Source organism: Macaca fascicularis, chromosome 3 (genome assembly GCF_037993035.2).
Source record: "Macaca fascicularis isolate 582-1 chromosome 3, T2T-MFA8v1.1".
Taxonomy (NCBI): Eukaryota; Metazoa; Chordata; class Mammalia; order Primates; family Cercopithecidae; genus Macaca; species Macaca fascicularis.
Window position 1 is genome coordinate 4,447,001 of NC_088377.1, and position 122,593 is coordinate 4,569,593.

The 122,593-nt window shown below is 48.1% G+C and overlaps 2 protein-coding genes and 2 long non-coding RNA genes across 16 annotated transcripts; 2 read left to right on the forward strand and 2 right to left on the reverse strand.

The window, feature by feature from the left end:
- Window positions 1-662: 662 nt before the first annotated feature.
- Window positions 663-82,960, reverse strand: SLC37A1 (solute carrier family 37 member 1). Of its 13 annotated transcripts, none has more exons than XR_012431965.1 (21): window positions 82,859-82,960; window positions 80,169-80,290; window positions 62,953-63,184; window positions 55,679-55,760; window positions 47,508-47,640; window positions 46,792-46,870; window positions 42,710-42,845; window positions 39,989-40,065; window positions 38,902-39,068; window positions 35,411-35,448; window positions 27,831-27,911; window positions 22,848-22,979; window positions 19,493-20,440; window positions 17,720-17,782; window positions 16,806-16,891; window positions 15,750-15,798; window positions 14,573-14,646; window positions 13,168-13,246; window positions 7,152-7,249; window positions 2,270-2,334; window positions 663-1,739 (listed from the first exon to the last, which is right to left on the reverse strand). XR_012431965.1 is itself a non-coding variant. In XM_065541353.1 (21 exons), exons 3-21 carry the CDS (start codon window positions 63,006-63,008, stop codon window positions 1,724-1,726), a joined length of 1,602 nt encoding a protein of 533 aa, XP_065397425.1. In that variant the 5' UTR covers window positions 63,009-63,184; window positions 80,169-80,290; window positions 82,859-82,960; the 3' UTR covers window positions 663-1,723. The 13 variants fall into 13 exon arrangements, 10 of the variants coding, with proteins under 10 accessions (XP_065397425.1, XP_073890065.1, XP_045245274.2 ...); XR_012431964.1 differs by lacking the exons at window positions 80,169-80,290; window positions 82,859-82,960 and adding exons at window positions 66,733-66,819; window positions 67,525-67,756; XM_065541353.1 differs by having other exon boundaries at window positions 19,493-19,583.
- On the forward strand, window positions 10,271-19,542 carry LOC141409793 (uncharacterized). Its single transcript, XR_012431969.1, has 3 exons — window positions 10,271-10,388; window positions 14,271-14,366; window positions 19,411-19,542. It is a non-coding gene; the product is annotated as an uncharacterized lncRNA (long non-coding RNA).
- Window positions 82,961-85,138: 2,178 nt separating the features above from the next.
- On the reverse strand, window positions 85,139-85,778 carry LOC102125819 (uncharacterized). Its single transcript, XR_001489085.4, has 2 exons — window positions 85,668-85,778; window positions 85,139-85,365 (listed from the first exon to the last, which is right to left on the reverse strand). It is a non-coding gene; the product is annotated as an uncharacterized lncRNA (long non-coding RNA).
- A 597-nt stretch (window positions 85,779-86,375) lies between these two features.
- RSPH1 (radial spoke head component 1) lies at window positions 86,376-108,867 on the forward strand. The gene is made up of 9 exons (XM_005548617.4): window positions 86,376-86,467; window positions 89,537-89,650; window positions 89,753-89,858; window positions 96,616-96,706; window positions 97,270-97,405; window positions 100,375-100,446; window positions 104,193-104,346; window positions 105,352-105,501; window positions 108,482-108,867. The coding sequence occupies exons 1-9, from the start codon at window positions 86,414-86,416 to the stop codon at window positions 108,532-108,534; spliced, it is 930 nt and encodes a 309-aa protein (XP_005548674.1). The 5' UTR covers window positions 86,376-86,413; the 3' UTR covers window positions 108,535-108,867.
- Window positions 108,868-122,593: the final 13,726 nt, after the last annotated feature.

The following is a 122,593-nucleotide window of genomic DNA, read 5'->3' on the forward strand; positions in this document are numbered from 1 at the left end:
TCCATCCATTTGGTGTTTAGGGAATTTCTTTTTTAGCAGAAAGTTTTTAAATGTATAAATAACTTGCCATTAAAAAGAGAGTGAGCCAATCGGGTGGGGCAGTGGCACGCAGAAGCCCCCACAGCCAGGTCTGCTGCTCCTGTGGGCTTCTCTGAAGAGCTTGGGCAGGAGGACCCTGAGAACCGTGGGACACCCAGTGTGTTGTTTCTGACCTTTGCCCTGCTGCTGTGAGGGGTCCCCAGATGAACTCCCACAGCACTCCATCCGGGGAAAGCCCACACCATGCACATCTGGACGGCCAGGGTTCTAAGAAGGGCGTTTGAAAGCCTGGACCCCACCATGCAGTTCCCAAGTGCACCATCTTTCCCCACCGCCACTGGGTGTGACATCTCCTAGTCAAGGACAAATCCTAGGATATTCTTTAAACTGTGTGATTTAGAAAACATCCAGATGGCTGCTTACTGGGGCCTCAGCTTGGCCTTCTGTGCAAACAAGGGCCCCAGAGGTAGCCCCTTTCCTGCTGGAAATGGATTTTCAGTCGCAAAATCCTGAATGTCCAAACCTGAGAAAACCCAAAACACACAACACGATTTGGAAATTCCCTTTTGCAGCGTAATGGAAATGTGAGCAGAAATCATCAACATTCTCTGAGTGTTCTGAGATTTTTTTAACAAAAACATTTTATTTCAAAGGGCAGATAAGTATTTTGCTAGACACGACTGAAAAAAACGGCCAGAGAACAATTGGAGTTTGTCTTAATAAATAACAAAATGCCATTTATGTTTCTTAAACTTCATATGACACAATACACATCTTAAATAAATAACCCACTCTGTTGCTATGTATTAAAAACAGTCCCAGGTGTGGTGTGTCGTGGAGTGAAGCCAGTTGCTGGGCTTGGACCCGCCAATCCCAGTGCCGGTGGGGAGGCCGCTTCCCAAGCCTCTGCCATGCCCCTGTGCCCCGAGCTGAACAGCAGCACCGAGGCCTCGGAGGGCAGCAGGAATGCCAGGGGCTGGGATGACGGTGACTTCGGGGCACTCTGTGGCTGGCACGCCTGGGTGCCTCCAAGTGGAGGTGCTTCCTGCCTCCTCACCCTTGGCTTCTCAACAATTAGTTTTCAGGTCAGTCCGGAACATCAGGGGTGCTAGAAAAGCCTCTGGGGTGATGTAGGTCTGAGCTCCGTCTTGGTTTCCGATCAGGTTGTCGGCCTTCCTGCTGTCATGTGGCGCCGGCTCTCTGCTTCTCTGCTGGCCGGCGCTGTCTGGTGGGCTCTGGTGTCCTGTTTTTCCACATGGCACATTCAGGTTCTCTGAAGCCACAGCCAGCGTGGCACTCGTTCACTTTGATGTTCTGTGGCTGACACGCCTGAGAGGGTCGAGGCTACCTGTGCACCCCACACCCACCCGGCCTGGCTGTCACGCGTGCATTTAGGTGGTTGCATGGGCACACGCCTTCAAGGCCAGGGTTGGCCGGGTCTTCGGTTCTCTGGCTCGGCTCAGGCAGCAGTTCCCGCAGACTCTTCTCACTGCTGTTCAGCTCTACGTCTCGTTTAAAATAGCACCAGGAGTTCTCAGGTTGGCTTCTGTGTCTTTTCCAGGTGCGTGTGCAAAAGGCAAAGGGAAGTCACTCTTTCTGTGCAGGGCCCTTTATCTAAACTGTCCTTGAAAGGCAGTTGTGAAGGGTGGGCCCAGACCCCCTCCACGGGACCGGGGGTGGGGCGTCACTGTTCCTTAAATCTGAAAGAAAGGATGAAAGAACACCTGCTCTAACAGCCAGCAGTGGCTCAGCAAGAGATGCTGAACCTCACACACCACACGCAAATCCCCTGGGGAGCCGGCTGCCCTCCAGGCCCAGCAGGGATTTGTCTCCTATGGGGCACTGGATGCTAGATAAACCCTTGCACCTTTCCCACAACCTCCTGGGGGCCAGGAAGGAGAGAGAAGGGAGGGAGGGAGGGAAAAGAGGAGGGAGAAGGGGGAGAGCAGGAAGGCAAGGAGAGCTCGGGGGGCTGCACCTCCAACAGAATGCCAGAGACGGCAATTCTCTCTCATTTTCCACCCAGGTTTTGAGGAGAGATTACCACCAACCCATCCAAACAGAGGTATTTATTAGAAAAGAAAAAGCAAGAGGGAAGGTGGCATGCCGTGAAAAGATTAGCCATGTGTTTTCTTTCTTTTAGGGAAAGCCAGGTGCGGAAGGCAGACAGGACAGAAGGCGCCTTGGAGCTGGCTTTCGGACAGGGGACAGGGCCCGAGCTGGGACTTACGGAACTTGGTCCCCCGTCGCTGACCCTGGGCAGCTCAGCTCCTTGTGTATGAGGCGGATCAGGAACTGCACCAAAACAAAGGTGAGCCCACCCGTCACTGGGGCAGGCACAGGGCAGCCCACGCTGTGGGCGCTGTGGGCACCGTGAGGACCTAGCCCGCAAGACTCAGGCGGGTGGTTCTCTCCCCACAGCACCTTCCCTGGGGTCACCTCCCTGCAAGAGCAGTGGGGCCTGCATACTCAGCCCGAGGCCTTGGTTCCTGTGGGCAGGGCTGTCTGATGAGGGCCCACGAAGAACCAGGAGGTGCCCTGAAAACAAGGCTTTTGGGAAAGATGCAGCCTGAACCAGTTCTGGGGTCAAGTCATGTTTAGAATAAAATTAGTCCAATCATAAAATGTCCACAGTGGGAAAAAGAAAATAAAGACAAGAGGACCACAATGCTGGTGGCCCAGGGGGTGGACCCGCGAGTTTCTCAGGAGACTCTAAAGCCAGGTGAGCATCTCCTCCGACGCCAGTCCTGGGGTCTGAAAAGGCTGCCACAGGACAGCTGCACCCCACTGGGAGCCCCTCGGAGGCCAGGCCTGGCCGGGGGTCAGGGCTGTTCCACCAATATTGCTGCCTCAGCCTGAGCTCCTCTCCAGACCCAGGGCTTTAACTCTGTGCCTTTCACATGTTCGGGGGCTCAACATCAGCCTCCAAATCCAGACAAATGATTGTGCTATCCCCAATTTAACTAGTGTGTCTGCATTTTCCAGTGTGGATCCAGTCTCTCTCCCAGTGTGGTATCAGCCCACAGGAGGGCTCTCCCTGGACGTGGCCCCTCACTCTTAGAGAGCCACAGATGCCCTCAGACCCAGGGTGGATCACTGGGCCAGGGGAGGTGGGGTAGGGGTGCTGGAGGACGGTCTCGAGGGGCTGCTTAAAAACCAAACCCACGGCCCCACCCCCAAGCCTCAGGCCACAGCTCAAGAAGGCAGAAACTCTTCTCTTTTCTTAGATGCTTATGGTTTGAGTAGCAACTTAGAAGTCCCTCGTATGAGGTGAGTTCAAGCTGGAGAGAACAGGAGCCCCTTCTACAGATAAGATGCATCCAGCTGCTCTGCTTGGTACATGAAAGGTGTTTGCGATAATTAGTCGGTAAAGGTCGTGGGAACACGGCAGGTACCAACAATAGTGCTGGTGGCAAGAGCAAGGTTATTGTTAAATAAATCCATCTGTGTGTATCTGAACCGCTAGCTGCAATTACTGGCACAGGTTTGTTGTGTTTGAGCTGGTACCTTACCCACATCTATATCCTACCAAGTGTGATGTGTGAAAAGTGCTAGCCCGAAGAGACCTATGATTATGAAAAGCCGATCATTAAGACAGAGAAAAAAAGATGAAGAATGTAGTAGCAAGTGTTATCTGTAGGTATGGCACGAACTGTAAATAGTGACAGCTCTGAAGAACAGAGATCCGATTTCAAAACATGCCCGTGTGCTTGGCTCACACATGCAAGAATGACCAACAAGGAGGGGCCCTGCCAACTTCAGGAGCCCAGTGCGTACTGGAGACCTAAGGACTTTGGCTGTGTGCCCAGGCAGTCCTGCAGGCCCTGGAGCTGACCATCAGTGTGCACGGTGAGGCAGGAAGCATGGTGTCCTCTGGCCCCCCAGGACACCTGCTCAGATCATGGAGGTTCTCAGCCTCAGACTTGGGAGGAAACACTTGTCTATTTTGGTGAAAAGATACCACAAAGCATGTTGATCAGGGAAGAGAAAAAGGTATGTCTATTTCTTAGGTTTGAAAGGCTCAACTCGAGCTCACCGGCCTACTGCACATCCTGGTTCAGTTTCTTCACTACAACAAGACCCCATCTCCCAAGTGCTTCTGCTTTAGGTCTCTTTCTTCCAGTGCAACAAATCCACCCTCCTCTGGTTATTATTTACCTGTTGTGTACTTTCCCATTCTTTTACTTTCGTCTTTTCGGAATTCCAGTGTAGCAGGTGTGTTTCTTGTAAATAACCAGTGCCTGTATTTTTAAAAGCAACTTGACAGTCTCTGCTTCTAACTGATGAGTTTAGTCCATTTATAGTTACTGTGTTGCTGGTATGCTGGGATCATTTTCATCCATGTCGCTATGTATTTCTGTATTTACCCTGCTTTTCCTATGCTTCCCCTGACCCTAGGTTCTCTTGGATAAATCTTCATTTCCCTGTATTGCCTGGAAGGTTACACATTCTATTGCTATTGACTTGACAATGTAAGAACTGTGGTGTGCTGGAACTCTGATTGTCCTGCTTGTACTTTACATTTTCAGTATTTCAGTTCTTTTTTATATTGCCCAAATTAGTCGTCATTGCTGTTGTTTTAAACTAAGAGTCAGAAAGCTGCTTCTGTAAAGGTCTAGATAGTAAATATTTCAGGCTTTGCAGCCATATGGTCTCTGTTGCGCATTCTTTTGTTGATTTTTTTAAAGAAATCTTTAAAAATATAAACCATTCCCAGCTGGAGGATCATACAAAAATAGGCCACAGTTAGCTGGCCCCTATTTTATATGGTCAATACTTAGATTCATCCTTAGGAATATTGCTTTTTTGCTTGCATTTCTCCTTGCATCTCAGACTTTCCTTCTGGATCTATCTTCCTTCTTTAAATACACTGTTTAGCAATTTTTGCTGGGAGCATCTTTGGTTAAAAATGTTTTCACTTCACCCTTACTCTTGCATGCAAGTTTATCTAGGTACAGAATTCTAAGTCGTTTGATTCCTGAATCTAAGAATGTTTGTCTTTCATGTATCTGGAAAATTCTCAGCTATTTTCTCTTAAAATATTGCTTCAAACCCAGTCTATTATCTTCCTCTGGAATTACTTTCAGATAATATTAGGCCATCTCATTTGGTCCTCCATTTTATATTTCATTTCTCTTTAATATTTTCCATCTCTTTTTGTGCTGAATTCTGGATAATTTCTTCATGTCTATATTTCATTTCAGTAATCTCTTCAGCTGTATCTAATTTACTTTTCTAACCCATCCATTGAGTTTTTTTTTTTCAGGCTAAAGATCACATTTTTCATTTCTATAACTCCTGTTTGGTTGTTTTTGAAGCCTGCTCTGTCTTTTCGATAGTGTCTTGTTCTTTCTTTCATGAGGTCAGTTCCTTTTCTTTACGTCATTAGTAACACTGCATATATTTATTTTTAGTTTATATAACTCTTTTATCTGCAGTTTTGGGGGAGTCCAATTCCACCATTTTTTATGTCTGTTACTGTCATTCAAAGTGGATTGCTTATGTTTCATAATTTTGTATTGTGAACTCATCTTTAGTAGGGTGAAGAAATCTAAGTAGGTTAGCTACAGAAATCCTGTGCTGCAGGGTTGAGATTTGTCCCTATTTGCTTCTGCATTATCACTGCCTAAGGACCAACTTTGTTCATTTTAAACATATTTATATGAGCTCAAAGATTAAAGCTGACTGTGGGGAGGTCTATGGCTAAAAATTTTCAAGGGATATTTTTTCCCTTAATCTGGCTAAGATGGGCAGATTCCCATTGTCTTCCTGTGCCAGTGTGCAGATATCATCTAATACACTCTTTCACTGCAAGCATGGCTCTTCAAGGGTCCTGGCTCTATGAGGAAGTCTCCAGTTCCAAATCCTCATCTTGTGCCAGCCTAACACCTTGTCTCTTACCCAGTGTGGGCACAACCACCCCAACCCCTTGACTCCTGAGCTTGTGTATTTATATTGCCTTTACCATTTTGGCTCCTGGGGAATTCCTTTACTTTCTTATGAGTTTGGCTATGCATCAAAACAATTTTCAATATATATTACTGAATATTTCTGAAGAAGATATTTCAGATTCTCTGAACAGTTGTAATGACAGGAATTTTACTGCTACTTAGTGGAAATACATCTGGAGGCTTCACTAGAACGTTTAGGCATTAAGAAAACCCACAGATGATCCAAAGAACAGCCATTTAAACCTAGTAAATTCATAGGTTGAGAGTTGGTATTTGATTTTGTATGTGGTGGGGAAGTTGAGTTTTATAATTTCCTGGAATTAAGATATAAGACTTTCATTTAGTTGAGTGAGTTGATATTTCTAAAATTCTCAACTCATTTTTATTGGGATCAGCCTAAGGTTTTGTCTGGTGAAGCAAGAGGAGAGGCATGACTGTGGGTCTGGGGACTTTGTGGCCAGGTGACTTGTAAAGATAAGTGTATGTGCCCCTCACAAGTGCACATCTGTGTGACTGTGACATCATCACTGGTCTTCCCTACCCAGAGGAAAACCTCAAGCTTTCTCAACACAGGAGGGCACAGAAGCAGGAGCCCAGAGAAAAGGGGACAGAAGCCAGAAGGCGACTTGGTGTGTCTGCATTGACAGCCTCTTTGCCCCTTTATTCTCTCCCATCCCTTCAGGTGAAAGAAGTTGGGGCTGCTCCCGCCATCTGACAAGCATGGCTGCAGGAGGGACACCAGGACACTGATGACCAGTGGGAGGCCGGGCTCTGTATATCATCTGCTTTAATTCCCACAGCAGTCTTGTCACTGGGCGCCATTATCATGCCCATTTTAAAGCTGTGGAGCAGAGGTTACGAAACCCGCCCAAGGCACACAAGTGACAATGACGGGCAGGATCCAGAGCCATGGAGCTCCATGCTCCTGGCCTCTGTGCCATCCCAACCAAGACTGCAGACCAAAGGCTGTCCTGCTTCTGTTTCTGATTTTTTCTAACCAGAGAGAGAAGGGGCTTTAGACTATGCATATTTAGAAAAGATGGGAAGACCCAAATCTGTCTGATAACTCAGGAATGCACGGGAGAAAGTTCCACCAGTGTTTGGCCACAACCACAGAGATCCGCATTCAAGGTGGATTGGACTAAAAATAGGCCGACTTACCAGTAAGGCACAGGCATCTGCAAACATCAGCATGTAAAACACATTGCTCCAGCCGGACGGAGAGAGGAGCCCAGCCAGCAGGGGGCCCAGGGCTGCTCCTGAAATCGGGCAAATGGACACACATGGTGCTGTTTAGAGAAAATCCCAGCACATGACCAGCAGTCACACAGAATGGGGCTCAACACCTCACTCACAATGAAAGGAACACATACGGAACTACACTACCTCATCCTGGCCTATCAGACTGGGAGCAGGTAAAAGGTCTAGTATAGGTTGAGCTTTCCAAATCTGAAAATCTGAAATCCCAAATGCTCCAGAATTCTTAACTTTTTGAGTGCTGACACTCAAAGGAAATGCTCACTGGGGCATTTCAGAATTGGGATTTGAGATGCTTAACCAGTATAATGCAAATATTCCACAATCTGAAAAAATAAAAAGACGTAACCACTTCTGGTCCCAAGCACTTCAGATAAGGATACTCCACCGGTACGCCTTACTACTGAGAAGGCAAAGCTGGCACAGCCTCTTCCCAGAACCATCCTAAAAATGTGTGTTGGCCTTGTAATGTTCGTTCTTTTCATCCAACACTCCCATGATGTTCCTGAATACACTGTAAGGAAATCTGAATTCAATGCACAATCTTAGATATTCTTATGCTATACAAATGTAACTGGGTAAAATTGGAATAAGATTTGTAGATACTAATACTCTTCAATGCTCACTTTCTAATTCTGACCGTTGCACTGTGGTCTGTCATGGAATTCCTTGCTTTTAGGAAGTACATGCTGAATAGTTATGCGTAAAGGGGCAACATGTGTGCATTTTACTCAAGTGGTTCAGAAAAATTATGCGTGTGCATATATATGTGTGTAAACATACATGAGGGGTGCATGATGAACCACATGTACTAAAATGTCTGAATTCTTTGTACTATTTCTGCAACTTTCTCAAAGTCTGAAATTATGTCAAAATGTTTTTCTAAATGATGAAAACAAAATAAAGTATCCCCCTAAATGCCCAGGGGCTGGCGTTTAAGAATGTGTTCTGTAGCAGCTGGTGCATTTTACCAAGAGGGACTGAAATGAATCCTGATAACATGTAGGATGGCCTGTTTTGGTAGACGCATGGGAAAAAGCATGAAGAATTTCCACCAAGCTATGAACTGACATTCAATCTCTGAGAGAGAGAAGATAACCAGGGTATTTCATGCCCTAGACATTCGTTTTTTTCAAGTGTTCACAAAGTGCACTTACTATTTTATAATCCCAGGAGCAATTGTATGTTTTTTTTTTTTTAAATTCTCAGAACTTCCAGGTAAACATGGTCGGCTACTCATGTGTTATCTCCACACCTCTCAAGCAACACGAACTGCACCATCACTGACTTTTAAAAATGATAAATCCTCCCACCGAAGGGCACGTGGTTTTGGAAGACAGACGTAGAAGGGCTGACAGCTAACACAGCCTCCAGTGTTCCCTGCTCCACTGAGCACCCTCAGAGGGAGATGGCACAGGGACACCTGGAGCAGAGTCAGGCCCAGCGGAGCACACGAGACAGGGGAGGGGAGGGCAAGGAAGGAGGAGGATGGGCGGGGGGGAAGGGGGTCAGCAAGAGAAAAAGGGAGCATGGGTTGAGTCTTTTATCACAAACTGTTAGCTACATTCCCTCTGCCGCACCTCGGATCCCAGGTCTCTCTTCTCATCCTCGCTGATAGAGACTCCTGATGCCCCCGTGCAGGAGAGCGCAGCTTAACCTGTGGGGGCACTAAGCCCAGCTCAGGACAGGGATGCCACCTAACAGGCAACAGGGGATCTGGGGAAAGACACCAGCTTCCACTAAGCAGCCACCCATGGTCCCACGCCATGGCAAGGATGTTGGCAGCTGGACCCAGGCTCCCCTGGGCACTGAAGGAGTCTCTTCCTCCAGGTTCCACAGGGTCCCTCTGCCTGGAGACCAGCAGCCAGCACACTGTTCCCACAGAAAGACTTCAAACCGCTATGCAGGACCCCTTCTTCCATGGGAAGTGATGAAGGGGCAACCAAGGTCTGCCCTGTGTCTCGGGAATACTGCAACGCAAAAGCAAGCAAGCTGGCAGGAGGGAGCTTGGAGGAGAGGAACATTCCCAGGAGCTCACAGCACCCCCAGAGAGCCAACAGAAGACTACGTTGAACCTCATGACACTCCCATTTTTTGTGTGTGGCTGAAAACCTGTTACCAATTTCACATGATTCAATCTAACAAGAAATAAAACAGGATACCCTGAAAGGGCAGAGAAACATCAGTGAACACTGAAAATATGGCAGGAAAAGTAAAATGTTCGATACAAAGGTGGAAAATACAGTCAAGAATCTCCTTGAGAAAGTGTAAGAAAGAACAGGGAGATGGGCAGGAAGGGAAAGAAAGGAAAGTTGAAGGATTAATCCAGAAAAGCCTACATCTGACTAATCTGTTTTCCAGAACGAAAAAACAACTCAGAAAATGGTAGGAAAACTTATCAAATGAATAGGGGCCCAATTCCCCTAAAGCGAAGGGCAGGTGTTTCCAGACTGAAGGGGCCACCAGGTGCCCAGGACGGTGGGTGAAGAAAGGCTCCAGGCGTAAGGAAGGGAACCTGGAGATTTCTAAGAGAAAAAAGAGAAGGTCAGAAAGCAAGGGCTGGGGTCAGAATAATGGGGGCTGGAAGACAGGGGTTCTGAAGAGAAGGTGTTTCCACGTCTGCATTGCCTCAGGCGAGAGCAGAATCCAGACACCACTGTGCACTTGTAAGCTTGCAGAACGCACCTCCCCTAACTCCGGAAGCTACTAAGAGACCGTTTCCACCACAGGAGGGGTAAACAGGGGTCTAGACTGCTAGGGCTGTGTTGAGGGCAAGAGAAGAGGGGGACTCCCAGCACCGTGGTGACAGGTGCTCTGGGGCAAAGCTGCGCAGTGGGCGGAGTGAGGCTGATGGTGTGAGGAAAGGGGTGGGGCGGGGCAGGACGCCGACCACAGTGCAGGGAAGGAAGAACTTTGTCGGAAATGTGGAAAAGAGGAAGAGAGGAGATGTGTTTACTCACCCGGGAAAAAACAAGATGTTTCTATTGAGGGTGCATAATTAAAGTTTCTTTCTTGGCTGGAAAGTGAAGGGCAGGAGTGTGGCCAGTATAACTGAGGGGGAGGGAGCCAGGCCCCCTCTTCCGTAAGAGGAGCACAGCTGAGATGTTAAGAGGATGAACCAAGAAACATGAACATACACAGGTAAGCAGAGAGAGGCAGCTGAAATTGCTGCTTCTAGACAGACAGGGCTGGGGAGGGGGATGGAACGCCACTGTACAACATAATAAGTTTGTAGGACTGTCTGGCTTCTAAGGTACATTATGTTTTACTTTGATACATAAAAATTAACTTGAAAAAATGCAGCGCTCTATTTAATTGCTCTGCATGAAATGCACAGGAACGGCAACCTTTGCGATTCTAAGGACTGCAGACGCCCCAGGCGCACACCGTGTCAACCGACCATATGGCACTTGGGAGAAGGCAGGGGTGACTTACAATTAGTCATGCTTTGCCTCCACCCGAGTCAGTGCCAAGGAATGGACGGTGACACTAAGTAAGCATGCGGGCAGCTCCCTCGGGAAGGGCCTTGGCTGACATGGTGGCCTTCCCACTGGAGCCTGTACTTTGTCTCGCTGGGCAGCACTCAAGGAATAATGGAAGGAATAATGGAAGGAATAATGACTGAGGCGTGGTGGTGGGGGTGGGCAGGCCTGAGTGCCATTTCCATGGTGACCATTTACTGAGCAGGCAGCAGGCACTGATGGGTGGTAGCGCCTGGAGGAATTGGGTCCTGGTCCTGCCTCTGGTGTGACGTAGCAGCCATCAAGGTGGGCGCAGCAGCTCCGCGGACAGTCAGGACTTGGTGCAGGTTAACAGAAGGCCAGAGGGGGTCCGGCGTGCGTGCCACCTTCCTTGTGAGTGGGCCAAAGGCATTCAGAACTGCGCCTCCCTTCCACCCACTCGGGGGCAGTGGCGGGCAGTGGCCTCTGTTCACAGATGCAGAGTCGCTACCCATAGCCACAGACTTCTGCTTCCCTCTCATTTTGAGAAGAATATGAAGAAAAATGTGTTTTTTCACCTAGTTCATGATTTCCCTCTTTTTTTACACTGATGCTCTGCTTTAAAGCAGCAGTCGGGGTTTTGCCAGTGGAGCGCCAAGTCAGCTTTTAGAACAGGGTTTCACAGCAGTCAGACCAAATCGCAGGCCGCAGGCCACTGGGGCACAAGGCCAAGAGAAGGCCGCGCAGTCACAACGTCAGTCAGAACCGAGCTCAGCCCTGCAGTCCCCCGACTTCCTACTGAGATGCCCAAGAGAGAAGATCAGAGGGGTGACCACCGCCACCACCCAATACACTCAAAGCCCCTCTGGATCCAGTGAAATGAAGGAACCAACATTAAGGGCAGAGACAAGCCTGGTCTGGTCTCACTTTGGTGAACAGCAAAAGCCAAAGTGTGGCTTTCTGAGCAACGGCCACCCTGCCCACTGCTTCTCAGAACAAGGCAGTGGGTCACATGAAGCCAGCCCTGCCCCAGAAACAGCAGCAGCAGCAGCAGCGTGGAGCTGGGGTTCCCGCCAGCCAGGGGTGGGTGGGGCGCCTGGGGCCTGTCCGGCCTGGCTCCTCACTGGGCACTCAGCCACGTGGGCCCTGGCTGTGATTCTAACTGGGAGCAGCCCGTTCAGTTCAAAAACCCAAGCAAATCCCATCCTCCTGGAGCTTCCGTTCCAGTGGTGGGAGACAGAGGAGACGAAGCAGAGGAGCGCACTAAATCCCACTGCGGATGGGGAGAGTGCTCTAGAGAACAGACCAGGGAGAGGCGGCCTGGCGGCCGGGCCAGAAGGGTTCCCCCGTTCTCAGCAGGTGGTCCCAGGAGGTCTCGCTGACAGGATGACATCTGAGCAAAGACTCAAGGCATGAGGGAGTGTGGCACGAGGTCACCTCTGGGGACCTTCCCAGACACAGGGCATGGCCAGAGCAAAGAGCCCGCACAGGGGCCAGCCTGGCCTCTGGAGGAGCAGCAGGGAGGCCATGCGGTGGGAGGGCTCTGCATTCTGCCATCACTGAGACAGCAGTGGACACCCAGAAACGTGCTGTGGCTTCCAGCCTGCTGACACCAAGGCCACGGGCAGCCAAGAGCAACATCGGCGCTCTGCACGAGCCCGCGGGAAGGCTCCAGCGCCAGGTTCTGGCTGACCTGGGTTTACTGAGCCACCTTCGTCTAGCAAACACTGGGCTTTACTGCTTTGAGAACCCCACGCAGCAAGTGACTCACCAGGTTGGCACCCCAGGTCATTAGCTGTGAGAGCCACACCTGGCAGCCCCCCGTCACCTCCCACGTGTAGGGAGGACCCTCCTGATCTTCACCTGGCAGGTGTGGCAGCTCCTGATCTTCACCCGACAGCACAGCCACTGTGTGTGCTGCCCGTACAAGGGCTCAGGGAAGGCCATGGCCGTGCTGTCGGGCTGCACATGGGCGAGGAGACCGGTGCTCTGACAGTTCCCACCTGCCTGCTCCCTAAGGGAATGGGTTGCTTATTCTGCCACCTTTTTAAATTCCAGAATATGCCACTGAATTCTCTTCAAGAGCTTCGACGATGCCGGTAACACTCAGAACCCTGTATGCTTTTGGACCAATTAGTTTTTCTGTAATAAGACTCTGCCTTTCTTGAGATGAAGGCAATAAATAATGAGTGGACCTGAGTTAGCCCACGGGCTGTAGTCTGCCAACCACTGCCTCGGGTGAAAACCTGGACACACACAGCGAGTCACACGCGCATCTCCCTGAAGCCACCCGGGCATGCACGACCATCTCTGCGCCGTGTCCCCTGCGCCGTGTCCCCTGCTATCTGCTCGTACTGTAAGAAGCCGGCCCACCCGATGTTAGCGGTGCAGTTGGAACCCTGGGTACCTGTTCACGAGCATGTGACAGTGTGATTTCCACTAAGACACCAAACATCCCAGAGCCAAAACTCTCTGCGCACCTACAGAGCCGGTCCCGTCGATGATGGCGGTCACGGTGGACAGGGCGTGTGCGTTGCCTTTCAGACTTTTATGAGTCCCCTAGAAGAGAGGAAAAACAGATGTGGAGCTTGTCTCCATAGCATGAGAAGTAAACCTAAGCCTCTGTATGACCATTTACTCGAACTGCTCTGCAGAACAATTCAGCGTGAGGTATTTCCCATTATTTAAACTCCACCCCAAGTTTGCCTTGGAGAGTTAAAACTTCAAGGGTTTTTAAGAGTCAAAAATCATCAGAAATGTTTGGTTCTAGTTACAAGAACCTTAGGATTCTCTTCAAATAAAAAAACTTTGTTCAGCACAGTCCTGCTCCTCCCTGAGGCCCCAGAGCAGCCAGTGTGAGGTGTGAAGATGTGTGACACGCGCCCCTGCCCTGAGCTGCACCGGCCTTCCTTCCCAGCACCCGCCTTCCTTCCCAGCCACGTCCACATGTCTGCTGGATTCCTCAACAGGCAGGGCCTTCCTGGGACCCCTGTCAGATGTCTCTGCAGGACCTGAAATTCAACCTGATTGATAGCAAACGCCAGGGGAAGAAGGGAGGAGGGGAAAGCCGAGAAACCAAGGCCGGCACGGGTCCTCGGTGAGCAGTCGCCAGGAGCTCCGGTTTTGAAAATGTTGCATAGATAACAGGCAAAAAGCACAAATTGAGGACAATAGGAGGGGGAAAAGATCAGGTGAAACAATGCCTGAAAGCCTAAAACTATAAAAATGAACCAGCGTTCAAAAAAATAAATGCTTGTATATGCATGTGATAACGTATATAAAATAAAGAACAGAATACACAATATGAAAATCATCCAGAACCTGTGTATTTTGAAGTCTAAAAAATAAGTGAAAGTCTCTCCTCTGCCTCTATCCCATGAAGGCTGACCACTGCTAATGGTCTGATGTGGATCCTTCCAGAACTTTCCATGCCCATGCAGACACAAGTCTGCATGCTCACGCACACTCAGGCAGTTTCAGGACACGCCCAACACAAAGGTGACCAAGGCGGGGCGTGGTACCTGGATGAGGAGGGCCAAATCCCCCAGCGCCTCTTCCCGGCCCGGCCCCTCTCTCTCTGCAGAGATCTCCAGGACAGGACCCCTCCCCTGCCCCCTTGGAGTGAAAAGGTGCCTGAGTCATGAGGATGGTGCCCAAGAGCCTTTTGTTGTGCTGAGAGGTGAGTTTCGCGCCAACCTGCCCGTGATTCTAGAAGCGTGAGGAGGGGGGCAGGTGCAGGAAGGCTGGAGACCACAGATGTACGTGAGCTGCCAAAAACGTGCTTCTGCAAATACGGTTTTACTAACGGTAATGGAGGCCACTTTTGTCACGAATGGCAAATGGCGGGGTGCCCACAGGGCCAGCGTCTCTCCCAGCTCTACTCACCAGGTCGGCAGAGACGGCGGTGGTGATGAGCGCGTAGGGCCCACTGACCAGGGCTCCGCTGAGCAGCAGCATGGCTGTGGGAGGCAGAGGGGCAGAGAATGGAAGCGCGTCCTCCGGAGAGCCCCACATGCATGGGAGCCGCCCGAGGTGGGCGCCTGGGGAGCACAGGGAGGGGTACAGCAGAAACAGCTTCCTCTAAACTTGTCTAGTAAGGCGCTAAAGCAAATCATACCCTCCCTAAGACTCAGGCTCATTCACCCTTGAAGGGCAGCAGCTGCCGCCACGAGGGAGCGAGCACAGGCCGGACCCTGGGCCTGACCCAGGCCTGGGCTGGCCCCTGCTTCATCTGCGGCAGAAAGGCCTGCCTCTCGTGACCCACAGCTGCTGTGGTGCTCGCTGAGGGCAGACTCCCACCCTCTCCCTGGACCACGTGGCTTCCTAAACTCTCCTCTAGGCTCACACTCAGGTGAGGAAGCTTTTGGCCTGAGGGGTCACAGGAAACTCCGCTTCCTCTCCTGGGGGCAAGCTGCCTTTTGGATAATGTTTAAGGGGACCACACACATCCCCACTGCTGGCTCGTTAGGACAGAAAGCATACTTTTAAGTGCTGGAGGCATAATTTGATAGCATGGCCTGCAGGGTGTTCAAGATAGTCCTCCAAGGTTATGCAACCACTCCTGGAGGGCAGCTGGCAAAGCTGGGAGGAGGTGGCTGGGGGGGCCACTGGCTGTGGCTCCCGGCCGGACCCTGCTCAGGTCACACTGCCAGGTTCCTGGCTACCTGACGCGGCCCAAGGGCTAGACTGGGTTGCTCTCACCACCAGGGGTGCAGGTTGCAGGTCGCAGGCTGCTGCAGCCCCGCTGAGGCCTCAGGAGGGGCTGACCTCAAGGTCACCTCTGGCTTCTCCACTGAGTGCCCAGGGCCACTGCCCCAGACCAGGCTCGCACTCTCCCGGCTCACAATGAAACCCGCAGACTGGCAAGCCTTGTGCTGGGGAGAGGAGACTCTGGCCTCTCCAGATGGCTTCACCCAAAGAAGGACATGGGACAATTTTAGCCACACCATGTGCTCCAGTTAAACCAACTCAATGCACCTGTTGATTTTAATATTTCATCTTGCCAGTTGTGTGAACTTTAAAAACGTATGTGAAAGAAAAGCAGGAAGGCCTCCATACTCACCGATGGTGGCCTCGAGCCCCATCTTGCTGATGGTGGAGAAGATGTACAGCTGTGGACATCAAGACACAAGGTCAAAGCTATGGCTGGCTGCAGGCAGCACGAGATGGCTGGAAACCTACTTCTCAAAAGCCCGGCGGGTGATTCTCAGGCAGCCATCCCAAGAGTGGAAACCCCTGAAAAAGAGTGACGGCCACGCCCCCTCCCATCTCAGGCATTGGGCCTTGTCCCCACCACGAGGGCTTTGGACCAAGCACTCCGGGCGACCTGGGGAAATCTGCAGGGTGCTCCCACTCTACATCTCCAGCCAAGGGCAGCCTTCTGGAGCTCCTGATTTGATTTGAGAGTCTGACTGCCAAGTCCTCAGGCTTCCCACCCCCGATGGCAGCAAGGGGCCCACCCAGGCATTTCTTCACTCAGCATTCTTTCAGGGTCTGTGTTGGGCCATGTCCAGGACCCCAAGATGGCTGAAAGTCAGCCCTTGTTCTGGGGCTACTGGAGAGGCAGACGTGCAGAGCTACAGCGTCCACTGACAAGCCTGTTACCTCTAATGTTACGACGATAAAAACAGTAAGGATGTGCATTGTTTCTAACCCACTGCAAGATGGTGCTACTGACATCCCATTTTCCAGATGAGGGAACTGGGGTACAGAGAGGGATGTCACCGCCCAAGGTCAGGAGCTACGAAATGCTTGAAAAGTGCTATGCACCATGTGTCACAACGAGAGGGGTCAACGATGCCTAAGAGGTGGCGGAGGTATTGCAGATCCCAAAGGATGGGCAGGAACTTGTCTGGGGCAAGGGGGCACCCCAAAGCGAGGAGCAGCTTGTGCACAGCTCATGCTGAACCAGCAGCAGCTGTGCATGTGGGGGAGGGAGCCTGGTGGAGGCCCGCAGGTGCAGAGGGAGGGGTCAGGGGACAGGAGGCACGAGAGGGAATGAAGTGGGCTTGTCAGGAAAGTGGAGCATGGGACAGATAGGAGAGGATGCTGGCTGGTGAGGAGGACAGTGGAGATCTGTCTGCAGGCTTTGGGGCCCAGGGAAGGCAGCAGGGCTGACCGTGGGGGCTGCGAGCAGCAGCATCAGGCCGCAGGTGGAGGCCCTTTTCTCCAGTCGGTCTGAGATCACACCTGCCAGGATCCCACCTGCAACGGAGAGGCGGGCTTCAGGCGCTGACGTCCCAGGGCATGAGCCCACGGGGAGGAAGCAGAACTGCAGGAGCCCGGAGAACGGCCTCCTCCTTTCCCAAGCCCCTCTCTCCATGCATCACGGGCAGGCAGGCTTCTCACAGGCCTGACCTCCCCACAGGCCTCCATTGGTTGTGGTCAGATGTGAGAGTCTTGGAGACATCTGTGAGTTCAGGTTTTAGACCACTCTTGAAGCCCCTTTATCTATCAAGGTACTAAGGTGGCCAGTCTGTCACCTGCCCAGGAGGCATGCTGCTGCTGTTTTTTTTGTTTTAGTTTTGAGATGGGGTCTCACTCTGTCACCCAGGCTGGAGTGCAATGGCATGATCATGGCTCACTGCAGCCTCAACCTCCTAGGCTCAAGCCATTCTCCCATCCCAGCCTCCCAAGGCTGGAACCATAGGCTCGAGCCACCATGCCCAGTTATTATTATTTTTTGTAGAGAGGGGTCTTGTTATGTTGCCCAGGTTGGTCTTCATAACAAGAAGAGCTCAAGCGATCCTCCCAACTCGGCATCCCACAGTGCTGGGATAACAGGCATGAGCCCCTGAGCCCAGCTGGCATGCTGTTTCTGAGGGAAGCTGTTCAAGTGCAGAGTCAGGGCCCTGGGGAGGGAGGGGAGACCATGAGACCACCCCCAGGTGACGGCCTGACCCTCCTGGGCTGGGTCCACTCAGGGTATACGAGACCTTGGGGAACCCTGCTCCCTCTGAGCAGCGAATCAGCTCAGGGATCATGCGCCTTGTGAAATTATTGCTGCAGCAGAACAGGTCTTAATGAACTCACCAAAGATTCCGCCCACGTCAAACAGGGTGGAGAGCTCCCCAGCTTTCTTGGCATCAAGGTGATCTATTAAAATGACAATGGAGTGTGAAACAATGAGGATCTCTTTCATGCATCACAGTGACACACCATGGCAGAACAGGATCCATGCACGAGACTCCAGTTCCATAAGCTTGATTGACACCAAGGAGCAATTAGCAGTTAACTCAGATTTAAAAAACAAGTAACATAGAAAAGATGAAAACACTCTTAACCAAAAACCGTGGCTTTCCTCTGCTCAGTCTAATTATCCCACCTTTGGTTCAGAGGCCCCCCAGGGGCCCCTCCACCATGAAGCTAGATTAACACAGGACAGAAGTGGGGGTGTGGAAGAAGCCTGGATGCTCGAGTGTCCTGTCACATGTGCTGTCTGACCACATGACTTTAGAGCTGCAGATGAGGACACAGAGGCCTCCCAGCACCAGCTCAGGGTGCCCTCCACTAGATTTTGTACAAGTTCTGGGCTTTAAGGTGGACTGAGCCAGCCGTGCGTGAGAAAGGAGACTGGGCTTTAAGGCGGACTGAGCCAGCCGTGTGTGAGAAAGGAGACTGGGCGGCATCTGGGGCTGCAGGTCAAACCTGGCCTTTCCGAATCATCAGTGGCACGGACGGGAAACTTTGCTTTTTTCAAACAAACTGGAAATGCCAGCAGTTCAAGACTCAAGTCCTGAGAATGTCGCCCCTTTTGCAACCACAGGGGAAGAAGGGAGAAAGAAGGCCCAGGCTGTGTGCAGCTCACCGGCTGAAGTGAGGCGGGGGTCACGAGGCAGGGAAAGAACCTCAGGATCCGAGGGCGCTCCTTGCTGCCTCCCCACTCACTGGTCCTTGGGCAGGCCCTGTCCCTGCTAGGCTGTGGGACAGTCCCCACACCACCTCCTCAACTTCCCTCCTGAGGTATTCAGCCTCCAGCCTCGTGCTGCCAGCATTCTCCGCTGGTGGGATCTGCATCCCCAGAAAAGGTGGTCTGCGCTCCTCAGCCTCCCCCATTCTCAAAGGCCTCCTCTTTGAGACATCGCCGGATCCTGCCCCTTCCTGACGGCCTGGTGTCTTCTTGTCTTCTCCTTCCTCTCACTCTCTCTGGCTCGCTGGGCGAAGAGCCCTCCACGTGCTCCTGGCCCATCCCCGCTTCCTCTCAGCCAGGGTTCTGGTTTCCCCACTCAACGGCCCCTTCCCTTAAGCACTCTTCATCCCCTCATCTGTCCTGTGGTCACACATGACACGGGGGAGCATGTTACTATTTCACTGGCACGTTTTCTCATAATCTAGAGCTGCAGCCACCGCGGGGCTTCCGAAACGTAAAGCAAACTGTTGGCCCTGCCAAAAATGAGAAGTTATCTCCCAGAAGCTATTTCCAGGTCAGAGTATTAGGGATTTCTTCTCTCAGGTCCCCAGAGGCCTTGCTTCTGCTCACTGGCTGCTATGATCCAAAGTTCAGTGTAGCCCACATTTAAACGCAGGCGGCCCCAGAGCAGGAAGTACCTCATGAATTGGTAGCCCTAGCTGGGATAGAACGTGTCAACCGTTAAGCCCCATAAAGGTTACCATTATGGCAATACAGTTTGCATATCTGAATTCTTTTTAGCCTATGTTTCATCATAGTACTTTATTCAAAAGTGTGTCTCTCAAATCACCCTTTGTGACCTTGTGTTTCCAAGACTCTAGAAACCAGCAGATAGAAGAGAGTTCAGATCCCAGTCAGTGTGCGGAACTTAACGTGTTCTAGCAGCGGATACTCACCCACATTCGTGATGTACAGGGGCAGCCAGAAGAGGAAAGTATAGCTGACCAGCTTGGCGAACAGCAGACACAGCGAGAACTCGATCACGCCCTGAAAGAGAGAGCGGTCGGGCGTCTTCTCCAAATGTGGAGCCAGCAGGTGTGTGTAAATATGCAACAGAGTTAAATATGACTTCGCTCCCATAAAGACACCCTGTCTTTGGTCTGGCTTTAGCACCTCCAGACACGTAGTGGGGAGGGTGCTGCACTGCTGTGTGGTGCAGTGAGGATGCGGGAACTGTGGGGCACTCACCCCAGCAGGTGCACCAGGGAGGGGCAGGACCCCTGACAGGGGTGGGGCCACAGCTGCAGCTACTCTACTGTCACATGGGGTGCAGGCCCAGTGTGGCCAGATTTTCTGCTTTTCAAGTGAAGACAGAAAGCCCTATTTATCTATGAAATTTCTGAATTTTGAAATGGAGACTACCTATTTTTTTTTTTTTTTTTGAGACGGAGTCTTGCTCTGTTGCCTGGGCTGGAGTGCCGTGGCCGGATCTCAGCTCACTGCAAGCTCCGCCTCCCGGGTTTACGCCATTCTCCTGCCTCAGCCTCCCGAGTAGCTGGGACTACAGGCGCCCGCCACCTCGCCCGGCTAGTTTTTTGTATTTTTTAGTAGAGACGGGGTTTCACCATGTTAGCCAGGATGGTCTCGATCTCCTGACCTCGTGATCCGCCCGTCTCGGCCTCCCAAAGTGCTGGGATTACAGGCTTGAGCCACCGCGCCCAGCCAATGGAGACTACCTTTTAGGATCAAAACCCAGTGTCTTTACATCAGAGTAGAGTCAATGAAAACATGTACGGGTTTGATTTTCATACGACATCGGCTGGAAAACTTAGCTATTAAAGAAGTTCTCGTATAGCCGGGCGCAGTGGACTGAGTACTGAATGGCTCCTTCTTCTTCCCTGGAACTGAAATCACTGTAAATTATAAGGCCATCTGGAAACACACAGATCAAACAATTCCAACCATTCTGTCAGCACACAGGCTCACAGGCTACTGCATCCCGCCTGTGAGTACTACAAACCAGTCCGCACCAGGGAAAACAATGAAAAGAGACACGTAGGTACGAGTGAGGAAATCGAGTGGTGGGTTCTGTAAAATGCCTGTTTGTGTTTGTTTCATGTCTACTTTCAGAAAGAGGTGGCACTTGTGAGATAAAAATTCCAGAGGCCATCTGAAAATTCAGAGTGAGAAATCCAGTAACACTGTGGTGCTGAATCTCCGGGCTGTCTGTGCACTGAAAATCAGCCAAAACGGGGGCCGGGGGAACCCAGCGCTCCACTTCGCCAAGTCATTCTAAAATGAAACGAGTTGATGTCTTCACAATTGATGAGGATGTGTGCGTGTAATTTATCGTATGCCTTTCACGGGCCTGGCATTGTGCTTAGCAGTCATTAAATGACCTCCCTTCATCCTCAGAACAACGTACGGTATTACCCCAGGGATGGAGCCCATGTGACAGATGAGGACATGGAGGCTCAGAGTGTGCCACACTTGCCCGGAACATCCAGGTTGGTGATGGCAGGGGGAGGCTTGAGCCGGCCTCTGAAGCCCATACTGTCTATAACTCCACTACATAAAAACCTATATTTTTATAACTAGTGTGCACCCTACTTTAGTACAAGTATTTGGGGGTAGCTACAGAGGAGGGTATAGCAGAAAAGGTCACTAGTTTTTATTAAGGACACAATTAAAAACAAATCTTTTGACTTAAACCTAGCAGCTTCCACAGGCCGGCATGCACAGCCCTTTCCCCATGAGCTGGTGTCACGCCTGGGCTGGGACGTTCTTCTCTGGCTGAACACCGGCCCACGGTCTGCCTCTGCAGACCCAGTTTCTCCTGGGCACTGGAATACTTTCTGTTCTGAAGTCCAGGTTCTCCCCAGTCTTTAATTTCTGTGATATGATTTTGAGGTCTGGGTTGCACTGCTTGTGCTTCCAGCCCTGACCTGCTGAGGGGCCTCGGGCCTATGCCCTGACCCTCTGCCTTTCTCTAGGTCGTGTCAGCAAGTGAGAGCTGTGTCTGCTCCCTGGTGCTCTGGCTGTCAGTGCTGGAGGGCACGGCCTGGACAGTTCCCCCGGACAGCCTGCCCAGCCCACATGGCAGGGTCTGGTCTCCCTCCCGTGCCCCTGCTCTCGGCTCTCTGTCCCCATCGGAAGAACACAGCCTCTCCACACCCTGCGCATGGCTCCTTAGATTCTCTGCTGAGGGAGTCCATGAATGTAATAAAAACTGAAAAAGCAGCAAGAAATCTTACAGTGCCCGTCCCGCTCATCTGCTCCAAGTTAGCTCATCCTCAAGACTGATCACCCACTGTGGGGCACGGTGGCGCCCTTCTAGTCTGGAGGCAACGCCAGCAGTATAAGTGAGGACCAGCCCGGTCCAGATTCTGACTCCAAGGCTTCTCCCGCCTGTGCTGCTTGTTCTTCCCTTGGTCCCTGCATCCTCCCTCTCACTCTTGGAATCCTCTGTTCACCACGCACAGGCAATCAGACCATGGGCTGTGGCACTGAAGGCATTTTTTTTTTTTTTTGAGACAGAGCCTCACTCTGTCGCCCAGGCTGGAGTGCAGTGGTGTGATCTTGGCTCACAACCTCCACCTCCTGGGTTCAAGCGATTCTCCTGTCTCAGCCTCCCAAGTAGCTGGGATTACAGGCGCCTGCCACCATGCCTGGCTAATTTTTGTGTTTTTAGTAGATACGGGGTTTTGCCATGTTGACCAGCCTGGTTTTGAATTCCTGACCTCAGTTGATCCACCTGCCTCGGCCTCCCGAAGTGCTGGGATGACAGTGCCCGGCCCAAAGGCACTTGAAAGGGAAAGAGAATCCAGCCAGGCTTGTGAAGGCCATGGCACGGCACTCAGTGACAGCACCTCCCATGGGCTCACGCTCAAGGCCTGTGGGAGGGCAAGTGTACCGGGGAGGGCCGGGCCACAGGGGCCAGGTGGCACAGTAGTCAGGGCCTCAGTTCCCCAACCTGTCACGTGGGGAGGCCCAGGGCGCCAGGCTTTCCGTTTTTCCAGTGAAGGCAGGGAGCCCCATTTTTCTATGAACCTTCTGAATTTCTAAATGAAGAAAACGAATTTCAAAAAACAATTTCAACATGGTATGAGGCAAACCAAGTATCACTGCAGACATATTCAGTCCTGAAGCTACCAGTGTGCAGCGTCCGGCTTCGGCTACGGATTCGAATCCCCGGGTTCCATAACCACAGATCGCTTTGTAAGCTTAATCATCAACTGACCAGACTTCCCACAGCCAGCGCAGCAGCCCTTTCTGAAACTTCTGAAACTCCTCCTGGGCACGTTTACTTACTGGAATTTTCAAGGCTCCTGTGAAGCTGATGGCGGCTGTGCCACTCCCGCCGTCCCCGGGGAGAATGACGACATGGTTTGGGTGGATGGAGCCCTTCCCATCTGACAGCAGCAGGCACTGCATCTCGGGGTCCTGGAGGCAAATCCATTGGGAACAAAAGGGAAAGGTGTTACCAGCTGGGCAGTCTGGGTGAAGTGGGGCCACGCTTCCTAATGACGAGGGTGCCTGGCGGCTCTCTCTTCCACTGCCTTGGAGACATCCTGGGTAACATTCCCACGTGGCCACTGCGTTACAATGATTAGCATTCATGCATTTTCATGAACAGCTAGGTACACAGATCCTCGGAACCAGAAATTCTAGGAATCTATTTGCAAAAAATAATTTGAAAAGTAAGAAAATACGTATAAAGTAAAATGGATGTCACATCATTGAGAAAAATTAGAAAATTCAAATACATCCATACGAATGACATCTTGCAAAAAAAAAAAGGTTGGGAGATTTTAATGACAGGAAAATGCTTATGACACATTAAATAACACATCATTCAAACCTGCATGTCATTATAACCTCAAATAATGTTTAAATATCTACATATATAACTAGGCAACTATAGGATCTATTTCTAGAAAGAAAGCAGCTAAAATCTAAGCCAACAATGCTTGTCACTGAGTGGTAGAATTACATGTAATTTTTATCAAAATGCTAATAAGAAATTCTTTACATGATCGTGTATTTTTTAGGAGCTCACAATGGCCATATATGACCAGAAACATTATTTTAAAATACACCCATTCTGATATTTATGAATTCTGATCGTCTAGATGTCTCTGAAGGACAAAGTATACATTCATTAAAGCAAACAAGAGTGATCCCCAACCTAGAGTGGGATTTCAAGTCAGAGCAAGGATAACATAAAAATAATCTTAGCCTGGGCCACACAGTAGGACCTCATCTCTAGGGAAAAAAAATAGTGGAATGTGGTGGTATGCGCTTATATTCCTAACTGCTCTGGAGGCTGAGGCAGGAGGATCACTTGAGCCCAGGAGGTTGAGGCTGCAGTGAGCTGCGATTGTGCGGCTGTACTTCAGCCTGGGCAAGACCCTGTCTCAAAAAAGAATGAAAATAAAAATGTTCTTCATGAATGAACTATGAGGTTCAAGGTCTTACAAAGAAATGCATCTCAGACCTTTCACAAAATCAAACAGGCTTGTGGTACTTATCTCACTATAACCTGTTTTAAGTTGGACTAAAAATGTAGTTTAATTAAAAAAAAAAAAAAGAAAGAAAATGGTAATGTATTCCACATTCCCCTGTCCCTTGATATTTATAATTTTCTTCCAGTGGAAAAAAGAAATTTGGAAACCGGGTGGCAGGTGGGACTGAGTGCAGCCCAGTGTGGGCACCCAGCGGGTGGCCTCGGGGGCAGCTCAGTATCTACGTTCCCCCAGGAAGCCCGGCTTCACGGCTAGGACTCTGGCATGGAGAGCGGGTCTCTGATGAAGATACTCACATGTGGCCACATAGTCAGGTGCTCTGGAATGAAGATGACAAGCCTGAGTGCAAATGCCTAACATGCTTCCGATGATAATTCCATCATGGCATGCGAAAACGAAGAATGGCGACTGAACTTCAGAATAAACTTTTCTCTCATGAGTTCTGCTAATCGTCCAGTTTAGGAAACTGAATCAGTAATGCTCTACTGTGGCTAAACACTGGAATCTTCTGTGGGGGGCTTTGAGAAGCCCCGAATTCCCCCAGCCCAGCTGAAGCAGTCCCTGGGGCAGCCCCAGGCGAGTTCCACTCATAGCAAGCTGAGGGCTACAGGACTTCACAGGCTGTTCTGTAGGAAACAGGCTAAGCAGTGGGTGAAATGCAACCAGCTGGAGAAAAGTCAAGTGGAAAGAGGCCGCTTAGGCAGGAGAAGCGCACCCTCTGACCCACACAGAAGTGACTGCAGGTCGACACAGAAGATCTACCTGGCCTCAGGTAGGACCCAGATGCACAAGGGCCACCCACGGCCCTTGCAGGATTTGTGAAGTGCTCCAGGGTCCACTTGCTGGGCTGGTTTAAAGCCACAGACACAGACCCTCTGCTCCTTATCTAAGCAGCAAGGAGCCCCCTAGACAGACAGAAGGCTCTGTTTCTGCTGAGAGTAGGCCCTGTGCTCACACCCACTCATCTTAAACAGGACTTGCAGCCACCATGCCCCAGTTGCTTACTTCTGGAGGAGATGGGAAAGACAGTGTGGGGCCATGGCTGGTTTTCCAAAACAAACAGGGGGGCTGCTGCTGCCTCCTCCTTACATAGCAAACAAGAAGCCACCGGGGGGACCAAGACAAGGCTGGAGGCCAAGAGGCACCTCTGCCTCTAAACAAGCAGTATCCAGTCTGTGTCCCAAGAGCCCCAGATGGGATCTGTGGAGCCCCTGGCGGGTGTGGGGGCTTCTGTGGCCAGTGCACGCCACGCTTAGGGCTTACACTTTCAAAGAGAAAAGGGCTCCCTCTACTAAAACACACACACACACACGCACAACAAAAATCCACACAGATGCACGTGGGGGGACTGTGTAATAATGACCGCTGTATCTAAAAATGCTAAGCTCACCCCGCTACCCGATGCTGTCCGCAGCTTCCCTTAGGAAAGGCCATCGCAGAGAGATTTGTGGAGTTCCCACTTGGCGTGCAAAGTACGCGGTGGAGTCACATTCAACCTCCAAATACCCACTCCGCGCTCATGCTGTGTTTGGTGGGCCCAAAAGTTCTTGAGCCACAGTCAATCAGAAGGATCCTCAGAGATGTCAAGGAGGAAAAGTAACAAGTGACTACAGGGACGGCAAGTGCAACCACCCCCAAAACAATCCTCTAAAATGCCCATGGGGACTTGTGGGCTTGCCACATGGCCAAGTGACAGCAGAGCCTCATTCTCTTTCCCACATTTGCTCCCCACCCCGCAGCTTTCTTTACACGTCTCTTCACGAGGCCACTGAGAAAGTGCCTGCCATGTGACATAATTTAGCAGCTGTCTGAAAAGGAGTGGAGGTCAGGGGCCCAGTGGTCACTCTGGGAAAGGGGACATCCAGGGTGTCCAGCCAAACTCGCGGGGCACTCTCCCCACTGACCCTGACCCAAATGCAACGGCAGGCCTGCCGAAAGGGGGCGCCACGCAAGCGCGGCCAGCACGTGCCCGGTCGTGGTCATCTGAAGCATCACCCTCAGCCTGAAACAAGGCCTGCCAGTGCCTTTACTTATGTAACTGGCTCCTTGACAGCAAGTTCGTAAACAGCCTTTCTTAGAAGGGCCCGGAAAAGGAAAGAGAGAAGCTATACTCAGAAGCCAGGGCTAGTTTTATGGGTCAGTTACTACACCAGAAGAAAGGGCCTGTGGTCTTGATTCAGAGCAGGTGGCCAGCTTCAGTATCATCAGAGAGGGGCCACAGTCTTTTGGACACTGATTAGGACATGATTTGTTTAAATGTGAATTCAGAAGTACAGATTTTAAAGCATTTTGGTTGAATTAGTCACTGCCTGCGATCTCCTTAAAATCCAAGAACCCAGATGCATGAGACATCATTTTTCCCTTTTCTAATATTTTAGCCACCACACATAAATTTCCCCAGTCAATAAAAAAGTGAGACGCATGTTTAGTACATTAATCCTTTAAGCCATTTGATTTAAAAGGTAGGGAGAGCAGCCCCTCACACATGCCGGAGGGGGCCCTCTCCCAGAGGAGGCCCTGTGTCTGTAGAAGGTTAAACCTGATTTAGAGGCTGGGCGTGGTGGCTCACGCCTGTAATCCCAGCACTTTGGGAGGCCGAGGTGGGTGGATCACCTGAGGTCAGGAGTTCAAGACCAGCCTGGCTAACATGGTGAAACCCTGTCTCTACTAAAAAATATAAAATTCAGCCGGGGTAGTGGTGGGTGCCTGTAATCCCAGCTACTTGGGAGGCTGAGGCAGGAGAATCGCTTGAACCCAGGAGGCGGAGGTTGCAGTGAGCCGAGATCGTGCCACTGCACTCCAGACTGGGTGACAGAGTAAGACCTTGTCTCAAAACAAAACAAAAAACCAAACCAAACCAAGACAAAACAAAACAAAAACTCTCATTTAGAAAGAGAACAGCTTATAACTTCAATGATTAAACTCAAATTTAAAATGCCTGCTGTGTCTTGGTGTGGTCAGCTAAGCAGCGGCAATGGGAGGAGCTTCTACAAGGATCGAGGATGGAAAGGGTAGGGGACAGGAGGCTCAGGTGCCAGCGGTGGGCAGAGCCTGCACTGAGGGCTCCCCACTACTGCAGAGGACAAGGCAGATTAACTTAGCATTTCTGTGTCCCGAATTCCTCATCTGTGACATGGGGGAAGGGGAGACGCCTCTTCCTGTTACCTGCTTCTCCTTTACCTTTTCTGGGTCCCATGATGTCAGTTTTCTGTGTGCACCTCATGTGGCCAACCCACCATGCGCCCTCACCCTGACACCCTCTGTGCTCAGGCACCTGCAGACTCTCCCTCCAGTCTCTCACAGCCAGGCACCTGCAGACTCTCCCTCCAGTCTCTCACAGCCAGGCACCTGCAGACTCTCCCTCCAGTCTCTCACAGCTCTGTTCCAGCACTGTCTGCCTAGGGAAGCCTACCCCAAGGCCAGCTGAAAATAGAGCCTGCTCAGCCTGTCTTCCTTGTACTTGGCACCTCTTGGGGGACATCTCTGCTTGCTTTCCGTCTGCACCAGCACCACCCCCCACACCTGGAATAGTGCCTGGGACATTGAAAGCTGCGGAGCTGCTGAATGAATGAATCGGTTAAGTGTAAAATCCAAAGAAAGCCAATAAGGGCAAACTCAAATTTTACTGAAGAAATTCAATGAGACCTAATTTTTTTAAGACCTGGATGTTTGTGACACACGTCACATAGGCAGAGGGACAGAGAGAGCTGACGAGGCTCAAAGGAGTTTTCCTGCAGCTCTGACATTCTAGGAAGTGTGTGTGACTTACCAGAGGCCTGTTCTTTTCGGTCTTCAAGATTTGCTTCTGGAGTCTCAATCTGTTTGTACCATTCTCAGAGCCTTTTGAGTGCTGGGAAAAAAAAAGTTTCATTAGAGCAATACTGATTGAACAGTTAGAAATTAAACCTGGCTTTACTGTAGCAAGGATACTTACTATTGTCCCAAAAAAGCTACCAAGAGGACATAAGACAACTGATTTAAACAGAGTAATGGTTGGTCTCAACACTCCAGACTCTCAGATAATAGAATGTGAAAATCAAATCCTTTCTTGAAGAAAGGGCTAAGACAGAGGTGTAACCAAATGTAAAAATATCCATTAACTTTTCTTAATGAGTGTGAGATTGTTTCAACGGTTTTGAAATGAAAAGGCACAGAACCATCTTTCCGTTTAACACGTGAGGAACACCTGCCCTCCCTAGGCCAGCCGATTGCTTCTGCAGGAAGAAAACCCTCCCTACGGAAGGAGAGTGTGGAAGCCCAGAATGTGCTCCACAGCCCCAGAATGCGCACCTGCCGCTAGCAGGTAGGGGTGTGGAAGGACTCGCTGAGAGCGCCAAACCTCAAAATCATTTCCAAATTATCTCCTGTTACCAAGTGAAAAGTGAAGAAATGAAGGCAGTTTCTTGGGCACTAGAATAAACGTACCATTTCCTAATCATTATTTCTGTAGGGCTCTATGTAGAACCCCTTTTGAAGATAATTAATGGTATAAAAATAATTGTTGAAATTCTCTAATGGTAAAATTTCATTTTCTTTAAGAAATAGTCTAAGCAAACTTCCTTTAAAATAAGGAATTAGTCTGTACTTAGAAAGATGTTATTCAATCACTCTAGTACAAATCATAACAAAACAATTTCTAAGGCCTAGAGAGGCCCAGGCGATTTAGATTTCTGGCACTAGTGCTGGATCCATTTGAGAAGAAAAAACCACCAGGCTCGCACGCCACCTGTGAGATCTGCAAGTAGAGATCTGTGAGGCCTCCAAACGGCGGGAAGCACGGGGAAGACAGAGCATGGGTTAAACTTCGTTCAGATGGACAGTTAGATCCCACCCTTTACATTTCGAGGCATTTCCCCTGAAAAGGTTTTTGAAGGTTAAGAAAAACTACTGATCTTATTACCTGAAAATGTAACAAACTATCTTTAAAAATACATTTGTTTTGTGCTCAGATGGAGCGCAAAGCCTGCCAGGCTAGGGGTGATGATCTGGCCGGTTCATCCTCCGACCGTTCCAGGCCGAAGCAGAGATGGGCTCCTGCTCCCCAGCATTTGGGCCCCCCGCAGCGTGCAGAGGCCGCCAGCATTACCTGGGCCCTCTTCTTTCTGCTTTTCAGCCAGGAACGTGGGTGCTCAGGCAAAGCCTATCTTACAATTCCTTTTCAGTTTGATGTGGTCAGCTAAGCAGAAATAATGTTAGGAAATGCTAGGAAGTCTCCTGAAAGGGAAGGGGCCTGTCCCTAATTTCCTTTCCCTCCTTCCTCCCGGCTGGAATACAGATGTAATGGCTAGAGCTCCAGCAGCCACGGACCAATCATTCACTCATTCATTCAACAAATAACTATTAAGCATCAACTTTGTGCCAGGCACTGTTCTAATTGGTTGGAATATATCACCTTTGGCGTGAAGCCATGCACAGGGGAAGAACGAACAGACAAGAGGTGTCTGTGTCCCTGGCACTGAACACACACACCCCACATCATCCTGTGCTGGCTCTCTCTAGATTTCTTGAATAGAATAGAGAAATACCTTCCAATCTCGTTTTAGTCACTGCCTGTGGGCTTTTCTATTGCTTGCTGCTGAACACAACCCCAACTAATATGAAGATATTAATAAAAAGCATTAATTTTGGCACAACTGATACAGGGTTTTGGACCCAATGAGGTCCTAGATTAGGGCACAAAATAGATATCCTAAACCTAAGTAACCTAGAAATCAAATATAAATCAAAAGAGCAAGTCCCCATGGCTCTTCAATAGCACAGGGCAGAAGCATCAAGAGACACATTCTTATTAGCACCCTCAGACTCAAGGCAAATGGTAAAGAATTGAATACTCTCTTTCATATTAATTGTGATTCATTTGAAACAAAAACTAATTAGAAAAATCAAATCTGGATCCGATCAAGGTTTCCAGTTTACAGGAGATACAGGGGATAGAGGAAAACGTGAAACACACCCCAGGCACAAGGTCAGCAAAGCCTCAAATGTGGGAAGCTTGGCAGAAAAAAATGACCATTTTTTATTTTGACAAAAATAATTCAAAGGAGAATAACACCAAACCAAAAAACCAAACATTGAGGTCTTATAAATTAGAAGAGGCTTAAGAGGCATATTAAATTCACCAATCACAAGAAGTGGACCTTGCCTAGGCCTTGCTTTAAACACGGTGCAAAATCATTTATGAGACAATCAGCAGATCTGACCACTGAGTAGTTGTGTGATAACAGAAAGGATTTAGATTTAAAAAATTTATAATAGCATTGTTGAGACAGAATTCACATACTGTACCATTCACTTATTTAATGTTCACAATTCAGTGGTTTTTAATCCAGAGTTTTGCAACCATCACTACAATTTGAGAACATTTTCATCACCTTAAAAAAACCCCATACCTATTAGCAGTCATCCTCCCTTTCTTCCCACCCTAGTGCCTGACAACCACTCATCTCCTTTCTGTCTCTAGGTTTGCCTATTCTGGACATTTCATATGAATGAAATAATATAATATGTGACCTTTTGTGACTGGTTTCTTCTGCTTAGCATCATGTTTTTTGATGCTATTGTAAATGAAATGGCCTTAGTTTCATCTTTGGATTGTTGATTGCTAGTTTATAGAAATACAACTGATTTTTGTATACTGCTCTTGTTTCCTGCAACCTTGCTAACTTGTTAATTCACTCTAACCATTTTTTTTTGAGGACTCCTTATGATTTTCTGTATAAAAGATCATGTCATCTGCAAAGAGAAGTAGTCTTACTTCTTGTCCAATCTGCATGCCATTTATCCTTTTCTTGCCTAACTGTCCTGCCTGCAGTACGATGGTAAATAGACGTGGCAAGAGCAGGCCTCCTCGTCTTGCTCCTGATCTTGGGGGAAAGCACCCGCTTCACCATTAAGCTCCGGGGTGTGGGTTTCATTAGATGCCTTTTGTCAGGTTCAGGAAGTTGCTTTCTGTTCCTAGTTTGTTGAGTGTTTTCACATAAAAGGGTGTTGGATTTTGTCCAATGTTTTTCCTGCTTATACTGAGATGATCATGCAGCTTTTGTCCTTTATCCATCAATATGGAGTATTACATTAACATTACTTGTTAAACCAACTGTGTATTCCTGGGATAAATCCCACTTGATTATGGTACATAATCCTTTTGTAGGTGGCTGAATTCAGGTTGCTGGCATTGAGTTTTGCATCTACACTCATAAAAGATACTGGTGTACAGTTTTCTTAAGAGGTTTTAGTCTTTTGTTATTACGATAACACCTCGTAGAATGAATTAGGAAGTTTCCCCCTACTTTTATTTTTTGAAAAAGTTTGTGAGCAGTTAGTATTAACTCTTCTTTCAACGTTTGGCAGAATTTACTAGTAAAGCCATCTGGTCCTGGGCTTTTCTTTGAGTGAAATTTTTAAATTAACAATTCAACTTCTTTACTTGTTTTAGATCTATTCAGATTTCCTCTCTCTCTTGAGTCAGTTTTGGTAGTTTCTGTCCTTCTATGAATTTTTCTGTCTATTCTAAGTTTTCTAATTTGTTGGCATATAGTTCCCTCATAATCTATTTCATTTCGGTAAAGGTGGCAGAAATGCCACCTTTCCTGGTCCTGATTTTGGTTATTTGAGTCTTCCTTTATCCTTGGTCAGTCTAGGTGCAGAATGATCAATTTTGTTGATCTTTCCAAAGAACCAACTTTCGGTTTCATTGATTTTTTTTCTACTATTTTTCTATTCTTTGCCATTGGTTTTTAAGTGTGATAATGGTATATCACATTTTGTTTCACATAAAAGGGTCCTTATATTTTGGAAACATACTGAAGTAGTCAGAGACAAAATATTAACATGATTGCTATTTGCTTGCAAAATACATCAGCAAGAGGTGGGAAGGGGCAGTATTAGAAGGGGCGTTTGAATCAGATTGGCCAACTGTTGGAAACCTGGGTGATGGGGTACAGAGGGGTTCATTATACTGTTATTTTTACCTTTTTATATGTTTAAAGTCTCCATAACAAAAACTTTGAAATATTGGAAAAAATTAGAACTTTATCCTAAGAATAACACTTCCACATGGGAACTTCCCAGAACAAGTCAGCATATCTGAAATCTCTTACAAATGCATTTTGCGCCCATTTGTGATAAAGGGAAGATACTACAGAAGGACAGCAGCTATTGGGACATTGGCCAAACTGCCCTCAGCTCCCTCAGGAAGGCCTGTGACAAGGGTCTTGTCAGTGTCCTGCACAGAGCAGGTAACATTCCTGCAGGAAAAAGAACTTTGGGGCTGTCTGCAGAAGCTAATGAAATATCCCCAGGTATCAGTCATCTTGCCCTCTGCGACCAGCCAACACGGAGAGGAAGGAGGACGAGAAGCTGTTTCTCTGGACCACCTGCCCCATGGCACGTCGGGGACACCTGGGCACCATGGGATCTCAGTGAACTGCTCGGAGAGGATTTGAACAAAAAGAATGAAACACAGGCTTCAGCCCCAAACTCATACACACAAAAGAGCAGAAGCAAAGCCCCTCGCTTAGATCTCAGTGAACTGCTTGAAGAGGATTTGAACGGGGAGAATGAAACACAGGCTTCAGCCCCAAACTCGTACATACAAGGAGCAGAAGCAAGGCCTCTCGCTTAGATGTGTTCTCATATTCCTAAAAGCTGTGTGTGAGGAAGACCCACCCCTCCCCCAAACCCCCTGCACGCCTGCTTCCTATTCTCAGGCCTGGCTGCCCCTGGTGGGAAAAGCTCTTCTTAGAGGGCAGAAGATGTTCCAGGGCGGAAGGTGTGTGCTGAAGTTCTCGCCAGTCTCGAGACGGGTGATCCAGGCAGCTTTAAGCTACTTCACAGCACAACTGTACAAGCTTGGAAATTGAAATTCATGCTCGTGGCAGGAACACGGCTTTTAAAAACATTTTAAAATATCAACTATAGTTTTAAAAACATCATATGGTGTTTGACCTTCCTGAAGGCACTGGTTTGCAACTTTCATTTTGTTTCTTTGTTTTTGTCATCAAGTATCAGAACCCTTCTTTCCGTATGAATCATACCCAGGAGCCCGATGTATTAAAAGACAGAAAGAGGACTCTGGCTCCCTCTCCTGCACGAGGCCCGGTGGTGCTCCGGGCGCCGGGACCCAGAGATGATCCAGGCCGGAGGGGCTCACACCTTTCTGTGAGGGTGAGATCGACCAGATGAACTGGTGAGGATTTCACATGGGGTGACATGGAGCCACTGGACTGTCATGCAGGGGCTGATGTGCTCTGACGTCTGTTTCAAGAGAGTCTCTGCAAGTGAGGTGTGAAGAAGAGATTCTGGGGAGCAAAGTGCATCGTTCTAGGAAGCTGATGAGCAGTGGCTTGGGGGAGAGCTGATGGTGGAGACGGGGACGAGGGTGTGATGAGCAGTGGCTCGGGGGAGAGCTGACGGTGGAGACGGGGACCAGGGTGTGATGAGCAGTGGCTCGGGGAAGAGCTGACGGTGGAGACGGGGACGAGGGTGTGATGAGCAGTGGCTCGGGGGAGAGCTGACGGTGGTGATGGGGACCAGGGTGTGATGAGCAGTGGCTCGGGGGAGAGCTGACGGTGGAGACGGGGACCAGGGTGTGATGAGCAGTGGCTCGGAGGAGAGCTGACGGTGGAGATGGGGACCAGGGTGTGATGAGCAGTGGCTCGGGGGAGAGCTGACGGTGGTGATGGGGACCAGGGTGTGATGAGCAGTGGCTCGGGGGAGAGCTGACGGTGGAGATGGGGACGAGGGTGTGATGAGCAGTGGCTCGGGGGAGAGCTGACGGTGGTGATGGGGACCAGGGTGTGATGAGCAGTGGCTCGGGGGAGAGCTGACGGTGGAGATAGGGGCCCGGGTGTGATGGGCAGTGGCTTGGGGGAGAGCTGACGGTGGAGACGGGGACCAGGGTGTGATGAGCAGTGGCTCGGGGGAGAGCTGATGGTGGTGATGGGGACCAGGGTGGTAGAGGTGGAGGAGGTGAGTGTGTTTCCATTCCACGCCCCCTCACAGAGCAGAACTGACAGAACATGGCCAAGGATGGGGTGCGGGGCTGAAGGGGCATTGGGCTGGCTTCTTGGGTCTGGCCTGTCCACAGGGTGGAGAGCAGCTTCCTGACTGAGACGGGGGATGCTGGGGGATCGGTGTGTTCAGAGGTAAAATCAAGAGATCTCTGGTCGTGTTGTCTGAAGGACACCCAGACATCCCCGTGGGACGGTTGAGTGGCGGTGAAATCTCAGATTGTGGAGTTCAGGGGAGGGGTCACTCTGGGGACAGCATGGGGACTTGACATCAACGCACCTGGGGGCGCTAAAAAGCCCGGGTGCACGCTCCTGCAGTGAGTGGGCAGACAAGGAGAGAGGAGGCCATGAAGCAGCCTGGGGGCACCCCCACATCTGGGGTCTGACACTCGGCACAGATGTGACTAGCATGTTAGCCCTGGGAGGGGAGCCTTTCCCAGAGGGAGGGAAGCATCAGGTCAGATGCAGGTGACAGGTCCAGCAGGGTGAGGCCGGAGAGCTGACCTCCCCATGTGGCCAGGTGATGCTGCTGGGACCTGGATGGGCTGTTACCATGGGGTGGCGGTGGCCTGCAGAGAGCAGGGATGTCATGCCAGTGGAGATGGGGACTGGGGCAGCTGGGAGCAGGCATGAGAGCCAGAGGGACTTCCTTCCAAGACAGCCATCAGTACTACATGAGTGTGCCAGGAATGATATTTGGGGCAGGGGGTGTGTCTGCAGGAGACAAGCCCTGGGCCATGAGAGGGACGGGACTGGTACCACGGGAGGGCTGGCCTTAGCCAGGTGGGAAAGTGGCCAGTGGTGACTTGCTGTGGGCAGAGGCAGCTAGGGCAGGGCTCGTCCACGGCAGCTGACACGATTAGCAATCTTGCCTGCAGGGCCTACGCTGGCTGAGCTGGGCAAGGGTATAGAAGGGAAGGAATGGCGTGCTGGGCAGACCTCTCAGCCACCTGAGATGTGTAGCCACCAACTTAAGTGATGGCAGCCAGCTGACACATGCATTTTTCCTCAGTCACGCTGAGGCCCCCGGGGAAACCAGGAGGTCTCCACCCCTCAGGAGGCCTGGCCAGGACCCAGCCTTTGGTTTCCCTTAGCATGAAGCCCTCCATCTGGATGGCATCGAACCTCTTGTTTGGGTTTTATTGATAAGGTTATTATCAGCAAAACCCAGAAGAGAATATTCTCTATTCCTAGAACTGCCAATATTGTGAGGGTGGGACTTCCGTCTACCCTGTGTGTTTCTGTCTGACACCACAAAGGCAGGAGCAGGCTGGGGAAGTGGTCAGAACACTTGGCGAACTGCACACTGTTCTAGAAGAGGACAAGAAAATAGGGTCCTTACCGTCAGCAGGGTGGAGGAGCACCTGACGTCCTTCGGATCTGAAAGAGTAAACATGAGTCCAGGCTGAGCAGGTCCACCACCATGGCAATGCCAAGTAAGCTACGGGACCCCAGGGCAGGGCAACACGGGAGCACCGGTGGTGAAACTGGACCGTATGCGGGATTCACGTTAAATGAGTGGATTTGAGCTGCTCGTGCCACAAAAACAAGAGCGGGCGGCTGTGAGTTGCGATGGCTATGTTAACTTGCTTCGCTTTACTAGTGACCTTTTTACTATCTCTATGTATCTGTAACACCATGTTATATACCTTAAATATACACAATAAAATTTAATAAAACACAAGATGCCATCTGATACCTTTACTAAATTGGCATTCATTTCAGAAAAAAGCCATTGCCATAGCATGGCAGGTGAGGGCAAGGGCACAGCTTGGCTGGCCCACCAGCGACCCCACACATGCCCTGCCTGTCCTCAGTCACCCGGCCTGGCAGCCCACTTGTGTGCAAGGTGGGTACGGCAGATCACCACCAGCCAATGCCAACACTGTGAACATGAACACTGCTTTAAATATGGAAAATACTTCCCAGCGTGGCCAATAATCACAAGCAGAGCATGCGGACGCCGTGTGGACAAGCCCATGATTCACATTCAGAGGACGAGCCCCATAAGGAAAGCAAAACCAGGAAAAGCACAGCAGGGGAGCGAGGCTGGAAGAATGTCTGTAATGAGGTACTTCATGTTATGAAATTCATTAGAAATAAAAATGAGTGGAGATAAAACATCTATCTTGATATGGAACAAACATCTTTATGTCAACACCAGGAAGGGAGGAAACTTGAAAAGGAGCAGAACCAGAAGTGAGGCTTCAGCTTGTCCTTTACAGACGCCAGCGACCTGCCCTGAGCAAGGTGGGAACCCAGAGTCAGACCCCAGGGCTCTAGGTGCCGCGGGAAACCAGCCCTACTGCTTCTCGCTCCATCTCTGCAGCCCCCCTGACTACCCAGCACCTTTATCACCTTGGATGAAACTGGTTACTGGCTTGCAACCCGAACTGAGCTCCAGGGCTGCAGGCTTCCCACGGCCAAGTCCATTCCCACACAACACAGGGGGACGTCATGGAGAGGCATGCAGCCGCCGAGCACACTCCTGCTGGCCTCGAGGCCCTGCCCATGCCATAGGGCCAGGTGGGTCTGCACCCAGAGGTCTGCGGCTGGCTGCGGGGTATGCTGCCCTCCTGTCCTGGGCACAGCCCACAGGGCGAGGCCACTGACCAAGGACACGTGGTCGGCATGCTGGGCAGTCCCAATGGTCCACCTGTGATGTGCGGTCACCAATTTAAAGGACATCAGCCAACTCACCCCATTTGTATCCACTCACAGCGTGATGCCCCCAGGGGCAAGCCAGGGGGTCCCCCTGATATGGCTCTTCCAGGACTTTCACCTTGAGAGACTTGAGCACACATGTCCCTTGGCTGGGACACATCTGAGAACAGCTTCATAAAGGAGACTTAGAGAGGCCTGAGAAGGGAGCAGGGGATGCCCCGTCCTCTGGAGCTCACCCTGAGCAGGAGACAGGAGTGAAGGCATAGCAGAGAAAGCCATATCCTCTGTTGATCGCAAGAATGGCGCATCTGATGCCTTTAGTACCTACCCAGGGTCGGTGATTCGGGACCAGGAGGGGCAGAAACAAACCAAGGGGTGCTTGATGTTTTCTCCCTATCTGCAAAGAGCTCCCGTTCTCAGACTCAGCATCCAGCCACTGTTGTCACAGCTGGGTCTCATCATTCAGACACAGTGTACCTCCCAGGCACGAGGGGAAAGAGTGTCAGATTCCCTGGGCACGAGGTTCTGGTAGCTTGGTTTTGTTTGGCTAGAAATGAAGCATGCAGCCCTCCTGTAGGTGAGCGGGCCTGTGGCCAGAGAGGACCCAGCGACAGGGGGCATCTGGCTCATTGCTATCTGCCCAAGTTGGATCAGGGAGGCTTATTCACCAGAGCCGAGCTCTCTCCGCTTACAGAGACAAGCATCAACACAGCGCCCTGAATGCCTGGAGCGGGCGCTGAGGTCCCGGCCATTGAGCAAGCTCCTTTCCCTTCCACACGTCCTCTTCTCCCCAGAGCCAGCCCATTTCCAGTTGAGGAAGAGAATAGAAGGCTCCATGGACTCTACCCTCAGGCAGGAGACAGCCAGGGGCCCCTGTGCGCTAACAGAGAGGCACATTATTCTCTGAGTGGCTGGTGTCTCAAACACCTGGACAGCAGGGGCACAGAACTCCAGGTTCTAGGAATCAGAGCGGAAAACCAGTGGCGGAAACGGCCTTTCTCAGAACTGCAGTGACACACCAGCCAGAGCTGAAAGCCACAAGTTGGCCCACTGGTGAGGGAGCCAGAGCCCCACCCATCCCACAAGGTCCCTGCTCAGGCTGTCCAGGGTGTGGCCAAAGGCTTACTCAGCCTCTGCAGAAGGGGGGAAAGGGGAGGTGAGTGCAGCCCGGGGCCCCCACTTTCTGCTCACAGCAATGGGTGTGTGTCTGAACATTCCTTATCTGAATGTTTATTTCCATTTTCACCAACAGAGAAGCATGAGGTGAGAGTCTCCGAACTCGCAGAGCGGCCGGATGATGGTTATCTTAAAAATTAAAAGGTTAGCTTTTGCAAGACACAAAAAGTGAGCAACTAAATGGAATATGGATTAACTTCTGCATGCAGAGTTGAAGTGATACGCAACGCCCAGCATGGCTGCAGGGAGCTGGCTCTGAGTGTCCCTACCGGGCAGGCAGCAGGAGGGAGCTGTCTCCTGCCGTATGGTTTCACGGTGCTTTAAACTCAGTCGAAGAACTAAGGGTTGAGTACAGCTTATCAGAGTGGCTGGCAGGAGCCCCTGTCATGTGACCGCTGGGGCCACCCGGGGGTCTCTATTCTTGCTGTAACTGTCCTGCGTCTTCTCAGCACCAGAGCCTGGCGGATCTCTACTTCAAAAATGAATTTCAAATTCAGTTAAATCAAAAGTTTGCTACTGAATCTGAAATGGAATAAGGGATTTGATTTTCCAAGAGATACCTTTTACCCAGTTAAGATATTAAGTAAGTCTTTTATAACACTGTCCAAGATCTATCTTATCAGAAGGCAAAGAGCTGACCGGGTCCAATTCAGGTTTCGGTGGCAAGATGGGCGTGAGAGGGAACAGCCTGTGGGGAAATGGAAGACTCCCAGGCACGAACGCCTGATGCTGAGGCAAGGGAGGGCAGGAGGACGGGAGGAAGGAATGTAGACATGGGTCACTCCAGAAATCGGGGGACAGTAGAAAATCCAGCAAGACCAGGAGAGAACCGGCTCCCCAAGGAAGTCTCCCTGACAGGAAGAGCGCTGAGGTAGCCACAGGCAAACAGGGCGCTAGGCCACGCAAGCTCTCACACTTGTCCCTGAGGCCCACCCGAGCAGGGAAACCCGAGGCCTCCCTTGGTGGGTGGTCTCCAAGGCCACGTGCACTTACGTTCAATGAGGAAGAGAAAGCACACTATCCCCATGGCTGCCACGATGGCCCCAGGCACAACGAAGGACAGGCCCCAGCACGTGGACACCCAGTAGCCAGCGATCAACGACCCCAAGATGTTGCCTACGGAGGTGTGGGAGTTCCAGACCCCCATAATCAAACCTCTCCTGCAACACAACAAAACAGAAGACAGAAGATGGAGCTGAGAAGCTGAAACGAGTCCAGCAGTGCAGGGCGCAGCAGTGCCTGTAAAGCAGGCAGTCAGTGCAGAATCAATGAGGACCGTGCAGACTCTGCTTCCGTGGCATGCAGGACTCGCGATGCTCACGAGAGCTGATCTGTTTATGTGGCCTCAGGCCGTGCCATCACCCATTCCACCTCTCGCTCTGAGTGCATTTTGTACTCAAGAAGAAAGAGGCCTTTCTCTGAAAGTCTTGGAAGGCCTGAAATTAAAATTTGTGCCTCTACAATCAATGAATACACAGTCACTTGATGAACTGTCATTTGAACAAAACTCATGGAGGTACACAGCAGGTGAATGAGGCACAGTATCTAAGACTTAAGACCTGATGACGCCGGTGTTCCCGTTTTAGCTTCTGCATCTTGTTTGGTATCTTCCACCACAAATAAGCCTTTGGCCTGGCTGAGCTGAATTTTACACAGCCATTTACAAATAAATCTGGACTCGCCAGAGGCTGGGTCCCAGCTCTGCTACTTTGGTGCTGTGTGCTGGGTGACGCAGGTTGGGAATTCCCAAACTCCCATGTTAACATGTAGCTTCGGCTTCAAAAGGCCTGGGGCAGGGTCCTGGACTCTGCATCTCCCACAACACCCGGGAGGCCAGATGCAGCTGTCAGAGGAGCCGTCGAGTGACACAGACTCCACCGGGCCCACAGTGGGAGGGAGGAGCTCCCGTCTCGTGGGACACAGGCCATCTGAATTTCAGCAATTCAAGCCCCAGAGGTTTCAGCCATCATATTTTAAAGAGGATACTAAAGTGTTTTTGCTGTAATCAGTCTACAAAAAAACTCAAAGTAAAATGGTCTAGTTTTCATCTGCTATTGGAAACAGGGCTGCTTTTCCTCACCTTCCTTTTCCAAACCAGTTGCCGAGGCAGGTGACGACGCTGGGCCAGCCGGTGGTCTGCACCAGCCCGTTGATGACCTGCGGGAGAGGCCAAAGGAGAGACTGACCCACAGGAAGCAGGCCTGGGAGAGCGCCGCAGGGAGGCACACAGGGCTTGCCCCGCTCACACAAAGAAGGGGGTATGACAGCCAGAGATGGACTGTCAATTGTATATTTATATACAGTTTAAACTACGTATGTATTTTTAAACCATGTACACAGGTATCTATATATTTTTCAAAATAAAAGTAATGCATGTCTGCTGTGGAAATTTTAGAATAAGTAGAGAAAAGCAAGGAAAGAAAACCCAGGCAGAGCCCCACCACCAGGAGATCACACCTTATAACAGTGTGGGGCCAAGCTTTACAGTCTCTTTTGAATCTAAAAACTTCATAGAAAGAGGCTGGGTGCAGTGGCTCATGCCTGTAATCCTAGCACTTTGGGAGGTCGAGGCGAGAGGATCTCTTGAGTTCAGGAATTTGAGACCGGCCTGGGCAATATAGAGACCCCCTTGTCTACAAAAAATTAAAAATTAGCCAGGTGTGGTGGTGCACATCTGTGGTCCAAACTACTCAAGAAGCTGAGGTGGGAGGATTGCTTGAGCCTGGGACCACTGCACTCCAGCCTGGGCAACACAGTAAGGCCCCATCTCAAAAAATAAATAAATGCAAACTTTTTAAAGAGAGAAAAGCTTTCTTCTCTTTATAGAACTGTTCATAGAATTGTACGATAAACATGGCTTGTGAATTGCATGTTTTCCCTCACCAGGCCATGGAGAAGGTACTGTTGATCATCATTCTCTGGAATGAACACAGCCTTGACTTCACGCCTGGACAAAGTATCTCCTTCTAAAGAATCCCTGACTTGAGTTTCATGAAGGGACTTGGGGAATGTATTGCTGAGGACGCTCTAGCATCCTGAGACTCGGGGGTGGCTCTACAAGACTGCAGGAAACCAGGGCCAGCCTGGCACCGCCAACCACCTCACTGCAGTAAGCCAGCTCTCTAGAGCAGGGTCCCCAACCCCGGGCACAGACTAGTCCTGATCCGTGGCCTGTTAGGAGCCAGGCCACACTGCAGGAGGTGAGTGGTGGGAGAGCGAGCATTGCCACCTGAGCTCCACCTCCCATCAGATCAGTGGGGGCCATTAGATTCTTATAGGAGCGTGGCCCTGTTGTGAACTGCACATTCCAGGGATCTAGGTTATGTGCTCCTTATGAGAATCGAATGCCTGATGACCTGAGAGGGAACAGTTTCATCCCCAAACCATCCTCCTCTCCCCAACCTTGGTCCCGGGTGGAAAGACTGTCTTAAACAAAACTGGTCCCTGATGCCAAAAAGGTTGGGAACTATTGCTCTAGAAGACGCCTGGGAGCCGCTGGTCTACCTGTTGCTGCCTCTGGGCTGACCTGGCTGGGCCTTCACTCTACATGCTGGGACTCTGGAAAATTGTTTTCTCCTCCCTTCTAATTTTCTATATTACTACACAAGTGTGAACTGCTTTTATAATTAAAATAGCCAAACTTTTCAAGTGTTATGGCAAAATCTTCAAAGCAAAATTAAATACAGTTTGCCTTGATGGTTTTAAGCATTCCCCTGAGCTATCTGGGAGCCCTGGAAGCATCACAAAGCCTGAGATGAGCATCGTTATTTCCCACTGTTTTCCTCGGCTGCTGAATACTGATCCACAGCACTGCTGGGAAGGGCAGAAGCCAGGAGACTCCGGAAGGGCTCCAGCTCCAAGGGCAAGCCAGTATGGGCTGCCCTCAGGCCTCCTCCCCTTCTAGCACCTTCATGATCTCTCCTGTTCTCTCCACTGACTGCCTCATACCCCCTCCTGCTGCCTGACTCCAAAGTCGGCCCTTCCTTCCGCCCTTGCATCCCTCTGTAGAGTCCTCAGGTCTCCCCGCTTTTTCTCTCACTGCGACCCGACCAGCTGCAGGTTTTCCTTTGTAGGCTGGGACCCAAGTTGGCCCCTGAACACTCCTAGGCACTGACAAAGGTGTTTCAGTTGCTGACCCAAAACATGGAAAGAAACTAGCCCTGGCCCTGGGCCAAATTCCTTAAACCCTCATACAAACTCCATACACCAATCCCTCGCTGCAGACAGACCTGCGTGGAACGCCCTGTCCCGCTGCGTGTCAAGACTAGATACTACAGCCCTCGGTACGTAAGTTCCCCTAATACACGCTTTAAACTGATCACCCAGCAGTTAGTGCTGTGTTCTTTGGAATCCCAACCAGCCCCATCTTGGGAAGGTTTGGGGCACTCCCTGGTGGGAACTCCCTGCCACCACTGTTAGGCTGACTCCAGCTAGGGCTTCAGCTGGAGGACACACCCTCCAACCCCAGGGGTCAAATCTTTAGCAAGATGAAACATCTCAAACTTATCCACATGAAGACAGGGTGACTCCTAAGGGCTCTGCACGTCAGTCTCCCTGCCAGGGCACCGACAGGCGCGTTCTTTATGAGGCAACTCCTAAAACTAAGAAACACCTCCGGGCTGCCGGAATTTCCGAGCAGAAGAGAAAGGAAGGACTTATTATGTCAGCTGACCCTGACTTCGGACAGGACGTACTTCTGCCCCTTCCCAGCATCTTGACAGAGGTGACGTGTGACATAAACAACCCACCCTATTCACCAAGGAAACCCCATACATGGTGAGCCATGGACCCAAACTCTTACCTGAGTTACCACGTAGAATCCGAAACTGTGGATGTTGTAGAAATACCCTAAGCCGAACAGGGCGGTGAAGGCTCCACTGGCGAGCATCCCAAAAGTTAGGTAATACCTAATCGGCAGGCGTTCCCCAATTATGCCACTGAGGCGGAGAGAAGGAAAGACAAATAGGAATAACAAACACACCCGAATGTTAACAACCCGGCGGCTGTTTCGTGCCGGATGCTTTCGTGCTGTTCTCTGAGCTTGGGGAACTCTCAAGCCTTACAATTTCCAGGAAGATTTCTTACACCTATTTCCCTATGGAGTGTTTACTCACCAGAAACCAGAGACTGGCAACATTCTAGAAGATTTTATTTCTAGTCAATGTCACTATCTGTCAAATAATAAAATTCAAACGCTCTGACTTATTTATGACAGTTGCCAATGAAAGGAAACAGGAACTTGTCTTGCTAGTTAATCCTGCTTTCACATAAACCATATCCAGTAAATGTATACAATGTCTTAAAATTCCAACTGTTGAACTACACCAAATGTCATGAAAAGAGATCACTTATGACCCAGAGCAAGTCACTCGGCCCCACGAGCTGTAATGAAGTCACCTGTGTTAATACACCTGGCTGGCTGGGCTCAGTGGGGAAGTGGCTTGCAGCTGTTTGCCACTACCACCTCCTGCCACACCACTTTGACCTGATTTAAAGGCAGAAGATTTGTTCCATGGTAAGGTCTGAAATGCTGGGGTGGCATCTCTCTCATCCTTCTGAACAGCAATGCAACTCACTAATCAGCTACCCTTTTTGGTGTCCTATCTTCTAGAGCTGCCTGGAGACTTGGTGGCATAAAGGATGCTTAGCCTCGCTAAAACAGCCTCGATGGGGGTGGTAAAGCACGTCTCCAGCTTCACAGCAGGGCACAGACTTCACAGTCTTTAGCTGCCATCACAGCACACTACCTAATGTTATCCAAAACATCCCTCACTGTTTTATGGGAAATGTCCCTATGGACCAACTCAACATTGTGACTTATTAAGTAAATAGAAAAGCTGTAGAGTGTCATGAATGGACGTGAGCCCTTCGCAAGCATCAGAGACTCTATGGGTCTCGCTTTCTTCTGTAGGGTCACTCTAGGAGTCAGATAAACAGGAAACCTAACACACAGTGACACCTGCCTGCCGTGAACCCCACTGCCGGAGTCAGCTCCAGTGTTCTCAGCTTTCATCTCAAGAACCCATACCAGAGAGCTTTTCCTTCCGAATTCACCAAGTAAAAAAGATCTACCTCAGATCAAGGAAATGACCTTTTAAACACTAAAGCACAAGAAAGTAACTTAAAATTATGACAACATCCAGGTAAAAATTTCAGCTAAAACCTCACCACACACAGACTCAAGAGCATTCCAGAGCTAGAGAGTTACCGACTTCAACCTGCCCACCCCAGAGACCAGGAGCTAGGTCCCTGAGAGGCTGGCTGACCTGCCCAGGTCACAGCACAGCTGGCAGAACCAGATGGGCTCCTGAGAGCTGGTGCTGCTGGCTAGGCTCAGAAGTGTTCTCTAATCTTGCTGTATGATTTGGGCCCACTTTGATCTCTACTGAAAACTTTTAAAGAAAAGGTCTAACTGAACAAACACCATTTCACATTATATGGGACTCATACAGGGATTCAAGTCCATGCTGCACCTGCTTGAACCCTCCAGGCAGTACCTGGGCTGAATGACTGTACCCTCTCATATCTGATTTCATCTGGCGCAGCAAGCAACCACCCATTGCTGAGACCTCAGGTAGGGACTCACACAAAAAGGCCCTTCAATGCAGCAGCGTATGCCCTTGTTTCAGTCATGAGTTCACTGTGTAGATGTCACATTAGACCAAATTTTGTTTTAATAACCTTACTGACAAGGTGCATAAGAATTATCTTTACCGATAAATAAGCAACAAGAAACCAGTTTATTTACGTAAAGCAGGCTTTCTGAACCTCAGCACTATTGATATTTTGGCTCCGGTAATTCTGTGGCATTAGGGGCTGTCCTGCGTGTTGTAGGATGTTTAGCAACACCCTAGTTTCTAGCCACTAGATGCCAGCAACATCCCTTCCCTGGCTGTGACACCCACAAACGTCGTTAGACATTACTAAATGTCCCCTAGGAGACAAAACTGCCCCCAGTTGAGAACCAGATTTAAATACAGTTTTCTAGTAACTGAGAAAAACACACTCCCACTTTGGGTCTTTTTATACCACAGATTATTTGTGTTCAGTAAGACTGCAGTCTGGGGAATATAAACATTTGACCTCAAAATGGAGAAGGTCTGGCAGCCTGGCTGAGACCCAGGCCCGAAGGAAGCCCAAGGTACACACCACTCTCTCCAGCTAGGCTCATGTTCGGCTGCGCATCACACACTCTGAGCTTCCAAACCTTTATTATTCATTTGCTCACTCAGACAAGTTCTGCAGCGGGAGGCAAATGCACACGTTCAATAAAGGGAGAGCTATGCGCTCTCCTCCGACAGCAGACACTGCCTCCCTGAGCACCACCCACCCACCAGGGCTCTGAGCGGGGGAGGGGCCAGGTCTTGACGATCCCACACTCTGAGGAGGTCTCAGGGAAGCAGCTAAACATTTATGGGGATCCCTGGGGTTCTCCAGGCTGTAAAGACCTCTGTCTCTGAACAAAAGCCTCTTGGGACTACATGCCTCCATCCCTGGCTGTGGTTTCGCTATGGTTGGTCTCCATCAAAACTTGTGTTGAGGCTTGGCTCCCAGTATAACTGCGTTGAGAGGTGCAGGGAGCTTTGAAGGGCATTTGGGTCATGAGGGATCCGCCTTGACGAAGGAATGAATGTGCAGGAGTAAGTGGCCGCACTCTCAGGACTGATGAGCTATTGTGAGAGGTGAGAGCGGGCTGCTATGAAGCAAGGTCACCCCTGTGCTGTGTGTTTTGTACGCCCTGCTCACTGCTAACCCATCTCACGGGGCCTCTGCCAGGCGACGCCCTCCACTACATTACAGTGTGGCGCGAGGCTCTTGCCAGATGCAGCTGCCCAATCCTGAACTTCCTAGTTAGAGAAGCGCTAAATACACCTTTTCTCATTATAAATTACTCAATCTCAGATATTGTGCTACTAGCAACAGAAAATGGGCTAGAACATCCCTATACTGCCTTAAAAAAAAAAAACCTGGCTGGACTGCCACAACAGCAGTTTTCAATCAGTCAGTCACATGTTCTATGACCCATATAACATTTGCCACCTGCCTTGGTCAGTTCAAAGTGGGATGAAGAATGGGCTGGGCTGGCAGCACAGGCCAGGCACCATTCTGAGCTTCTACATACATTAACTCAATTTTTGCCACAATCCTGTGACATAAGAACTATTATTTCTCCCATGTTGCAAAGGGGAAACTGAGGCCCAAAGAGGTATAGTAACTTGCCCAAGACCACATCCTAGCAGGTGGTAGAGCCGGGATTCAGATCCCAGCGGGTCTCTCTCTGGAGCTCCCCGCCCGCCACGCAGGGCTGCCTCTGCTGCGCTCAGTTCTGGGGCCAAGCTGGGCATCCAGGTAGAGCTGTTCCGCACATCCTGTGTCAACTGCTCCGATCATCAGGTGAAATTCGTTATTTGGGGCATGTAAACAGATGGCAGCCCCTGAACCACAGGAGAGGTCGGGCTCTGCTAAACAGGAAGCTAGTCCCCTTGTTCCTGAATGACCACATCCCAGGATCGGCAGGATTCATGGTAGGTCCCAAACCCCAGGGCCAGGAAAGCTGAGGGCAGCCTGTGTCAGTTGGCACAGTGCCTGGGACATGGAAATCCTCGGCCTTGAGGTCCCGTGTTGTGGGCACAGCACATGTGCTTGCTCTCTCCTAAGCTTGGCCTCATCTTTGGGAAGGGAACAGCAGGGAAGCCACCGGCAAGCGGGGGCCTCACTCCTGTGCACCTGGGCACTTCAGCATAGCGGACGCCTTCTCTGCACGGAGGGGCCAGATAACCAGGAAGGGTCTGGAAAACCAAAGAGCTATGAGCTATCGTGAGAGGGGAGAGCAGGCTGCTGTAAAGCAAGGTCACCCCTGTACTATGTCTGCTTTGTACGTACCTGAGGTACATCCCCACGGCATAGGCGCACAGGAAGGAGTAGTCCAGGGCCCCAAGCAGCTGCTGATAGTTGTTCTTATCTACACGAATTTGAAAATCAACAGGAAAAGCTCAGTATTGTTTAGTGTATGTTCTAGAGCACGGCTATAAAACACAAAGCATCTGTTCTCTAAATCTGGGTGTACTTAGTGAAATGCGTGGTTTTCCACACAGAAAACAAGGCGGTGCATTTTCCGTTCAGTTTCTCGCAAAGGAAAATGAAGTCACCGCAGTTTCAAATAATCACTAAATATAATGCAGGCATCATTCAGATGGGATAAAATCCCCATTGTGCATGGTGGCTGCACATTTGATTGATGCCTTTTGTTTTTCTGCAGCACGCCTGCCTAGGCCAGCACCCACACCAGCCCCTCGTGTCTCTCTCTTCTTCCCGCCCACGGAACTATGCCCTGCAAGTCTGAAATACAAAATGCAAATGATCTGCAGCACATCTCCCTATTAAGAGAACCTTCTTTCAGGAGGAACAGCTCCGCACACAGGCGCTACGGACACAGTGGCGGTGAAGTCACGTGCTCTTGGGTAGGAGAGAGGGCTGTCATGGAAATGCAGTTTCATCTGGGAACGGCATTACTGTTGCTAAAATTATTAACAGCGAGGCTGGAAGAACCTTGGAAGGACAGCCGCTTCAGCTCCTGGACGGACCGATGATCAACTTACCAAATGGTGCCCAGCCACAGTCGGTCTCATTGTCAGGGAGCTGGCGGGGGGCAATGGACCCAGACTTGGCGCTCTGGCTGCTGAATCTGCCGTCAGCTTCATCCCAAGCAGTGCAATACTTGTGGAGCTCACCCTGGGATGTGATGGGAGGGCAGAAGCAAGGAGAGGAAGTGCCTTCAGTGAGGCTCAGCATGGGGCACAGAGAGGAACAGTCACCCCTCCTCTCCCAGCAGCCAGCCCAGGACACCTGCACCCTGCATTCTAATGGAAACACAAGGCGCCACTGGCAGTGTGTCTGCAGGACCCACAAGAATGCCTGCTGGTGACGTTTCAGCAGGACTCTCCAGCAACCGCACTCCTGAGCGCACAACGAACATAAGCCATCTTCACATGCCACTGGAAGACAAGCCTCAGGAGCAGTTTTAGTCCTAAGAGCTCCAAGCTGAAAGCCGACTGCCTGTCATCCTTGACCACCTGTCCACAAGGCAGAAGGGGTATATTTTCCTAGATTCACACAACTGAATGCTACACACCAACGAAAAAGAACAAGTCACAGGTCCAAGCAACAATGAGGATGAACCTCACAAACATAACATGAAGCAGAAGCCAGACACGAAAGAGTACGGACTGCAGCATTCCACTCATAGGAAGTCCAAGGACGGACAATGAATCCACGCGGCTAGAGGTGACAGTCACGGTTACCTAAAGGGGGACAATGCGAGACAGGGGACGGGGAGCTGTCTGGGAGCTAGAAAGGGTCCATCCCTTAACCTAGGGGATGGCTACCCCTATGGGCATGGTCAGATCTGCCAAGCTGGACACTGAAGATCTGTATACTTTACTAAGTGTAAATCATACTTCAATTTAAAAATATCCCTGGGGCAGGGCACCACCCACCCCCCAAACTAGCCACAGAACCAGCAAGCAGGGCCAGGGTTGGAGGCACTTGTCTGGGAGGCGGGAGGAAGGGAAAGCCGTGGCCCTGGTGTTTGGTTACTGGCTGTGTGAACATGTTACTTGCCGCCCCTGCCTCGGTCTCCCCCTCTGCAGACGAGGCTGCTGCCCAGTTACAGAAGTTATTGGGACCTGTGACGCTGAACTCCAGGCTTTTGCACAGAGCTTAGGATGGCATGGCCCTTGTGAAACAAACCCTGGGGAGAGAGGAAAGCTCATCTGTCGGGAGGCAGAGGGGCCTGAGTGGGCTTTTCCTCAGTGTACTCCTTGGGAAGAGGAACAACACCTACAAGACAGCGCCACATGTGGCAGGGGCCCGTCTCGTTGTGGGGGAAGCTGAGGAAGACAGAATGTGCTCTGTGACTGCGTGTCCCTCCCTGGTGGCCTCTGTCACTCCCATGCCTCTCTTCTCGGGGGTCTCTGTAGTGATCACTCTGCACTAGTCAAGACTTATAGGAGCTGGCCCATCAGGCGTGAGTGATGGCAGAAAGCGGGGTCCTTGTGGTCAGAGGGGTGTCCCTTAGGGGGACTGAGTGCCCGTTCAGTGCCCATGATACCAGAGGGGTGTCCTCGTGAGCTGGAACCTGAGAGAGGCCGGGGTCTGGAGGGCAGTGCACAAAGCTGGCTCCAGGTCAGGGCACAGAACGCTGGGCAGGGAGCCACCCCAGTGACCAGGCAGGCAGCAGTCGGAAGTCCTGTCCCCCTCTCTTCAGGAGGGAGTGGCCAACAAGGCTAGCCACCTTCAAAAGGCCAGGGCTTTTGAATCGAGGCTACACACCCTGATTTATAGCTGGCAGCATGTGGGCCACGTCACTGAGTCCTGGCATGGCACACGGGATGCAGCTGCTCCACCGTCATGTGACTCTGTCGTCATCACTGGGCTGTTCTGCTATAATTAAACACTGCCCCAAAAAAGTAGCCAAGGGCTCTACTTTACAATGCAAAGTCATCATCTGCCCAGCAGCTCCCTTGGCAGAGCTGGTCCTCCCTGGAGGCGCCATGCTGACCTCCTGGCATGTCGGGAGGAGTGCTTTCATTTGCTCCCCGACTGCTTGGGGCCCCCTGGCCGCTCCTGCTTGTGTTTTAAATTCTCCACCCAAGGTGGATGTGAGGGGCTGTGAGTGTGATCGTGAGACCCGGGGCGGGTGCCTGCAGCCCTTCCTCTCTGTATCAAGCTGGTATCCGCGGCCTTTCTCCATTCACCTGCCGCCTTGTTGGACACTTTTCCTCCTCAGTGCCTTCAGAAGTCAGGTGTTTCTGCCCACCTTTCCCTGCTGCCTCTCACGGAAGCCAATCTGGCCACACCCAAAGGCCAAAGCATCGCCACAATTCACCTCTCACTGAAGAAAGCCACGGCTAGGACAGGAGCACAGGACACTCCCCAGCCAAGGAGAACCATGTGCAGGGATAAGCTGAAGTTTCTAACATTAACCTGGCACAGAAGAAAGGAAAAAGATTCTGCAGGTCGCCGCTTAAAACAGAATTTTATATCCTTTGTGATTTCATATTTCTGGGAGGAACCACCTGCTGAAAACATATCTGATTAGAAATGCTCCTTTTTTCCCATAAATAAGCAGTAAAGTTGTTCTAGTTTTGTTATGTAATGAGTGGGGGCCTCACATCCTGGTTAGGGATACAGGCTTCGGCGGCAGACAGGCCTGAGCTGGGATCTTGGTGCCTCTCTGTGGCTTCTGACCTTGGTGACGTCACTTACACTCCCTGGTCATCAGTTATGGAGTTGGCATGACAATGCCTGTGTCCCAGGGTTGCTGTAAAGATGAACTATAAATGGAGCGCACCTCTCTGGGCCTCCACCCCTGGGAAGGGCTCAGGAAAGGGCTGCTGTGAGTCCGGGTGCCTCTCCTGCCCTTCTCCTTGTTGTTGGAAAGGTCACCTCCACCTGCACCCTGCAGCCCCGTTGGAAGGCTGCTGCCAAAGCAATCGAGATTTCATATAACTCCAGCACAAAGGGTTCTGAGGATATTTACATAACCACAGGTTTTCAACAACGTTGCTGTATTTCAGTATTTCTATGAGTTTTACCCCCCAAACCTGGTGTTTGAGGGACAATGCAAACTTAATTAGGTTAAGATGAATTGTTAAGCAAACCCCTCGCCAGGTGAACAAATTCTCACCAAAGTGCTTCATGGAGGCACCCTCACCTCTGCACAGCCACACCATCCCTGCAGAAATACTTGGGGAGGGGGTCAAGTCCTTTGGGAAACATCTGCTTTCATAAAGGCAGCTTTCTTCACACGTTTTTACACAAGTGCCTTTCAACAAGTTACAAACTCAATCAACCCGCGACATCAGGTAGATATGAAAAACTGATCAGGCAAAAGGCTCTGTGGCAACTGAACTCCACACTGACGATATGTGAGGCGGGGAGGCTGAGTGGGCCCTGTGAACACGTGGGCGTTGTGGCTGCTAAAGTGTCCACGCAACACACAGAACAGCAACAAAAATAAACAGCAGATGGGTGGAGGGTGGGGGTGGGAGAAGAAAGGTGCCAATCTTGTGGAAGAACACAGGAAACTGCCAGGAGTCACAGCGCTACAAGTGTGCGGGGAAGGCGGCAGGGCCGGGAGTCACAGCGCCACGAGTGTGCGGGGAATGCGGCAGGGCCGGGAGTCACAGCGCCACGAGTGTGCGGGGAAGGCGGCAGGGCCGGGAGTCACAGTGCTACAAGTGTGCGGGGAAGGCGGCAGGGCCGGGAGTCACAGCGCCACGAGTGTGCGGGGAATGAGGCGGGGCCTGGAGCTGGCAACGTCTTCTGTCTACAGACTCCCTGGCCACCTCCAGCCCTCCCCACCCCTCCCACTGGCAGCGAGAGGAAATCCCGTCCAGGGAGCAGCAGGCAGCTGCAGCAGGAATTTCATGGCACTAGAAAAGACTGGACTCCTCATCCTGCACCTGCAGAGACCCACGCGGTCATTTAGGCACAAACATTCACTGCATTAGCCTGCATTCCACCAAGGCTCCATTCTTTCCACGCTGAATTTGAGCCACTTCGCAAAGAGAAACCACTCGTTCCCGCCCTGGGTTCTCAGCCCCACCATTGCCTAAGGCTACAGCCACCGGGCACATTCTCTGCAGGAGGTACGTGGCCTCCAATAGAGGAGATTACCCGGTGGTCTGGGGTGCAGGAGACACTGAAAGGCAACAGTGAGAGGACAGGACAAGAGCAGGGGATTCGGGCCTCACTGAATCCCCCTGGAGGACAGTGGGGTTAGGCCAGTTTCACTCCACCTTTAGCCAACACAGAGGGTGTATGTGTGTGCGTGTGTGTATACATATCTGCATTTGATGATCTGTCTAGTCAACTTTACGTGGCTCGTTAGGCTGTGTGGGTGCACTGATTCTAACTAGTCCTTCACATTCCTTTTATAAGGCTACAAGAATTCTCCAAAGCATTATCTAAGTCCTGGAAGAGCAATTAAAGTTTTGGTACCAAAAGTAGGAGCGACCAGACAGGCTCTCCCCCATGGACGACAGCACCTGCCCACAGCCAGCCTCCCGCGATGAGTCACAGTTGCCACGTGAAATGCATTATACACACTCGGGCACAGGCACGCAAACGCTCCACGCATGAAGGATACAGAAATAGATGGAGGAGCTTCTTGGTCATTGTTTACTTCTCAAAAATGGAATCATTCTATACATCCTTATGCACATGTTAACTTCTTACTCAAAATGCCTCCTGGAAATGTTTCTGAGTCAACTGGTTTGCCTCTGATAAATTCTTTTCATAATATGGACTTGTCACCATTTATTCAAACTTTTACCTGCTTATTGGGTTCCCTCGATACCCAGCATTGGTTTTTTCCTTTTTCCTTTTTTTGGTCACTACAAACAAAGCTGCCATAAAGACGCTTATGAAGACATTCCCAAGTAAGGTGCTTTTAGTTTTAGGGTGAAATTCCCAGAAGCATGTCTGAAGGCTGTAGTATTTTTTATTTCACTGGGTGTCACCAAAAGGTGCTAACACTCGACATCCCATCAAGAAAGCATGAAAAGTCCTCTCCCCTCACGGCCAGTGAACAGGGCTTACTGCTCTGGGCAATGCTGTGCCAGCCATTGAGCACACTGTTGCCTTAATCTGCATTTGGAATACCAGCAGACTTGAACACCATTCACATATTTCCTGGCAATCTGAATTCCACGTCTGTGAACTGCCTGTTCATCCCCCTTGCCCGTTGTTTCTTTGGGTTTCCTAACTTCACACTTACTCCTACGATAAACATAATTTTCTTCTTGGATTTTTACTTTTTGTGTTTTACATTCATATCTTTAATCCCTCTGTTTTTATTTTATTTTTTTGAGATGGAGTCTCACTCATGTTGCCCAGGCTGGAGTGCAGTGGTGTGGTCTCAGCTCACTGCAACCTTCACCTCCCGGGTTCAAGCAATTCTCCTGCCTCAGCCTCCCCAGTAGCTGGGATTACAGGCGCCCATCACCATGCCCGGCTAATTTGTTTTTGTATTTTTAGTAGAGATAGGGTTTCACTATGTTGGCCAAGCTGGTCTCGAACTCCTGACCTCAGGTGATCCACCCACCTTGGCCTCCCAAAGTGCTGAGATTACAGGCGTGAGCCACCGCGCCCGGCCAGTTTTCTCCTTTTAAGTCCTGTGTGTCCAGAGAGGGGTGTACCCTCACATTCAAATCAATGCTGCCATCCCCCTGGCTCCAGGGACCCCTGCAGTTTAGGCTTCTCTGCGAAGCCTCTGCTTTCAGGTTTCTGCCCTGGCCCAGCCCAGGAGAAAAGAGCTCCCACTAAGATCTCTGCTGGGAGAGTGTAGAACCACCTGTCTACCAGCTTGGGCAGATGCTTGCCTTGAGTCCTGAGGCTGGGCCACAGCTGGAGCAGCAGGTAGAATGGACAGGATTGCACTTATAACACCACTATCCTCCCAGCCCTGGTTTTATCATCATCATCGAGAAAAATACAATTCATCAGCAGTGATCAAAGGTAATCTAAACATTCCAGACTAACTTAAATGTGACCTGCTGTGCCATGTCATTCTATAAATGACGTAATAGAATGAGAATCACTTTCTAATTCACAGCTCCTGGTTCGATTTCAGGTAAGCAAATGTATTTTGCTTTTGTTTTGTTTGCAATGTTCTAGGAAATGCGGCTGTAAATAATCACTCAACTGTTTTGTGGGTCAACAGAATCACTGTTACTTTCAGTTTCATTGACGCCTTTCATATCATGGGCTCAAGCACATGGGTGCTTCATAAGGCACTGCAAAGTTTAGTTTTGATGTGGTGTGATGTTCTGATCTGTCTTCAAAGGTGAAGAAATGCATGGGATTCAGTGTCAAGCCAATCCATGCCCAGGCACATCACAGCTGCTAGTTCGGGAAATCTGTGTGTTTAGGAGGCTCGAGTGTGATGCTGGGAGTGTACTCAGGTAATTACACCCGGACAGACCCTGAGGCAGAGAGAAGAAGAGCGGGGGCCCTGGAGGCAGCCTGACCCACAGGGAATTCTCCAGTGCATAGCAGCCCTGCCTGGGGGAACGAGGCCCCGAGCCTCAGTTTCCTCACAGGGGCACTCACAGGGTTGCTGTGAAGGTCACGGGGTAATGTGTGTGGCACTTCGTCATACCCCGGGGCTCTGTAAGCGGCAGTTATTTATACTGGTACTTATGACACTGAACTAAGAGCTGACCCTGACGCTGCCTCCTCAGAAGCCCTAAGCCCTGAGTGGCTTGGACAGCACCACACACAAGAGTTGGGGCAGGGGCTTTAAGAGGGACCACCAGGGAAGCCGCGAGAGGGACCGGGACAGGGCTCCCACTTGCTCCTGGCTCACAGGGGCCCTCGTGGTCATCAGGTGGACCCCAACAGCTTTGACCGCTGACAAAGATCCCCCCAAGGGCCAGCCCATCTTACGCGCTACATCTGCCCCCGCCCCAGCCCGTCAGGTGGTGGCTTCATGGGGACGCCCACCCCTGCACATAGTACTCAAGGCAGTTCTCCCACCTGCAAAGCTGTTTTTCTTCCCCTACAATCCACACCCAACCTTTCCAGGCCAATCCTGAAACCCCACGCAGGCTCCCCGACTACACCAGATCCTTCAACTCCAATGCGCTCACCAAGTCTCTTCAATAGGTACTTCCATCTTTATAATTTACCATTTTCTTGAGCTGTTTGTGTATTTCTCTACCAGAAAGACAAGTAGCAGCAATATTCAGATTTATAATGACTGGTTATTGGCACTGATTTATAATGACTGGTTATCGGTACTGTTTTATAGTGACTGGTTATCGGTACTGGTTTGAGAGTCTCTTGTCAAGCAGATGAGTGTTTCTTAAGGCCCACTGCCTCTTTTCATATTCTTCTCTTAAAACCCACATTTTTTAAGGTCTGCAAACGTTTTCCACAGTCAACAACTTGAAAGGCATGGAAGTTTCTTGCTTACCAGGGGCCAAGGGGGAATTTTAGAATCTTTTGGGTAAATGAATGTTTAACATCCCCTGAAAGCTGCTGGAGAGTGGGTCTACAGGCCCTGATGGTCTACAGGCAGGGTGACGTAATCCCAACGAGGGTAAGAAAATTATTCCTGCTTTTCTCCAGGTTATAACTGGTGTTTATGTAGTCTTGTCTGCTTTAATCTTCTTTTCTCAAAGTCTAGTGGAACACCTGTTTAACAACTTCCTGCGCACCCATCACTCAGACAAAAATGCAGCGTTCCAAGAACAACGGAGAGCCACCTCCGCAGCCAGACCCGGGGTCGGATCAAAACAAAAACACAGCTTTCCAAGAATAACGGAGAGCCACCTCCGCAGCCAGACCCGGGGTTGGATCAAAACAAAAACACAGCTTTCCAAGAATAATGGAGAGCCACCTCCGCGGCCAGACCTGGGGTCAGATAGCACGAAGAGCTGGAATTTGGGGAACCACTTAAGGTTGGATACATTTGGAAGGAACAGTCACACAAGATAAAACAAATATTTAGCTAAGCTTTCAGATTCTGGAACTGTCAACTAACAACTAAAAGTCTACAACCTCTGAAAGTATAAATCCAAAAAGCATTTAAAAAATGTCAATTTTAGGAAAGGGAAACTGCAAAGCCAAAGCAGCAGAAGAACTTGTTTCTAAATCATCTGTTTTCCTGCATATCTGCTGCCATCCCCACCCTCTGCCCCACACGCCCTTCAAGTGACCAACTCCTTACAGAGGCGACAGGCAGTGCTTTCATGATTCTTACCTTAACTATGCTGATAGGCTTTCGAGATAAGTGAAAACTTGCATACAGCAGAAATGTCAAAATAAAAATGAAGGCTCTGTACCTGAAACACAAAACAGTGGGAGAGGATGACATGAAATAACAGAAGTTATGTTAGGAATACATGTCACTGTGTTCTGAAATGTTCTTATGCTGTGTATTATTCATTCAGTTCCACAGCAACTATCAATATTACTTATGTCACTATAATATTGGAACATTCAAAAATATTGCCACTTTTGCTTTGTCCACATGGAAACTAAACACCGTAAGAGACAGGAAAAACCAGACTGCGTTTCCTACCCTCATGCACACCACGCCACACACCGCACTTCTCACACCATATGTGTAGGGGTTTGCCCCATATACCAAGCAATTCTCCAGCTGACACTAGGTGTCCTCTAAGTGAATTCAATTCTGACGCTGTCCTTCAGGAGTCAGCATCAGCCCCCATAGCGCGGGGCTCCGGCTGAGGCTGCCCCGGCTCACATGCCAACGGCAAGCCCCAGATTGTGGCCCGCTCCTCCGACCAACTGGCTCTCAGCATGGTTCCCAAGAACCCCTCCTCAGGTTTGATTAATTTGCCAGAGCAGCTCACAGGACTCAGGGAGACACATTTATTGGTTTTTATAAAGGATGTCACAAAGAATACACACAGATGAAGAGATGCACAGGGCGAGGGATGGGACAGGCAGCTTGGAGCTGCTGTGCCCTCCCCAGGACTCCACCCTCTGGGAACCTCCCCGTGCTCAGCAGCCTGCAAGCCCCCCAAACCCTGTCCTTGAGGAAGTCTGTAGAGGTCTCATTACACAGGCATGATCCAGCAGATCACCGGCCACCGGTGATCCACTCCACCTCTGCGGGATCCCTCCCCTCCCCAGAGGTCCACGGGTGGAGTTCCAACCTCTAATCACGTGATTGGTTGCCCTGGCAACCCGTCCCCCAAGAGGCTGTCCTGGAGCCCCAGCCATAGTCACCTCATTAGCAAACAAAAAGATACTCAGCACTCAGGAGCTGTGTGCTACGAGCCTGGGCCAGAGACCAAACGCATGTTTCTTATTACGTCACAACATCAAAAACATTCATTTATTTAAAAAAACCATAACCAAAGGGAAACCTGGGACTCAAGATGCACACTTGAGTTTACAAAGCAATAACAAGGACGATGAAATGTTTAGTTTACAACAAAACTAACCACAAGTTTCTTGCGTAGCCTGCTATCCTGGGCAATTAAGATCATATTTATTTTTGGCTCTTTGGTTTCTACGCAACTTTTCAGAAGCACACAAGCAAGGCAGACATATAAATATTTCACAGCCCTCAAAGAGAAAAAGTCAGGGACGCTGGCAGGCTCTCAATAGGCCAATGACAGAAACACTGGCACAAAGCCCCTCACTCAGTTTGGCTGGGAGAAAAGCAGCCAAAAGAGTAAGCATGAGTGTGAGGAAGAAAGAAGAAAAGAAGGTGCCTTAGAGAGAAGACAAAGGGCAACTTCAGTCTAAGAGTCTCAACCACCGCATAGAAAAATACTTTTTGAGGCAACAAAATGTGTTGGGAGAAAGAAGTATTTGACAGGAGCGGAAGGCGAGTGGCAGCTCTTCTGTGTCCTAGGCACACCTCCCTCCCCTGGAGAACCTGTCCTGTTTGTGGCCTGGGAAGACCAATGACTTCAAATGGTGCCACCAACAACCTGAATCAATAATTACCTAAGGCGGCGTCCTACACAGGACAAAGACAGGCAGCGTTTCCGGGAGGCCCTGGGATAAGGGGTCGCTTCTCCCAGCTGCGCATCTACATTTTTAAGGTTGTGATTTACTCTGAGGGAAGCTTTCCACGAGTAACTAAAATCCTAGGATCCCAGAGCTGCCTTCTTCTCTGGTTACCAGCTAAAGTAGAGTTCAAATAGATACTTCCAGATTTTTCTTAAAAAAAAAAAAAAAAAAAAAGACCATATTTCAGGTGGGAAAGAAAGGTTGGTGGCTCTGTGGGACTCAAAACCACCACCTTTGGAATGCCTGTGCCGTAGGGGAAGGCACCGAACCAAACCAAACCAACTTGCAGAATACCTGCTGACTGAAGACAGAAATTCCCCAGCGCTCTCTTTTTCATCAAGGAACCATCTTCCAATGGCCTTTCTTCAATTCTTCCTCTCCAAGCCCATGGCAAGGGCCAAATGGGGAAAAAGTGAAACTCTAAAAGACGAGCATGTCGTTTATCCCAAAGCCCAAAGAACAAAGGCTACGTGGGTCCAGTGGATTTGCTCCAGAAGCCCAGGCTTCTGTCGTCGTGTTTCTGAAAACCATCCTTTCTGACCAGGAAAGAAAGCCTCAACGCTTCGGATGAAGCTCTCTGTTAGGCCACCGCTGCTTCTCGCGCCTCCAACTGCCGGTGCAGGAAGATTCCAGGCCACTGGGCTTTACTGGCCCTCAATGCTCACTTGTCCAGCCCACAGCCTGACAAACTGGTCACTTCCACCCCACCTGCTTCAGCTGACTAGGGCAAGTAAGGCTGATGGGTGACCCTGATCAGCCCTCATTGGAGTACAGGGTTTCCTTCTCCAATGTCCTCAAAACGTGTGAACAAAGTTCTCAGGCCAAGTTCCCTCCAGCACCTCCCCAGTCAGTCTCAGACAAGTCCATGGAGCATCTCTCCTGCGCCCTTGAGGATTCTCCATCCACAGCGCCAGTTCTATAGGTGCTGTCACCCAGCTAGGAAGGATTTTGAGAACAGCAGTTCTGCCCTATGGGCTGTGGGCTCACATCTCCACTCACCACCCAGACAGCCCAGAAGGAAGGCTGTCTCCCTTTGTCGGGCTGAGGTCTGAAGAGTGCTGGCGCCCCGACACCCACCGCACTCCCGGTGGTCAGGGCTGCTTGGGTGATCAGGCCCTGGGGATGTGCTCTGGGCCCCTGCTTTCCTCTGCGGGATGACTCCCGGCTGGTGCTCACAGCACACACCCAGAGATGCCCTGAGAACACTGAGGAGCACACAGGGGGCAGCACATGCCTCTGGAACCTTCAGTTCAGCCTTGTGTGGAGGGAGACACCTTAATGAGTGAGCCCCTTTGGGAAGAGTCACTGCCACAGTGTAACCGGCCTGAGAAGCCGTCCTGTAGAATTGGGTAAAGGGTCCATTTACACAGGAAACTGGAATGTTCCTAAAGACTGAAGAGGAAAACCCTAGATTTATTTAGCTGGTGTCAGACCAACTCTGCTTCTATTTGCAAATTCGTCTTTCCTCCTTCATTTTCTTCATCTTCTGTACTTAGGACCTGGGGCTTGGGGATGGGGGAGGAAGTGGCTAGAGGCTGGACTTTCCTCTTTGAAAGGTCTGACTTCAGCTCCCATGGCCACTGCTATACCGCGGCAGCCACACTCGGGCCGCTGCCTTGCTGGTGGTCACCCCGACATGCCTGGCCTCTGGGTAGGCAGACGCTTCACTCTGCAGCATGGATGGACTCAAACCCCCAGAAGCCAAATAGCCCTCCCGAAGTCCTTTCTTATTTTGTAATTCTATCTACATTTTCTTTATCGTTTATAAAGCAGATGTTTTGGATGATATTTGTTTCCTTTTATTCATTTTGTACTGGGTTGAATATCATCCCCCATAATTTCATGTCCACCCAAAACCTCAGAATGTGACCTTATTTGGAAACAGGGTCATGTAGACATGATTAGCTAAGGTGAGGGCATATTAGATAGAGTGAACCCTAATTCCAATGACTGATGTCCTCACCAGAAGGCCACGCAAAGACTCAGAGATGGACAGAAAGGGAGGCCATGTGGCCACGCAGGCAGAGACTGGCACGATGCAGCCACCAGCCAAGGACTACAGCAGCAGCAGGAGCTGGAAGAGGCAAGGAGGGTCTGTCCCTGGAGTCTGCAGAGGAAGGGTGGCCCTGCTGACGCTTTGACTTTGGACTTCTGACCTCCAGGGATGTGAGAGGGTAAATTCCTGTTGTTTCAAGACACCCAACTTGTGGTCCCTTGTTACAGCCGCCCCAGGAGGCTAATATAATCCTTTCATTTTTGTTTTGTGTTACGTTTAGACTTATGAACATAAAACAAATACAATAAAAAAATGATCTAATCGATCTGCTCCTCAGTGTTCGGCTTACTTTTTGCAGTTATGACTACTTACAGCATGCCTGGCTTCCACCAATACAAAAAATCCCACATTTCTAGCAAGAAAGCAGGTCTCAGCAACGACAGCCCCAGATGGGGGTGCCCCTCGGAGCCTCCTCAGAGATGGTTTCGAAGACCACGTGTTCTCAGGCGGACGGCAGCCTGCTTAGGGTGAGAGGCTTCCGCAAAATATCTGTCACCTTGTTTGAGTGCTATTACCTCAATCATATGCAAATAAGGAATAAAGAAATGCTTTTGAGAATTACTGAGTGATATTTGGTGCAGAAATTAGTCCAAAGACATCCTCACTTCAGAAACAAGGAAACCAGACAGAGAAGCGATGCCATGTCCTGTTCAGAGTATCCTGTCAGGAGGCGCAGGACGGCAGTGACACTGACGTTGGTCCTTGGTTAAAGTGCTGTCTGCCTCATCGTCCCTCAGTGAAACAACTACGTTTCCCTCTAAGTAATGAATATGGAATTTCTGGAAACCTGCTCTGAGATGATGCAGATATCCTGTTCCTTAAGCTGCCGCCCCATGGAGTGCATCCACTGGCGTTCTGTCCCTGCGCTGGGCACCCTGCAGTGGCTCCACATCCCCGCTCCACCTAGCAGCCAGTGTCCACTGTACAGAGAGCGTGCATTTCTCCTACTTATTCAGTTACATCAGTAGGACTCGCCAGAGTCTTATGCTATTCAATGGGCTATCATTCACAATGAGTCTCATTTATTGTAAATCTCAGATTGTCCTAGATTTGACAAGTCAGAGTACCTTTGTAAGCACTTCCTTATTTTCTGGCACAAGATGTTCCTGGCTCATCTTTTCCTTGCCCTGCCCCAGTCCTGGCATTGGCCAGGTCTCTGAGGACTCCTGACTCCTTTTAGTGGGAGATGCCATGCAGAAACCAAGATCCCAGACCAAAGTGTGCTCACTTTAGTGCTATTAATGTTCCCAGGACCTCCCAGCAGGGTGCATTTTACACACACACACATTCACACACACATGCACACACACACCCTTCTCTATTTCTATATTGACCGTCACCAGTTTATCCCGAGACCTTTCATTCCAATCCAGCCCTACTCAGTTCCTTCCAGTTCCCCTCCCTCTTCCCATGTCTGTAACTCCTTCTCCAGTAAAGAGAAAGCTGCCTCATTTCTATGGGATTTCTGTAAAAAACACATAATCTGAATCTAATCATGAGGATGAGGAAATAACAGACAAAGTCAAAATGTGGCACATTCTATAAAATAAATGGCTTGAACTCTTGAAACATAACAAGGCCATTGTCTCAGAAGAAGGAAAAAAAGTCAAGGTCAGAAAAGATGAAAAAAGGCCGAGGAACAGTGCCAGATGAAGAGACTAGACCCATAGGATAATTAAATGCAATATATGAACCTGACTAGATCCTGAACAGAAGAAGAAATGCTATCACAGATATTTGACGATATTTGATATAATTTTTAACATGGACCGTGGATTAGATAACAGTATCTTATCAGTGTTAAATTTCCTGATTTTGATCTTTTTGCTGTGGTTTTGTGGTTTTATAAGAGAATGTCTTCTTTATAGGAAATACACACGGAAGTATTTACAAATAAAAGGGTATGATGTCTGCAACTTACTCTCAAGTGGTTCAGAAAAGTGTGTGTGTACAAACATACATCTACACACATGCACGCACACATACACACACACTGTGGAGGGGCAGGGAGAGAAGCAGATGAGGCTAAATGTTGATCTTTGACATACAGTGGTTCTACAGAAACTTCTTACAGATGTTAGTAAGTTACGTGAGTTTGAAATTATATCAAAATAAACTTACAAAATGAAGAAGCTAAACACTCACTAAATAAAACCAAATTGTTCAGGCACTTGTGGCTAGACTCACAGCAGACACGAAATGAGTCAAGAAGAGAAGCAATCTGGTTGAAGAACACAGATGCCCTCAAGTCAAACCTGAGACACCCTGTGGATGCTCCACCAACCAGCAGGGCTGAGAAGCTGCGCAGGGCTGGGGGCTGCCAGGAGGTTGGCGCGGAGGAGATGAATAGGCCCAGAATCCGCCGCTGTGGCATCAAAATCATTTGGAGCAGAAGGCATTTGCGTTCCTGAATTCTCTTAGCTACTGAAAAGCAGAGTTCCCCAAAAGAATTCAAAAGAATCCACCTGCTATAAATTCTGTCCCAAGAAGCAGCCAGGGAAGCTGGACTCTTACCACTGGAGATGAGAAGCCTCCACACTGCACTGAAACAGGAATGGTCACAAAACTATCACATCGCCCATCTGTTCTCTTGAGGGCCCACTTGTCTTTCCAAAAAGCCATTTGTTTGCCCACAAGTGCCCTTCTCCCACTCCCGTTCCCCTGTGAAGGATGGCGCATAAGCCCAGAATTCTAAATGCCCCTTTGAGGGACACTTTTCTATGACCTCTTGTACGTAAGTGGTGAAATCTGTCTTTTCTCTTGCTAGTCTGTCTTTTGTCAGTTTAATTCCCAGTTCCCCCAAAACAGAACCTACGAGGGTAGAAGCAAAGTTTTTCCTCTCCCAGAAGAGTTCAGCAGGACAAGTTAGAGGCCAGGGAGGCCAGCTTCAGACTCTGGGCTTGTCAACTGTTTTCTTCAAGGAGAATGGAATTAATGAGGCTACCTAAGAGGAGGATTCTCACAATACGCAAGGGGAGGTGCTCTCTGAACAGAAAGCGGCATTCTGAGCTGCACCAGAACATTTCATTTTCTCTCTGAAAGTTCTGCCCCAGCGAGGCCACTCATCTGAGCTCAGAGTTGTGTAACTTACATACAAGTTATGTGCTTATTTCACCACAGTCGTTTGCTAACCCTGCTGGTAGTCTGTGGTCACTTTTCTGTAGGGACCATGATTCTTCCAGAAACCACTGGAGACCACGCGGAAGCCCAAACACTATCTGACAATGCCAGTACCAAGGGCAAAGGACACCTCAGCGCTGTTCTGGGTCATGGCTTCCACTGCCAGTAAGCAATTCAACGGTTATGGGCGAGGTCAGTGATTCAAGTTTTATGTGTTTTATAATGAAACTGGGGCAACACAACTACCTGCACAGTAGCCCTCACTTATACACAGCTCCATGCCAAGGGCCTGCCCCGCCAGGACTCACCACTGATCCCTGGAGAACGAGATGATGAAGCGAATGCCAGCGGGGAGTTGAGCCATTTACGTTGCCACTGACCACACAGCCTCGGTCGCAGAATAAGATGCTTCATAAATGGGTCATTAATCCCAGCTCCAGGTTCCCTCTGCTGCCCCTGCCGCTCCCACAGGCTGGAAAGCGTGGAAAGAAGGTGTCCTGCTGGGTCTTGTCCCCTTCCTTCTGGCAGTGGCTCTGCTCTCTACAAGGAGGAGGACAGGCATTCAGAGTCCAGTGTCCTGACATTCACACATTCAGCATTACTGGCAGAAGTAACCACACACATGTACAGTAGTTACATGATCAAAGCTGGACATCTGATACAAGCAGGGGTCCCCACCACGAGTGTTACTAGGAAGAGGTGGAATGAGGTGGAGTATCTGCCCTCGAGGCGGTTTGTTCTGAGAACCCTGAAATGAATTTCAAACAACGTTCTGATGGTGGATAAAAAGGAACCAAGAAACTCATCTCTATCTGGGAGGCATCTAGAGATCAACCCATTCACAAAACCAAATATGTGTCCAGCAGCCACGCTATGTGCCCAGATACCAGGGCATGCCAGGGCACTGGACTGGCTCAGTTCCACCCCTGTGGGCCAGGTCACCTTTGAACCATAGTGACAGAGAAACGTCGGCCTAGACAAGAGGGCAGATCAAACCAATTATTTAATTGTGACTTTGCCATTTAAATCCAAAGGAGGAATGAATTTGCTTCTGTCTGCCTCTTCAATTTTCATCTTCTGTGGTCACCTCAGAGGTCATAGAAAATGACCTGATTATGAACTCAGGGCTGAAGGCAGAGCAATATAGGAAGGAATGGGGAAAGAGGCCTGAGAACTGAGAGTGGGCCCAGCACAGCAGGCAGGCCCGGTCTCCCATGCCAACATCAAACTCATGACATTCCTGAGTCACTGTGTCCTCCAAAGCCAATCAGTTCCCCACATTCACTTTTGCCTCCCTCGAGAGTGAGCTTCCTAAAATGCACATTCTCCAAGGATTTTCCCTTATACCACCTTTTACAAAAAGATTCAAAATCCCCGCTGAGCTTTCGTCCCAGAAGCCGCCCCTCATCTCTTCTGTCTGCTCCAGTCAGAACTACACCTTTCTCCTAGGTAGGTCCTCCAGGGCCTGAACAGGTGGGATTCACCCCACTTCAATACCTCCTGTTCCAAGGCTGACCCTGGGCTGTGTAAGCTGAGGCAAGTCACTTAACTGTTCTGCTCCCTCTCCCTCCAGGCTAAACAATGGGGATGATGGCATCTATGTTGTTATAAACACGCAATGAGATAACCTATGGGAAGCACTTGGTAAGTGGCCCGGTATGTAGTAAATGCCCAACAAACACTAGCTGATATTATCCTCACTGTAAATTCAAAAGAGGAAGGCCCAGGACTGCAGGGCAAGGTCCTACTTCCATCTCCTTGTCCAGAACCCAGCACAGACCACGTGCTCAAGAAACTCATGTTGAATGAACAGCCACAAAGACTTCAAAACTACGTCTGCTCAAACCTCTAGATTTAAGCAATCTTTTGCTCCAAATGGGTGGGCTCCAGTCTGGGTCTGGATCTACTCTGGGAAATGACTTTGTGATGACAGCTTCAGAGTAAAGAATTGGGTTCACCAGTGTCTGGAAACAGATGGTCAGAAGCAAACACCTTCCCCTCAAGTGCCGCTTCTCCATGTCCAGCGTGTCTGGAAACATTCCACTGCCATCTACGAAATAAATAAAAAACCTCCAACTCTGATAACACCTGTGACAACAACATCAAAGGCCCAGAAAGCACTGACAAGTCAAGAGGGAAAAAAAAACCTCTTTGATTTCTTTTTAAAACAAGGATGAATTCTTTTCCCTGTAAAATGGGTGAAAAAAGAGTGCTATAAATTCTCATAGTGAGTGCAGTTAAGATGTGCAAAGACAGTGATTTTACATTTGGGATGTTAAAGAGCTCAAGTAATGAGGCCCTTCCTCCCTAGCCTGTGCAGCACCACAGAAAACCACTTCATTTCCAGTGGGTCAAGACCTCTGGAAGCACCAACCATGACTGACACGCTCTCATTTGAGCCCCGTGACCACCCTGAAGAGGCAGGGCGTTCATTTCACAAGGGAGAAAAATGAGGCTAGGCGGCTCGCCTGGGTCAGCTGGATAAGTGGGGCAGATTCCAGTTTGTCCTGTTTCTCTGAGCCACCTCCTCCCTCCAGCCACTCTTCCTCCTGCCCATCCCCTGCAGAGAAAGGGCAGCAGAATGGGAACAAATCACTTGGTTTAAACCCAGTTTTTGGCGCACAGCCCAAGTACATAAAAAGAAGAGATACTTTTTTTAAAAAGTCACTCTCTACAGGTGCCCCTGGAACTTACCATTCCAGGGAGGAAAAGCGGCAGAATGTCCAGTTTCATTGCACTGTCAAAGATAGCAACTTAGGCTGGGCACGGTGGCTCACGCCTGCAATCCCAGCACTTTGGGAGGCAGAGGCAGGCAGATCACTTGAGGCCAGGAGTTCGAGACCAGTGTGGCCAACATGGCGAAACCCCATATCTACCAAAAATACACAAATGAGCTGGGCATGGTGGTGCACACCTGTAATCCCAGCTACTCGGGTGGCTGAGGCATGAAAATCACTTAGAACCCAGGAGGTGGAGGTTGCAGTGAGCTGAGATTGCACCACCACACTCCAGCCTGGGCAACACAGCGAGACCCTGTCTTAAAAAAATAAAAAAGATAGTAACTGAGGAAACAGCCCATTAGAGCATCTTTATTACAACCTGTAAAACCTGTACGTGTACCCCTGAAACTGAAAGTTAAAAAAAAAAGAAAAAACCCTGAAAGACACATGGTTTTATACCCATCTCTTGAAAAAACAAACCCACCCTAGGCAACTGTAAAACGGAATGAGCCGAGGGAAAGATACATTCACAAGCTCCACTCCCAGACCCACCCACTTGTGATCTGTGCTGCCTAGAAGGTTCCAAGTAATCTGAAGAGGCTCAAATAATGAGGATAGGAAGTGAGCAATAGCAGGAGTAAGGTTCAACAGTCTTTTTAGGGCTGAGGTGCCATTACACGTAATCAAAGTGGCCCTATAGATACTTTAAATAATCTACTTCGTGACTTTTTTTTAAAACTGGGTCTCACTTTACAGGCAAAGATGGGTGAGAAATGCAAAACAAAAGTTTTCATGCATTTTTCTTTTACTTTTTTAAAATTAAGACATAGAATACAACTTCCTGTCCAAAGTGTGCTCTTTCTATGGCTTTTTGCTTTTAAAGGCGCCTTCCATATTAAAGATGAATGAAATGGTCACTATCTCTTTCCCCTTGGCTGAAGTACAAGGAACCTGAATTACATTTGCACCACCTGCCCCCAACCCCCAACAAACAGAACATCACAGGTGGGCTGCATGAAACAGAACGTGTAAATGCAGTTTCAAAATGACTTGGTGAATCACAGGTCTGGAGCCAGAGGTTTTCAAGCTTGCTCTAAAAGGGGATTAATAAAGAAACACCGGGGGGGGGGAGTCTAAAATATGTATTCACTTACACAACTTCAGACAATTTAAGTTCAAAGGCCGGCAGGCAGGCAGGCACCTTCCAGGCAAAAAGCTAAGGGAGACCAGGAAAGCGCAGGTTTTAGCAATTCCTCCTTTGGAGATTCAAAACTGGGGCCGCGGGCTGGGGTGTTGGCGGGGAGTGGGGGTGGTAAGGGGCTTGGCCAGTACCCTTCGTTCAAATGCAAATCCTTAGACTGTACGTACCTTCTCGGTCACCAGGATCGCAGCGTGGGCCGTAAGGGCTGGAAGGCTGGTGGCCAGCGGCTAGGGGACTTTGCGGCGCGTCAAGCCCTTTATTATAAACCCAGAAGGTCGCTGTCACTCGCATTGGCCAGGAGGCCCACGGGCTCCGGGAACCAGCTGCTCAGCCGACAGACAACGCAAAGGCCCAGGGTGCCAGCGCTCCGAGCCAGCGTTCTGTGCCGGCTCCTCCCTGGGCGGCTGGTCCCCGGAGGAGAATTCCGCGGGCACGCCCACGTCCCCATCGCGGCAGACAATGCGCAGGGTCCCCTCCTGCCGGCTCTCTGGACCCTCAGCTGTCACCGCGGCCCGGGCCGGGGTGGGCAGGGGACCCGGCAGGACAGCTAAGCTCGCCCCTGCCGGGGACTCCGTGGAGCGGCTACTGGCCCTGTGCCCGCTCCCTCTGCCTCCACTTCCCCGGAATCCCAGCGTTGCCCCGGTCCGGGAACGCCCGGCATTGTCGCCTAGGGCTACTCTTCTAGATGTCGTATTTCAAAGACTTCCCTCCGCGAAAACAGCTTGAGACCGTCCCCAGCTCTCCGAAAACATCCAAACCAGCCCCGACTTACCCCCCAAAAAAAGAAAAGGAAGGAGGAAAGGAGCCGAGCTCCGAGTGCGCAGGGCCCCGCGCCCGGCTCCCTGCGGCAGCCGCAGGTGCTGAGCGGCTGCGGCGCCCGAGCGCCGATGGCCCCGCAGGTGCGGGCGGTGGGGCTGGGGGTCCCCGCCTCCCGGCCCGGCCCCGGCCCCGCGCCTCACCTGCGCCGCCGAGGCCCGCGCACCGCAGCCGGGCCCGGCCGCCGCGGGCGCTTCCTGCTCGCGACTTCCTGGAGCGGCGCGCGGGAGGCCCCGCCGCCCTTTCACTTTCCCTGGCTCGCGGGGCGCCGGCGGGGCCGCGCGGCTCCTCCCCCTCTCCGGCCGCCGCGACCCCCGGCTCCGGCCCCGGCCCCGGCCCCGGCGTGCCCAGGGTCGCACCAGCCCCGGAGCCACCGGGCGGGGGCGCCCCCACGCCTTGCAGCGCTGCCCGGCCTCTGCAGGCGAACCCGGGTCCTGACCCGCGCCTTCCCCGGCTCGGAGGGCGCACGGGCTTTCGCTGGCCCGCTCCCCACCGGCCTCCGGGCAGTCCCAGGCGGCCTCTGCACCGCTGGCGCTCCGTCCTGAAGGCGGGTCTTCCCCACAGCGGCGAGGGTCACATGCCGCCGCGCCCCCACCCCCAAAGAGGGCCTTTCCTTGGCCTCCCGGCTTTTATTCCTATTGTGTCATGTCAAGGGGCACAATCATGAAGACCAGCACTCTATAGCGTGGAAATGTGGCACGCGGATTTGGCTGTGTCGAACCAACTTGTTAGCCAGCTTGTGTCCCACCTCGCAGGCACGTGACAGAGGCGGCTCCCTGTTAGGCTGGGGGAGCCCGCCGGGTTCTTACCCTTGCTGGCCAGTGCCCTGGCACACAGGCTCTACGTCACCCCAGAAACAACTCTTCTCCCTAGGCAGCCCCAGGGAGGCGCCTGGCCAGTCCCCTAGAAGCTACTGCCGAACACCCACGGAGTGGACCCCCGGCATGGCTTCAGAGCAGAGGGGGCTCCCAGCCCACTCCTGGGGAAGAGCAAAGTGAGGCAGAGGGGAAATTTTCCGGGAAAAAGCCTGCGCCTGGATAAAACAATGCTTAAGGATAAAACCAACCCCAGGCCTGGCTGTAAATGTCCGAACAGGCCAGTGCCCCTTGGACCTCCCCCAGGCCCGTTGAGCTTCCCTCTGGAGAAAGGAGAAGGCATTCTTCCCTGTGTTCGGCTTCCCTGCCCTGCTAGGCCTCGCAGTTTCCCCCTGGGGCCCTGCTTTGTTTCTAGAACACTCTGATATCTGTGTCTCTCTTGGCTGAGCTGGGCTGCGTGAAATCCATGACTTTGTTAGGCATTTGAGAAGCCTTCTGCAGGCAGCAAGAAGACCTGCCCACCTCTCTGCCACCAGGGTGGTGGTTCAGCCACAGGAAGCCTGCGGGCCCCTCATTCCACAAGCCAGACGGCCCAGGGCTCCAGCCTTCTCTTTTTGGCTAGGTTTTCTTCAGACCTTCTTTCTCTCCGCAGGCCCCCTCTGCCAGTTGTTTCTCCTCTCTAGCTCTCCATTCCCAGTGACAGCCCAGTGTGGCTCCCATCCCTCTCTCCAATGGTCTCCGCAGCCCAGGCCCTTGCCACTGGTTCTGCTCGAGGCTACTCCTCTCTCACTGCACTTGTGCGACAGTGTTCTCACTTCCAAGTTCTATCTCCTGCAATCCACTCTTTAAGCTGCCTCAAATTGCCCTCCTAAAGCAAAATCTGATCTTGACATTCCTGATTTTAAAACCTTTGGGACATCCCATCACCTACAGCTTTTACATTTGAAAGGCAATAATACGAGCTCAGGATATATAGGACACCTCGGCCATCACATCGAGACAGCTTCTTCCCGCCCCTCCCCTCCCCCACCCAGCTTTACTGACATAACTGACAGATAAAAATTACATAATTTATAGTCTATGATGTGATGTTTTGATATATGAATACATTGTAAAATTATTGCCACAGTCAAGCTAGTATATCCAATCACCTCACATTATTTTTGTTTTGGTGGTGAGAATATTTAAGATCTATTCTTCTTGCAAATTTCAAGTATACAATGTATTATTACTAACTATACATTAGAGCTGTACATTAACTCTCTAGAACTTACTCATCTTTCCTAAGTGAAACTTTGTACTCTTTGGCCAGCAACTCCCCATTTCTCCCACCCTACTACCCCTGGTAACCACCATTATTATATGCTCTACTTCTCTGAGTTCAAGTTTTTCAGATTCCACAAATAAGTGAGGTCATGCATATTCTTCTTTTTTTGTTAGTTTTTTTGTTGGCTGGTTTGTTTTGAGACAGGGTCTTGTTCTGTTGCCCAGGTTGGGGGGCAGTGGCTGAGTGCAGTGGTCAAGGCTCACTGCAGCCTTGATCTCCCAGGCCCAAGTGATCCTCCCACCTCAGCCTCCTGAGTATCTGAGACTACAGGCCCATGCCACCATGCCCAGCTGATTTTTTAAATTTTGTAGAGATGGGGTCTTGATATGTTGCCAAGGCTGGTCTTGAACTCCCAGGCTCAAGAAATCTTCCTGCCTCAGCCTCCCAAAGTGCTGGGAGTAGAGACGTGATCTACCATGCCTGGCCTATATTTGTTTTTCTGTACCTGGCTTATTTCACTTAGCGTAATGTACTCCAGGTTCATCCATGTTGTTGCCAATGACACGAAATCCTTCTTTTTTAAGGCTAAATAGTATTCCATTGTGTACATATAGATATACACCACATTTTCTTTATAAACTTCCCTCTAGTACTGCTTTTGCTGCATCCCATAAGTGTTGGTATGTTGTTTCCATTTTCATTTGTCTCGAGGAATTTTCTGATTTCCCTTTTGATATCTTCTTTGACCCCACTGGTTGTTCAGGTGTGTATTTAATTTCTGCATATTTGTGGATTTTCCAATTTTCCTCCTGTTACTGATTTCTAGTTCATACTATTGTGGTCAGAAAAGATACTTGATATTTTAATCTTCTTAAATTTGTTAAAACTTGTTTTGTGGCCTAACATATGATCTAGCCTAGAGAATGCTCTGTATACATGTAAATGTGCATTCGGCTGCTGGTGGAAGGAGTGTCCTATGTGTCTGCTAGGTCCATTTGCTCTAGAGTGTTGTTCAGGTTCAGTGTTCCCTTATTCGTCTTCTGTCCGGGTCATCTATTCATTGTTGAAAATGGGGTACTGAGGCCGGGCGCGGTGGCTCAAGCCTGTAATCCCAGCACTTTGGGAGGCCGAGACGGGCGGATCACGAGGTCAGGAGATCGAGACCATCCTGGCTAACACGGTGAAACCCCGTCTCTACTAAAAATACAAAAAACTAGCCGGGCGAGGTGGCGGACGCCTGTAGTCCCAGCTACTCGGGAGGCTGAGGCAGGAGAATGGCGTGAACCCGGGAGGCGGAGCTTGCAGTGAGCAGCTGTGATCCGGCCACTGCACTCCAGCCTGGGTGACAGAGCGAGACTCCGTCTCAAAAAAAAAAAAAAAAAAAAAAAAAAAGAAAATGGGGTACTGAAGTACCCTGCTATTACTGTATTGCTATTTCTCCCTTGAGTTATGTTAATAACTATTTAGGTACTCTGATGTTGGGTGCATATACATTTATAATTGTTATATCCTCTTGATGAATTTATCTCTTTCTCACTATATAGTGACTCTTATGAAGTTGTTGACTTAAAGTCTGTTTTGTCTGATATAAGTATCTTTTTTGCTCTTTATTTGGTTACCATTTGCATGGAATATCTTTTCCCATGCCTTTACTTTCAGCCTATGTATATCCTTAAAGCTAAGATGAGTCTCCTGCAGGCAGCACATAGATTTTTTTTAATATCCATTCAGACACTTCTGTCTTTTGATGGCAGAATTTAATTCATTTACATTAAAGTAATTATTGATAGATAAAGACTTACTACTGCCATTTAAAAAATTGCTTTCTGGCTGTTTGTAGTTCCTTTATTGTTTTCTTACTCCCTTACTATCTTCCCTTCTGATCTGATGATTTTTGTAATGGTATGCTTTCATTCCTTTCTCTTTACATTTTGTAACTCTACTACAGGTTTTTGTTTTGTGGTCACTATGATGCTTGTATAAAACATTTTAGGCCAGGCGCTGTAGCTCTTGCCTGTAATCTCAGCACTTTGGGAGGCCGAGGTGGGCAGATCATGTGGTCAGAAGATCGAGACCATCCTGGCCAACGTGGTGAAACCCCGTCTCTACTAAAATACAAAAAATTAGCTGGGCGTGGTGGCATGTGCCTGTAGTCCCAGCTACTTGGGAGGCTAAGGCAGGGGAATTGCTTGAACCCAGGAGGCAGAGGTTGCAGTGAGCTGAGGTCACACCACTGCACTCCAGTAATAAAACGTTAGCTGCCTACAGAAATCCTACACTTCAATTTCTCCCCACCTCAACATATTTTATGTTACTGATATCACAATTTACATGTTTTATGTATTGTGTATCCACTTACAAATTATTGTACCTACAATTATTTTTAATACCTTTGTCTTTTAACTTTTATACTAGAGTTAAAAGTGATTTACACACCACCACTGTAGTATTATTCTGAATTTGACTACATTTTTACTTTTACAGCGAGTTTTCTACATTTATATGTTTTCATAATGTTAGCGTCCTTTCATTTCAACTGGAATAACTCCTTCTAGCAGATCTTGTAAGGTGGCTTAGTGGTGATGAACTGCCAGAGCTTTTGTCTGGGAAAGTCTTTCTCTCTCCATTTCTATAGGAGAGCCTTGCCTGGTATAATATTCTTGGTTGGTTGTTTTCTTTCAACACTCTGAATATATCATCCCACTCCCTCCTGGCCTTCAAGGGCTATGCGGAGAAACCTATTGACAGTCTTATGGGTTTTCTATGTGTGACAAGTTGCTTTTCTCCTGCTGCTTTCAAAATTGCTTCTTTAAGTTTTGAGAATTTGATTATAATGTATCTTGGTGAAATCTCTTTATATTTAGTCTATTTGTGGCTCTTTGGGACTCATGGATCTGGACATTCATTTCCCTTTACAGATTTCGGAAGTTTCTGTCATTATTTATTTAAATAAGCTTTCTCTTCCTTTTCTTTCTTTGCTCCTTCTAGGATTCCCATAATGCTTATCCTAGTTTGCTTGATGATCTTCCTAAGTTGCATAGGCTCTCTTCACTCTGTTTCACCAAGAGCATGGTATGTATGCCATCAACTTAAGGAGCAGACATTCTCCCAGAGAAGGCCAAGGCAAAGCCAGTGACAGGCCTTGACTGACAAGGAACTGAGGTTTCCCTGAATGGGGCTTTGAGGATACTAGGCTTCAGAGCTCAAGAAAATGCCTCATGCTTAGAAAGCATTAGAGCATTAAACACTATTAGAGAGAAAGAAAAGGGAAAATCAGAACCTGATTACTTAACATGGAGAAAAGAAATTCATTTTATCTCCACTGATCAAAAAGCAAGAATTCTAGCTGTATGGTGCACTGACTGGCGAGGAAGGGTGATTTATGTTCAGTTACGAGTGTTGTTGATAAGAAATACAATGAAAAGCCTCTCATTATTAAGCATGCTCTGTATTCCAGGCATTGTGCTCGGCCTACAGATATAAAACTGACAAGAGTCCACACACCGAAGAACTATAACGCAATCCAGCAAACATAATTAGGTATGAAGGCGTAGGCATTCCCAGTCCTATAGGACCCCAGGGAGGAGACTGGCCATGCTCCCTACCCCATGCCACACTTTCAGTTGCAGTACTTTTGACTCACTTCCTATTAACGTATGAAAGCTCTGTTTCCTCCAAAGCATTCTCCTCCTTGATCATAAAGAACAGGCAATGGCCATGAAAAACAATGACTGAGTCACCCTGGCTGGGATAGACCTGTCAGTCCTACAGTGTCAGGGGAAGTGGCAAGGGATGTAAGATAACTAGATGTCGTCTCTAAAAGAAGAGGTCCGTAGAAAACCTTTAAAATTGGACATAAAAATCATACTTTACTTATATTATTTAGAAATACAGGGAACTATCAAAAGAAATGGGTAAAAGAGTAGAAAATGGTTGGGGAATGAGACAGAGGAGTTGAAGGGATAAAGCCAGGTCCAGCTGTTTGTTGTTATATACCTTTAGTATCATTTCATTTTAAAACTATAGGCATGATATTTAAAGAAATATCAACATAAAGACAGAAGGCTGTGCTTAATTTAGGTAATGGCATTTTACTGGTAGAATTTTAGACACTGTGATACTTGAATTAGAGACATATTTGGAGGAGAGGAGCTTTGCAAGTATCCTGAAATAATAAGGGGACAAACACCCATTTATAAGGGTGGTTCTCTTTAAACTACCTGTATAAAATAGGCAAATTTTCTTGCTTCTAAGACCCCTTGGCAGTGTTTCCCAGCAGAGTAACTTTCTTGCTTTTCTTCTATATGTGTGGCAAGGGAAATAGTAACTGAGAGAGTACTCATGGGTCTTTGGGGAGTAAACTGGATCCTAACTGAAGTAGGACTTGATAAAGTCTTGAATCGAATTCAGGGACTTATAGTTCTTTCAGTGAAGCATTCCTCTGTAGCTGAGCTCCACTCTGGGGCTAACTTGTTGCCTGAGCCCATCTGTTGTAAATTCCTCTTGATTTTATGCCTATAGGTAGAATGAGGTCAGGTATGTGGGAACAGGAAACTGACCCATCAACTCAGGAGTCATTCTCGCAATTGAGCTAGTGCAGATACATGAGATAAGCAAGTTGGAAAATTTTTATGGGGTCTTCAAAAAGGCATACTCTTAGGCTGGGCATGGTGGCTCACGCCTGTAATCCCAGCACTTTGGGAGGCCAAGGCAGAGGGATCATCTGAGGTCAGGAATTCGAGACCAGCCTGACCAACAGGGTGAAACCCTGTCTCTACTAAAAATACAAAAATTAGCCAGGCGTGGTGGTGGGCACCTGTAATCATAGCTACTGGGGAGGCTGAGGCAGAATAATTGCTTGAACCCGGGAGACGGAGTTTGCAGAGAGCTGAGATGGCACCATTGCACTCCAGCCTGGGTGACAGTGAGACTCCACCTCAAAAAAAAAAAAAAAAAAAAAAAGGCATGGTCTCCAGTCCAGCTCTAGTTTGGTAAACTACGTGGCTGAAATTAAGGGGCTGTTCTTTAAAGTTCCCTCTGGGCCAGCATTTGATGATTTATGGACATGGTACTTTTCAACACTGATGGAAGAATGAAATTACTCATATCCTCTTTATCAAACTGATATTGTTTGGGTATTTGTCCCCTCCAAATCTCATGTCAAAACTTGACCCCCACTGTTGGAAGTGGGACCTAGTGGGAGGTGTCTGGGTCATGGGGGAAGATCCCTCAGGAATGGTTTGGTGCTATCCTCTCAGTAGTGAGTGAGTTCTCACTGTATCGGTCCCTGTGAGAACTGATTAGAAGGAGCCTGGCACCACTCTCCATGCTCTCTCTCTTCCTTCCCCTCTCACTGTGTGAGGCCTGCTCCACTTCGCCTTTCACCAAGAATGGAAGCTTCCTGAGGCCTTCGCAAGAAATAGGTGCTGGTGCCATGTTTCTTGTTCAGCGTGCAGAAACATGAACTAAATAAACCTCTCTTCTTTATAAATTACCCAGCCTCGAGGATTCCTTTATAGCAACCCAAATGGACTAAGACACACACTTCAGTAGTCTTTCATGGATTGCCTATCTATTCCCACCAGACATGGAGTCTGGGAAAGGATGGCTTTGGATGGTGAGACTTTCTGCTCCATCAGCTTAATCTACCCTACTCACCACTGGCTGACAGTTTAGGTAGCCAGTCCCCCTCACAGCCTAAACTGAAGACCTCAGCACTCACTGTGGTCATCAGAAGGCACATGCCCTGGGTTCCTCCAGGCAGCTGTTCCTTTCCAGTTAATTTATAGTTTTAACTCTTATGATTAAGACCATTAGTATTTAACGCTTATAACTGAAATCATTTCTAAAAAAGACTTATGTAACTCAATAATAAAAGCAACTTATTGAGCTGGGTGTGGTGGCTCACGCCAGTAATCCTAGCACTTTGGGAGGCCAAGGCAGGTGGATTGCCCGAGCTCAGGAGTTCAAGAACAGTCTGGCCAACACAGTGAAACCCTGTCTCTACTGAAATACAAAAAATTAGCTGGGTGTGGCGGCATGTGCCTGTAATCCCAGTTACTTGGGAGGCTGAGACAGGAGAATTGTTTGAACCCAAGAGGCAGAGGTGGCAGTGAGCTGAGATCGTGCCACTGCACTCCAGCCTGGGTGACAGAGTGACAGTCTGTCTCAAAAAAAAAAAAAAAAAAAAAGCAACTTATTGAATATGATATTCTCTCCTGACTATTACTTGAGATGATCTTTTTGAGCATCATTAAGATTCCACAGTGAATACTGAGCTAGCAAAAAAAAAAAAAAAAAAAAAAAAAAAAAAAGCATGGGACTTGGAATCTGGAGTGACGGGTTAAAATTCTGACCCCAAACTTACTCTTTTGGGACCCTGTGAAAGTCAATTTACTCTCCTGAACTCCAGTTTTCCTAGTGTGACTCTGTGGGGTTGATGTATGGATGAACGGGGAAAGTAAGGTGTTAGAATGTAGGCACCATGAAAGCAGACATTTTTTAACTGGTTTTATTCATCAGTAAATCCTTATCATGTATAGAATCATGCCTGGCACACAGAAGACATTCAATAAATATTTATGCTAATATTCCTAAGGATGCTTTAGGAACTGTAAATTAGTGTACAAATGCTTATGGCTGCTCTAATTATTGGAAAGCACAGCTAATCAGTGTGAATATGTAATCAATCTAGGACTCATATCAGGAGCTGAAGGAAGGAGAGAGCCACAAAGTCCCTTGCATCAGCTTGTTTTGATTTGCTATTTTTCTCTAAAAATGAAGTTTGATTCCCTCCCACCATCTTTAATATACATCCTGTTAAGCTTTGATTATTTGACACAAAGTTAATTGAGGTTTAAAAATAAAATATGCCTCCAAAGTTACTATATATCACTTTGCAGCTATCTTTCTGATGGCAAATGAAGGAACATCTGTAAGAGTACACAGAAATGCCACTTTCAATTCAGGGGTATCAACATTGAACCAGGCCTGGGATGCCAGAGCTCATGTTCACCTTCCAAGTAGACAAGGGAATCCTCTTACTGCCTGCGCAGCCTCCACTTCACCAACATTAGCCTTATTAAATCTGTCACATGGGGAACATTCAATCAATTTGTGTTCCAGTTTCTTCTCCTCTAGTGTAGGGTCACTGGATGTTTTCATCTGCAAGACACTGTCCCTATTACAAAGATGAATAGGAGAGGTCCTCATTCTTAGGAAGTGAACAATCTAGTTGGTACAAAACTACAGAGAGCCTCACATCACATAACTGAAAAATCCCCTTAAATCCTTAACCTGTCACAAATTTTCTGGTTTTAACTTTCAGAAAACAAAATTTTAAAAGCTCTTTTAGAAAAAAATCATGTTTTGGATACTGTAATTTTCACAAGTCAATATTTTGCACACACCAGTAGCCTTGTCTGTGTCTCTGCTCTAGAGCTGAAGCTTAGTGGGCTCCCTACCTGTTGGGGGCTGAAGCCACAAGGATCTAGGTCGACTCTGGGGGATCGTACCTCTCCAGCCTTCCAACTGCCCGACAGTGATGGAGTGTGGAGGATTACTTCAGGGGCTACCCACCTGGGAGACACAGTCACCTGGAGGACGCTGCAGACAAGGGTTGGGGATAAGCCTGTCTATGGGGTTGTGTAAGTGACAGCTGAGGTGAGACCTGGAGAAGGCATCGAGTTACCCAAAAGAAGAGTGGAAGGTGTTCCAAGCAGAGAACAGCGTGGGCAAAGGCCCAGCAATCCTAGAGAAAGTTAGGTTTGGGGAACTGAAAGTCATTATGGCCAGAGCAGAGAGTGCAGTGTGTGAACATACGGCAAGAGAAGAGGCTGGGGAGGGACTTGGTGGCCACGTCATTCGGAGCCTAATAATCGAATGAGGGAGTCTGGACTTTACTACTGAAAGATTTTAAACTGAAGAACAACGTGATTAGATGTATGGTTTTAAAAGATTATTCCGGTCAGTGTGGCAAATAGATTGAAAGAGAGTGAGACTAAGGCAGGGAGACCACCTGGGCTGTTGGTGTCTTCTTGGCAGAAGATGATGGTGTCCTGACTAAGGAAGAAGCAGTGGGAATGGAAAAAAGTAGATGGATTTGGAACAATTTGGAAGGAAGAATCTCCAGGATTTGGAGATTGGTTGGGGAAGAGGGAAGGAAAGAACTGGTCCCAGACATTGATGATGTTCAGATTCTGGCTTAGGAAACCAGTAGCAAGTGGGCCCTTCATTAAGATAAGGAAATAAAGAAAAGAGAAGGTTTGGGCAACTGGTGTGTGTAGGAAAGAAGTTCAGTTTTGCCCTTGTTGAGTTTGAGATGGATGATAAAAAGGTCAGCCCAAGAAGTGGCTTTTTTGTGGGATCTGGAATATAGGGGAGGAAGCATAAGCAATAATAACTTGAAACTGTTCTCAAAACCCTTTTAGAGTCAATTAATTCATTTATTCTGGGAGTGAACTTGGGAGCGAGATGCCTGTCTTGCAGGGGAATGCTGGGCACAGGCAGAGGCTGATGAGTTCTTGATCTCTAGGTCCTTTTTCTCCCTTTACTGTATAAATTTTACTTATTCTACTACGTTACAATACATATCATATATGTGCATGACTTAAAATAGTAACAAAAGAAAATATCATGACACACATAGAGAAGTTTCTAGAACTAAACACATACCTCGATGTCCAGCTTGCTGCCAGTTAGCTTGAAAAGGTGTTCAGGATTAAGGTGAAGAAAACAACCTAATAAAGCCAAGCTGCCTCTTCACTCCAGAGAGTTTCCTAAGCTATCACCCCTATTCTTTCTTCCGACACATCCTTGGAACTGAGACCAGGGCCAAGATGACCCAAAATGACCAGGCCATCTCCCCATTTCTAGCCATCCTAAAGCCTGGTGCACTTCTGGGACCCTCTTTAAATGTATTAATATAAAGAACTGCTAAAAAGAAAGCTACAATATTCTGAACATACCAAGATAACTAAGTGATCAAAGAAATACATTAGTGAATCACATTCTAAATGAAACAATCTTCACTTATCTTGTTTAATAAATACATATTTTCACATTTCCATTCTTGTTCAATGGGGAAACTCTTTTAAGGCCCCTGAACTGAGACTTTGTTCTGAGGTCATAGATAACAGCACTGAGCTGTTCTAGTACCACCCGGATGTGGTTGCCAGAGGCCCCGTCTCGTTCCTCTCAGTGCAGGGCCTCAGTGATTAGATAGCACAAAGCCAGCTCTGGGAAACCTAAAATTGCCAGTCCAGTTTAAAATCTTTCTGGCTTTCCTCTTTGTAGAGGGAGAGGGAAACGGTTCATTTAGCTCTTCTGATAACTATATTTGCTCCACGACTATTTAGAGGCTTGTCCTAGTAACTAGATAATTAAAAATGGGCTTGAGGAGAGGAGAAAGGCAGTTCAAACAAGCAGGTATGCCAGCGCCACAAGAGGAGGACAGCAACAGTACCCAGAGCTGAGGAAATTCTGGTAGTCACCCAAGAAACACGAGTGAATGAGATACTGAGAAAAGACACCCGAAACATTGTTTTCTTAAAAACAAAATGGAGACTGGGTGTGGTGGTTCACACCTGTAATTCTAGCACTTTGGGAGGCTGAGGCGAGTGGATCTCTTGAGCTCAGGAGTTTGAGCCTGTGCAACATGGCAAAACCCTGTCTCTATAAAAAAAAAAATACAAAAAATCAGCCAGGTGTGGTGGCAGGCTCCTGTATTCCCAGGTACTCGGGAGGCTGAGGCAGGAGGATCACCTGAGCCTGGGAGGTTGAGGCTTCAGTGAGCTGTGATCATGCCACTGAACTCCACCCTGGATGACAGAGCCAGACCTTGTCTCAAAAAAACAACAAAAAAAAACCAAAAAAAGGAGCATAATTTCCTTAAGTAATACCCCCTACCTCGTTCAATTTTATATTAAACATTTTCATTCATTCTCTTATCCAACATTTGTGACATAATAATTTTGGTATATCCTTAAGGTGAAATACTATTGTCTTTAAAACACTTTGGAAAATTTTTTTTGACATGTTCACCATATAATGACATGTGATAATGTAAATGACAAATAGAATGATTTCAATTAAATAGACATACATATGCATTTTAAAAGCGTGAAAGGATTCACACCAAAATGGCAGTAGTTATTATCTTTGGGAAGTGAGATTATTGGTTATCTTTATTTTCTTCATTATACTTTACTGTATGTTCCCAATTTTCTAAAAGTATTCAGTAATATTTAATAAGTTGAGTATCTGGTATGTGTCAAGTTCTGTGCCAGACTGTGGGGTGGAGGCCTTGGGAGGTGCTTAGGGAGGCTGACCTGGAAACACGTTACAACTGTGTAGGAAATGCATCAGAAGCACAACCAGAGAGATGGTAAGAAGGGGCTGGCAGCAGTTAGAAACAGCATCCCTAGGAAAGTTACATCTGGTAAAGTATTAAAGTTGACAAATTGTTCACCGGGTAGAGAAACATGGGCATCACATTTCAGAAACAGAAAATAACATATACAGATGTATGAAGGTGGCCTGCAAAAAACTAATCTAAATAATTAACAGGGGTTATCATAGGTGAAGAATCAGCATTTGGGGAAAAATGCTTATCTTCTCAAAGAATCGAGGAAATATTAATACCAACTAAAGTCACTACGAGACACTGCCTTGTCCATCAGATTAGCAAAGAAGAAAAAAGACTTACAGTAGGCGAGGGAGCAGTGAGTCACACACTCTGTTCTGGTGAGAATGGGGATAGGTCTGGCCATTCTCGGAGGCAATGCAGCAACATGTATTTAGGCTCAGCAATTTCTTGATTCTATAAAGCTGCAATCCAAAGAGCTGAATTTGAGATGTAGACAAAGATCTATGCATTCAGATGTTCATATTGATTTCATTCACTCATTCATCTATTTACTTTGGGCAGGGGGTTCACAGGTGTTCACTGTATTATTTTACTGGCACATGTGAATATGTGTTCTTTTGTATGCATCAAATATTAAATAATTAAAAATTTTTAAAACCTGAGCTAAATATACATGTTACATTTTTATGGCACTTCCAAATCATTTCATCCTCATTATCTTATTTGATCATGACCTTTCTAAAAGTTGGGTAGGGGGAGCCTTATTCTGGGAAAATCATGAGCATGTGGTTCAGCATGCTACTACTTTCCCTGTCCCTTTTCTAGAAAATCTGATCCACTCTTAGATCTTGAAAAGTACAGCCCCATGTAGCACAGGATCTCCCACCACAACTGCTGGTTAGAGTGAGGCTATCTGCAATATCAAAACTAGAACCAACCTTGCATATCCACCAGTAGGAAAGTGTAACCTCCACTTTGGAATGAAGGATTAACATGTAGCCAGAAGGCATAATAGTTTTTGTTTTTGTTTTGTTTTGTTTTGCTTGAAATAGAGTTTCGCTCTTGTTGCCCAGGCTGGAGTGCATTGGTGTAATCTCAGCTCACTGCAACCTCTGCCTCCCAGGTTCAAGCGATTCTCCTGCCTCAACCTCCAGAGCAGCTGGGATTACAGGTGCCTGCTACCACACCCAGCTAATTTTTTGTATTTTTAGTAGAGACAGGGTTTCACCACGTTGGGCAAGCTGGTCTTGAACTCCTGAGCTCAGGCAATCCACCCACCTTGGCCTCCCAAAGTGTTGGGATTACAGGCGTGAGCCACCGCACCCAGCCCTGGTAATTTTTTTAACAGTGTAGATTTATGTAGAATTTGCCCCCAAATGGGTCTGTAATTTCTTTCTCATTTCCTTGTAATCCCCTAGTACTCTACCTAGAAGACACTCAGATGTAGTTAAGCAACTGATATCCTGAGAGAGCCCTCGGAAAATGGAGTGTGTTAAGAAGAATAAAAAAAACAAGAAAAAGAAAAAAAAATTCACATCACTTTTTTCTCTTTTCCTAGTGCTGCATAAAGCACAGCTCTGTTGCAAGATAATATCTAACACTCAATTTGATAAACCTGTGTTGTCTGAGCACTTACTACGTGCCAAGCACTGAGCTATGTCCTTGAGTTGCTACCCAAGGTGAAATTTGAGTCTATCCAATTTTCTGACGTCTCTTGTCTCCACACAGGTGTCCACTAAACTATTTCCCTACTGGTTATGATACATTACGGAATAATCTCACTTCCTGGGTGAAAAATAATTTATATTTCTCTCTTGACAACTGTGTTTCAATAGCCTTCCACTGACCTACATACCTCAGGTATGGGCGTGTGTGTATCTGGCATTTTCCTCCTCGCTGGGTGCCAACTTTATGAGACATAATCCACAAACAGTTCAAATACCTACTTACACTTAAGAATCTACCTGTCTATATATATCCAGAAGCTTCAGTCTCTCCCCACCCTTATGTATATTAGTGCTAATGAATATGAGCATTAAAACTAATCTGTTCATCACAGACTAACTTCTGATTGTCACAAACAACTATCTGACTGAATCATCTTTGGCAGTTTGATTCTTTTCAAGAAAAAACCTCTACTGAAAACGATTAAGATAAACTTGAGTTAAAATTCTCCCCCAAACATACTGATAGCCAAAAGGTGCTTAACCTATTATAAGATTAACAACAGTACAATTAATAGTAATAGCTCCCATTTACTAAGTGCTTTACTGTGTGCTAGGCACTGTGCTACTCTCATTATGAATATCTAATTTTGACCTCACAACAGCCCATTTTACAGATGAGTGGACTGACTTCAGAAAGAAGTATATGGAGCTAGGGCTCCAATCCCGGGTCTGTCTCTATCCTCTAAATGCTAATATGTGATACTACCAACACTGTTTTAAAAAGTTTTCAATTGTACATGTAGATAGAACTTTTTCTATCTATATACCCTAATATATTTGTTTATAAATATGCATATATATGAAATTGGTAAATTTACCAGAGTACAATTATTCTAATAAACAACCTCAGAGTTCTATAGTTAAAATACGCCTGAACTCATTTTGTTGAAAGTCCCTGCTTTTTATCTGAACAGTGCCTACAAAACTTCAAAAAAAATCTGTTTGCATTTTACCAAAGCCCCTCAGTTCTTAAGGCCTTTTCTCCACACTGTCCAGGAGAGCTCAGAAGAGACACTCTTAGGGACTCAGTCGCCATGGCAACTGCCAAGCTGCAGGGCCTCCAGCTGGGAGGTGGGCCTGGAAGGTTGTGGAAAATACAGAAGGCAGCCCCAGGGTGGTTTCAACAGTTTCCCCGGCCTTGGCCATCCCACCAGGAAGCAGAAGGCACCCTGACCAGCCCATCTGCAGAGATCAACCATGGCCGGCCTGGGACTGTTTTTCTTCTTTTTGAAGGGGTTAATGGGTAAAAGGAAATGGATCGCTCCATTTCTACTTAAGAAGGACAAGAAGATCATTTCTTACTGAAGAAACGAAGTGCAGAGGAACCGCGGCCACTGCTGCCCTCCACTCTCCTGAGAGCGTTCCCCTCGGCCCTCGCTCCTCCCTGCAGAGCGGCACTTGCACGAACTTCCCGCTTGGGGGTTATGGGAAGGGCCTCTGTGGATGATGGGAAAGCCCCGCAGGGGATAATGGGAAGGCCTCGCGGGGGATGATGGGAGACCCCTGCCAGAGGAAGATGGGCAGCCCCTTTTGATTTTTAAGCGGTGGAAGAGGATTTCCTCTCATTTTCCAGTAAGGAAAAACCTTCTGATGATGTCCTCGTCTTTCTGCCTCTCATCTTCCCACCACTCCCACGCCCCAGGAAAGGAGGAAGATGGGCTGAGCAAGCATTTTGAGGGCCTTCAGAATTGGAAAGTGCTGCTTCTGGCATTACCCGGCATTTCCAGGTCACTGTGGGGTCAGGGGTCAGGGATCCTGGGGCTCTGAGTGAGGCATCCGCTTGGCTTGATGAAGTCCTCCTGGGGTTTCCTGGGTATGCAGAGAGGTGCCCAGCGCTCCGACTGCCTCTTGGCAGCTGTGGCTTTCAGCTGAATCTGGGCTGGGGTGCAGCTTCTTTCTGGAAAGAGGAATTTAGAATCCAGTCCAGGTGCTGCTGCAGGAGGTGCTGGGAGGCCCATCCTGTTGTTCACCCCTTCTTGCCTTTGTCAATTATTTGGATAATTGCTAAACCCACAGTGTAGTGAAATTACTATAGATTGAAAGATTTGGGAGGGAAGACCCTGGCAAATTTGTACGGGATAGAGATCAAATTGTAAACCTTAGGATTTAATAGCTGTAGCTAGATGTCTAGTTGCTAAGGATGTGATCCAGAGCAGGGTTTGCTTAACCATGTAGTTTGCTCAAGCCACTCCCTGGTGTTTGCAATCCAAGGCATTTGAACCAGTGGTCCTCTGCTTGGTAGATGCTTTACAGTCACTGCCAGAAAACTAGTTATTTCTTTATCACAGATCTGGGAGGCAGTATAGTGATGAGCAACAGTTGCTCTTGGGTCTGATGGCTCGATTTGAATCCCACTGGCTGTATGATCTTGGGCAATGATCTTAACTGCTGTGGGCCAAAGTTAAGGCTGTTGAGGCAGAAATTGATAAAGGCTTATTGAAAGTCAAATTTGAAGATTGAATGGGGAAGGCACAGCAACAAAGTTGGGTGTGTTCCAAAGTCTGTTACAAGTTGCAATGGTTTTATAAGAAAGTTGAGGAATGGGAAGGGGACTCCTCATATTGGAGTTGTCTTTTTTCATTGGAGGGATGATATAGAGGCTACAATCAATGGCTACAGATGACAACATACAGGCTAAAATGTTTTCTGCGTATGCACAAGACAATCAGTGAAATGTCATGATTTAGAAACAAATCAGTATCCTTTTCAGTGTCAGTCGTTACGTATTAATTAGTACATCAACAGTCTGAGGAACTCATGATAAGATTTGAGAGATTCACAGTAAGATTTTTTACTCAAGTACAAAATGTGAAACATGAATCATAAGACCTTTTCCAAGTAGTTAAAATATTGTTTATTCTTTTAAGTATAGGGGTGCATGACTTAACTCATGCCTGGCATGGCCTTAGGTCCTGTTTATAAGTTGGTATCTTACTGCCACAGAGTCCATTCTGTCAGTCTTATGATCTCTAGTTTAACATTAATGCTGGTTAGTTGTTGTGTCTAAACGGCAAAAGGGTATTAGTGAGGCATTTCTGACCTCCCTTCCCATCATGGCTGATAACTCAGTTTTTAAGGTTTCTGGGGTCCCCTTGGTCAAGAGGGGGTCCATTCAGTTGGCTGTAGTGGGGCTTAGGAGGTTATTTTTAGTTTATACCCCTCTATAACTCCCTTTCCTTAGATTTACAATGGAGAAATGATAGTGAGGATTTAATAAGATAACTCATAAAATTCTTAAAACAGCGCCCACATGCAGTGTCAGAACTTAGTAAACATTGGTTACTGTCATTGTTAGGACAAATTTGAAAGTTGAATTTCTGACATTTTAAATGTAAAAAATGACTATTTATTTGCATATACTTGATTATGTTACCATTCTATATTTTTAACATTTAAAATACTTTTGGCATTTTATTATAAAAATAAGACATGCTCAATTGTAGTAACTGGGAAATTGCCAATATGTAGAGAAGAAAATAATAATCATTTATTATCCCCAACTCCCCACTTTTCCCCATAAGAAAAGCTGTTAAATTTTGGTGTTTACAACATTTTTATCTTTGCAACTAAAAAACGACATAATTTTGGATTCTTGTGTGTTGCTTGTAACTTGTGTATTTATTCAGTAAGTAATATATTTGGGCCTGATGATGGGTTATGGTTGTAAACTTTCATACTAGCATTGGGAAGATTCTCCAGGGGATGTGTGCTCTGAAAGATCAGCAGCTTATTCACCACGTGGATTTGGCTTCTGGGATTCTGCCATCAAGACTAAATCCTGTGGTTATTCAGTCACTCCTCCCCAGCTCCTGCAGCAACAACAAATAACACAGCTTTTTGTCTGGGATGATGGCAGAGGAAATGGGAGATCGTGAGGGGCCTTGGGCAGGCGCAGTGCGTCAGGTGAAGCAGAGTGCCAAGCCTGCACATGTACGTGCGTGTGCGCCTGTGATTTTTGTGGGTGTGTGTGAGTGGAGGGGAGCCAGGAGCGAGCGGAGAGGAGCGGAGATCCTTACGGGACCCCTGAGAGTCAGAGGCCCGAGGGGGCTGGTACTCCTGTCGGGGTCGGGGAATGATGTCAAACCCGGACGGACATCAGTGTAGGCCGCACCTGCTGAGAGGCCAGAGCTGCCTCCTTGAGAGTGAAGTTGTTTACGGACCAAAGAAGAGATCTTGGCGGACACATCTCTGCGATCCGCGAACCCCGAAGGGTCCGAAGAGCCTAGAAAGTAAGTGGGGATGGGCAGCACCCCCGGGGGGTCCTGCGAGGCCCGGGGACGGAAGGGAGCGTGCAGTGCCCGCACTGGGCAGGGGTGAAACCCACTCGAGAGTTGGCTCGGACGCGCTTCCCGCGTCCCTCCTCTTGAAGGCCCAGTACCCAGGTGGCTCCTTGTTGCGGCGTCACAGAACAGCCGACTAAAGTGATGGATTTCAGGGGCCAGCGACAGCGAGGTCCAGGTCAGAGACCCGGTGGGCAGCCAGGCACGGAACCCGCCCAGGCCCTGCCCAGTCCCCGCCCCCTCCCTTCCCGAGCAGTGATTGGCCAAGGCGGCCCCTCGTTGCTATGACGGCACCCCAGTGCTGCCACTGGCTCCACCTCGTCCCTTCCGCCCCGCCCCTCTCTATTCCCGGGCGGTGATTGGTCGAGGCGCCCTTCCCGTTGCTATGACAGTACGCAAAGGCTGCCAGTGGCTCCTCCCGTGCCGTCCGCCTAGCCAGTCCCAGCTCCCCATCTTCCCGGCCGGGAGGGAGGCGGGGCCGGCCGCGTCTCCATGGCGACGCAGGACGCAGCGGTGGAGGCGGTTGCTACCCACCTGCTAGAGGCGTTGCGGCTGGGATCCAGGCTGCGGCGAGACCATGTCGGACCTGGGCTCGGAGGAGTTGGAGGAGGAGGGAGAGAATGATATTGGGGTGAGAGCTTCTGATGAGAAGGGGCTTCCCGGGGTGCGCAGCGGTGGGGGAACCTCGAGGTTGGGTTTGGAGAGTGAGGAGGGGCAGAAGCCAGAGGTCTGAGCCACAGCTCCCCAGGAGGCCCCGGCCGGGACGAGGACCACGCCAGACACACCTACGTGCATCCTGGAAGCTGGTGGTGAAAGGTGAAATGACATCTGGTTACCACATCCCGCCTCGTTCTTCCCCCAACCCCATCCTGCCTCCCATTAAAGGCAAAGATTTCCCAGCAGAAGGCTTTGGAAGTTTCCTCCTCCCTGTGTTAATTCCCATCGAGGCAGTTTTCTTAGATGAGCAGATCATCCCACGCTGCCATACTGCCCTTGAACAAGTCATTTCTGTAGCTGAGATTAGCTCCCTCGGCATTTGGATGCATGGAGGAAAGTTGCTTCCTGGCAGACTCCAAGAAATGCTGAGGAGGCCCTGGGCTCAGAAGAGGGTTCCTGAAGGTATTACCTTATAGGTGTATCCTCACATGTGCTTTCTTCAGTCCCTTCTGAACTGACCCAGGTCTTTGGAGTTATTTCCTGGCTTAGGCAGCAGAGAGGAGAAAGAGCTGCACACCCAGCCTGTGAGCTGGGTTCTGTGTGGGAATATTTCTACCACCCAGAAAGTAGTTCCTCCCTACTCCGTAGGGTGACCTCTCCATGGCTGACAGGTAGGGAACCTCAGCCGCTATGGTCTGCATGCACAGTAGAGTTGAGGTACTTTCAGGATTAACTGAAAAATCTAGCCTCTCTGCAGTGGTGCTGTCAGTGCCTGCCCAGACCTTTTTGCTAGCTCTGGGCACTCATCTCCCAGCTTCTGCCTGATTTGCTGCTCAGCTACCACTTTTGTGCACTGGAACTACCTGCCCAGTATGGAGAGCCAGAAGTGCCTGAAATTCACATCCAGCCAGACAGCCAGTAGCTAGTGCAAGAAGCAGGACAAAGTCTGCAGTGCAATTGATGCCCCTAGAGTGCCTGCTGGATTAGGCCAAGTCTGGGACTTCACCTGCAATGGCATCCTTCCTTAGCTGCCTGCCCTTTCATGTCTTCTTCCCTGCCCTCTTTACTACTTTCTCCCAGGAGAGCACTGAAAAAAATCAGGCCAGGCGCAGTGGCTCACGCCTGTAATCCTAGCACTCTGGGAGGTCGAGGTGGGCGGATTGCCTGAGCTCAGGAGTTCGAAACCAGCCTGGGCAACACGGTGAAACTCTGTGTCTACTAAAATACAAAAAATTAGCTGGACATGGTGGCAGGCACCTGTAATCCTAGCTACTTGGGAGGCTGAGGCAGGAGAATGGCTTGAACCCGGGAGGCAGAGGTTGCAGTGAGTCGAGATCACGCCACTGCACTCCAGCCTCGGTGACAGAGCGAGACTCCGTCTCAAAAAAAAAAAAAAAAAAAAAAAAAATCGCTTGTTCAGGGTCTGCCTCTAGGTGAGCCCAACCTGTAACACTTGCACAGACAAACAAGCTTTCTAGTTTATCTCCTCAAATGACCCCACTGAATTTGTAACTTTTTACTGCCTATAATTTTTAGGTTCAGATCACATTTGGGGTCATTTTAAAGGATTTCTCTCTCGTTCAGCCACCCCAGCGGCTCAGTGTTGGATGTATTGGGAAGCCTCTTGGATGGAAGGAGGGGACTTTTGTACATTTTGATGTAAACTAACCCTGAAACAAATCTGTAAGGTCACCGATTTTTACCTTATATTCTAGGCAGGAATTAGTGGGCCAAACAGTGCTAGAAAAGGGAAAGAATTGAACAGATGTTTATTTCTAAAGTCCTCATTGTAGTGTGTCAGTACTTGTGTTATAATAAAATTATATACATCCAATTCCATTTTTAATTTTAATTTTTAATAAATTTTATTATGTATATTTAAGAAATACAGTGTGATATGAGAGACCTGTGTTAAATCATTACTGGATGCTTTCAGCATGTTATTATTTACTACATTCACTCTATACCCATGTATTAGGTGGTAAGGAATGTTTATTTTCTGAAGGATAGGAAAATTGCAAGCTTTGGTTACATTTTTTATTGATTTACTTTTAAGATAGACACATAATTGAGCTGGCATGGTGGCTCATACCTGTAATTCCAAAACTTTGGAAGGCCAAAGTGGGAGGATCGCTTGAGTCCAGGAGTTTGAGACCAGCCAGGGCAATATAGTGAGACCTTGTCTCTACAAAAAAAAATTAAAAATTAGCTGGGAATGGTGGTGCATGCCTGTAGTCCCAGCTATCAGGAGGCTGAGGTGGGAGGATCACTTGAGCCTGGGAGGCAGAGGTTGCAGTGAGCTGAGATTGTGCCAACTCCAGCCTTGGCAACAGAGTGAGGCCCTGTCTAAACAAAAACAAAAACGAAAACAAACCATAGATAGATATGTAATTATTGCAGCATTGGGTCATGAGTGTTTGAACCTTAAGTCTCTTGCTAGGGATTTTAAAAATAAGATAAACTTAATTGACAAGAGAGCCCTATGTACTCCTCAGTGCACTCCTACCTGTCCCTTCCATCAGATATTCCTTGCAGGGCAAAGGTCTCTTCAGGCCACACCCCACCCCAGGGATCATTTGAGGGAAGAGTTGCTTCTCTCAGGGCATTTGCCTTTGAAATCATGGATTACTGAAGGAAGCCAATGGGGAGGTATTTTTGTGTGGAACTATTCTACCTGCAAGTGCTATTTCAAGCATGTTCCTCCTAAAAACACAGCTTAGAGTATCTAGCATTTTTCACAAATTGGTTAACCTTGTTGACAGGGTAAAGGGTTATCACAGTGATTGCAAGCTCCTTGCTGGAGGGAGGGAATGAGGCTTCCGCCCTGGACATGTGCTGGGGTGTGGCCTTGGACCAGTGCCTCATCTAGCCCAGGCGTGGTTACCTACCTCAGCTGTAAGGTGGGAAAGGTGGGACAATTGAGTATAGTGCCAAGGATTTAGTATAGTGGGATGATTCAAGGGTATGATATTTATAAAATGCTTAGCATCTGGTTAGCGCATAATGAATGGTAGCTGTAATTGTGTCAATTTTCATTACCCAGGAATATGAGGGGGCTCGGAATGAGGCAGGCGAAAGGCACGGACGCGGGAAGGCGCGGCTACCTAATGGGGACACCTATGAAGGGAGCTACGAATTCGGTAAAAGACATGGCCAGGTCAGAACTGTTGACTTGACTGGATGGTCTTCTCTATTTAATGCTCTGTTAGTAAATGCTACATTCAGCAATGACATGAATGATATAATCAATGTGTTTCAGGGGACCTACAGATTTAAAAATGGTGCTCGATATATCGGAGAATATTTTAGAAATAAAAAGCACGGTCAAGGCACTTTTATATATCCAGATGGATCCAGATATGAAGGTAAAATGTTATCACTAAGCAGATTTTTGTGTTGCAGAAGTTTGTTTTTGTTTCTTTATGATTGAACTTGTCTGTGAATACTGACATGTATGAGAAAGCTGAAAGTGCTCCAGATTAGTCATTCAACGAACAGATTGTGTTACTATATTCACAGGATTGATGCAGAAACATGAAAGGCTTGTAATTAATTAACTCACTAATGAATCTGTAGTGGGAAATCTGTCCCTGTGGCCAGCACGTCCATGTTCTGGGAGCAGACAAAAGGGAGGCTGCTGGGTGGATGCAGGCCTCGGAGCTGGTGGACCCACGGCTTCAGCTGCTCTGCGGCATTCATCTTCCTGAACCTGTCTTTGCATTTTCCATTTCTGACCAACCCCGCATCTGACGGATGTGTTATTTCTTTAACTCGAGTGTTTCCTTACATCAGGGCTTCCTGTCTGGGAGTCGTCCTGCCTTGTTAAACTGACTTTTCCTATCTGTGCCGTAATTCCTTACAGGCCAATGTTATGTTTGAGGAGGATTCTTTTTCCTTTATTTCCAAGAGCCTCCCTGCTGCCCCTTGTGCCATTGTCACCTGGTGTGATCACACATTAGTGATATCCGAAACCTGGGAAGGGGGACAGGCAGGGAACGTGCTGTGAGTCTTCAGAAAGTGTATGCAAAATTCTGTGTTCTGGGCTTTTTGTTTTTTCCCTAGGAAGAAGGAAATTGTATAGTTTTCTTCAGATTTCCAGAAAGATCTGTGGCCCTGTCCTTGTACTCTGGTGACAATAGGTGTGACCTTGCCTCAGCTTTCTCCTCTGTAGCATGGTGAGGCATCTGCAACCGTGCCTGATCCATAGTGAGCGCTCAGTAACAGGCTAGGACTGTGAGGTACCACGTGTGACAGCATCACTTCTTAGTGAGGAGGACATATTCTTAGAAAGTGTAAGCTATAGTTGCTTGCTTTGCTCCTAGATAAAATAAGAACCAGTAGGTGGTTCTTATTTTAATAGATGTCAGTGATGATTCTGTCCAATTCTGAAACCATGATGGAGGGTGTTAATATCGTCCCTGTTAGACAGAATTTGTTTTGTTTTGTTTCATAAATCCCAGAAGGCTTGCTCTATAAGAAGCACCATCTGCTTTTTAAATCAACTTTAAACAATTTAATTTGGGGCTTAATTTAACTCTTTCCAAATTCTTATGCACCTAATCTCATTCTTGTCCCTTTTGATTTTAGTGTAGATATCGATATAATTTGAACAACACACACACACGAAGATATTTAGAATAAGGGATTTAAGGAATTTTGAATATGAAGGTTTAAAAGGGGTAACTGTTTCTCTGACACCAAATGCATGGATTTTCCATGCTATGTACTTCTCCAGTCTTCTGTGTACACCAACTGAGTTTCCAATGATGCAACTCCATTCTGACACCACCCAGAGTTAGCACAGATCCCACAGGTTAAGGGCTCAGTTTCCAAGACTGCCCCACTTCAGATGTCAACATCAAGTTGTGGATCCCTAGGGTACCCGTGCTTCTATCTGACTCAGCTACAAATTGGGGGTTCCTACAACACCCTACTCAGGTTTGATATGTGCCATAGTGGCTCATAGGACTAAGGAAAACACTTTACTTAGGTTTACTGGTTTACTGTAAAGAATACTATAAGGAATATGGACGAACAGCCAGATGCAGAGGTACACAGGGAAAGGCCTCGAAGGTTCCCAAGCTTAGGAGCTTCTGTCCTTGTGGAGGTGGCATGCACCATCCTCCTGGCTCATGATACGTTTACCACCCCAGAAGCTCATCAAATCTTGCTCAAGAGTTTTTATAGAGCTTAATCTCCAGCCCCTTCCTTCTTCTTTCCCAGAGTTGGTGAGTGGGGCTGGAGGTTCCAACCTTCTTATCACTTGGTCTTTCTGGTGTTCAGTCCCATCTTCAGGCCATCCTGAGCCTCATTTGCATAAGTTCAGGTGTGGTCAAAAAAGTCTCATTTTGACTGACAAAAACATTTCTTTCAGTCAGGAAATTTCAAGGGTTTTAGGAGCTCTGTGCTGGGAACCATGAATAAAGACCAATATTTCTTTATTATGCCACGCTAACATATAAAGCTCATCTGGTAACAGTTGGGATTTTTGATTCTCCAGATGGCTTTGTATCTTAAAGGGCGCAAGGTATAGCCACTACCCAGAGACTTACTCTTTGACAAAAGCTTAAATAAGTATCTTACTTCATTAAGGCAGTAATGGAAACTGAGGTCAGATTGTAACATAGTAAGCCAATACTCTTCCAATCACAAAATCTCAGTTAATGTGTGACTGAGTTATTCATAACAGGCCAGTTAATGTGTGACTGGCCGTCACAATGGGCCAGAATGGTTTTGTGCAGGTCAGTGTGTTCAATGTCAGAACCCTGCGGCCTAAAGCCCAGTACCCTACCTGTCTCCCAGATGGTCAGACAAGTCCAATTAGGGAATCCAGGAACCAGCAGAGGCTACAGTGCTGCAGGAGAGGAGTGTGGAGACAGTCCTGGGTGGCGGGTGACTTGGATACAGGCAGGAAGGCAGAGGTTTTTAGGGGTAGTGGGAGATGAGATGGAGGGGAGAGTGGGTGCCAGATGTTGGGGAGGCCTGGACCCCATGTACTGATTCTGAGGGTTGGGGGTTTAGGGCCAGCTGAGGACTCTGAGGTTAAGGAGGAGAAAGAGCATCGCTGTTCCCTCCTGGCCTTGTTACCTGTCAAACAGAACTCATCAAAACACAGAAGTTTAATAATGACATTGTGGAGAAACGAGAATGATATGATAACTTGAAGCTGGGTTTTTTGGAAGCTCTCAAATGGCAGGAGCTGGAAAAATGAGCACTTGACTCTTGGGATGCTTGTGGAGAAGAGAGCATGGTGTTAGAATCAGACAGACTCCAATTTTCATTTCAGTCTTGCTACCCACCAGCTGTGGGTCCTTGGGCAATGCATACAGTCTCTCTGCTTTTCAGGTTCTGCATCTGTAAAACCGTATTTCAGCTATTACACATACCAAATGCTGTGGCAAGTGCACGGAACCCTGCCCAGGGTCTGACACTGCGTGTTTCCCCATAAGTGTGGGCTTCTTCTCTCCTGTGTTTGACTTACCCAGCAGTGTAGGGAGCCAGCTTGGCAAGACCATGGGCCAGCATGGCACACCAGTGATCAACCAGCATTTGAGGTGGGAGGAGCATCTTGGAGAGCGTCTCATTTTAAATTGTCTTCAATCCCAAGTGCCAGACACACTGCTCTACCCGAGGAGCACCCAGCTCCACACCAACCAACTGACCCACCAACCAGCCAATCAAACAGCCAACCAGTCACCCAACCAGTCAACTGACTAGCCAACCAACCAACCAGCCAACCAACCAATTAACCAACGAACCATCTAACCAACCAACCAACTAGCCAGCCAGCCAACCAACCAACCAACCAACCAGCCAAGCAAACAGCCAACAAACCAACCAACCAGCCAACTGACTAGCCAACCACCCAGCCAACCAATTAACTACCCAATCAGCCAGTTAACCAACCAACCAACCAACCAACCAACCAACCAACCAATCGGTTAATCAACTAACCAACCAACCAGCCAGCCAGCCAACCAACCAGCCAACCAGTTAGCCAACCAACCAGCCAACCAGTTAACCAACCAACCAACCAACCAATTGGTTAACCAACTAACCAATCAACCAACCGGCCAGCCAACCAACCAGCCAACCAGTTAACCAACCAATCAACCAACCAACCAACCAGTTAACCAACCAACCAACCAACCAACCAACCAACTGTGGGAGTTACTCCTGAAGAGAAATATAGTTGGAAAAAACCTCAGTTGACAAGGTTAAGAATGATCAGAAAGTATAGGATTGGGGTAGAAAGACTTTAAAAAAAAAATTAAGTGCAAATTTAAAGCCACGATAATAAAGTTTATAAATGTCATTCACCTCAAAAAAGGAAACTTGACTCATAGCTGTTAGAGATGTGCCTCAGCAGGTGACTTTTCTCTGAATTACCTTCTCCTTTTGTGCAGGGTCCCTGTGGTGGCATTACAAAATGCTGGGCAGAGCCTCTTAACAGGTTTTTTAAGTAGATTGGGACTTTAAAAAATTTTGCTCACAGTCCTCATGGTGCAAAACTTAGTGTCTTTTGCAACATTATTGTTCTCTTTTATTTTTGAAAATTTTCTGCAAAATATATAATATATTTTTCTTGCAATGACACCCTGGAGACCCTCTGACATGGCCAAGAGAGGAGGGATATAATAATGTTGTCATGATCTTTTGTTGGGAAGAAACCAAATGATGTACCTGTTTCAGCTGAGGTCTCTGTGCCCCAGGGCTGTGCTGGAATCACTTCATAATAGCTCACAAAAACCCATTCTATGCATCTCTTCCCAGCTCCATGTGTAGCTTGAAATTGGCCACAGTGTGAATATTTACACCACAGAAACTGGCAAATGCTACAAATCCAGGCACATCACTGCCCCTTAAGATCCAGACAAATCCCTCTAGGTATTTGCACATCCTCGTGGTTACTTTAGGTTCAGGCACCTGAAGTATTTTTTACCGAATTATCTCAATTTGGAGATCTTCATCTCTCTTGTTCATGTTGTTCCTGTCACACATCACATCATGGGGCCTAGTCCTCTTCCTTAATTGTTAGCGGTTGCCACCTTCCCTCTGTGAATTTTTGGTAAGTCTGCTCTTTTCTGAATGACTACCCACTTTTTGAAGTCGTGCCATGTAGCTTTTTGTGCTGCCTTCCCTGTCCTCGGCTGCTGCTCAGGTGCCAACCTCCCATCCCCAGGCTGGCGCTGGCGCCCTGGGGACATGCACTGTCCTTTGTACAACTGTTTGTTCATCTCACAAAGTGCACAGGACATTGTAGGTGCTGAGTAAATACTGGAATGATTGAGGAAATAAATATGTAGAAATTCCTTCTGTAGGTAAATTTTGGGGTTATTCACGTAAACAAATATTGCTTGAATAATTAGCATTTTCTTAGCCTACTGGGTATTCTTTATCTTCATGTGGAAGTAGGTCCAGTTTTTGTGTAAGCCAGAAGCTTATATACATTTTGGGAACCCTCTTTAAGAAAAACAAAATATAAAGTTGGTATAAAAGTGAATTTTCATTTGTAATGATAAATCAAAATAAGTTAAAAATTTAAAAATACCACAAACATCACAGAATCTAAGTAGCCTGAGTTTTAATGTCTGACATACTTCTAGAATAGCTTTTTTCTACCTTTTGTTAGCTAATACTCTTTGAATGCTTCTCCATATGGCAACCATTTTGTAATGTTTTCTATAGAGAGAATACAAATATAATTCCTTCTTTTCTCTTTGATCAATAAATTGATCAACACTTGCTTTTTATTATTCATAGTCTCAAAACGTATCATTTAGCTTAATGACTTGGTGTAATATGCACGTTTTTAAGAGATGTCCCCTTTGGGAGACCTCTATTAATTTTCTTTCATGGCCAGGCGCGGTGGCTCAAGCCTGTAATCCCAGCACTTTGGGAGGCCGAGACAGGTGGATCATGAGGTCAGGAGATCGAGACCATCCTGGCTAACACGGTGAAACCCCGTCTCTACTAAAAAATACAAAAAACTAGCCGGGCGAGGCGGCGGGCGCCTGTAGTCCCAGCTACTCGGGAGGCTGAGGCAGGAGAATGGCGTAAACCCGGGGGGCGGAGCTTGCAGTGAGCTGAGATCCGGCCACTGCACTCCAGCCCGGGCGACAGAGCCAGACTCCGTCTCAAAAAAAAAAAAAATTTTTTTCTTTCATATGTGAGCTGTAAGATTTAGGACATTTTGAGTTTTCTAGTGCAGGGATTCATACTGTGGTTGACAACAGTAGTTTGCAGTTGTCTGCATTGTGGAGTAGTGCTATGAGTTTTATGATATCCTTGCCAATTTCAGTACTTCCTACCAAGCCTCTGAGGACTTAGCAGAAGCCTGTATGGAGGTGAGGAGGTGAGGGAAGAGGCATGGCTTAGCCACGGCATGGCTCAGCCACGGCATGGCACTGGCGGATAGAGCTGCTGTGCAGCTGGGGTTAGGGTGGCACGTTGGAGCCAGATGATTGGGTGGGAGATAGACTGAAATGCTGGCAGGTGGCTGAGGATAGACGATCAAGCCCTAGAGTTGTTGCTGGATCACTAAACACTTGCAAGGTAAATGAAGTGTGGTGTTAGGATCACTGGCAATGGGTCAGACAACCCTGGTTTGTCTCCCTCCTTGTTGCGTCTTCGTGGTGCTTCTGACTAACCTGTGAATTGTGCTTGTTAGTACATGCAGGTGGCTGTGGCCCACATCCACACACCTCATTCTACCTGTACCCCGTGAATGCCTGACTCAGCCCTCCTTTAGCCCACTCTCCACCGTGACTATGGCCCACATCCATACACCTCACTCTACCTGTACCCCGTGAACGCCTGACTCAGCCCTCCCTTAGCCCACTCTCCACCGTGGCTCAGCACCCATGCCATCTGGCAGAAAAGGAAGAGGGGTGGAGGGACATTAGAGTGGAAACAGACAGCAGCCTTGGTCGGTGCTGTTAAAAGTCTCTCTTCTGCAGGGTTTCCCGAGCAGAAGGGGCCTGTGTGTGCATGGGGCCCCGGATGTAGCTTCATTTGCTTCACAACACATCCACCTCTGCCATGGTTAACAGTTTGAAGACATAGTACAGGGCATCAATCCCTTCTTCTCACCTGGACTTGCCTTTGTGTTGTTCCTTTCAGGAGAGTGGGCAAACGACCAGAGGCACGGCCACGGTGTATACTACTACGTCAATAATGACACCTACACTGGAGAGTGGTTTACTCACCAAAGGTTCGGTTTCTATCTTGAGTCTTATGGGATTTGCTTATGTAGTGAGAACATGATGTCTGCAGATTGTTTACACTTATTAAGGAACAGAATCATAACAAAAGCCCAGTTACCAACTCTGCCAGGCAGGTCCAATCTTCCTATGGCTTTGAGGCAAGGATGCCTTTCTGTGCAGGTGTAGACTCAAGTAACTGATATCTGCACCTCAGTTGGGGCTGAGCACATGAGTCTTTCACTCAAGAGCCCTAGGGGAACCTGAACCAGAAGAGCCACTGGGGAACCTGAGCCACAGCTCCCACTAGCTCTGCCTCTTCCCTGGGGAAAGCGGCCGACACACAGAGGCTTGCCTCTGTCCAGCCGGCCTGTCCTCTGTGCCTCTGGCAATGTCCTGTGCTTGGGGCACACTGAGCAGGGGGCACCTTCTGACTAGACACAGATACAGAAGCTACATCGCTCTTGAGCCTGCATCAGCCTGGGCCCCCCTCAATATCAATGTCTGTGTTTTAAACCTGGGAGATTTTTCACTGTGCTGGAACAAAATACCATGTTCCCCTTGTCTTAACCAGGCACGGGCAAGGCACCTATTTATACGCGGAGACGGGCAGTAAGTATGTTGGCACCTGGGTGAACGGACAGCAGGAGGGCGCGGCCGAGCTCATTCACCTGAACCACAGGTACCAGGGCAAGTTCTTGAACAAAAATGTAAGTCCATGGGAAGTGACATTTGCCAATAAAGTGCAAAATAACCCCCTCTGGCAGCCTGTGCAAATGTGTGATCGGAGCATACTAAAAACTCAGAGAAAACTGAGTCCAGCCTATTCAAATGTGGGGAACAAGACAGCTGTGCCATTCTCTGAGCCTCTGGTACCCACAGAGGACAGAACTGGGGGGAGGGAGGGTTTGGCCCATTTCTCTGGGTCTCAGTACAAACTCCCACCGTCTTTCAGCGGGGACCTGTTGCATTGTTATAGAACACGTGGGGGCATCGGAACCTCTTGTGTGTATTCCTTCTCATCGGTAAATCAGATACCAAATATCTATTTCCTGCAATTGAGCACGGAGGGGTTTGTGTTTTGTTTCTCTGGAAGGGGTGGTGCGCCATCCCTGGGGAGGAAGACCCCCAGCTCCCTCCTCGTGCTGCAGGCCAGCCTGCATGCTCCTAGTCGTGGTGGGAATTGAGGCTGCCGAGGGCCTGGCCCTGGGTCTGGAGGCTTGCCAGCTTCCAGCACCCACGGTGGGCCGTTTCTGCTCGGAAGACTTGGTGGTTCCTCTTGCCCTTCTTGTACAGAGAAACCTTGAATAATTCAGAAGCTAATACTCAGGCCGTTGTGGCAGCTCTGATCAGGGGTTGAGCAGAAACTTTCCCTGAAGAGAGAATTTGCGAGCACATTGGTGGTGTTAGAAGTTGACAGAGGGAATGTTTAGCTGATTTAATGAAGTCCCTTCAGACTCTTAGAACCCAGTTTTCATTTATATATAATTCATGCCCTAACCACAGATTTTACTTTTAGTCTTCATTAAAACAGCACATTCCCCTCAAACCCACACATTGTTTATATAATTCCCAGCAAATTTCTGTGGGTCTTTTTGGAGGAGATGGGAAGGTGGTTGCAGAGGAAGGGAATTTGATGAAAATGAATCTGGAAGAATCAATCAGCTTGTCCAGCCTAAACCAGTCTGAAAAACCAGGGTTAAAATGGAGGCTTTGCTTTGCTAGTTAGTAAAAAACTTTAAATTATACAAATAATACACAAGTACATTTCAATTGTAAAGCATTTAAACACGAGGATCCTGCCCCACTGCCCTGGGCCCAATCCTTCCATGCTATTTCTGTGTGTCATGTAAGTACATTCTAATACAGTCATCTGACACAGAATTATTGTTTGGGGGTTTTAATTACATAATTAGGATCATACTGCATCGGGATACAAAAATATACATAAAGATACAGCTTTGTCATTTTGCACATTTGAGACTATTATGTAGGTTAGATAATGGAATTGTGAAACCTTTGAGGATTGGCATTTAAAATCACAATCGGTAGTGCCCGTTTTCCTAAAAACTGGTGTCAGTTAATACTCTTGCCAATAGAATATGAGTCTCTTTGGCATATATTCTCATCAATATTGGATATTCTCAGTCTTTAATGTTGTTTTTGTTTTTTTTCCAATCTTATGCGTAAAAAATGTCATCTCATTGTTAAATTTGTACTTCCCCGATTACTAGTGAGTCAAACATCTTGTCACCCATTTATTGCTGGTTTGTGTGTCTTCCTCAGAAAATTCCCTGTACATGTCCTTGTGGACAAGTTATCAGTACTACAAAGCTTCAATAATTAAAACAGTGTGATACCAGGATGCACACACACACACACACACACACACACACCCCGATGAAGCAAATTAGAAAGTCTAGAGACAGGTTCCAGTACATAAAATAATTTCACACACAATAAGGATGTCAAATTAATAAAGGGATGATGGGAGGAGTCAAGACATAGTGCTAGGAACTCTTGATAATTATTTGGGAGGAAAATAATAGTTTTGCCTTCACACAGATGAAGATACTTTCCAGAAGAAGTAAAGACTTAAGTGTACCCTAGGAAATATAGAAAAAAATGTTGATGAATATTAACGTTGAAATGAGGAAAGAGAACTTTCTAAACAGAAATAGAAAGGAAAAACCAGTAAGTTTAGCTTCATAAAAATAACTTCTTATAGATTAGAAAATGCTGTAAAGAAAATCTGAGAGATGACTGTCAAATGGAAGAGAATATTTGCAACATTTAATATATAAAGTGTTTTATCAATCAATGTGATTTAAATGGCTGAAAATCTTGAAAAAATGCAGGCTTACTAACACTGAAATGAAATGAATTAAAATTGTGAGACCCCATTGTTTTATATAAAAAAACATGTAAAAATAGAAAATTTTTACACTCCTAAAATCAAGAGTTTGAGGATCTGGGACTCTTAAGTGCAGTTGTGGGAATGAAGTGATCAGAGCCTCATCTAATCAAAATACATGTATGCTTTTGTCCAGAAATTCTGAGAATTTAAGAACGGTATCAAAAGCTTACATAAAGTTGTAACTCAGAGTATGTTTACCGGAGCGTTCTTTGTAAAAAAAAAAAAAAAAAAAATCAGTATCCCAAATACCAACAATGGTAACTGAGTAAAATAGGTTACAATCCATAGATGAAATAAAATACCAGGTGGCAACTGGTGTTAGGAAAGAATATTTGTAAATATGAGAAGTAGTTCATGCCCTATTTCTCAGTAAAAATAGAGTGTGAGTTAGTATGTACAATTATGATCAGATTTTTATTTAACAATGTACACTAGAAGCAAAGTTACAAAGAATGCATCAACATATTAGTAGTAGTTCCATCTCTAGCTAGTTTGCCTGTGGATGCTGACTCACTGAGGTTTTCTGAAAATGAATACAGCACTTTTATAAAAAAGTAAAATGTGGTTAAAGTTTTCAAAAGTAAATAAAACAGGGCACATACTTCCCAATTCCATTAGCCATGCGTTCATAAAAGCATTCTTTAATCTATGTTAGACTTTACCCAATTTTGTGATTTGAGGTGGGTATTGTGGTGGTGACATTTTTATTTTGTATTTTCTGCTGGGTGTTGACATTTAAGAATAGTTTCTCTTTGCTCGCAGCCTGTTGGCCCTGGAAAGTATATATTTGATGTTGGGTGTGAACAACATGGTGAATATCGTTTAACAGATATGGTAAGTTGCAAAGCATGTATGGGGTTTTTACATTAACAGGCAAGTAGCTGCTCAAAACTATTGATCCTACAAGGTTGGAGGTGATTTGCCTAAAAGTTCTGCCAACTCTTAGGAACTTTCCCATTTTCATTTTCCTTGGTTGCATGTGTTAGTACAGAACTAAATTGCCAGAAGCAAACAATATCATTTCCCAGTTATTGCAGAACTCTAGACTTTGTTGATAGATACCGTTTTTGTCAATAGAAACTAATCCTGGCTGGGCACAATGGCTCACGCCTGTAATCCCAGCACTTTGAGAGGCCGAAGTGGGTGGATTGCTTGAGGTCAGGAGTTCGAGACCAGACTGGCCAACATGATGAAACCCTGTCTCCACTAAAAATACAAAAATTAGCTGGGCATAGTGGTGGACGCCTGTAATCCCAGCTACTCAGGAAGCTGAGGCAGGAGAATCGCTTGAACCTGGGTGGCGGAGTTTGCAGTGAGCTGAGATCCGGCCACTGTACTCCAGCCTGGGCGACAGAGCGAGACTCCGTCTCAAAAAAAAAAAAAAAAAACAAAAAACAAACAACAAACAACAAATAAACTAACCCTGAGTGGGAGGGTTCTAAATAGCATTAGGTCCCAGAAGTGACAACTGAATCTGTAACTGGTGTTGCCACAGTTTATCCAATGGCTGTTAGCTTGTCCAGTGTGTGGCATGCTCCTCTGAACGTGCCATTGGTAAGTCTTTCTCTCTTTTTTTCCTTTCCAATATCTAACATTAATATTAACACTACATTGGCATTGCCTGGTTGATAGTAAAGCTAGTCAGCTAATATTGCCATTATAAGGCATCAAGATATGTGTATGTGTGTTGAGGTGGGAATATCTGTGTTCCTGTTCCTCTCATTATTAATGTCTGACCAATCCCTGTAGATAATTAGAAATTCAGTAACATTTCCTGACCCTGGTGCTGGTTTTGATCCTTTTGACTTATTTCTTTAGCTGAGGTCATTCTCATGGTAAGAAGTTTTGAGTTTTAAGGAGGAGCGTGAACCTGGCAGGCACACGCGTGGAATCATGCTTTTGTTTGCTTTTTGGTCTCTGAAGTTTTCGAGGCGTCCCTTCCTAGTGAGTTAAGAATATATTATTGTACACAAAGTCTCCCATATCTGCATACTTCCTTTCTGAAGAAAGCCGGGGAACGGATTATTGGGGTCCACCATCACATCAGTGCCCTTTCAACCTGGGTTAGTCCTTTTTGTGCTGCTATAAAGGAATTCCTGAAGCTAGGTAGATTATAAAGAGGAGAGATTTATTTGGTTTACGGTCCTGCAGGCCATACGAGAAGCATGGCGCCAGCAACCGCCTGGCCTCTGGGGAGGTCTCAGGAAGCTCCCGCTTATGATGGAAGGTGAAGGGGAGCTGGCACCACAGCTCAAAAGAGGAGGAAAAGAGAGGGGAGGAGGTGCTGGGAATTTTTTTTTTTTTTTTTTTTTTTTAACAACCAGTTCTCGTGTGAACTAATAGAGCAAGAACTCACTCATCACCACAGGGAGGGCACCAAACCATTCATGAGGGATCCGCCCCCTTGACTCAAGCACCTCCCACCAGGCCCCACCTCCAACCCTGGGGGTCACATTTCAACATGGGAATTGAAGGGGACAGACACCCAAACTGCCGCAACCTGAGCCGAGTCATCTCGTTTTGTTTTCTCATTGCTGTGTCCCTCTTCAACCCCTTGGCATCACCCAGAGGCCCTGCTTTAAACCGACTCCTCGTCACCTTGGGGTTGGCTGTGAGGCTGGGGAAGGCCCCCCTTGGTCACAGGAGGTAGACGTCACACTGCGGGGAGCTTGGAAGCCTGCGGGAGATCCTGTGCACGAGGGTCTGTCCTGCACCTGCTCCGTGCCGCCCACTGCTGTCTCTACCTAGTGCTCCATCCTTTCACCCCAAGGGCCCTGGCCTGGAATCCTAAGTCTAAACTCATCACCAGTTTTTCAATTCAGTGCTCTCCACAGTTTTTTTTTTTTACATGGAGTTTCGCTCTTGTTGCCCAGGCTAGAGTGCAATGGCGCGATCTCGGCTCACCGCAAACTCCACCTCCCGGGTTCAAGCGATTCTCCTGCCTTGGCCCCCCACCCCCGCGCCGAGTAGCTGGGATTACAGGCATGTGCCACCACGCCCAGCTAATTTTGTATTTTTAGTAGAGACGGGGTTTCTCCATATTGGTCAGGCTGGTCTCAAACTGTCGACCTCAGATAATCCGCCTGCCTCAGCCTCCGAAAGTGGTGGGATTACAGGCGTGAGCCACCGTACCCAGCCCTCCAGACAGTTTTATAAACTTTTCTCGTTTTTCTTCCTAGAGTCTGTTAGATTCTAAAACCGAAGGGAGTCTTTGAACCTTTATCCCGTAACCTCCCATGATCGAGTGACTGTCCATGCTCGGTTGCTGCCTCCCGAGTGGCCAGAGCCTGGACATCCCCAGGGCACTCTCGGCCCTGACCTCAGCCACCCTCTTTTCCTGATTCCTGTTCCTGCGATGTTCTGCTTTCTGCACATCACTCTGGCCACGGTTATTTAGTTTCCCAAAACAGCCCGTGGTTGCTCACGGTCCGCCTTCTTGGCTGTGACCAGAATCCTGTGTGGCCTCACAGTGCCCTGTCTTCTTTGCTGCTTCTTCTCCTGCTTTGCTCCAGCTAAAAGGAACCACTGGCTAGGGGCAGGTCCCTAGCAAACCAGAAAATGAAATGGACAAAATGCTTGATTTTGTTGCTAAGTATGAGGCCCTACCTCCTCCGAGCATGGATTCTGCATGCACCGCAGGGTGCTCTGGTCTGGGTGGACGGCAGCTTCCTATAAGTCATCTGCATCTTACAAAACATAGAGGAATTTGACATACTGTCCTCCCCCGAGGTTCCACTCCATTTACGTGTGTGTGTGTGTAACCTCTTACACACAGAGTCAGAAGCTTAAGAAAGACAGTCGGCTTTAGGATTCGATTGTGACAGGGATGTATTTAGTCTTTTGCTGGGATTTCCATGGGGTTGGACACCTCTCACCTGTTCCCTGAAGGAACCTATTGGTTAAATGGATATATTGTCAGCACTGGTAATAACTGTTTAGGTTTACCGGTGATTGAGAAAGTTTTTAAAATTGTGCAGTGATAAAAATAAAGCCCATCTTACTTAAGTGCTTTGCAGCTTTAGACTCTACTGGAAAAAGTTCCTAGAAGTCAGTATTTCAGGACGATGAGAGGAAGGTAGAAAGAGCATCAGTAACATCTAAGGGAGAATTACTGATATAAGCCCCAAGCCCTGTTGCTGTTTAGGAAAAGCCACCCATGAAATAATGTAGCAGCAACCTGAGGGCTTTGTCAAAGGCCACCCACTGTGCTGTGGGGATGGATTAGGATGGTGGTGGAACAGAAGAGCCTCCGTGTTCTCTTTCCCTGGTAAGGGGATGTATACCCTCTAGAGTAGGGGTTGCCAAGCTGCAGCCCGTGGTTCACACCCTGTTTCTTTTTAGATTATGGTTTTATATGTTCATTTATGTTTCTCACCCTGGCTCTTTCGAGATCCGTTCTCAACCCTGAGATTATACCACGGATAGTCGGCAACTGGTCTGACTCCTGAGTGACATCCTAAAAAGGCTGAAACACAAGCCAAAACCTGTCTTTCAAAACCTGTCCTTCCTCCCTCACTTTTAATATTCCAGACCAAGATGACACAAATGTTGGTAAATGTACATTTTTGCACTTAAAATAGGAAAGAGGAGAAGAGGAAGAGGAGGAAGAATTAATAACTGTTGTTCCAAAATGGAAAGCTACCAAAATCACGGAATTGGCCTTGTGGACACCAGCCCTCCCCAAGGAGCCGACCTCTACGGACGGACCTGGCCAAGAGGGTCCAGGAGCTGAGAGTGTGGGGCGCCCCTGGGCTGTGGGGTGGAGGGTGTGGGGCACCTTTGGGCTGTGGGACAGAGGGTGTGGGGCACCCCTGAGCTGTGGGATGGAGGGTGTGAGGTGCCTGTAGGCTGTGGGAGTTGTGGACATCCTGTTTTCAGGCCAGCTGTAGTTGGACTCTCTGAAAATCAGATGCTGGGTCAGTTGAGTGTGCGGGATGTTATTAGGGAGAGCCTTTGGGATTGGAGGACACTCCCAGGGAGCGGAGGGGAGAGGAAAGAAACAGGGTTGATTGGACAGAGGCAGAGGCGTGGCCTCCACAACCTTGCTTCATTCCATGGGGAGCACTGTGGCATCCCGGGGACCTTTATCCCCTCACCTAGGTCAGTGAGTGAATGTGGGTATGACCCCAGGCTGGCACTGACAGCAGCTGGGGGGACAGTCCTTCCTTGAAGAAGGGTCCGCATGGTGCCTCCATGTCCAACCCAGTGGTCTTCCTGGAAGTCCTTAGCGTGCTGGGGAAAGTTGAAGGTGGCTACGCTGGGTGAGATCCCTTCCATGACAAGCGGAGGAAAGCCAAGTCCGATTGGCTCCGTGAAAGAACGCTCATGCTGCTAAGAATGTCTTGGCTCACGTGACTGGGAAGCTCGGGGACAGCCCAGAGCATGGCCGGGCAGCCTCTGCCCTCTGTCCCAGCTCTCCTCTGTGCTGGCTCCTCTGGCTGGCACTCTCAGGAACCCCAGGGGACTTCTCTTTCTCAATAGTCTCATCAACACCCTCAGGAATGAAAGTTATCAGACCACCTGCTCCCATCCCTGAGCCACTGACTGCAGTGGGGCCTGGGTTGCTCCCCGGGCCAAGCCTGGGCTGGGCTGGGTGGATGTTGAGATGGGGAACACAAGGTGCTGCCGGTGGGAGGGGGAGGGTGGGGGCACGGCAGCCTCGGGGACAGCTGCCCTGCACAGGTCTGCAGGCTCCATTGTTCCCAGGAACTCAGGCTTCTGACCTGTGTTTTATCTCAGGTACAGGAGAACCTGGGGAGGAGGCCCAGGCTCTGCTGGAGGGCTTTGAGGGTGAGACGGACATGAGGCCTGGAGATGAAGATGCAGACGTCGTCCGGGAGGAGAGCCGGGAGTATGACCAGGAGGAGTTCCGCTATGACGTGGACGAGGGTGAGGTCCCTGCGCAGGGAAGTGGGGCGAGGGCCTGCCCACAGGGGTCATGAACAGTGGGATTCCCCTTCCCTCCACCAAGGTCTGCCTTCAGCTGGGCTCCAAGGACTTGGGGAAGACTTAGGGGGCCCCCTGTGAGCCCTCACTGGAGCCATCGCAAAATATTACTCCCTTGCACCCTCCTGCAAGCTAGGCTGCAGTGGGAATGGCCTGGGTGTGCAGCGGTGCCCATGCTCTTTATCACAGGAGGACCGCCCCCAGGCCAGAGAGCCCTGTCAGACATGCAAAGCCTGGCATTCTTTTCTTGCGTGATTTTTTTCTTTTTTCTTTTTTTTGAGACAGAGTCTCGCTCTGTCACCCAGGCTGGAGTACAGTGGTGCGATCTTGGCTCACTGCAACCTCCACCTCCCTGGTTCAAGCAATTCCCCTGCCTCAGCCTCCCAAGTAGCTGGGATTACAGGTGCATGCCACCATGCCCGGCCAATTTCTTTGTATTTTTAGTAGAGACGGGGTTTCACCGTGTTGGACAGACTGATCTCAAACTCCTGACCTCATGCAGTACACCCACCTCGGCCTCCCAAAGTGCTGGGATTTGCATGATTTTTAGCAGGGCCGACTCACCGGAGTGTGGTTTAAGATGAGTGGTGTTGGGAACTAGCTCTTTTTAAATGGGTTTGGATATAAGATTAATCTAGAAACTTCTGCCTCTGCCACCTCATAGGGCAGGGATCTGACCTCAGTTCTGGCTGACTGAAGCTTCGGGTTCCTGGAATCTTTAAAAATCTTTCCCCAAGTGCTTGTGGGCACTTGCAGAAAGCCCGGAGAGAGGACTCTCTTCCCTTAACGCACTTTTCACATCTGACTGAAAGAGGGCATCATGGTTGTGAGGGAAAGGGCCGTCTGGGAACAGCCTGGGCATGGTGGCCTCGGGCACAGGGTCTGCAGTCCCATTCCACTTAGTTTGTCTCTGTTGTAAATTGAGAATATACTTCCCATTCCTTTGAAAATAATACCTGAAATAATGAAATCACATAAAGCGTTTTCTCTTAGATGCTTGAAGCACGCATAGACTTTCGCGATCGGTAATTGCCCTGAGCGCTGTAGCGACGCACTCAGTGAGGCGGTGCTGAGGCGCAACGTGGGGTCAGGTGGAAACCTGGCTTTGCCAGTGAGCATGGTCTCTGCTTCTCTGACTTGCACAGGGTGGACAGAGTGAGCCCCGGTGGGTAGGGGGTCCACAGGATTCTGTCAGGGCTGCGTGGCTAGAGTATGCACGGTGTCAGAGCATCATCCAGCTGTGCCCACAGATGTCAGTCCTGAGCCACGTGGAGCACAGCTGGAGGGGGAGACACTGGGTTTGATAGGCAGTGTGGAAGTGAGGGGCTGGGCTCTCACCCTTCAATACCTAATGGGAAGCTGGAATAAAGGAATCAGTGAGTTCCCTGCAGTGACAGGGACGTGTTACCATCTACGCAGGAGAGGTAATGACTCACCTGGGGCAGGACCAGGATACTCTGGGTTAGCTGGGAGGGAGGTGGCAAGGAATGGGTGAAACCAGGAAGGAAATTCCAGGCAGAGAGCAGAGTCTGACAGCAGAGGAGTGGGAGGTAGGGAGGTGGCCCCTTTCCCTTGGAACCGGATAGCCTTTGAACCTGATGCTGAGCCCAGTGGACGGGACCTCTGGGGGCTGTAGGGATTGCCTGTATCAGGCTTGCTTTCTGAGCTTCTCTGGGGCAATGAGGATTGGTACCCTGGAGCCAGGCAAGGCAGGAGGCCCCAGAAACTTTGGTGGAGGAGATCATGGGGGGCCTGGAGCAGGAGGAATCCTGAAAACCAGACTGGGAGAGGTGGGACCCAGTGGATGATGCCCAGTACCAGCGGGCGTCTGAGACTGGGTTCATGCACCAGCCTTGGACAGAGGGAACACCCCCTTAACTCAGTGGTTTTGGGGGCTCCAGAGGACATTTGCAATGTCTGGAGACTTGGGAGGATGGTGAGGGAGATGCTGCTGGCATCTTCGTGGGTGGAGGCCAGGGACGGTGCTGAATACCCTTCAGGGCCCAGGACAGCCCCCAGCAAAGGGTCACCCAGGCCACAGTGTCAGGAGGGCCCTAAGTGAAAAGGGAGTAATACAAAATAGGCTTAGTTGGCAGAACATTTATCAAAATAATCCAAGTTCAACATGTATTCATCATGAATCCCACATTACATTGGAGACCTACCCTACTAATTTCTTCTTTAATATACCCAACAGTGAAAGTTATAGAGTTTAATTAATAATAAAAAATAACTCCACCTTTCACAAAACACTTAAATGTAGCATCTTATAAGAATGTGGCAAATTTCTGCTTTTTTTTTTTTGAGATGGTGTCTTGCTCTGTCGCCCAGGCTGGAGTGCAATGGCGCGATCTCAGCTCACTGAAACTTCTGCCACCAGGTTCAAGTGATTCTCTTGCCTCAGCCTCCCAAGTAGCTGGGTTTACAGGCATGAGCCACCACGCCCAGCTAATTTTTGTATTTTTAGTAGAGACAGGGTTTCACCATGTTGGCCGAGCTGGTCTTGAACTCCTTACCTCAAGTGATCCGCCTATCTTGGCCTCCCAAAGTGCTGGGATTACAGGCGTGAGCCGCTGTGCCCAGCCTGCTTTTCTTTTAATTAACAGCCAAGCAATTACATGTTTTATCCACAAAGCTGGCTGTTTTGGACAGGTGTGCAGGCGTAAGAGGATTACTGATGTTACTGAGGATAGTCTTGTCTTAGCATTTACTTTGAGTATGTATTTTACTTATTTTATTTCTAGTACCAAAAGAAAAAACTGTTGAAATGCATATGAGATAAAATTTAACATTCCATTTTTGACTGATAAATGCTTAATAGTTATAATAATTTTTTTGGCAAAAGATCTGTTAGTGAATAAAGACTTTAAAAAATAGAACAAAGTAAATATGTGATATATTCATGTTTCTCTTTTCTTTTCAGGAAACATTAATTCTGAAGAAGAAGAAACTAGACAGTTGGACCTCCAGGACTAAGATGAAGTGAGCCGAGAGGAGACTGTGTCATAAGAATGCTTCTGTTATTAGCCGGGCGCGGTGCTGTGTACATGTAGTCCCAGCATTTCGGGAGACTGAGGCAGGAGGATCGCTTGAGTCTGGAAAGTTGCAGTTGCCATGAGCCGAGACCCTCGCCACTGCACTCCAGCCCGGGTGACAGAGCGAGACCCTGTCTCAAAAAATGAACAAAAACAAAATGCTTCTGTCAGTTAACAATCTTTATTAGAGGATTTTTAGTCTCTCTTTCTCAGCTGTGTGTTAAGTTGGTTTACAATAGCAAATAAACCTCTTTATTATCCTTTCTTTCTGAAATAGCCTCTGCTTCAAGTTTTGTAAACTGAAGGTTACCAGGTGGTTTTGCCACGGCTTCTCAGTGGTGTCTTCTCCTTGGATGCAGAAAACTGTAGCTCTGCGGGAGACGGTGAATGGAAGTCTGGCTTCTGGCTGAGCTGGGAGAGTAATTCTGTACCCAAACCTCTCTCTCAGATTTCCCACAAGGGAGGTAGGAAGCACTTAGAACACGAGGATTGCCATATGCAATGCTCCTCAAATGCAGCGTGATGCGTACACGGCTGGCTCGGGTAGGAGATAGCCCGCTGCCCTACAGGGCTTCCTCCCACTCCTTCCCCTCTCCGTCTGGAGCCCAGGCCACTGTGGGGGCCCTGCAGGTGGCTGGGGAGAAGGGCCGCCCGCAGGCCAGGCTTTGGCCTGTTTTGCACATGCTTCGGTTTCTTAGTGTGCTGGAGGCTGCCACCTGCACCTCGTTCACATTTCTGGAGGACTGTCTCAGACTCGGCCTCTCCTTTCTCTCCCCAGTGCCAGGCTGCCCCCTTCTTCCTGGGCAGGTAAGCAAGCACCTCCCAGGGGAGCCCGACTCCCCATCTTGCATGGCTCTGCTTCACGCACCCTCCCCTCCCCTGAGTTACCCAGAGGGCAAGTGTCGTCAGTTCACCCCAAAATGTCCTTTCGAGTTGGTTTAACAAATGTCAAGGACATTTTCAGTTCATCCCTGACATCTTCAGTTCACCCTGAAACAGCTCACCCCAGACACTATCAGTTCACCCCAAAATGTCCTTTAGAGACATAATCTGGGGGCTATGTCTCTAAACAGGGGGCATGTGGAGACAAAAATGGCTCCTTCTTGGATGCTAACCCACCATGTTGATGTCTGCTCGGCCCCAGTCCCATGAACACCTCCTGGTTTCCGCTTTATCTTCTGTCTCTAGTGTAAGAACGTGTCAATCCTGACGTTACCGCACAAATTAGAGGCCATAGTGCACATGGCATTCTTGCTGTCCTGAAGGTTGCCTTTGTCTTGCTGGAGCGTGTATGCTCTTTCCCTGTGGTATATAAGCCCCGGGTCTGGGGAGTAACAGTGCAGAGAGTCATCTGTCCTGTGGCTGCCCAGGGTTACGCTTCCATGTGTGACTTCCCCAATACATCAACCCATACTGACAAGCTGGATTTGTCTGCCTTCTCCTTTGGTTTCTTGGCTCCTTTGGCATTTGGGGACTACTTTGCATACATGGCCCTTTCATGGAACAGGGCCTCCTTAGACAAAGCACACAAGCCCGGTGTGGTGGCATGAGCCTGTAGTCCCAGCTACACGAGAGGCTGCAGCTGGAGGACTGTTTGAGCCCAGGAGTTTGAGTCTAGCCTGGGCAAAATAGTGATACCCATCTCTAAAGAAATAAACTTTTTTTTTTTTTTTAGATGGAGTTTTACTCTTGTTGCCCAGGCTGGAGTGTAATGATGTGATCTTGGCTCACTACAACCTGTCCCAGGTTCAAATGTTGCTCCTGCCTTAGCCTCCCGAGTAGCTGGGATTACAGGTGCCAGCCACCACACCTGGCTAATTTTTGTATTTTTAGTAGAGACGGGGTTTCTCCATGTTGGCCAGGCTGGTCTCGAACTCCTGACCTCAGGTGATCCACCCACCTCAACCTCCCAAAGTGCTGGGATTACAGGCGTGAGCCACCATGCCCGGCTTAATGAAATACATTTAAAAAAAAATCTAAAAAAGAAAGAGCATACAGCATTATGAATACAAAATTAGGTTAAAACAAATGTTTATTTAGAATAGGAAAATAAATTATAATAAAATTACAAATGAAAAGTGGATAAGCAGCACAAAATCTAGAAAGCTATTAGAATATTGTTATTAATTCACTGCTTAATACAACTCTGTAATACGTCTTTTCCTGCATTTTTTTTCCAGCATACCCTTTGATTACCTCTTTTTACGACAATTTTGTAATATTTTGTATAGGGATATTAGCAAGATAATTACACTGTTTCTTTAGGGTGGTTTTTTCATTACTGATAATTGAGGGGCATAAAACATTCATCTTCACATACAAACATAACACCATGCACAAAACTGCTACAGGATTGCGAATGACAAACAGGCATGATGATAAATCCAATTGCAGGTGATTCTCATCCAAAATTAGATATGATAGGGGCAGGGCACTGTGGCTCACATCTGTAATCCCACCACTTTGGGAGGCTGAGGTGGGCGGATCACTTGAGGTTAGGAGTTCGAGACCAGCCTGGTCAACATGGTGAAACCTCGTCTCTACTAAAAGTACAAAAATTAGCCAAGAGTGGTGGTGGGTGCCTGTAATCCCAAGTACTCAGGAGGCTGAGGCAGGAGACTCGCTTGAATCCGGGAGGTAGAGGTTGCAGTGATCTGAGATCGCGCCACTGCACTCTAGCCTGGGTGACAGGGCAAGACTCAATCTCAAAAAATATATATATACATATATATACACACACATATATATACACATATATACACATACATATATACGTATATATATACACACACATATATACATATATACATATACACATATATATACGTGTATATATACACACACACGTATATATATGACGATATGATATGATGGGCTGGTCATGGTGGTTTACTTCTGTAATCCTAGCACTTTGGAAAGCTGAGTGGAGGATTACTTGAGCACCAGGAGTTCAAGACCAGCTGGGCAGCATAACAAGACCCCATTGCTACAAAAAGTACAAAGATTAGCCTGGCTTCCCGGCTACTCAGGAGGCTGAGGCAGGATGATCACTTGAGCACAGGGGGTTGAGGCTGCGGTGAGCCGTGATCACACCACTGCACTCCAGCCTGAGCAATAGAGTTGAGACCCAGTCTCAAAAAAGAAAAAAAAAAAGTATATGATGTATCATCATGCCCCTGACAGGAGATATTCTGGTTAGAAGCAGCCATCAGTGTACTGTTACAGTTTTCCACGTCGGGTGATTGAAATAATCTCCATAGGCCAGCTTCTGACTCGGTGCACTTCGAACCTAGTTTCTTCTACACTCCCACATGCAATGTTGCTGGAGCTGGAGGACAGGGTCATCCTGGGATTTGACCTTTGATCCTGCACTTACATGTCTCCATTCTAGGTAAGTAGCAAAATCGGTGTTAGAAGTATTTCTGGAAGTGATACTACTCCAGGACAGGTGGCAGCAACTGTACTACATATGAAAATTACTGCAAACCAGTGGCATATACAAATACTCTCCAGAACCCAGACACCTACATCTACCCTTGATTCGATTTAATCAGTGCCCCCTGAAACAGATTCGAAAGGTGCCTGTGGCCACTTCAATGCCCTTCCACCTGAGGGGACACATGTCTGATTGAAATTAAAGGTGAAAGTGGCAGAGGCACGATTATGGTTAAAATGCTTCACTTCTGCAAAACAGATGAAACACAGGACCGGGTGGACACCCTGTCTGGACCTTGGAAGGGGCCTGTGCCTGTGCGGAGTCTGAAGCTGGAGGCTGGCGGCTTCGTGGAAATCCCTGCACCCCGTTCTTTTCATTCGGTGCAGTCCCTTTCATGTTGCTGGCTTTGAAGGAACTGGGCGGGCTGCCTGGCAGAATATCTCACCTTCTGGGCTTATCTGGGCTCTCTTGTTCTTCAAGCTCTGGGTACTTCTTACTGCCAAAGAAGCTAGAGCTAAAGGTTTGGTGGATTCACGGTAATGTCCTTAGCTGGAATTCACATTTGTGGTGCTACAGACTTCCTCCTTCATTACAGCCTAAGGCATAGCCCATCTGTTTGATCCACTGTTAGCAGTTAACCCCAGATAATGATCAGGGCCTGATAATTTTGGGGTCATGATTCAGCCCACGACAAGTATGGTTTGCGAGATGGTGTTTTTCCAACTCCACTGTTCCTTCTGAATTTATTAGGCTGTAAATCATGGATTTCTTTGGTTCCCATGAAATGCAGCTCCTCCTAGAAAAACAGAATAAAACCTTTCATTCTTTCCCTTGAATGACCAATTTTATAAGCGAGGTGTTAGTTTAGCAGATGCTTCAAAGCTGACAAGTCCCTTTGTTCTGGATCTTTTTTGTATAGTCACCATGGACCCATGGATGTTCACTGAGTCAAGGCGTTTCAATCCACTCCAATCACTTTCCTTTATGACACACAGACAGACACAACTTTGGCCAGTGGTAGCTTCTTCATGCCACTGTTTTGTCCTGTTGACAAGACTCCATTGGTTCTTGAGAACTTCAGTACTTTTTAGTGTGTTTGATGTTTTGTAATTTATTTTTGTATAATTTTGAACTTAAAGAAAACTTGCAAGAGTAGAGAATGAAACTCCTCTATACTTCTTAACCAGACTCAGCAATTATTTGCATCTTGCCCCATTTGCTTTATCATCTTGCTGAGAGACAGACAGAATAGCATGTAGAGAACATATAAATACACAGTAGACCTACACCATTGCTTCACAACCTTTTGAGTATGATATGCCTATTTCAGTATCTATTTTGTAAAAACAAGGATATTCTCATATAACTATAGTATAATTGTCAAATTAAGAAATTTCACATTGATATAATTTTTGTAATCCATATTGCATATTCACATTGTATCAGTTGCCCCCATCGTGTCCTTTTTAGCTAATATGAATGGCATTGGGCATTCATTCATGTACTTATTGGATATTTGTATATCATCCTTTGGGAAATGCCTGTTCAAATATGTTTCAAGTTTGTATTGAGCTGTCTTGTTCTTTGAATTATAGAAATCCTCTACATTTTCTGTCCTTTGTCAGAAGCAAGGTTATGCTTAATCTGTGGCTCAAGAACAAATGGTTTCTGTTTTCTCAAGTTCGTCCTTGATGAGAAGTTTGAATTTTGTTTGTTTGTTTCAAGAAGACCTTGGTATTCCACTCTGAGTTTCAATTAGGACAGCTGGGAGCGGTGGAGAGTCATTGCTGGGGGAAGAGCTCAGGCCAGTGGCTGGAAGTCTAGTGCACTTGGTTTTTGCACTGGGAGTGCTCACTTTCCATTTGGCTGGAAGATGTGCAGATGAGGGCTTATGTCACCAAAGGCTGAAGTTCTGATGATCTAATTTGGGCAGAGTTTAGCCACAGGCTCCCCCTTGTGGCATTTTCTGTCCTGGGTGCTCACTTGCGGTTTATCAGCTGCAGCTGCCATGAGCTAGTCCGCTGGCTCTGCAGACCAGAAAGGCTGCGGTTCTCTGTTTTCCTTTGGGCACTCCTCATGGCTATGATCGCCACTGCCACAGCCTTCATGACAGAAGCTCTCCGCTGCCCTCCTTTCTTCCAAGTGTCAACTCCCTTCCAGAATTGGTTGCATCTTGTTCACTCTCCGCTGGCATCAGGCAATTGCTTTTTGTAATTTCTCCAGCGTGGACAGCTGCTGTCTGCAGAAAGTTGGCTCTGGCAGGAGCTGACTAGGTATGGAGCCTGCAGCACGTGACTCTGGGTAGAGAAAAGTTTCAATCACCAAATACCTTCATCATAAACTGAAATATTAAGATATTCATCTTGATCTCAAGATGTGCGTGATTCCTGTTTCAGATATCCTTACCACCTTGGGCTGTTCCTGGCCTTTGCCAGCTGTCTTGAGTCTCCTTGGCATCGGCATCCTCAGAGCACCCCCTCTGCCAGTGTAATCATCCGATGGGCTCTTCCTGTCCATTGCACAGACAAAATCAATTTACCGAGCCATGGCATTGCAGTAGAGAAAGGGTGTCACTGACACGAGGCTGGCCCACGTAGAAGAACTGGAGTTACTACTCAAATCATTCTCCCTGAAGGCTTAGACACTAGGGATTTTATGGACAGTGTGGTGGGTCGGGGGCTAGGGAATGGGTGCTGCTTATTGGTTAGGGATGAAATCACAGGGGTGCAGAAAAGGGTCCTTTTGTGTTAAGTCCACATCTGGGTGGGGCCACAAAACCGGTTGAGTCATAAGTCCTGGATCCCCATGGGGTCAGTCTGGAAAAATTTTTAAAAACCCCAAAAAAACAAAAACATAGGTTCTACAATAGTGATGTTATTTATAGAAGTAATTGTGAAAATCCCCACATGGCCCCTGGAAAGAAGGGATTATAGAAACTATGCCTACATTTTAGCAGAATCCAGGTCCCTCCTATAATCCTATTCCTGTGGTCTTTCATTAGTCTTATAAGGTGGTTTTCAGTTCCCAAGCACGGATGAGGTTAATTTTAGGAAGGGACCATTATCATCCTTGCTTTCAAGTTAAACTATAAATTCTCCCCAAAGTTAGCTTGGCCTATGCCCAGGAATGACCAAGGATGACATGGTAGTCAGAAGCAAGATAGAGTCGACGATGTCAGACTTCTCTTACTGTCATAATATACTGCACAGGCAGTTTCACTGGAGCCTGTCTAGGGGATATCTAGCACCACCCTGCATCAATGCCTTCCTAAGAGGGGGTTTTGGGATCTCCACCTTGGAGACACCCTTCAACTCCACCTGCTCTTCCCCCAGCAGGTGTGAGGGCTGGCCCTGACCCTGGATAACTTCTCTGTTCTCCTGTCCTGAGATCCCAGCCTCAGAAGACACTCTAGTTGGGTCTGCACACAGCATTTCGTGGTTGTAGTGGTGGTTTTGAATGGGCAAGTGGAGAGTAGAGAAAGGGGAGGAACTGTGGTCAGGGCACCATTAATAGAGGGAGGCAGGGAAGGGACAGAAGATAGAAACGGGTGGAGAAAGAAAGGTGGAGGGTGAAGGGAGCTGCTGCTGCTATCTGAAATCATGGTGGAGCCATGGTTCAGGGTTAAGAATAGTTCTGGACAGAAATCTTGTTATAATTAAACATTAATCAGGCTGCACTTTGACCCACTTCCTTGTAAGGGCAAGTCCCATAGCATGAGATACCAACAATCTACACCCCACTGTTCCTATCTAGGAACTTCTCTGCTGTTAGAATCGTAAGGCTTCTGTTTAAGAGTTGCTTAAGCAGATCCTGAATTCCAACAGGAACCAAGTCAGGATGAGAACACCATTTTTTCCATCTCCCTGTCCACAGCTTCATTCCACACTCTCCAACCTATCAACAATCTCCACACTGCAGCCTATGCCAGAACCCTGAAAAACCCTAGCTCCACACTCCCTGGGGAGATGGAGTTGAGGTTTCCTGCCATCTTCTCTTCTGGTAGCCCCATGATTAAGCCTCTTTCTCCGCTGTAGCCCGGGGTCTTGGCATATTGATTTGCAGAGTGCATCAGGCAATGGACCCGTTACAGGTACAAGGGAATCACACTATGAGAACGCTTTTCTTTCTTTCTTTTTTTTTTAGAGATGGGAGTCTCACTCTATTGCCCAGGCTGGAGTGCAGTGGTGCAATTACAGCCCACTATAGCCTCAACTTTTTAATTCAAGAGATCTTATTACCTTAGTCTCCCTAGTAGTTGGGACTATAGGTGAATACCACCAAGCCAGACTCATTATTTTTATAGAGACAGGGTCTTGCTATGTTACCCAGAGTGGTCTTAAACTCCTGGGCTCAAGCGATCCTCCTGCCTTGGCCTCCTAAAGTGCTGGATTACAGCCATGAGCCACCAAGCCCAGCTGAATACTTTTATTTCTAAACCTAAAGTAGCATTCAGCACTGGAATTCTGGAAGCCCTCAAGCAGGATTACGGACCCCAGGCCCTGCTGGAGTTGGTCAGGCACTGCTCTCCTAAGTCATTCTTCCTTAGTGACATGTGAGGGCCGCTGGCCCCAGTGTGGGGAGGGGACTATGCCCTGTGTTTGCTGCCTCTGTCCCTGTCCACTGCTGCTGCTTTGTGGTTTACAGAGACAAGCGTCATTGCAGGGCTCACGTCATCGCGCCTTCCCCATGTCCACCTTGCTGCCCTCCTGCCTCACATTCACACGTGGTGCCCTCGCCCAACCTGACCCCTACCTCCTGCCCCATATTCCACTTTTCCTCAGCCTCTTCCTCCCATTTCACCCCGCACAGAGGCCTTCCCTGCCTCTAGACTCTTTAAGGCCTCTCTGGTGTCCTCTTTCCTAGCTCTTTTGTTTTTCTTTAGGCTGTTAAACCAGGTTTAGCCTCCTTACATATTTAAGTTCAGCCTACGGGTTTCTTTGTAAGTCGTGAACACTAACAAGCGGAGGTGTAAGAAGAGCATAGCCTACACCTGTGCCAATCACTGAGTTTCGGCCAAATGTAGCCAACTGTTCGCACTGCATTCAAATAAGGCAAATGCCGAGCTGTAACTAATCCAGCTGCATCCCTACCTCACTTCTGTTTTCTGCACGTCACTCTCCTTTCTCTGTCCATAAATAAGCTTCCACCACGTGGCTAGAATCTCTAAGCCTACCCTGGCTGCCTCATTCGCAAATCATTCATTGCTCAATGAAACTCTTTTAATTTGGCTGAAGTTTTTTTTTTTTTTTTTCCAATGCCATTTACCATAATTTGCAATTCATCCAGTCAATAACTATTTCTGGAAAGCTAAAGGTGTGCCAGGCACTGTGCCCGGGGCTGGGGTAGGCCAGGGATGCCCTCCAAGGATTCGTTATTCGGACCCTGTATTAGAAAGTTGGTAGAGAAGCAAAAGTGGTCAGACTGCCTTGAAAATATTTGCCACAAACGCACCATTTAAAGGCTGTACCCTCACTGAACACCCGCCCTGTTTAGCGTGAGCATCTCTCTGCCTCTGACCGTCGTGTCCACGCGCTTGGCAATCAATTTTTCTGATTGTCAAATTTTCCACAACTCAATACAAATATAACACCAATGGACGGCAAAAGGAAATTTTCAATCTTGCAAACGCTGTAAGGTTTCACGGAATTGATTGACGTTATGTTGGGGGAATTGCTCAAATTATACACAAAGCTACTGACAAAGGAGATTCTGGAAAAATGAGACTAAGTAACAATAGGGTATGAGACTGTCAACAACTAGTCCTTTGTTTCCTTACTTAGGGCATTAAAAGAAAAAGCAAACAAACAGAAACAAACCAGCCCTGACAAAACAAGGAATTTAATTCAAAGCATGATGAAGAGCACTGGGGAAAATCAAAGGCCATACATATTTTGTAACAATGACTCTCTTGCTGAACACATGATGTATTACGTCAAACATGAAGTTAAAAATGTGGCGTTCTGCTCTCATAAAACATAGTCAGAAAAGGTATAAGAACTCCACTGCCACCGTTAATGTTGACTTAACTATGATTTTAAGAATTTGGGCATAATTGCAATTTTGCCTAATTTACCTTTTTAAAATACAAGGTAAAATGGACCAATGTTCATAATTTTTAATTTAATTGATCAACATAGACTCTAAATCAAACCGTACTTCTATTTACTTTGTATTTTGGTTTAACAGGATGTGCTGTGCACGACTTTGTACTGTTTATCTCCTGATAAGGAGAATTTCCTGCTGTGTTAATTTGCATAATTACCTTTGTGCTGACTCTCCCCCTCACTGAAATGTGAGGTCTGTGAAGGCACCATCTTCTCAGTCAGGCTCCCAGCAGGAAACAGATGGCTTCTCACCATAGAAGAGTTCAAGGGCCCTCATGTTGGAAACCTGTGGTAAAGGTGGCATAACTGCCTTGAAGTCTGGTGCCTGGGACTTAGCCATGAGGCAGAATTCTTCTTAGCAGACCTGAGCTTTTTCCCACCTAAATATGTCAAGCAGCACTTAGTAGGCCTCTGTCTCATGTCTGGGGTGCCTGTGACCAAGGACCCATTGCCATAGACAAGTATGGGTCAAAACAACTGTTACCTGCCATCCCTTGCTTCTTGGGGCATTGAGACCTGCCCTGTCTCTGATGATTAAGAGCCACCCCTACACTGGTGCTTAGAGTGGCACTGCTTCCAGCCCACAGAGGACGGTCCACAGAGCTGGTGAAGGACTCACCAACGCATTTCCTCTCTTCTTCTGGGCCCCTTGGGGAAGAGGCATATTAGGGAAGGTCTGAGTCAGTTGCAAATAGTAGGTGCCTTTCTATGTTTCTATTTCCTTGAGACTTTGAGCTCTGTTCTCTATAGTGTGCCAGGATTTCAAGCTTTTCGATCCCATTAACTTTGTCCAATTAGCCAACCTGGAGGATTATTAACCACTTTCTCAGGGTTTGAGCCAACATATTAAACGCTGAAACCCAGCCTAATCCAGGCTCACTCTCTTCCACGTGGGGCAGGCGCTGTCAGACTCCACCCCACGCTTGCTCCCAGGCTCTAGCTGCTACCTGCTAGAGTGGACCTGCAGCTCCATGTTGAGGCAATCTCCTCCCAGGGAGGTCTTGGGCCTCCTCACCCTGCCTCTGCTGTTCTCAACTGTTTTCTGGGACTGCAGGCAATGAGAGGTGTGGGGTGGGTCCTGGGGAACTGGTATCAGCTCAGGATGCAGCTTCCCCAGGTGCAGTCATTGCAAGACTTTTTAACAGAGGAATGTTGGGTTCCATGTGGGACGGGAGGTGAAAGGAGGAAAAGGGGGCAAAAGGGAGGGGAAGGGAAAAGAGGAGAGAAAGAGAAGGGAGAGCAAAGGGGTGCCACCTCTGTAGACAACAGGGGTTCAGGGGAATTGGCAGCTCCAAATTTCCAGCCTCTCTTTTCATCTCTGCCCAAATCTCTCCATTGTGTCTTTCCCCACGGACACCTTGTATTAATCTGTTTTTGTACTGCTATAAAGAACTACCTGAGACTGGGTAATTTATAAAGAAAAGAGGTTTAATTGGCTCAGGGGTCTGCAGGCTGTACAGGAAGCAAGGCATGGAGGCCTCAGGAAACTTACAATCAAGGCAGAAGGCAAAAGGGAAGCAGGCACGTCCTACATGACCAGGGCAGGAGGACGAGACAGAAGGAGGAGGTGCCACACACTTTTAAACCAGATCTCGTGAGAACTCTATCACGAGAAGAGCAAGGTGGAAATCCACCCCCAAGATCCAGTCGCCTCCCACCAGGCCCCACCTCCAATACTTGGGATTACAATTGAACGTGAGATTTGGGTGGGGCCATATCACACCCTTTCCTTGTAAGAGATCAGGCAGGGTTGAGCATTTAATTGGCACCTCAGTGCTGCCCCCTAACAATCAGGCCCATGCTTGTGCCTCAGCACAGGTGTCCTGGGACCAGAGAGATGAGGGATCCCTTCAAAGCTGCCCTGGAAGCCGCTGGGTCTCTACACCTATTCTTAATTTTATGCTCATGGTTTTACATTTCTCTTTTTCCCTGGGCAGGTGCCCTAGGGGGCTGGCGACTGTGGCTCTATGATCTCTAGTTGCCATAGTGACCAAGCACCACATGAACCCCCACGCCTTGCCCACTGCCTGCACTTCCTCCTGAGCCACCACTGAACATGCCCTGCCCACTGCCTGCACTTCCTCCGGTGCCGTCACTGAACATGCCCTGCCCACTGCCTGCACTTCCTCCTGTGCCGTCACTGAACATGCCCTGCCCACTGCCTGCACTTCCTCCTGTGCTATCACTGAAGAGAGTTTGAAGAGCAACGCATACCATGGTGACTTGTGCCCCATTGCCGACCAGCAAGGAAGTGACCTACACGTGCGGGTGACCCAGAGTCCAGTGCTAGGAGGTAACAGCAGCCCATTTGCCATTGTGAGCATCCCTGGGAGTCCTATTGGAAGCAGAGGCTCCACACCTCTCCCTCAGTGCATGAACCATCCCCGTGTGGCCTGCTCCTAAGACCTTGACCACATTTCCACCACAGTCCTGTGGAAGCTGGCACAGCATAAGGGCTCCTGGAAGGCAAGCAATAGTCTCTGCAGCTCCCCAGTGAGCCCAGTGGCACTTCAGCCCTGCCCTCACACCCCACCTTACCTGGGGAAATGACACGGTTTTCTCCCACAGCTGAATCTTTGTAGTGAGAACTTCCTGCTCAGAGCTCTTAGTGAGCCCCTCGGCAAAACCCAAAATGCTCAGGAGCCATGATCAGGGGTGGGGCCAGGAGGGAAGTGGAAAACTGGGGCTGCTTTTGGGAGGGGCTACTGCTCTGCAGAGCCTCAGATCACAAGAGGGAATTTCTGTGAAGATCCTGCAATGTGATTCTTCATCACACTGTAGGAAGAAAAAAACACGTGTATACAAATGGCATAGACACACACACCTAGATACATACACACACGCATCTGTAGTTATAAAGTCACAGGATCATCTTCCTGTCACATAGGAGTCTTGCCTTTGAGCAAACCTGACATGAACACCTGACGGCCAACCTCCCAGGACCATTCTTTGTATTGAATCTGTAGTGACATTCCTCTACAAAGCCACTTCCCCAAGAGCAATGATTCTCAGCCTGAGCTGCATCAGAATTACCTGGAGAGCTTGTCCAATCACAGATGGCCAGGCCTCATCCCAAATTTCTGATTCACCCCTGAGCATATGAATTCAAAGGAAGTTCCCAGTGAGGACAAGTGCTGCTAGACCAGGGGCCACACTTTGAGAACCACCAGTTTTCATGGCTCAGTGTAACAGCTGTCCAGTCCAAAGACAGGTAACTTCCAGGTGCCAGATTCAGGCATAAGCGTCACGGCTGGCTAGCTTTGGGATCTTGAGAATTGCATGAGGGAGTGCAGGGAACATGCTTCATTTGACACCTCCAGGTGGGAAGCCCCTACCTGGTAGTTACTGGTGCTGCATGGTTAAATCCATTCAGTTTCATTTTCTCCACCTGCAATCCTGAACACACCGGCTGCATAAAATAGATGTATTTGAAAACAATTTTCTAGAATTTGGATTTTTAAGAGTATATAAAACAGAGTGTGGCAGGCCAGGTTTCACTAATGCAGGCCTCCACAACAACTGTTTTAGTACTGACCGAGTGGTTAAGTTAAATATTAAAAGCTTAAAAAAGCCAGTGCCCTTATACAAAAGCTGAAATGTAACAAAAGCCACCAAGGGTTTTGCCTAGGCCTTTCCTGGACCTTAAAGCATGACAAAATAGTGAAAGAATTCTTAACAGGACCCATTTAGGATTAAACAAGTTTTATTGGGGTTAAAAAAACTCCCCTGGCTTCCACAAACAAGTTTATTGGAGGTCTGAAGGAACTCCCCAGACCTCCGTGATTTAGCAGAAGGCAAGATAAAGTTAATCACCTCAGCACCTGGACCCATTTAGATGAAGTAAATTTACTGAGACTCCAGAGGAAGGTCTTCAGGACTCAGACCTTAGTTATAGATTAAAATAAGTTAATCACTTATGTCTTTAGATGAACGCACACTTACATGTAGACACAGAGCTTACAAGGTATACAAGCTCCGGAAAACTGTGTAATTTTGAGTTGGTCTGGTGATAATTTCCAGGCCTTCTCCCTGTAACTGGTTCCAGAAATAAAAACTCTCCTCCTTCCCAGTTCATCTGCATCTTGTTATTGGGCCGCAAGAAACAGGTGCCCAACACTCAGCTTGGTCTGGAACAAGAGTACGCTGCATTCCTGGATTTTACTGCTTTTTGCAAATACAATAAAAATGAGTGCCCACAGAATTAGAAACTTTGACAAATTAGAGGCTATATGAGTATCATAAAGAGTGTAATAACTAGACTATATTAGTTTTGCCACCCCAGTAAAAACAACTATTGAAATAGAATTATACACAACTAAACTCTGGAGATTAGTTTATTCACTTTTAATATGAACAACTTATGGAATGGGGTTATGATCAAACACTGCGCTTGGAGTCAGGCTTGTGCAGGAGTGGGGGTGGTTAGGTGGAAGGAGCATGGAGCAGTAAACTCATGTTGC

Excerpts from the sequence above, each read along its gene's own strand:
- SLC37A1 (XM_065541353.1), bottom strand. The coding sequence starts at position 63,008 with ATGGCTCAACTCCCCGCTGGCATTCGCTTCATCATCTCGTTCTCCAGG. Across the intron at positions 35,449-38,901 it reads CTTTCTCTTCCTCATTGAAC|ATCCGAAGGACGTCAGGTGC; the intron begins GTAAGTGCACGT and ends TTACTCTTTCAG. Across the intron at positions 22,980-27,830 it reads CCGAAAAGAACAGGCCTCTG|GACCCCGAGATGCAGTGCCT; the intron begins GTAAGTCACACA and ends ATTTGCCTCCAG.
- RSPH1 (XM_005548617.4), top strand. The coding sequence starts at position 86,414 with ATGTCGGACCTGGGCTCGGAGGAGTTGGAGGAGGAGGGAGAGAATGAT. Across the intron at positions 89,651-89,752 it reads TCGGTAAAAGACATGGCCAG|GGGACCTACAGATTTAAAAA; the intron begins GTCAGAACTGTT and ends AATGTGTTTCAG. Across the intron at positions 104,347-105,351 it reads AGAGGGTCCAGGAGCTGAGA|GTACAGGAGAACCTGGGGAG; the intron begins GTGTGGGGCGCC and ends GTTTTATCTCAG.